Genomic DNA, 120,600 nt, shown 5'->3' on the forward strand with positions numbered 1-120,600 from the left:
ATATATATATATATATATATATATATATATATATATATATATATATATATATATATATATATATATATATATATATATATATATATATATATATATATATATATATATATATATATATATATATATATATAAGAAACATGTTCAAACCAAGTGGATTGCCAAGTAAAATTAACTATTTTAAAAACCTCTATCAACGAGTCATTTAAAAGCATCCACAAGCATTTGGAAGAGTTGATTGCTGGTGTAATAGTTCAGAGGAAGTGGTTCCAGTGGCTCCTGCCTGCACATGCTGATGTCTTCCCTGATTCTCTTACCGAAGGGCTCAGTTAGCGGACAGTCCGAATCTGCTGTGTTAGCACTAAAACAGTGTGTTTCCTGTAATAGTGTAAAGCAGTAGTTCTTTTCAATTCCAGTGTTGGGATCTCCATTTATTGCACGTTTCTGTCATTTTCCCAGCATTTGCCTGGGAAAACTTCCTGTTATGCTGAACTGAAAGTGTTTACGCATTGCTATTTTATTTATTAGATAAATATGCCAGTGGTAGTTCTTACTTAATGTTTATCTGCGTTCAGGTAAAACATTCTAGCATTTCTTTCTAATCTTCAGTAGAAAATCCACTATATATAATCCATAAAAAAATCTTAAAACATTTTTACAAAACTCTTTAAAACCTATAAAAAAAAAACATGCATGATTATGTAGGCTGTTGCCTCCTTATAAGTTTTGGTTAAAGAAATCAGAAGTGTCAAGAAGTGTGTAAAATTCCTACATGATTCCTACATGGAGGTCTACACGGTGGTATTTACAGTAATTCTTCCATTTTAAATAATCATGAATGTGTTACACATGTTATTCATACCAACAGCTAATTATTAAAGCCTTAAATTTGGGTTTTTAAGATTTGGGTGGTTTACAGCAGGAAAAGCAGTGTGTCGGAATACAGAAGCACTGCTGTAGATGGAGAAAGATGGTGGTGGAATCAGATGGGTTTGATGGTGCTGTTGTAGACGAGTTTCTCAGTGTCGTCTACATGAAGCAGGTGTGTACCATTGGCAGAAACATGCTGGTGCCTTGACTGCTGCTTCTTCTTCCTGTCCTTTAGAAGGCAGTAACCAATCACAGCCATCAAGATCAAGATGGCCAAGCCTAGTGCGACAGCAATGGCAATGGAAACTGAAAGAAAAGAAAAAGGACCAGGGAAGACAGGAGTTGAATTAGTGGTGTGACAGGGCAAGAAAACCTTTTAGAGATGTTCAAAGAGTGATGATGTATGGACATTTCACAGGATCATTGCATTCTAAAGCCTGCTTTTGACCCCAGCTAGAGGAATGTTTCCCTCTTGTAATTTAGAAGCAGGGTCTTTACCCAGGGTCATGAAACCCTGCTCTGAAGCAGGGTCAGTGTGCTAGCTCTTTTCTAGTTCTCACCCCACACTGTGGTGACAAACTTGTACTGTGTGAAATGTGGTGTTTGAATGCGGCTAGATGCTTAGCGACAGAAATCCAATCAGAAATTTGTGTGCATGTCTCATAACACATTTTGTACAGTCTCAGTAACCCAGTGTCTTGTGTAAACAGTAGTCGCAGAGTTTGATGGAAAAGAAAATGTCCAACAGCGATGGAAAAGATGGTTTTATTTTTACAGCTATGGTCCGAAAAGTCTGTTCAAGACAAGCTGGTATTTAAGGAACTGACTGAATAATTAGTGGAAGCTGGATATCAGTGAATGCTTGATCGACTACACAACAAACTTAGTTTGTTTAATCGTTCTTATACCGTCTCCATTGAAGAACAGCAGACCTGTCTTTTTCCCCTCGTCACTGACGTGACAGCATGAGATAAACTGTTAATTAAACTAGTTGTGCGATGTATTTATCTAGTCATGGCTGTTGGCAACCCAAATATGCAAATATGAAGGTTAGGCCAGGGTTTAGGAATGTAAAATGTAAAAGGTCAGATTATTAATAGCCAAGATTAACTGTTACAATAACATACAATAACAATCGAACAAAATGAAATAAACGATCGGTGTCCGTCGGATCTGTATAGCTTCTAAATGCATCATCATTTTTCTTAGGATGTTGAACAGTAGTGTAATAAACAATTACCTGACTGAGTGTCTTGTTTCTGCTGCTCAAAGTTTCCCGGATTGTTGTAAGCATCTCTCTCTGTGAAAGCAGAGAGTCGGACATTAATGATGATACACTTATTAGGAAAAAAAAATAAATCACTCACAAGAAGCACTGATACTGCAATGCATGATATCAATACACTTACAAAAATTTACAAAAGTTCTGAAATTATCAGAACAAAAAGGTTTTTCTAAAGCTTGAAATGATCCATTCTATACTTCAGGATTGTTGAAGCATGGTAGAAAGGTGAGCATTATTTCTGAATTAAAATAAGCATGGCTCAGAGAGTAGTTCCAGCTGTAGTAAGTCTCCATATGTGGGTATGGTGGACACCCCACATGATTTACAACGGATTTTTAAATAATACGCTGTGATGTGAAGATGTTTATTAAACAATTGTGCAAGGGGTCTCAAGTGTGGTCATGGTGCTTTGCGTGTGTTCTTTTCAATTCCAACCAGTGAAGACACATATGTAATTACTTTCTATGATAGCTGTACTCATCTACTCTGAGGAAAATCAGTGGCAATAGTGAAAAACTGCAGGCTCTGGAGGATATCAGAAAGTTTGCTTGATTTTGTGTTCATTTTTGAGATCGCAAAAATACTGATTAGTTAGGTTTTATTAGTGAGTGAGAATTCCCTAGCCAAAACTCACCAGTGATTTTACTGCAAAGTGTCATGCACTTCTCCTCAGTATCAAATTTGTTCTTGTTGCCATCGCAACCACCATAGTTGAAGCGCCTGCATTTCCGCTCATACGGGTTGTAGTACCACATGGTATTGCTGTCTCGGCAGGGTCCTGTGAGAGGAGGTTGTGTGCAGTGGCTGGGTGCTTTGTCTTGATCTTGATAATGGAAGAAAAGAATCAAAATAAGACAGAAATATTGACACTTGAGAATTCATCAGTGTATTTTTTTTTTAATACTAAAAATCATAGCTGATGGTGCAAACCTTTGTCCTTTTCACTTAGGTCAAGCAATAGACGAAACTTCTTGTCCACTGTTCAGGAAAAGAAAAGAAAATATTTGAATTAATTTTAAGTATATATTTTTTTGAAGATCCATTAAGGTTTATGTGTCCCTAGGCAGTTGAAGTGGCACAATTTACATAGCTAAATTATGTAAATAAGCATTTCTGTCTATCTTGGACCAGAAAAAAACACAGAAGATAAATGCTAATTAAATGGACATTAATTAAGTTGACCATGTTCTTAATTTAATTGAAATTAACACTGTTAATGGGTGACTAGCTAGTATTTGGAGTATGAAGTGTAAGGCTAGGTTGCTAGCTTGTTATTACTAGCTATGACAACAGTCTGTTGGCTTTAAACTTAGGGCAGTTCAAACACCAATTACTTATCATTTTTCTGGAATTATAAGGACATATTTTAGCCTGTTATTGGCACCTGTCTGTACTTAACTGCAGTGATATTGAATTCTTTAAAGCATATAGTTTTTGTCAAATGTTCAGGAACAGCCCAGAATGTGAGCAAAAGATTTTAGTCAACATATCATGATTCTGCAAGACTAGCAAAACATAGCAAGACTAAATGAAGGTCAGAAAGCACTTTCTGCAGAGCAACTTGGACCTTGATACCTACAGTTGTCACATTGCTCTTCATCTGAGCCGTCACTGCATTGCTTCACCTGATCACATTTGAGCCCTTTATCTATGCAACAACCATTAGCACAAGGAAACTTCTCTGATCCACATGGCGAGCCACACTCCTCGTCTAAAAGAGAGACCAACTTTGTGAGTTAGGCATAGGAAAGTATTTTATAGTAATATAAACATAATAAATAATTCAACATAAGCATAAAGGCATGAGGTCAAAAATCCAGTGCTTACTGATGGCCTGTAAAGGTTTCAGGAGACCTTAGGTGTTACAGGCAAGTTATGACATTTATACATATGGTTTTACTGCTCGTATTCATTTTGCTCCAGATATGGCGGACATTAAGATAAAGCCATTATAAACTTACGTGAAGGATAAATTGGACCATGTCTTCCTGGAGTGGGGGCCACTGCATCAGAGAGTTGAACACATTAGTAGCAAGCATTTGAGGTAGCATTCAAGACAAGACCAAGATCTATCCATGCTTCTGCTCTTTAAACCCTTAAGATCTTGTTTGACATGCCTACAACTGAATGATATCTGAATGAAATCTGTCACATTACCAAAAATATTACCAATCATAATTGAACATGAATGCTACCTGAAACTTGATCACAGGCTTGGGTGCATTCATTCTTGGACAGATAGTTATTGCGGTTTGGATTGCAGCCACCGAAAGTGAAGTTCTCACATTTCTCGGTCAATGCGTTGTAGTGCCAGCGAAGGAAGGAACCACGGCATGGTCCTACCTTCTTAGGCACCAGACAGTGGTCTAGAAAGAGAGATCAGATAAAACAGACAAGAATAAAAAAACTGCGTAGAAAAATGCAAAGTCAGGTGATGGACATAATTACATATTTACATTTTCCAACCTAAAATTTTCATAGTGGCAGCTTGTCCACAGAGGCTGGTGGGGCTATCCTTTTAGCCATTTATTTCCATAGCCATTTAACACATGTTGATTTTCATAAAGTCCTCATTTACAGCTTCATGCATTTTAAAGTCAACTTGCAAGACTACTCAAAGACTAAAAAAACTGTTGCAATATGCCCACTTAGTGGTCATTGGTCAAAATGCCAAAAAAACCAACAGGTGCTAATAAAGACCCATATAGGAAAGAAACTGACTGCTTTTTTGTTTCAATAACATCCATCCATCCATATCTGGGTCCAGATTGCAGGGGCAGCAGTCTAATCAGAACCTTCACTGGGAAACCCATAATAATTTGGTCCATGGTCTGCCCTGGGGTTTCTCCCTGTAGGACACCCGACCCCCCAAAAAACAGGAACGTGTCCAGGGTGCATCCTTACCAGATGCCTGAATCATCTCAATTGACACCTTTTTATGCAAAGGAGCAACAATTCTCCTTTGAGCTCCCCCATTCCATATGGATGTCTAAAACCAGTACAAACTGGACCAATAACCTACACTTTACTGTTACACTCCAACTCTAGATTGAAGTGAAATGGAGTTTACTACAAGGCTGCTGTCTACCTTACAGCTATTTATGCAGACGTTAAAAGCAGCAACGAGATATTATATATATATATATATATATATATATATATATAAATAAAATATATATATATATATATATATATATATATATATATATATATATAATTAGTATGATTAAGTAAGTAATAATTAGCTAGAAAGACTTTATTGATAAATGTTAAATATAGTTACTGCAATATTTACTGTACAACACCTGACTGATTTCCCTTTCACAGGAAACATTTCACAATCCATGAAAGATTTGGAGTTAAATATCTTCTGCTAACACAATTCACAAGTAGTTGATGTTTCTCAGTATAGCACAATCAATGGCAGATGAGGTAGCAGATGATATGAAGCATAATTACACTAAAATATTACTTCTGAGTATTATCTTAATTTCTCAGAAATTCACATCTGGGGAAAATGTTCCAAACTCTGTAGTCTAGTTTCCACTGCATCTTTGCCTTGTCTGTAGACTTAGCAGAAATGCACTAGCTAGCTAAATCATTAACCTAATTCCTGGCAAATCATCAGCTTAAAACAAAAATGACAAAAGAATGGATTTCCTTATTGCAGGAGAATTATAGCCATGTACTCTATATGGCCAAATACATGTACACACCTATCAATCACACCCATATGTGGGGCTTCCCTAAACTTTGCCGCTAAGTTTAGGCATACCAACTGTATAGAATGTCTTTGTATGCTGTAACATTAAGATTTCCCTTCATTGGGTCAAAGGGAGCCAAACCTGTTTCATCAGGACAATGCTGCTGTGCTCAAAGTGAGCTCCATAGAAAAACATGGTTAACATGGCAGAACTTGATTGGTCTGGGCCTTGACCTCACCAGATCAAACTGGGGCACCAGATCTCTCACTTACTTCCTGACCTCACTAATGCCTTAGTGAATGAATAAAGCCAAATTCCAAAACCTAGTGGAAAGTTTTACTTGAATAGGAGGCTGTTATGATGGCAACAGGGGTAGTAGGAGTAATTTGTTTTTAAAATTGACCTTTATGATTATGAAGCCAGACACACAGGGTCTATGTCAAAGATGTTGAAATTAAACATGAATTTCAGCAGTTCTTGGTACTTGGTATGTCTTTATTTTGCTTTAATGACCATGTGCACATGAGCTGGCATGGACTCTGCAGGTTTATGTATAACCATTTGTTCTAGAACTTTAGACACCATGGACTGCTTATCCAGCTCTTCCAGCAGAGAGAGCCCAGCCTCGGCACTGGGACCATAAACAAAGGTGGGAGAAGCAAAGCTAAAGGCAAACCCACATTGACCGCCTCTCCCATTTTTTATACAAATGTACAACCACTTGTTGATCATGCTAAACTATTAAACCACACCTCTCATTCCACTCATCTCATTCATGAGAATTAACACAAAAATATGCCAAGCATGTGACTTTTGAGCCACAGCTAGAGAAAGGAGGAATAGAGCTGATGAGATTAGACCATACATCAGAAACTGCATGTTTTTTTTTATATTTCCAGAGAAAACTGGCCAAATGACCAAGAATAAAAAAAGCTTTTATGATTAATCATTAATTTTTAACAAGAACAAATACTTCTCACTGGATATCAAAGCAATAATATTTACATCACCATATGCCATCTGTGACAACCGCAGAGACCAAAACACCACAATACAATCAGCAAACAAGAGAGGGGATAAAAACAGATATGGGAACAGAATATGGACACAGATAGTAGGCTACGATTTGGATGTGAATCATTATGTAAATGAAATTCTACACATTCTGATAAACACTTTTTAATTAAAAAGTGTTTGATATCATTTCTTAGATTTCTCAAGGGGTCCAACCTTGAGGACACCTCCATGATCTCTTGGGTGACAGACCTTCATGTAACTGGGGAGACACTCAGATGGAGACATCTCTCTTTACCCTGTACACCACAGACTTCTAGTTCAAGTCAGACCTCAGTCAACTGTAGAACCTCTTCAGCAGCTGAGTGCATCAGGAATTGATAGGGAAGAGGAGTATAGAGACCTGGTAGACAAATGTGTTGACTAGTGTGACTATCTTGAACATGGCCAATATGATAGTGGTTGACTCTAAGAAGACAAGCAGACCAGCAAATATCATGAAACAGTCGGCTGACAACTATAATTACTTTGGTGTCTACCTTGACAACAGGCTGGACTGAAAGGAAAACACGTGGACTGTGTACAGGAAGGGGATGAGCAGATTCTAAAGGACCTCCGAAAGTAATGTTCGCAGCAAAATGTCGGCGATCCAACAAATCTGTCCTTGTCTACTTTGTGGCAGTATGCTTGGGGTAGGGGCAAGGGAAGCATTAGAGCAGGATAAACACAGTTGACCAAACTGATAAAGAAGGTTAACTCTGTCCTCAGATGTTCCCTGGACAGTTTTATGCAGACATGGAAAGCTCCTCGATAATGGATCCCATCTTTTCTATGATTTATTGATTAAACAATGAAGAACATTCATTAACAGACTTATTCAACTCCGCTGTAGCAAAGAAGTGCTTCAGACAGCAGGTTATTATTTAACTTTTGACTGCATTGCTGATAATTGCACTGTACACTAGATATGTTGGATGCTCAGCTGATCATATCAAATCGGCTGCTTATCTGTTAATGCTTACACTTTCACATTTACTCAGAGGACTGTTTTTTATAGTTTAATAATAATAGTATTTATTATATTATATTATATTATATACTGAATACACTATTTATTTGATGAGAGCTAAAGTGAAAATCTAATGTATTGTACAAAAAAAAAAAAAACAGATAAACTGCAAGTGGGTGAAAAAAAGGACTCAGCAGACTAGCCTAAACAGAATTTCATGCTTTCTCACCAAAGTGACTCACCTCAGGTATGAACTGAAGTAAAGCTAACTCCTCATAGATTATTCATTGAATCTCACGCACAGGAAACAAAAAAAAAAGATGAGTGTCTGGCTTCTCTTTCACTGTGTGTGAAACTCCAGCAGAAAACCAGCTCATCCAGTTTCACAGCCTCAAAGACGAAAGCATATCCCAAACCAAGACTCATTTCTGCTTTCTTCTCACTCACTAGACCACGTTTTACATTACTGGAGCTAAAGTCCCTTGGTTTATTTAGTTTTTTTTACCTTTGTAAAATCAGATCGTAAAATAATTTTATTTAAAATAGAAGGATTTTGCTGAAGAACATCATCATCAAGTGTCCCTAGTATGTTTGTCTACAGAGTTACTGTGTGTGGGGTTAGTTTTGGTTGGAATATCAAAGTTTGATTTAAACTTAAACAAGGCAATTATTAAAAACCAAAACCAAAAAAAGGACAACTAAAATTAAAGGACATGATGTGAGCAACATGTAACATGGCCAAAGATTCTTAAGGAGAGAAAGTTCATCAGTTGAGACAGACATCAAGATACAAGTTATTAGTAGAAATAGAACAAGTCACCATGACACAAAATTGACCGGTTCATCTATTATACGCTCACTGAGCACTTGATCAGAAACACCTATACACCTACTCATTCAAGCAGTTACCTAATTAGGCAATCACGTGGCAAGGTAATGCATGAAAAAGCATGCCGATACCAGACAACAGCTTTGGGTAACGTTCCCATCAACCACCAGAATGGAGAAAAAACCTGATCTCTATAATTTTCACCATGGCATCAATGTTGGTACCAGATGTGCTGGTTTGAGTATTTCAGAAACTACTGGACTTTTCACATATATATCAGTGTCAAGTTTACACACACAATGGTGTGGGAAAATAAACAAAAAAAACCTGTGAGCTGAGGCAGAGTAACCCGGATAATAACTCAATTAAAAACATCCCAGAATGCAGAACATGTCGAACCTTTAGACGGATGTGCTACAACAGCAGATGACCAGATCAGATTGTCAGAGCAAAAAGGTGAGGCTGCAATGGGCACAGGTTCACTCAAACTGGACAAAGGACTGGAAAAATGTAGCCTGATTTCAGCTGATGCTCACAGATGACAGGGTCAGATTTGGTGCCGACATCATGAATCCACAGACCTAACCTGCATTGTTTCAACAGTCCAGGTTGATGGAGGTGGTGTAATGCTGTTTTTTTAATGCACTTTTTGGAACTAATCAATCATCACTTGAATTCCACAGCCTATTTCACCATGCATCCCTTAATGGCTTCTAACGGATAATTCCAGAATGATTACACACCATGTAACAAAACAAAACTGGTTTCATGAACATGACAGTAAGCTCAGGTTCTTCAGTGGCCTTCCCAGTTACCGGATCTGAATCCAATACAACACACAATCCAATCCAATCCAATCCAATCCGAATCCAATACAATACACAATTTTAGGATGTGGTAGAACGCAAGATTCACACCATGAAAATTCACCTGACAAATCTGCAGGAAATGCGTGATGCAATCATGTCAACATGGATTACAAACTTCAAACATCTTGTGGAATCCACACCATGAAGAACTGTTTTGAGACCCCACCCAGTACTGTTCCTAATAAAGTGCTCAGTAAGTGCATATGGACAATATCTAAATAAATAAAAACTTTTGAACAATCCAGTTTGTGTGTTTGTCAACCCTTTGTCCAGCATTAGCCTTTGTAAAGGTGAAAAGATTCCACTCCCATGAATCCAACCTGAATCAAGCAATTAAGACATGAATTGCTTTCAATTCTACATACATCACTTGACATACTAACCCCTTTTTTGATCTGTTACCAAAAAAAAGTTACATTATTGACTTTGTTCCAAAAATACTCACTAATAATTTGACTAAAGAAACACAACAGAAAGAGTTACATGTATAATGTGAAAGCGTTCATTTCATGTTGATTCCATTTACTCATCAGTAATGATCGGACAGGGTTGCGATCCCAGGAACAGCCAATTTCAGTAACAGTGGGTACAAGGTGGGAGAATTCATCCTGGATGGAATACTATTCCATCCCATCACATCATGCATACACACATTCACACCTTTTAGTGTAACCAGGCCGCCTACAGGCATGTTTTAGGAGGGTTCAAAGAAACCAGAGAACCAAGATAAAAACCCACAATCATAGGGAGAACATCATTTGAGACAAGTTCATTAACATGGTATAAACTGACAGAACTCAAGTCTTAGGAGTGTCAGTATCAAACTGTGGTGGCAGCTTATAATAGGTTTGTGTTAAGACAAATACTCACGGTGTGACTGCTCAGGTGTGAGAACCAAGAGAGTGACGACTGCTGAGTCAGACTGGCCAGCGTGGTCTGTGACGGTGAGCTTGAACTTATACACTCCAGCAGACAGGCCGGACACCTTCACTTCATCTTTAAAATTGGTTTTCTGAAAGAAATGGACACACTTCAATATCCATATCCACAACTGTGCTTAAAATGTGTGAGATACTATAACATGTACCACATGTTCACGTGAGATCTTAATGAGTTTATCTTAAAGAGTTTACAAAATAAGGAATGCTATTTAACAAGTCAACAGCCTGTTTAAATCCATAAGCAGTTCCTGCCTTTCGACTAAAACAGCAGTAGAACCTTGATAAGAAAAGTCACACACCTCTAGGACAGCTGTTTGGCCTCCAGACACCTGCTCCCACAGGTATTCAATTTCGTGACCCTTGCTCTCAAAGCCACTGAGTACCACAGATTCACGAGGCTGTACCACTCTGTCCTGTCCTGCACTTGCCCTCGGAAGGCGATTCTTATCTGCCCAAGACAAGAAAGCAAATGGTAAACACGATCACATTTTATAAACAGCACTGAGAGCAGGTTGCTATAGTCCACAGTCAAACAAGTCATCACAAGTCTGGGGCATGTTCACATACGTGCGCTCTTTATGAGTATTTTAACAGGAAGGCCGGGGGGAATCTTGAATTACAGGAACTGTTTTCCCAGTAAACTTGTGTTTTGAGTAGCACAGGATGAAAACAAAGCAAAACATGTAAAATAAAGACATGAGAAAAACGATCACTGAAGTGGTCACATTCTAAACCCTTCAAGAGGTTCACTTTGACAAAACAGGATTAGATCTTAGATGATTTTAAACTAAAACTGGTTACATAAGACACATAATATCGTATGAAGCATATTACAAACGTTCAGTATTTAGGTAGATATTTTGATGCTGCACTGACGCATGACTTCGGCGTTATAAATTGTGAATAGGAAGGGACCTAGGCTATTTAGCAAAAGTGTCAGGACTGAAAACAGAAATACAACGTTGAAAACACAATGAATCAAAAGCTTTGAATAAATGCTCTTCATGGCAAGTTATAAGAGGACAAAAAAAAAATCACAAATAGTAGACTAGATCTAAATCATGTGAATTTATGGAAGAATAGAATTAATTAATTAATTTCTTATTTTTTAAGGATACTTATACTAATTGTCATAGTACATTTTTAGTACTGGGCAGTATGACAACTAAATCGTCACTTCTGGTTTGCTGATTAGGTATAAATTGGTAAATTTCTAAAAATAAAAAAAATAAAATAAAATAAAAATAAAAAATATTCCCTAAATTCCCTACATTTCTGTAAATCTGCTTTGTGACAATGTCCACTTATAAAAGCTCTATACAAATAGAATTAAATTAGGCAGCAATATTCAACACATCATTAATATTGTACAGTGACAGACTGCGTTATGACATATAATCAATATGATTATATTTCTTCACTACCTGAATAATAATTTTAAAAAATGTGTTTCAATTTACCATACTTCTCCAAGTAGATTTTAAAATAAGAGGTCAGTATGTAGTTGCTGAAACCCGTCTTTCGGACAAAGCTGCACACATCTTTCTGCTTATACAAACAGTTGAGCAGGAAGCAGGACTTGATGGTCCCCTCTTCATCTCCTTTCTCCATTAAAGCCAGGTTACAATTGGGATCTTTGCAGCATTCCGACACACACTCTTTGGCTCTGGTGACCTGCGTAGGAGATCCGAGGAACTCGGCGCCATGCTTCACCGACTCGTCGGTGTCTAAAACGAAGTCATCCTTTCCTTCTGTAAACTTGCTAAAGCATTGTTCTCCGGGGATCTGGGCCAGGAGAAGAGTTTGCATCAGCGACGTGGTGAGAATCAACACACAGATCCGATAGGGAGCCATGATCATGATCATCAGGTCCCTTCTTCGTTTCGAGTGCTCTAAAGACAAAAACACAAACACAAGGCTTGTTGTTATTACATTAAACAGACACAATGATCAACATATACTCTCATGATCTACCGACTTCTGAACAGGATGTATGTTAATCAATTAATTAATATCGAACAAACTGTATAGAGAACTTTTTTTTACCCCCAGATATTAAATACCCTTCTGTAGGCCTTAACGAAAAAAGGTGAACACGTCTTACCGGTTAAACTGACTTTCAGATGTCTCTTGGAGTGTTTCTTGAACTCTATGAGGCTTCCTCTTTTATTTCCTCTGAGAAATTTTCATTTCATATTACTCGAAGAAATTGAAAAGATACGAACGTTTAATAGAAGTTTCAGGTAAGCGAATGACGTCCTCTTTTCTCGGCAGGTGTGTCCGATACCTGCGAAACAGGAAGTGAAATCTGATGCAGCACAGCCTGGAGCGTACCTGGTGGAGGCTTTGTACACTGCTGCCTGTGTGTGACTGCAGCCTTATAGTCACAACCTGTTATCTTAATCTGGACCACTCCTCTCTGACGCTTAAAGTAGTTTATTAACAGACAAAATAACCCCAAAACTGAGCAAAAAGTACATCAATATGTTTTGGATTTACATTTTGCCCAAGGGAAGGATTATTCCAGTATTTAACATTATTATTTGAACATCTTTTCACCCTAGAAGTGCGACTTCATTGTTTACAATTCGCCTATATATTAGTTACCCCCTTTTTTAAAAGGTGTATATTACTGCTACTTCTGGTAAATAACTTTTATTAAACATTTACTAGTTACACTTGTATAGGATCATGTGATTTTCTTTTATTTATAACCTTTAAGAAACAGCATTGTCACGAGACATTAGAATTTTGTTATAAATACAGGCAAACGGCCACAAGGTGGAAGTCATGTACAACTGACAAAGAAAGGAAAAAATTAAAAATAAATTAAAAAAAAACATTTCATGCCACACAGACAGCCCACATGCTTAAGGTGGACAGTTTGGGTTTCTGGTGGGCATTGGATTGTAATTAGCTCCAATGAAAATAATAGTAATAATAATAACATACATGAACCTTACACGTCTTGGGTTAAATTAGATTTTGTTCACATTCAGATATCAGGACCTTGGAATTACAATTCGGTGATATTGAGCCACGGAGTGTTTTGACATGACATGAGGTGCAACTTTTTAACTCTTTCATCCATCCATTCATCCATTAATTTATCTTCAGGAACAATTTTATCTTGGTGAGGGTTGCGGTAGATTTGGAACCTCTATCAGGAACCCTGGAAACACATACTGTATGAAAGGGCAAGGCACCACACACAGACACACAAACACACACACACACACTTATTTGCATCTAGATGCAAATTGAAATACCCAGGCTACTAACCTTCATGTTTATGGGAGAGGGAAGAAAACCAGAACACCTGCAGGAAACCTACACATGTGCATGCACACACACACACACACACACACACTCACACACACACTTGACCATCACACCTGTGGTGCTTCTTGAACATCCCAAGGTCTAAAATAAACTTTTCCATAAAGCCAAGGCTTTATCTTTATCTTCTTGATATTCTGCACAAAAATACTGCTTCCTTAATACCCTTGCTGAATGAGATCCGGCTTCATTATTTTTAATGCTCTGCGCTGCCACTTGTGGCCAAAATCTATCCTGGATCCCTATAAATAAGCAAAACAGTTTGTGCCTTAGGCAGAATATAAGTATTGCCCAATCCAGAGCTGCATGAAAACACAAACACACAAACACTGTGTCAACTTGCTGCTGAAGTTCAGATTAATCCAAACTCTACCTTCAATCCCAGCTCCAAGCTTATTTCCACTATTTGGCAATTAATTCAATGAAATATTACAATTATAATGCATGTAGCTGTATTTAGAATTTAAGATAATTTATAATTTTTATTATTTTTCTCATGATAATTAAGCTTAAATCATATTTCAAATAAATTGAAAGACTCTGAGTACGATGTAGAATGCAATTAGTGCAACTCATTTATTATTCATTCATCTTCAGTAACTGCTCTATTTGTGCCATCATTTCACATCATGGGAGTTAAAGATCCATTAAGTGACAAATTTGCTTGCTTAAACTGCCATAGAAGCCACTGTTAATATGTACTTTTGTGATTCTTGTGCAATATTGTTAATGTGGATGCACAATAGCTGGTAAGAATAAAGTGGATGATTTTCAGGACAGTTTTGTGGGTCTGAGATTAGCTAGTGGAGTGGGCTCTGGTTGCTAGTACGTATAAACATGACTGATTTTGCTGCAGCAAGTTTTTTTTGTTCAGAAATTGAATTGAATTGATAAAACTGCGAGCACACAATTCTTCTTTTAAATTCCCAGTTAAGACACATACACGTAATTACTTTCTATGATAGCTATACTCATGTTTAACGCACCTGATTCGAAGAGGCTTGGGCTGAATCTGCTTTGTGATGATGTCACAAGATGGATCTTGGCACAAATCTGCAGTACATTTTGAGAAATTGCAAGCTCCTCTGGATATTGCAGAGTTTGCCTGGTTATATGTTCGTTTCTGTGATTGGAAAAATCACAAAGTCCTGAAGGGACTGACTCAAGACTTGGCTTCACCCTCTCTTGCAGATCCTCAAAAGGCTCAGGAGACCTAAACAAAGTCCGTAGTTAGTATGTGGTTAGCGTTCATTGGAGCCTCATCATGGAAAAGCACAGGTATAAAGCTTAAACAGAAGGTAATTCCACCATCCATTTATTTCACATAGTAAGCTTTATTTTTATGGGGGGGTTTGTTGTTGTTTTTTTTTTAGTTTTTCACATTTTGCAGTGATTGCTTCAGACTTGAACTTATGTCTCTTAGAGCTGCTGCGATGTCCTCCGGCCCTCTGAGAATAGCGTCCTGCTTTTCAGCATCAGTAAGGTCTCTTGGTGACTGCTCCAGAGGCTGTAGTGTGAGAGACCACTGCCTACTGTCAGTCACTGAGACCCTTGGCTCTGAAAGAAATAATATAAGTTTAAAAAGTTTTCTGTAATGTGCTTTGTGCTCATAATCACCTCCATAAAATAAATGTGATTATTTCTTAATTTTATAAATATTTATATTAATATATTTAAATAAAAATACTATTATACATAATACTACTATTATTTAAAATATTAGAAAGGTATAATGGTAACAGTGAAAGCCGACTGTGGGATTTGTATTTCAGTCGCCTCAGTCACCTCAGGCTTGCTCACTTGGGATAACATCTAGGACTGTCTGTCTGTTTGTCTGTTTATATGTTTGTTGTTTTCTTATGTCGTTTCTCATGTAAAGCTGCTTTGAGACAATGCTCTTTGTTAAAAGCGCTATACAAATAAAATTGAATTGAATTGAATTGAATTGAATTTCATTTCATTATCTGTACCGCTTATCCGATCTATTCTTGGGTCACGGGGAGCCTGTGCGTCATCGGGCATCAAGGCAGGATACACCCTGGACAGAGTGCCAACCCATCGCAGGGCACACACACACACACACACACACTCTCATTCACTCACGCAATCACACACTATGGGCAATTTAGAGTCTCCAATCAGCCTAGAAGCATGTCTTTGGACTGTGGGAGGAAACCTGGGATTTGTATTATTTAGTCTTATTGTATTATATGTATTATTTACTTGTGACTTGATCTTTTTTTCCCATCAGCCAGTGTATCAGCAACTTCTATGACTAAATATGTATTGAATAAAATAGAGTGCTGAAGACTTTCACACAGTACTGAAGGCTTTCACACAGTAACTCTAAACAGAAGTATAGGTGAGTGAGATCTGGGCAACCTGAGCAGTGATTATCTTTAAAGTCAACACACTGCTGTTTAGCCTATTAGCCTACCACTTACATTACTCTGAATACTAGCTAGCTAGCTAAGTTACCCACTAATGTTTTTGTTCAGTTAGGCCTACATAAACATTCAAACCACCACTTACATAAATGAGTGTTTTTGTGTCCCAGTTTTTGTGCTGTGAACTGCGAGGATCGTGATACATGCATAATATATATTTTTGTACAACATAACATTCTGTACGATATATAAAAGCCACTATTTTTTGCATAAAATACAGGGAAAATCTCCCTTCTTTCCCAATAGTTTTCTAATGTTTCTAATCTCACCTCTCTCTTGCTCTCTCTCTCTCTCTCTTCCTGATGACCTGTTATAGTAAAATGGTAAAGGGGGCCTTTATAGTATCAAACATAATTGTGTTATCGTTATGTACATATAGGTTTTTTGCCTAACATCTAATTCAAATGCTCAAGATCTGTCAAAAAAGCATTATAGACTTACTTGGGCCTTCATTTGGACCATGTCTTCCTGATGAAAGAGGCTGAAGAACTGCTATAGAGAGAAATGTGTTAGCAGAAAAGTAGCATTTTACTAATAGACAAAGATAAGCTCAATTTAAGCTTCTGCTTTCTAACCCTGGCAGCTTAAGGGCTTGTATGGGATGTCTACTAATACAAATAAAAGCAATTGAAGAAACCACGGCATGGTCATACCCTCTTAGGCACCAGACAGTGGTTTAGAAAAAAAGATCAAATGCATTTTAATGATTTTACACTGATAAATAAAAGGGAAAGGCCCTCTTCTATTCCAGCATAGCATGACTGTGCCCCAGTGCACAAACCAAGGCCCATAAAGACATGGTTGGATTAGTCTGATGTTGAAGAACTTGACTGGCCCACAGACAGCCCTGATCTCAACCGCACTAAACACCTTTGGGATGAACTGGAATGAGATTTCGAGCCAGGCCTGACATCACAAATGCTTTACTGTATGATTGAGCAGAAATTCCCACAACAAAATCTTGTGGAAACCTTATCAGAGGAGTTATAGTTGTTATAGCTACAACTGGGGGATCAATTCCATATAAATGTTTGTGTATTTAGAATACAACGTCATTAAAGTCCCTGTTGGTGGAATGGTTAGATGTCCCAATACTTTTGTCCATATAATGTACTGCAAGAATTGTAAATCTCTAGACAAGTGAAGTCTTGACAAGTCAAGAAAGTTTTATTGTCATTTCAACCATGTGTAACTGACGCAGTACACAGTGAAATGAAACAACGTTTCGCTATTATCAAGGTGCTACATAAAACAACACAGAGCTACATGACAACACAGAGCTAAGGACTTAAAGTTCTCCTAGCCACAAAAAGTGCATCATGTGCAACCTAGTGCAAACAGTGCAAAACAAAAGAACTATATGTCTCTTTTCTTTTCTAGTGTTCTTTTCATTGTCACATTTAGTGTGGCTCTTCTGCTCATCTAGCTCCAATTAGAAACAGTTAGGACCAGTGGCAGCTTGTGCAAAGGGACAGGTGTGGCAGAGCCCTAGCATATTAATCAGCTGTTCAACAAATGCTAATCTTCATATGGTTCTTATTCATTCAAGTGCATTTTAAAATCTGTCGACAGATTAATAAAATACATTATTACATAAACTAAAGCCTGGTCTGGATCTGCATGATATACTGTACTGCTGTAACATGATAAGTGTTCCTAATAAAGCGGACGCTTTCAGACTAACTAGGATAACTGGCCACATTGCACAAGTCACATGGGCCAAACACACACACACACACACACACACAAATATCACTAATGCTTCAACACCTCTTATATGTGGTAATTCATCTACATTCTGTATAAAAAAACAAAATATCACATACAAAAAAGACAAACAGACAGCAATATATAGCAAAAAATTTCCAAATGATGGTTTTTAACATATACCCATAGCATTTGTTGTCACAAATCAAAAATATAAAAATTGTGAGAGAATAAATAATAACCACCTTTAGTGGGAAACCTCTAAATTATAGTTCTTAAAAAAAAGACCCACAGTTTCATTCAAACTCCATTACAAGGTGGTCAGTAGTATAGCATGAAAGTGTAAACTACTGCACAAATAAAACAGATTAACAGCCAAGCCCCAAAAGAAAAGGCTTCATCAGGCCAGTAGTAAGCAGACTAACATGCAGGTCATCAAAATGGCTCACCTCAAAAAATGAAGTGAAGATCATCTGCACAAAGACAAGTTAAGTCATCAAATATTATTTATTGAATGTTATGCAACAAGACAAAAAGATGAGTGTCTGGCTTGTGAAACCCAAGCAGAAAACCAGCTCAACTAGTTTCACTGCCTTAAACATGAACGCATGTCGCAAACCAAGACTTAATTCTGCTTTCTTCTCACACACTAGTTCACTTTTTACTTTTCTAGCCTTTAGTAAAAATTGACAAGCTGTGATGCACTGTGTGTTGTGACACCTTTCTATCATAGTTAACTTGAGGTTTTTTCTGCTTTTCTGTGGATTCGGGCCAGACAGGCTATCCTTCACTCCTCATACGCTTCAATGTGCCTTGGGTGCTCACGACCAATTTGACCTCCTGCTTGACCAATTTTTCCTGCTTCCAACACATCAAATTCAAGAACTGATAGATTAACAATGGACTTTTAACAATGGACAGTGTCTCAAAGCAGCTTTACAGAGCAAAAAGTTAAGATTAATATTAGACTTGTTTGTATTTATCCCTAATGAGCAAAGCTGAGGTGAGTGTGGTAAGAAAAAAACTCCCTTAGATGGTAAGAGGAAGAAATCTCGAGTGAAATCAGACTCAAAATGGAACACATCCTCATTTAGGTGACACCAGAGAATGTGATTATAAATTATTAGAAACACTGGAGAGTGTGATTATAAAATATTACAAATACTGGAGATTGTGATTATACATTATTATAAACACTGAAGAGTGTGATTATAAATTATTATAAACACCGGAGAGTGTGATTATAAATTATTATAAATACCAGAGAGTGTGATTATAAATTATTATAAAAACTGGAGAGTGTGATTATAAATTATTATAAATACCAGAGAGTGTGATTATAAATTATTATAAACACCAGAGAGTGTGATTATAAATTATTATAAACAATGGAGAGTGTGATTATAAATGATTATAAACAATTGAGAGTGTGATTATAAATTATTATAAACACCAGAGAGTATGATTATAAATTATTATAAACAATGGAGAGTGTGATTATAAATTATTATAAACACCAGAGAGTGTGATTATAAATTGTTATAAACAGTGGAGAGTGTGATTATAAATTATTATAAACACCAGAGACTGTGATTATAAATTATTATAAACACCGGAGAGTGTGATTATAAATTATTATCAATACCAGAGAGTGTGATTATAAATTATTATAAAGAATGGAGAGTGTGATTATAAATTATAATGATAAAGTCATATACAGTCAGTTGGAGTGTAACCATGGGCTTCTGAGCAACCCATAAATTAGCTCAGCATCTGAGTTCATTATAGATTCATGCATTTCCTCCATGCTGAAGCCTGCAAATGTTCAATGATGGAGACACAGCATATGTAGAATGTTATTTTGTGTATTGATTAAGAGTTTGATATCCTCATAGTCCTCACGGGGTTGACATCTCTTTGAATGTCCAAAATCTTTATGAAGAGATATGTCTTTAATTCAATCAACCTGATAGGTTAATTTACTTTTTAGCCTTTAGTCCTGTGTTGTCTTATGTAACTCTGTGTCTTTATGTAGCACTAGGGTCCTAGAGGAATGTTGCTTCATCTCACTGTGTACTTTATCAGCTATAGATGGTCAAAATGACAATAAAAGCTTCATGACTTGACTTGTATGTTCACTTGCTGCCCTATATATACCCACCCCTTGCCACTGTAACAGGATAATTAATGTCATTCACTTCACCTGCGAGTGGTTTTAATGTTATGGCTAATCAGTGCCTAGTACAATTGTAATTTAAAAAAGGGAGAATTCATTGAAGAAAATCATGATGCCATTTTTGCATGAAGTTTGTCTAGTCGTTCAGTCTGGTGATGTTTACATGTTTACAAAACAAAGCAACACATGTAAACATGACCAGGGATTCTTAGAACAAAAAAAACATATCAATGTACAAATTAATAATGCATCAAATCACCACTAGACAAAAACAACCAGTTGTTCTATTACATATGACAATATTTATTGATTGTCCATTACCTAGATTTGTTTTGAAGATTTAGTTGTAATTTATAAACTTTGTAAACATGGGCCAATTAAATATCTACTTCATTCATCGTTGTCCTCGTTTATCTTGTCAGCATTAGCCAAACTGAGTCCTCTCCAAAGAAACCAAGCCAAGTGAAACGATTAGGACCAACAACTTGCTTTCAGTTGACAGTTTTGTTTTGTTAAATTACTAAAGACCAGTCACATTACAGGTCACAGTACAGTATTAATTGGGTTTTCTTCGTTTAATAATTCTTACTGATATGACAATTGTTGACATGACTATTTTGAATTGGAGTCAGAATACTGCATGTATGAAATCCTAGGAAAGTATTTTATTTTTTAGAATAATCACATTTATATAATCAGATTAATATTCAGATTAATATTTCCTAACAGAGTGTCTGTATCAAACTGATGTGGCAGCTTATAGTGCTTGGGTTAAGACAAATACGCTGTCTGTGGTGATGAGCATGAACTTCTATGCTCCAGCAGACAGGCCAGACACCCTCACTTCATCTTTAAAAGCACTTTTCTGAAAGGAATGGACACACCGAGCAGTACTTCAGAATGTACTTCAGGTCCATATCTACAAGTGTGCTCAAAATGTGTGAGATAAAACTCTATGACAGCTTTGTGGCTTCCAGACACCTGCTCCCACTGGTATTCCACAATTGCACCTTGCTCTCAATGCCACTGAGCACCACAACATCATGAGGCTGTACCATTCTGTCTTGTCCTGCTATTGCCCTTGGAGGGTCATCCTTAGTATTGGCCCAACCTAAGAAAGCAAATGGTAAAATTGGTAGATTTTAAATGAGAGCAATGGGAGCAGGTTGTTAAGAAAAAAAACGCCACAGCCTGTAATCAGACAAGTTCTCACAAGTCTGAGGAATGTACTGTACACATACGTGTGTTTATCATAAGTATTTCATCAGGAAGTGCAGGAGGTTTCCTGAATTACAGGAAAATATGTTTCATAACAGTTAAGCAGCACAATATACAATCAAATCACTTTAAATTAAATTGTTATAAGGAAGGTCACAGATGTGATTTAACAATGATTTGTGACAATTTCTGTGTAGCTTAATTAAAGGGACAGGTATTGAAACACTGACAAAATCGCAAACTCCTCTGAATATATCACAGAGTCTGCTTCATCTTGTTTTCATTTCTGTGATCTCAGAATCACAAAATCCTGGAGGAACTGTTTAGATACTGAAAGTAGTATCATGTTTGTTGTTTCCAAAACTACAGTGTGGCAAAAATTGAATTCTGCAACTTTTTCTGTACATATAAATGTTACATATACATTGGTTTGACTTTCAGTATACATCTAAAATAATATTTGTTTATTTATTTATTTATTTATTTATTTAATCATAGGGTTTTTTGGAACTTGGTATTTTGATATTATGCAGTTAAACCAAGCACTTGGGATGATTCAGTACTGAACACAATCACTTAAAGTGACAGATTGCAAGCTGAGATATGAACATATTTGTCCACTATTTATTTAAAAATAAATGAATAAATAAATAAATACATTTTATATGTATATTCAATTCAATTTTATTTGTATAGCGCTTTTAACAAAGAGCATTGTCTCAAAGCAGCTTTACATGAGAAACGACATAAGAAAACAACTAACATATAAACAGACAAACAGACAGACAGTCCTAGATGTTATCCCAAGTGAGCAAGCCTGAGGTGACTGAGGCGACTGTGGCAAGGAAAAACTCCCTTAGATGGTATGAGGAAGAAACCTTGAGAGGAACCAGACTCAAAAGGGAACCCATCCTCATTTGGGTGACAATTGTGTGATGCAGATACAGCGTGTGTAGAATGTTATGTAAATCAATAAGGAGGTTGTTGTCCACAGCGCTGCTTTGAATATCCCAATCCTCACAAGCAGAACCCGGCTGGAGCTGATCCATCTCCGGATGCCACTGGAGCCGGCACAGTCTCTATATGCCTCGGGATGGGTAGAAGAAGGGAAACAATGGAACAGCATTAGCGTAGCTGCTGTTCATAATATTAGCAATACTAGATGAATGTGCATTTAATCAGATGTACTGGAGTACAAGGTTATGGGATGTGTTAGATGTATGCCAGGCTGAAGAGAGAAGTCTTTAGTCTACATTTAAACTGGGAGAATGTGTCTGAGCCCCGAACACTGTCAGGAAGACTATTCCAAAGTTTAGGAGCTCTACCCCCTTTTGTGGACTTTGATATTCTGGGAACTACCAGAATTCCGGAATTTTGTGATCTTAAAGAGCGTGGTGGATTGTAACGTGTTAGAAGACTGGAGAGATAGGTGGGAGCTAAACCAATTAGAGCCTTGTACGTGAGTAGAGCTAATTTATAGTCAATTCTAAACTTCACAGGTAGCCAGTGCAGGGATGATAATATTGGGGTTATATGATCATATTTTCTGGTAAGAACTCTGGCGGCTGCATTCTGGACTAACTGTAGCTTGTTTATTGAAGATGCAGGACGATATATATATATACCAATTAACAAAAACAGATAATAAATATTATAAATAAATATTTATATATAAATTTAGAAAGTATAAACAAACAAACAAACAAACAAACAAATAAACAAATAAATAAATAAATATTATTTTAGATGTATACTGAAAGTCAAACCAATGTAACTGTGTGACAGATATAACAAAATTTACATGACATCACATTAGGCATCACATGCCATGTAAATGTAAGTATAAAGGTGGTGTGGGCAACAGAAGGAAAAGTAAAAGCAATAAACCAACTTCTACACTTTATTTAAAATTAATAAAATTTTTATTTTTTGCCCCCCCCCACACACACAGTTATAAAATTGCCAAGACTAATGCAGTTGACATCCCAAGTTTAGATACTTGCAGAATATACAAAATGTAAACAAACAAACAAACAAACAAATAAATAAATAAATGTGAGGGACCATAAATTTTTTTTTTAGCTCTGTCCTTGTAAGGCATTTGCTGAGACAGGATTAGGAGAATCCATGTGCAGAGTTTAATGGTAAACAAATAGCAAACAATCCAATCGGGCAAAAATTGGGTTCAAATAACCAGAAGGTAGCAATACACGTGGCAGACAAAACCATAAAACAGAAAACTAGACTAAAGCAAACATGAGCAATGAATCAAGGCTTGGAAACGCAGGACAACTTACAATACTTCACACTTAGCTTAGACTAAGCATGACTTAAATGGCTAAACACAGTGAACTGATTGACCCGGAAGTGTCAGTATTCGGGTGAGGATCCCCTCTGGTGGTGAAGAGCGGGAGGTGCGACTGAAGATGTTACAGAAGGCCCCAAAGCCCCCCCCCCCCATTAACACCTCCTGGTGTTCTCCTACTAGGGCATCCCCTACGTCTGGGGTCTGGGTGGTTATCATGGAATTCCTGGGTCTGGGTCAAGGATGTCAAGGATTCCTAAGTGCTGGGTCAAGGATGTCTCGCTTGTCCACCCATGATCTCTCCTCTGGGCCATAGCCCTCCCAGTCCACTAAATACTGGAGTCAACCCTCTCTTTGCCTGGAGTCAAGAATCTCCTTTACTAGGTATGCCAGGGAGTCTTCTAGGTCCTCTGGGGGCAGAGGGGCGGTGACTGGGGCATTTTGGTTGGCATTTATATAAGCCTTACTAAAAATACTGTGCATACACAACTGTTACAAAAGGTGCAAACATTCTCTGATACTCAAGAAGGTCAGCACAATACATTAAGAACCAGGGACAGGGTAAAAATTTTAAACGGGATGATTATGTTTCTCACCATTTACACCAGTCATTCTGTTAAAAAAATAACGTTTTAATTTATTTCATAGTGTAGTAGCATAACTACTATTATTTATTTCATAAAAATTTACAATATTTCTTGGTATTGGTAAGGAAATATTTCTTTCATTTCATTTTACCATTTCATGGTCGGACCTAAATATGATTTTAGGTTGCTGTTGTTTTTACATAAAACACTAGAAAAATGCCTTAAAAGATTGCTGATTAAAACATTTTTCTTCTTTATAAATAATAAAGTTAAGGCTTCATTTAAGGATGTAGTTAAATCAAGGTTCAAGTTCAAGGTTCAAGGTTCTTTATTGTCAATACCACCATATGACAATAAAGAACCTTGAACCTTGAACCTAATGAAGTATAATTCAATTATAATGAAGTATCTTGTGCATTTGTCAATACTATTCCATATAAACAAATCCACTAAGACGTGTTATATGGTGTCATCTCAGATTTATGATCCTTTACGATTAGAATTTCAGACCATAATCCTGAAAGGTTGGGTCTTGAAGGATATTTGAAGGCTATGAGTATTTTGTTATTTGTCATTTTTTATTTCAGACTGTAGTGAATGACTCAAAGTTTCTGACACTCTTTAAAAAGGATTTGTACATTTGTCAGAAATTAATTTCATGTATTTGAGTTACAGTGAAAAGGAACATTATTTATTTATATATCTTGATCAGAAATGATCAGCTATAATAGTTAGATGCAAATAAAATATTTGATTGAAGTCAACTAAATAAGCACTATAATAAAAGCTACAACTATTTACATATGGGAATTGGGGAGGTGTAGAGGTAAGGGAAGGACATTGCTCAAAGCCTCTCCAGAGTCTTCATCATCATCCCGACATGCTGCCGAAAGAGATGCCTAATGGTGCTGGCTAAAGCTGGTGGGTCGTTGTACAGCTCCAGGGGCTGAGAGAAAAATATTTCAAAAAGGCCTGTACGCTGATCCTGTCAACAAATCACACACACACACACACACACACAGACACACACACACAAATCCAGTATAATGTCACTGTCTTAGAGATACAATGCTGAGAATTTGTGTATCATGGCATCAGAAGATATTCGACACTTACAATAAGCACTGTGAAGTAGATCTCTCCTGCAGGCTCCCACACGTTTACATCCCACATGCTGATGAGCGCAAGCAGGCACTCCAAGAATCCTCCCTTAAACTTTGGAAAAGAAAGACGACAAGCTCTGTTAATGCCAGGGTTAAAAATATGAGAAAACAAAATGCAATAAAATAGATAAACTAAACTCTAGCATCTCTTTTAAATCCCCCTGATAAGACACTTACTGGCTGAGGTGTTGAGCCGTTAATGAAGTATCTACAGAGAAGCAGATCATAAAACACGTCCATGAAGTTGTAGTGGTAGACCTGCAGAGAGGAGAAAAGATACAAAAAGAAATTAGCTTTACATAATGGAGTCCTACTGGAGTTTTCTATAATCAAAATCTTTTAGATTTAAACATTTGTCATGTTACACAAGGCATTTATAAGCTTACATAGGACACGGAGAGCTCTGCTGCAATCCAGTCCTGATAAGAAGGAGTCTTCAGGAAACGAATCAGAGCCTCGTAGGCCAGCTGTACACGACCTGCATCCTGTTAAAACAAACAAAGAAAAAAAAATCTCTGTAATTCACTTATGATGTTCTATGTGGTTACTTAATTTATTCCCTTACACAAACCTGAATGTAAACCTAAACATGTCCTTTTACTCCAATAAAGATAATGTGCTGTATATTACCTGTTTTGGTTTACTTTTTATTTTTTGTTTTTTTAACAACTACATCATTTTCAAGCCCAGTAACTGAAAGTATTTTGCACAAGGAAACAGTCTATCATCATTCTGAAGTCACCTGGTTGTTAACTGCTGCCAGATGCATCACAATCTTCTTCCCCATAATGAACAAGAAGTTCTGATTGTGGATGCAGGTAAGATGAATCTGAATATAAGACAGCACATAATAGATGTTAAAGCAGAGTGAACTTCCCCTGAGCAAAAACAGCAGCTAAACAAAGGTTTTACTCACAGCGAACGCCTCACGGAGAGCATGCAGCTTCAGGCCGATATCAGTTACCCCTCTCTCTGTAAGATGGTCCCTAAGAAAAAAGATTTACATGCTTAGTGTATTAAACATACATTACACCTTTATACCATTAAACTGTGAAGAGAATCGTACCAAGTAAAGGGCACCTCCATCTCCTCTTGGCTAAGGCTCTCCTCACTCTCCTGCAAGACACATTAGCAATAAATCATTAAAACTCACACAGTAAATGTTACAGCCTCCCATTCAGGGGAATAGCAGCATCTGTAGATACACATCAGGTCTGAAACACAGAATTACCTCAGAGTCGTACTGTTCCTCTGAATCACTGTCCTGCTCCTGCTCCCAGGTGGAGGTGTTCACCTGACCATCTTTAGCCACGTGCAGGAACGTGCAGGACACCTTTTTAAAGGTTTGCTGTTAAATTAAAAAAAAAAACATTAACACTGCAGACACATAAATGTCCAAAAGACAAAATTTTAAAAGTAACTTTCTATAATACAGAGTTCATGACATTGCAATAAATTTACCACATAATCCTTAAGTGGCATGAAGATGGATGACTCCATGCGGTTACAGGAAATGAATTCTGTAACCCTCCCAGATTCACCCTTAAGAGAACAATTTGGAGTGATTAGTCACTGCAACTAACAAAAGTTTCATGATGCCACAACGGATAATCCCTCACCTGTATGGTGGTGGCAGTGAAACCCAATACATACAGATTCCAACTAAAACTTTGAATCCAACCATGTGCTAGTACTTATTTATGGGATGCAGAATTTAATGCCCTTGTGTGCATCACAGCTGCAATCAAAATTACCATCTAGGTGACCATACCAGCTGAAATAAGACATTTTGTGAAATTTGCATGCTTTGCATTGTCTCCTGACTTGGTTAAGCTGTGTGTAACAGCCCACATCATTGTTAGTGTGCTGTTACATACAGTGATTCATAAAAACATTGTTAAATATATAAACGCAAAGTAACCACGTGCTTTTATCATGTATTAATGTTTAAACCTATTTTCCTCTACTAAGAAAAAAGTAGAAATCCCTCAGAATCACCTAACAAAACCCAAAAACATCTGGTGAATTTTTTCCAGAAAACATTTAAAATGTCACCATATAACGCAAATCAAATCAAAAACTAAAACTTTTAAAACCTAAAACAGGTAAGCAGTATTTTCCTGCTGTTTTGTGGAGTAACCATATCCAAAGAGGCACTTCCATGTACATGTGTCAGTAATTAATAAAAAAATAGATTTAGAGCTTAATTGACCAATACAGAGCAAAGCTTTCTACAAAAGTTTAAACTTTCCTCATGAACTGATGCAATGTCTGGTTCAGGTGTGAAAAAGAAGGGCAAAAAAAGTGAGAAACAATTGCAGGCAACAATAGGATCTGGACTGTCTGATCAGGATAAAACTGATCCTAAAGCTACTTTGATCCTTTCATCTAGAAGTGAACCTGAAGGGGAAACACCTGCCACTAGATGTGGAGTGAATGAACGTTGTTGGCTGTGAAAGCTGAGCTGCTGCAGCGCTCAATAATTCAGCGCGTGTAACAGACGGCGCATCAGTGGGGTGAAACAGCCGACTGATATTCCCTGCCAAAACAAAAGGAAAATATCGCAGGCATTGTTGTTAATGTAATCAGACCTGCGGAAGATCCATAGTGGCACTCTGGCTCTTGTTGAACTCCGTGTTCTTTATTGTAACCTACTGGCATGTGAACACAACACAAGTTTGAGCTCTGTTGTCACTCTGTACACTTTTAAAACTAATATTAATACCATCTAAACTATGCTAATAATTATACACTGTCCACAGTGCATTATTTATAGCTGTGTTTACAAAGTAATATAATATTACAAAAGATATTCTTATTATACCGGCTATAAATACTGTAAATTAGAGCCATAAATGCACATTAATTTAATTGCACATTAAGGGCAATGTAAAGCAGCCATTAGCGAGACACATAAATGGTCGTGGACGTGACTATCACATTCCTGTTATGTAACCTTATAGCTGATACAGGAATAGTAATGAGAGGTAACAGGCATCATAAAAATGCTGCTTCGTCATTTCAATCCTGCTTCTCCGTATGGCACTTTGGTCATCATCAGATCCTCATCAGACAAGCATATTATGAGTAAGATGAAAATAAAACAGAAAAGCTAAGCTTTATATTTGCCTATGAGTGGCATGTGGTCGGATACATAAAGCTACATTGAAGGATATTGTATTTTTTTTTTTATAAAAATGACTGTATTTTCTTAATAATAAAAAGGTTATTTGTTTAGTTAAAAGAATGGGTAAGGAATCTGACTTTTAATAACCATAAAATGAATTTATACCACAGTTCTCTTGTATTCTTGATTCTGATGGGTCAGAAATTGTTGATAAATTTTGTATAACAGTAGCTCTGGCTAACCATAGCACCGACTCTAGTTCAAATTAAATTAATGTTCTTATCAAAATACATTATTGTTACTATTCTAGCACCACAAATACATGGATGTACATAATCCAAGGCTAATAATAAATGGTTCAAATGTGTTTTTCCGCAAGAAAAAACACAATCCTTAAACCCTAAGGATTTTTTTATTTAACATATCCAGTGTCAGTGCTTTAAAACAGCCAGTAAGTTTTCCGCCACAGGAAAGGTCTTTTGGTTTCTTGCTAATATAAAGACGCTGGGTACTTATGTCTTATTCACTTCAAGAGAGAGTTAAAGTTAGAAAGGCTGATAAGGGAGTGACAGTTTATAGCTGTTACAGCACAAGTGATAACAGGAACTATTTTTTGTGGACATTTCCATAACATTAAAAGTAACTATAAACAGATAAAAAGTCATCTTTTCATTTTCTGTACCGGTTATGCTAGACAGGGTCACAGGGAGCCTGGAGCCTATCCTAGGGAATACAAGGCACAAGAAAGGGAACAACACACAATCAAACACACGCTCACAAGACCATTCACACACACAAAGAGTATGCAGAGGAAACCCCAAAGCATGGAGAGAACATGCAAACTCCATGCATCTGTTATAAAAGAATTGTCCACTTCAGGGCAGCAGCATACCAACCTGATTGTTGTTGATCATTTTTCTATAATAGCACACTGTATTGTTTAATTTCTTACATGCTACACCATGATCTTTAACATTACTACAGTACTGTAATGTACAAATCATCAACCTATTCACTAAGGTTTGTTTTTTTTATCAGCAGTTTGTGGGCAGTTTAGACAAATTACAACTGAGACATGAGCTAATTACTTCCTTTAAGTGGGTAAGTGGACCAGGTTTTAATGCACATTAAGCATTTAACCATGTCTCACTCCCATGTATAATGAAAACGCGGAAAAACCAAATCCATTACTTCCCAAAGTTTCCGGGCACAGGATATTAAACCTGCATAAAACACTGTTAGCTATGAAAATTGGATTATAATCTGCCAAGCTTATATTAAATTCCCAGAAATCTGTGGGTATACAGAGTAAGCAGCTGTATTGCAGCAACATGCAATATTTCCCCCTTCATTAAGCAATTTACAGCATAAGCTGTGTGAATATAGCTATAAGGAGAAACACAGGAGTGTTTCACTGTCACTATAACGAGTGACATAAAAATTGGGTGTTTGTCAGTACACTGCCCTCTGTCAATCATCTTTACTCTTTAGCTTATCAGTCTCTCTGTGACCTGTGCTCGTGGACTCTCATAAAACACTCCAGGAAACAACACACACCCACACACCGACACTCTCTCTCTCTCTCTCTCTCTCTCTCTCTGTGTCTCTGTCTCACACACAAAAAAGCGTCTTGCATTACAAGCCTCCAAAAGAACAGGCGGTGAGCGTGCAAGTAACTGAAACACAGTGAGAGGAAGACAGATAGAAGAGGATCTGTAATAGAAAGCCTGCTAGAGAGGCTGTTGTACAGAGCGTGAGGATTCTGAGAGGTCCAAGCAAAAAGAGCGGGGAGGGAGGCTGAGTAAGGGGGCGAAAGAGAAAGAGAGAGAGAGAGAGAGAGAGAGAGAGGGAGAGAGAGAGACGGCTTGCCGATTGCTCTCCCTGGTTTGTGTGCAGCCGTGGCAGCCATGGCGTCGGAACCAGGCACCCAGTCAAGGGTGATGTTTCAGACCAAAGAGGAGGAGCCCCCCCATCGTAAGCTGGGCAAACTAACAGTAAAATACAACCGTAAAGACCTCCAGAGGAGATTGGACATTGAGGAATGGATTGACGGGCAGCTGCACCTGCTTTACGACTGTGAGGTAAGAGACAAGAAGGGTCTGAGGTAGTTTATGTTAGACTGCTCAGTCTAAGTCCTAAGAGTGTTGCATGTTTGTTCTGGTATAAACCAGTTCTGTAAAGACAGGAGAGACTCAGCGTCAGTCTTTATCAATGATGGATTAACTAGTTCAGCTACCAGACCAAATTCTAAAATACTAAAGGACTAATTCTGCACTGTGGCACTGATCTGGATATTGCAATGGAGAAGTGATCAGCGAGATCAGTTTTGCTTTCTCACAGCAGTACTTCAAATGACACGTCATGTATATCACTTGAGTGATACTATCTGACCTTAGGTATTCTCATACGCTTCCCTGCTGAGGCAGTGATCTGGCAAGAAATAATAACTCAACTCACAAGTACCTGTCTGAAAGCTAAGTCATTGTAAAGCCCGATAAAAACAATCCCTTTCTTTCTGCTAAATATCTACATAGCTATCCCTGGGTTTGACATGGGCTTGAACATACATCTATAGTATGAACTTCACTGCTGGGTGATATTTTCATTTGCTTATCTATCTTATGCTTTTTTAAAATCCAAAGTGACATTTGAGACTGGATATAACAGAGCAGGTAAGTGAAGGGTCTCACTCAAGGACCCAGCTGTAGCAACTTGATGGTTTTGGGATTTGAACTCACAACCTTCCAATTAGTTGCTCAATGCCTTGAGCTCCTAGACATGGGATTGCCCATGTTTCTACTTGAGGAGGTGGTGGTGGGAAAACATGTGAGGGTAATTGTGAGGGTTATATGAAAATGCACTGTCGCTGGGGATACCATGGCAACAAGGCTCAGGCTGCCATGTGCGATAGGCAAAACAGATGCCCACTGATCCATAATGAAAAAATGATGAGTGCTGATCCAAATACTGATGATGATGATGATGATGAAGATGACATTGGGACACAAACACAGTCAGACAGGGAAGGACAAGAAACTACAAGTATGCCACTCAATTCTGAAAACGGCATATGATGTTTGCTTTCCTTAATGGAAGAATCTGAATAGTTTTTAAAGTGATTTGTGTGACTCTCGGACACACAAAGGACCCTACTGAGTTGTAAATCCCGATTCCTGTCTCCGCTGATTATCAGTGGGCTCTCGACAGAACGACAGTGTCAGTTGGTGGGTTGCGGCAAAAACCTGCCTACTGTAGACTGCCAGGATCTGTATGAGATTCAGCTTACAGAGGAACAGTTTTAGTGTAGAGTTTATTGTTGATTCACTTTGGGAAAGCTATCTTGTTTTTGTTGATCATTTGTGGCTCGTAAGATTTCTTTGAAATGAAAAGAAAATATATTAAAATCTCTCAACAATGTTATACGTTTAAACAAGAAGTGGTTGTGAAATCGTGATAGTGGATTACTGGCAATGTGGTAGATTATCTACTAAATTTCAAACACCATAAACAGTTGACATGTTTGTAAGAATCAGTTGATAAGCTGGTAGCGAACCATCACCTGACAGGTTCATAACAGTCTGTAGATGGTTTGTTTACTGTACAGTATCTAAAGCGGTGTATCCAAACACATCCATTCAAAATCGAAATAATTAATAAATGAACAAACAAATAATCAAATAAACAACAATAATAGTCCATATTAATATAAAATCACAAAACTATTCATTAGTATTATATCTAGCTAATTGATGCCAAATGGTTTCCAAACGAAAGACAGCTGACCTGAAGTTACCTTTTTACAATGGAGGAAGTCTAGTGCTGCAATCATTCTGTTCAGTCTCCATCAAACTGATTCATGTTTCTGTTGTGTGTGTGTGTTTTTTTTATAGATGTCTATGGCAAGCTTAAAACTAATAAAAATCCTAACATGGTATCGTGAATGCAAATTTGAAAAATTTATTCATTCATCTTTGCTGCTTTATCTAGGTCAGGCTTGTGATGGATCTTAAGCCTATCTCAGAAGCACTGGGTGTGAGGCAGGGATACACCCACCAAGGGACACCAGTTCATTCCAGGGCCATGTGCGCACATGTTCACTTGCTAATTCACCACAACTGCAATTTAGTGTAGCTAATATTTCTTTAGTTGGGAGGAAACCCAGAAGAAATCATCATAGACATGGGAGAACATACACAGAGAATAAGGTGAGCTCAAGATTAAAGGTATATATGAGATGGCAAAGTCGATATCTAATCATTGATGAGATCTAGTAAAAAATTAGCTTTGGACAGAGTATGTTTACATACAAAGCGATCTGAACAGCCACAACATTTTGATGCACTAATATGCAAACATTCATTATGGTGTCTGCGGTATACACCATCCTATTGTTCTGTGGGCTGTTCAAACGCACAGTTATCTTTGTAGTGGTCAGACAGAATAGAATAAGAAGCATTTGTTTGTCACATATACATTGCAGCAGAGTGAAATTCTTTCTTATATATCAGCTTGGGGTCAGAGCACAAGGTCAGGCATAATACAGATTTACTGGAGCAGAGAGGGTTAAGAATTAGGATTTGAACCAACACCTTCATTCTCCAGAGAGCAGAATAATGGGTTTTACCTAATGGAAATGGTAGACAGGCAGCACATCCTCAGCACTGTCTGATCTTTTGTCCCTCTGCTTCACATGTCTGAGATGTATTTGTTTTTCATCGGTTCTGCTGTTGAACTAAGACTGTTTAATTGTATCCTACATCCCTTCAAAAGCAGGCAGTATAAATGCAGAACTTGAAAGGTTTCCTGAAGCATTCAATCCCTCTGGTGCTTTTAGGTGATATATGCAGAGTACTTTCCACAAGATATTAGGCAGATTGTTGAGGCTGATTTCCTCCTGTGGTGTAGTTGATATATACAATATTTCAAATCTTCTGCTCCCTTCAAGGCTTTATAGAGGCCATGACCTAAAGTGCTAATTCAGATAGTTGTAATATTACTGAACAGCTTACTTTCATTTTTTCTTGGTACATTAATAAAAAAAAATCCTTCTTGAATGGCTAAATGTGTACACCATAATCTCAGAGAGTAGAAAGAGTATAATTTCTTGATTTTTTATTTTTGAAAGATGCTTACATGCCACACAAACATCAAGAACTGTAACTATGGGGTTTCTTTTGTACTAGTAATTAGCTATTAAGCTCATACAGTTTTCTGTTTAGAAATCACTCAACAAGGTGCTAAGTCACAGTACATGAGTGGCAATGCATTTGTCCACATGGTCAATAAAGAGGCTGAATTTTGCATGGCTTGGCTGAAAGGTTACGCTCTGGGTATGCCGAGTCTTCATGTGGAAGCGTTTACTGTCAGTCCCCTGTGTCACTGCATTAATTATTCATGCTCATCTCTAATGCATTCAGCCACTCATTGGATGCCACAGAAGCTCTGTGCATCTTTGACTGCATTTTCATGTACCACAAATAAATAAATAAATAAATCATATAAACCAGGATGACTTCCTCCTGGCAAAGTTGTTTGAACAGAAGCCAAGGTGAATGCATGGAAGCTCAGCTGAAAAGCACTTTGGCTATATGAAAGCTATCATGGGGCCATCAACTAAAAATGTGATGGCCTTATGCTGAACAGAGAAATAGGAAATGTTTGGTTTTAAAAACAGAATTATTGTTTGTGTAATGAAGCCACACTACAAAATCAGTTACACTGACAGATACACTGAAGAAATCCTTTACAAAGATTGTAATTTTTATTGAATGGTCTCCGTTGTTGTATGCTGCAAAGTTATCCATGATAATGATATCTGTAGTAATGGTCTGAAGGAACAATAAATAAATATAATCACAAACACTCTTCTGTGAAGATATGTGTTGCGCTAACATGCCTTGCATAGTTACATCAACGACATATGCATAATACAAACAGAATATACTATCTGGTTTATATTCCCAACATAAATATCAGTAGACTCTGATTATGTGAACTAATTATGTAATGAGCCAAGGAAACAAACATAAAATAAACAGCTTAGTGGGATAATATTCATTTGGTTTAATTAACTAATTAGTAAATTTCTAGAGGCAAATAAGCACAAAGACAGACAAACATCGGCTGTCCTGTCTTCCTGTATGCAAACTGGAACGTATGGAAAACATCTTGAGTTCCTATAAAAGGCTTTCTGAGAATTTGGGTAACTGTGCACTAAATGTTTCCTCACAAAAAGCTCATACTATAGATTTTCACATAAGATGTATCTTATGTGATACATAAGAATGTCTGATTCATAACATACTTTTAGTAGAAAAGTAGTCCTATAATTCTCTGGCAGGAAGTGGTGTAAGGATTAGTAGTAGACATTAGCTTTTGCAAGCACAGCGTTTCAAACAAGAGAGGTGTTAGGATTTGACACTAGAGCAGGCTATGTCCAAAATGTTCTTGTAATACTTGTCTCGAAATAAATTATTCAGCCACCGGAGCTTCAACCAGACAATAATTTTGGCTCCGGTGTAGATAAATGATGATAGATGGATAGAACTCTTCAAATCTTCAAATGCCCCCAGAGCGTTACGAGGTCTATATCCAAGTGCCAGTTCAGCAGGGCCCGCTACAGTTGAATATTATATTACTTAAGAGTTGCAATATAATACTTTCTTTGTATATCTTAATAAAGAATTCCTTCTAGAATCATTAAAGTGCCATGTTACATTTTTCTAACAGAAGAAGGAAAAGCACTAAAAGATGTTAGCTTACATTACCATCATTATGCTAATCTTGCTGTCTTCCATAGCAGTGGTCATTTGAATTTCTTTTTCAGCATTGTACTGAAGATAGTGTACTGTGTTTAGATGTCATTTTGGGCAAAAAATCGCAAATTTCCTGTCACTATCTTGCAATATATTATAGCGTGAAAATTGAAAAATGATCGTATTGTGACATTAGCATTGTGAGGGTCTGTATCCCATTAATTCTTTACCCAGACGGAACAATACTTACAATACTATAACCATGATACCTATACGTAGAACATGTACAGTATAAGAGCTCTTCCAGTGACTAATCCAGTGAGAAAACGAACTGTCCAGCATTTATCATTTATCAGTTAGGACAAACTGAGCATTACAGGACTCAGTGAAGCTTCTCAGTCCCTCTTCACTGGAGCAGAGAAGCTGCAGTGTCAGATTTTGTCTGAGAGCTCATGACTAACACTGCGAGCAAATTCTGTTTTTTATTAAGAGTAACCTTTTTACTATTATTTTAGAATCCATTTTGTAGAACTATTAGAAAATCTCATGAAACTGTCCATGAGACAGACAAAAAAATAACTTTAATGATGGAATAGCTTCTTCTTTTGCATGTGGTACCCAATCATAACCTTGATATAATATCAGATTAAAGGCTTGGCCATTTATGTAGTAGCAAGTAAAATAAGATTGTGGCATTGTATACTTTAAGTATCTCTGTGTTTATCAGTGTAGGTGGTAAAGTGATGCAGAGCAAGGGACAATGTGAATGGGGTGCCAACCCATCACAGGGCACAATGGCACACACTTAAACACCCCTTGACGCACTATGGACAATTTGGAGATGCCAATCAGCCTACAAGACATGTCGTTGCAATTGTGGAGAAAATTGGAGTACCCAGCATAAACCCCCAAAACATGGAGAGAACATAGGGTAGAGGCAGGAATCAAACCCCCAATCCTGGATGTGTGAGGCTAACACGATAACCACTAAGCCTCCATGCCCCTCTAATTAAAGGCATGTCACTGCAATAACTGGTCAGATCCGCTCAGACTGTGAAGTGAGTGTAGGCAGTACAGCATAACAACAAATGTTCTGTTTGGTTCCATTTAGAGATTTCATATCACTTTGTAGCAGTAGACATAACCATTTTACTGTTCTGTTCTTACTGATCACTATATTTACACCATGGCTTTAGTATCACAAATCAGCAGATTCAGACACAACAAGACTAACATACAAGAATTACTTCAAAATCAGGAATAATTAAAACCAATCATTATGTCTTTCGTTGTTCAAGAGCAATCACAATGGTTCTCTTTTTTCAAGACCAATCACAGTGTCTTTCTTCCTTTAAGACTAATCATATTGTCACTCTTCATTCAGGACTAATCACATTGTCTCTCTTCTTTCAAGACAAATCACATTGTCTCTCTTCATTTCAAGACTAATCACAATGTCTTTCTTCCTTCAAGACCAATCATAGTGCCTTTCTTCCTTCAAGACCAATCACATTGTCTCTCTTCTTTCAAGAATAATCACTGTCTCTCTTCCTTTAAGACTGATCACAGTGTCTTTCTTTCCTTAAGACTAATCACTGTGTCTCTCTTCCTTCATGACAAATCACAGTGTGTCTCTTCCTTCAAGACCAATCACATTGTCTTTCCTCCTTCAATACCAATCACAGTGTCTCTCTTCCTTCAAGACCAATCACTTTGTCTTTCCTCCTTCAAGACCAATCACTTTGTCTTTCCTCTTTCAAGACCAATCACAGCACCTTTCTTCCTTCAAGACAAACCACACTGTCTCTCTTTCTTCAAGACCAATCACATTGTCCTTCTTTTTCCAAGACCAATCACAGTGTCTTTCTACTTTCTATACCAATCACAGTGTCTTTCTTCCTTCAAGACCAATCACAGTGTCTCTCTTCATTCAAGACTAATCACAGTGTCTCTTTTCCTTCAAGACCAATCACACCGTCTTTCTTCCTTCAAGAAATCACAATTTTCTTTTTCTTCAAGGCTATACCATCCTTCTGCTGCCATTTCAGACTCTCTCTATTAGTGTCTCTCTCTTCAAGACCAATCATAGCACAAAGTTGGTCATATATTTAACATTAATTTCTACCTAAATTTGTCCTTTGTCTTTGTGTATGGTTAAAGCCAATGCTGTCAGTTGGAAAACATCATTTTATGGAAAGATGGTTACAAGATTACATATTAAAGAATAAAACATACCTATGTTCACTGTAGTTTAAAATCATTTATTGCATTTGTTAAAAGGGGATTGCTAGACCAAGCCGTGCTGATCCACATCCTTCGGAATGTCTGTCTTGGATTTTGGATTTCTATGATAAAGTCCATGAAATATCTAGACAATTTTAATTCTAAAAGTTCTGTCTGATGTACATCTTTGCTAATTGTTTGAAACTGGCTGATTTACACATATACCTTGACTGGGAGACAAGTACTGATTCATTCATTCAGTTTTAGTAGCCGCTGTATCATGGTCAGGGTCACGGATCTGAAACCTTGTAACACTAGCGCAAGGTGTGAGAATTCACCCCAGATCAATGTGAATCACACACCCATAAACATACTTATTCACATCTAGGGGCAATTTAGTGCAACTCTCTACCCATCAGCCTATTTTTCAAGAGCAGGAGAAAACCAGAGAACCTGCAGCAAACTCATGAGTACATACAGAGATAATGCTGAACTCCACACATACAATAACCCAAGCAATACTTGTAAAATAGAGCAGTTTGTTCCAGGTGTTCCAGGTGTTCCAGCTACCCATCTTGAGTATCTTAGAGTACCAATCACATCTCTCTACTTTCAAGACCATAGTGTCTCTGTGCCATCTGAATTAAAATGAATTTGTCTCTAACTGCAATATAAGCTGCATTTAAATATGTTTCTGATGTTCTTGCATTCAAATTTATGATTTGCGTAAATTAAATATGGTTCTTGTATCAAAGCTTATCACTTCACACCTCACTTCTCTCCCCAGGAGGAAGAAATTCCTGAGTTAGAGATTGACATTGATGAACTTCTGGAGCTCACAGATGAAGAACAGAGAACCAGACTACATGTAAGTTCTACATTGTTCTTTATCATGCACAATTCTGCTTACAACAGTATGACAATAGATCATAGTCTAAATCATGTTTTTCGTATTGGCTTCAAACATTATATATATATGTTTGTGCTCCTTCATTTGAACACACAGTATTATATTCCAAACTCATATCAGTCGGGATTTACTAAGGTTTAATATTTACTCTTGTTTATTCTTATTCTATATTGTGGTGTTGCTGAGAACGAGGCTTGAACAGGAAGCGTTGAGATTGCTTTTATTGGCAACAACACAATTACAACCCACAACAGTAGGCTCGGATAGCCACAGAGCTAAATATGCCACGAAAAAAACAACACATGGGAAACAAAACCCACCAGACTTCTGCTGAAAGTCATTACATTTTATGACATCATCTTGCAAACAGATTAATGTGTTCTCTTGAGAGCTGAACACTAACGTTGTGTGCCTACTCAATATTTTTTATTTTATTAACATCTATGGATCAGTGTGTTCCGACATGAAGAATCCTAATACAAGGGCCTTACTTGGATATACGATGACTTAGTCTTGTAGCGACATCAAATTGATATGAAATCTATGTTAATTAGAATGTTTTAACGGCTTTTTAAGTGGTTACAGAAATTAAATAAATAATTTAGATATAATGAGAATTATTTAAATATACACTCTCAGAAAGAAAGGTACAAAACTGTACCTTTTAAGGTAGAAGTGGCTGATTGCTGGAGTGGTACCCTGAAGGGTACAATTTTGTACCTCTAGTTGTACCTTTTTAACTTGTTTTTTAACTCGTTTTGACATCTTCTTGCATTGCTCAACAAACATTTTCACCAAATTAGACAGAGAACGTACGTGGACAGCAGTTTTCAGGTCATGCCACAGATTTACAATTGGAGTCTGGGATTTAATTTTTTTTGTTTGTTTTTGCCATGTGCTTTGGGTCACTGTTCTGTTAGAATGTACATTTACACACTTGACACAGATTTCTGGTTTTCCTGAAGAGGTTGCTTGTATATGGCTCCATTCATGTACCCCTTGATGGCAACAAGATTTGCAGGTCCTCCTAGTTGAAAAGCAACCCCAGAGCTTGATGCTATCACCACTGCCCTTACTGCTGGTAATGGTGTTACCTCGGTGGGTGGGCTGTATTTGGGCTCTGCCAAACATAGCATTTTAGACCATCTATTTTCTGTACTGCTTGGGAGGTAGCCAAAGTACCTAGAGGAACCCCATGAAGCACATGGAGAACACGCACAAGCCAAACACAGACATTAGAGACAGGAAATTCAACTTTATTTGTGCAGTATTTTAACTATGGATAAATTTTTACCCCTAATGAACAATCCAAAGGCAATGAAAAACTCCCTGAGACAATATGAGGAAGAAATCTTGAAAGGAACCAGACTCAAAAGGGAACCCATCCTCATCTGGGTTACATCAGATTATAAATTGCTTATAGCAGTTATAAAATAATTTCCTTCTATTACAATACACTATATAGTCAATTACAATCGTGTAACCAGGTGTTATGAACATGAACATCAGCATAATTTCTGAATTAAATGTAGCAAAGCAATCTCCATGCTTTCTTAGTGATAGTATCCACAGCAATCCCATATATCTCCAGGCAGGCCATGTGGAACCATCCTTGGCATGAGTGAGCGACTTCCAAGTGATGAGACTCCAACCAAAGTAGGGCATCAGTATGGATCAGTCAGGTCTGGAGAGTAGAAGTAACCAGGAACATTAGTATCCCAGGAATAGTATGTTCTGCCTGACAGAGAGAGAGAGAGAGAGAGAGAGAGAGAGAAGGCAGGCAGGGACTCTGGTAAGACAGATATGACAGCATAACTGAAAGGAAGAGCCAGAAGGTGACAGACATGAAGGGTTACCTAGGACATAGAGCAGCCAGACACTCCATGAGCAACAAACCTGAATGAACATGAGTGTGGGAAGGCAACAATATCCACACATCCCAGTTCACCAATATACTCTATGCCCATGAACCCCCCAGATCTGCTATTCTACCTGCACAAAAGGCTTGACTAAATAAATATATTTTCAGCCTGCAGTTAAATACTGTGTCTGAGATGTGAACACTAATTGGAAGGCTAACTGCATGGTTTTGTAAGAAAGAAACTTGTAAGAGTAGCCTTTACTTCTTGCTCATTTTTTTTTCCAGAAAGGATGGTCTGATCATGCTAGTATCTGGATTGTGCCATACTTCTTCCACTTCGTTATAATGGATTTCACAGTGCTCCTAGGAAGGTTCAAAGCTTTACCTTCTCCATTTTATTTCCTCCTTTAAATTCATCTTAAAGCTTCAGGAACAGTTATTTGGCCCACATGACAGCAGGACTGATCTGATCTTCAGTTTTTGTCTTCTGAGACCTTCCAAAGCCATATATATTGTGTAACCATAAAATTGGTGGATTTAGAAATAAAACACACTAGTCCTAATTTAATTTGTTAAAAGCAAGGGCGTGAATGCTTTCATGATTTTATCAATCAGCCAGTTTTTGCTTTAATAATTATTTTTAAATGATTCTGAGGACATTATTTCTGTATAGATTTCTGTCCCATTCTAATATACATAAATATTATTCGTCATAATTGAGTGAAAACAGAAATAATTACTAGTGTGTGCACTAGTGTGTGTGTTTCTGGAGACATTGTATGCATGTATAGCTGGGAAACTAGGGTCTCAAAAGAGAATGAGAGGAAAAAACTAACATAAATGACCTTATATATGAAACAGTGGTGTCATGGAGCCATATTAATTTGTGCACATATTGGGAGTTTAACATGGTTGAGAACTGAAATGGCTCCATTGTGAAACTGGCTCAGTTATTTTATTGATTATGTTGCTGTAATCTACCTGTGCTGTCAAAAAACATGCTCAAACACTCATGCCTGAAATGCTTCAAAACACATTGGATAGTCTTTCACTTCCAGCCTGACAAAGCATCCAATCATAATGATGAAGCAACTGATTGGGACCAAATGTGCAATCAGACCAAGTCAGTAACCTGACCAGGACCACACTGTTAAATTTTACCCTAATAATTGCACTCTACTTGAACAAATTGCAGGCTAAAAGAAACTGAAAATGAGCAGAAATATACAGGGAGAAGCTTCTGGTGAGATATCTGGGTTTCAAGTTTCAGTGACTACAAAATATTAGTAGCAAAATATGTATTTTATAGTGCTGCATTTATGTAATTTATGTTTCTTGGTCTTGGAAGGTGCTGTGTGATAATTCTGTGAGGGCAGAAGGTTTTAACCCAAATCAAAGCAGGTGATTTTGAAAAGAATATGTCACAGTATCTGTGGTTCTGTGAATACAGCGATACAAATAAGTTTTTCAGCAATGACTTAACTTCATAGTCATTATTTATAACACCAAAACTGAGACTAGACTTCACTGTGTACACAGTTTCCCTCTTCAAAAAGAAAATGAATATGGTGTTCTTTGTAAGCGTCCAACATTTATGCACCACAAATTATGTAGAAAGAAAAAATCATTAACTTGGGTATGGGTGTTCAATCTTATCCGCTAAGAGCTGGTGTAGATGCAGGTTTTCGTTCCAATCAAGCAGTAGTCACACCTGATTCCACCTGTTTAATCAGTTGATCTTGGCTTTCAATAGACTCAGGTGTGGGTTCTGTTTGACTGTAATGGAATGGAAACCTGCACCCACACCGGCCCTTTGCAGATAAGACTGGACACCCCAAGGTGCAGACTGACAAAAACAGGGGTGTCCAATCTTATCCAGAAAGGGCCGGTGTGGGTGCAGGTTTTCGTTCCAAACAAGCAGAAGCCTCGTCTGAGTCTATTGAAAGACAAGATCAACTGATTAAACAGGGGAAATCAGGTGTGACTCCTGCTTGATTGATATGAAAACCTGCACCCACACTGGCCCTTTGTGGATAAGATTGGACACCCCTGGACAAAAACCTAAAGTTCTATTTAACCCTTTCTAGCCACCAGGGGCAAGGTGAATTATCTGGATATCATTTCATTCAACCAGGTCATAAAGTGTATGTTCTGCTCTCACATACTTACATTTACATAATTATCCAAAATTATCTCCTTTTTATAGAACTGAGCAGTTGAAGGTTAAGGGCCTTGCTCAAGGGCCCAGCAGTGGCAGCTTAGTGGTCCTGGGATTTGAACTCCAATAGTAGTTTAACATCTTAACCACTGAGCTCTTACTTCCATCTTTCCTTTTACTCTTCTCACTCATGTACGTGCTGGACCACATGCACACCATTTCAGCACTGCACACTCAGTTGGAGGATTTAGACCTTGATTCAGAACTGAATCTGATTTAAGCCCTGTAGCTTAGACAACTCCCTTTTTGAAATACCAATGCCCAACATTATTTGCTAAACATTATAAGTAGCCCAGAAAACAGTTGGCAGTTGACTTGGCAGTAGACATAGTTCAGATGATTCACAGGCTGAGACAGCTGTCCACCTCAGTGGCTTTACTCAAGACTCTTCTCAGTTGTGGCACATGTGGTGGTGCTGTGGTGGTAGAATGAATTTCCCCTATATATCCAAACAGTTGAGTCACTGGATGTCTTTGAACAATGTCTAAATACCTCTTTTTGAAGCATGTGAAGCTAGTGAACAAGCAACAGAATTATTCATTGATTACGATTGAAAAGAGATCTGTAAGTCACTCTGAATAAGTGCATCTGCCAAATGCCATAAATGTAAATGTAAATGTAAATTTTGGGTGATTTACCACTACTTGGTTTATGCATGGCGCCAGGTGTGGTTATCACTAATCGCTCTGCCATAAACGTGCAAATAAACTACCTTGTTTACTGGGATTGCACTTTGGACCTGTTGCCAAAGAAGCCCTGGACAGAAGCGAAGGTTTCTGAATCATTTCCATTTGGCAGACACCTTTGTACAGAGTGTCATCCAGAAGTCTCTATTAATAAATAAATCCTGATTCTGGTTCACTAGGTCAAGGAGTAGGAGTACTATCAGTCTAAAAACTCTTTGGGAGGTAATATAGTATGAGTATAGTACAGTATGACATCCTATCATTGAAAGATACAGTATAGTGTTGTAGTGTAGTGTAACACATATAGATTATAAGAAACGCACAAGAAAATAGAAAAGAAAATAATCATGAAACTAGCATGGCCAAATGGACCCTCCATATGTGGTCTGGATCCATGACGTCATTTCACCCATTTTTCTGAGTCAGTCAAATGACTTTTCAGTGTTTTAGGAGGGAAAACCCACAGAGGTTTTCTTGCTCCTTCTGGTAAACCAGACAACAGCCAAGACCAATAACCGGACGAAAGCTTGAGAAACCATTTCTAAAAACCATAACATTCTACTGTATGGAAAATCTCCTTCTATTAGAGGTGTGTTACTTCAGACAGAGAAGTCAGTGCTTCTGCCAGCAGGGTGTCACCATGGTTGTGAGTGCTGCAGTCACCTTTCTGGTGATTTCCATATCTCATGACATTTCTGGCATATGTTATCCATGTTAGGGCGAGTGAAATAGGACACTAGTTAGGTATATAAACTGTGGCTTCATGAACCCTGGATAACTGCCATGTTTCCTTGTAACTCAGAACCGTTTCTGACCTGGTGAGAACTAGATGAGAACACACCAGGGAAAGATGGCTGTGTGACAACGGTGTTTATTGCAAATACTGCATCATATGTCACTTTGTGACTGTTTAAAGGTTTCTGTATATCCAAAAGTTATCCAAGTGATTTTCACTGTGCATGCAGACTACAAATATTGTACTGTAAATGAGCCATAAAAAGAAGCTTTCTTTTTATGGCTCATTTATAGTACAATATTTGTGTTGAATCCCATTAAATTACTCATTTGGAAGCGTTTATGTTTTTATAGTGAGGAATTAATTTTGCATTAAAGGGGCTAGAGAATTCACAAGCACCAGGTTTTATAGTAGGACTGAAATCATAATGTTATTTACAATTATTTACAACAGAATGTGCACCCAAAAATGGAGCACAGTTATATGTTATATAGAAGCTTAATGATGTTTGAATAATTTTCTATTTTTTTGTCCTCACCAGGAGCTTTTGCAAGAATGTGGAAAGCCAAAAGAGGTACGGTGCATATCTTCAACCTCTTACTTTTCTTAGTTTTGAAGAGAACATGAGAAATCATTACTCTGTGTTTCTTCATCCTCACAGGATTTTATCAACGGGTTACTTTATCGGATGAAGGGTCTGCGCAAGATGTCAGGGCCCCTCAAGAAATAGTCCTAGGTCAAAAATCCATAAGCAAGATAATGTGAAAAAGAGTCTGAAAATCCATATTCACTTGTATAGAGCTGAATATCTGACAATGGAATTATGTAAACATTTCCCTTGACAAGTGAGTCAACATGGGAACTGACCATAAATATCATTTTTAAAATATGTATTATCCTGTATGTACATTTCTGACACTTCTTCCAGCAGACATAGGATTGCATCATAGATCTAATTGTACTCTCTATTACTCCATATTTTTTTTGTGACTTGTACATTTTTGGTTGCCTATTTATATGTTTTTGTTCTGAAAAGCACTGTATGTGATCATAAAGAATACCTTTTCAAATGTAGACTGTTGGTACTCTTTAACTACGCCGTGAAATGTTTTCCTCTCGGTTTAGTAATTAACTGTTAAACACCACAGTTTGGTTTAGCTGAAGGAAATGAATCATTCACGCAACACTAGACCACGTCTGCAAGGACGCAGTTTCATTTACATAAAGGAAGCTGGTTGTTCATTTAAAATGTCCAACCAAACATCTTACATTAACATGGATTAAAAATGTGTTAAAGGTTGTTAAATTCTATAAAACTTGTCCAAAAAAACCCCAAAAAAAACAAAACATGGAAAAAAGTAGGGAGCAACATTCTTTCAAGAAGTAACCCAACATTCAGAATATTATTCTGAACTCTATAAATAGGTAACATGTAGAAAATAGTAATTATACAAACCTAAGTCACGCTGCCATTTTCTATTTCTATAAAAGACATACTTTTTCAGTGTTTTTCTGATTGTGCTGTCGTGACCATAAACATTTAATGTGCTTACAGAGTACTATAGGTCACATGATGTACTTCTTGTTTTTTCTTTTTTATACATAGTAAAAGGTCTGACTTTGGACTGTATTTGCCAGGACACCCACTTCTGGGAAGATCAGCAACTGTCTTAAAAGCTGTTTCTGTTTATAATCTATCCTTTTCACTATAGAATAGTGAATTTCAAATGGCCTTATAACCCTTCCCAAATCACTAAGCAGCAACAGTTGCTTTTCTGAGGTCATAGCTGATATCCTTTCTTCTATCGTGGTATATACACACACCTGAGCGGTCCCGAACATTCATCGGATACATTGGATTTTTATAGAGGTAGTCACATTTCTTGATGACTAGTTAACTTGTTAACTAACTAGACTTGTGTATTTCATTAATTACACATGGTTCCTAATTACTCTCTTGATGATTGTGGAAGCAGGATGGTTGTACTTCTAATTTTTCCCATCTAGTTTATGAATGTTTCCTGTTTTGGGGGTGTAAATTGCGTACATATTGAAATCTGAAATCGTTTTTTTGTTTTCACCTGAGGTTATTTGTGTGTTTATAGAAATTAGTGAGGACCACACTATTGTTCTTTAGGCCATGATTTAAAAAGAAAACCAAAAAACAACAACAAAAACCATACAACTGAATGAGGAAGTACTTTCTTTTTTCCATGACTGTATGTAGAAGATGATAAAACTACAACAACAATGCATTAAGCCATGGCATTAGCAATGGTATATAATGGTATATTCTTTTGGTCCAGAATGCTTGTTTATGAAGTCTATGTGCTTCCTATCAATCATTTTCTAAACACTTTACTGGCCAGTGTAGATCATGAGGGCGGAGCTTCATGAAAAAGGACGGGAAACATTCAAAGGTTGAACTGTTAGACACTATGTCTTGAAAAAAATCACTAATCTCACATAACACAATTTTAATTATGAAGAAGCGAATAAAAATCCATGTTCTATAAGTGTAATATTCTTCACAAGATAAACCGAACACATTCCTTCATATATGTCGTGACTTCTGCATGTCTCTCTGTTATCCAGTTTCCTTCAAACACGTGAGAAGCTCACAGAGTAAACTGAAAACCGTTGCCATTTCATGTACGAGGCTGTGCCACAGCAGCCATTATGCCGTTTATGAAACATACTATTGTAAGCTCATGAATAGATAATTGTGTTTAGAGCGTCACAGAATGACAGCATCGGCACAGACGTCAAGACAATTCACTGTGGTCAGCGTGCGGCTGTCTGAAGACGTCTGTCTGTGTGCGTTTGTGTCTTGTTCATGTCTGAAACACTGGTTGCTTTTGTATGAGCAATTTCAAGGCATAACAGGTAAAGCCTCTGTTTACATGCCAAGCTTCTAGAAAGATGTTTCTCCTGTCTGCTTGTGTTTAAATACAGCTCATTATTGTCTGTACATGCCTGTACAAGTTCTGATCTTACTTTTATATATGGGTTGGCTGGTATAAATGGGACAGCAAAGCGAAACCCACCTTTCTTTCAAAGATGAAAGAAGGCATCAATACGAGGTCCATTTTTTTTAAACAACCATGAATGATCACGCATTCAGCGGAAACACAGCACAAACCCAGCCGAGTACCACAGACATGAAATGCTTACAAGAAATTGAAATGACTAATGCAGCTGCCTATTTACCCTTAAGTGTGGTTGTGTACTAGTTTGTTCCACATCATTTTGTATTTTATTGATGATTTAATGCACTGCTCAAATGGAAGAGCTTCATTATCAAGCTATTGAGAGATATTAGATTTTATCCCCCTCATTTAACATCGCAGCCAGCCATCTATTATAGAATCTGTTGTATAATTTGATTGGCCTTTGTTGTCTCTCAGCTAAGAACAAGTGAAAGAGCATAAACTGGCAGTCGGTAGAATTTAAAGCATAACAGGTAAAAAATAAAAGCAGTAATCATTACAAAGCACTTTTCATTACAGAGTTTTGTGGAAATATTGCATGTTGGTTTGGTAATGTTGAAGGAGAACTGATGTATTTATCGCCATCAATTTGCACAGAAGCAATTACTAGTTATATTACAGAGATGGAATTTTCTCTCATGATGTACACATCGTCATCACATCAAACACTCCATGCTTACCATACACACTACGTACAAAATGTTTCTCTCATAGTCATTTAGCTTTTTATGGAGGCTCAGTGGCTAGCGTGCTCGTCTCGCCTCTCTGGGGATGGGGCTTTTGACACCTCCGCCCCTTTGTTCGTAGAGTTTGCATGTTCTCTGGGTACTACAGTTTCCTCCCAAGTCCAAAGAAATGCGGTGTAGGCTGAGTGGCATCTCTAATTTGTGTTTGAATGAAAGTATATGTGCAAGTGGTACCCCGCCTTGTTCTCCAAGTCCCCTGGGACTGGCTCTAGGTTCCTGGCAACTGTGTGTAGGATAAGTGGTACAGAAATGGGATGGATGAATGGATATTGAAAGGTTTGTAGCTGCTACAACTGCTCTTAGCTGTTACAACTGCTCTTAGCTGCTACCACTGGTGCACAGTCAGTGTTCTAATTCATCCAAAATGTGTTCAGTGAGGTTGAGGTCAGGGCTCTGTGCAGGCCACTCAATTCTAGTACATTCTCAGTTTTTGTATATTATGTCTTTATGGACTTTGCGCTAAGGAGACACACTGGCTCCATATTTTCAGTGAAGGGAGATTGTAATGCTGCAGCAAACAAAGACATCTATACAATTGTGTTCTTTCAACTCTGTGGCAACAGTTTGGGGAAGAACCAAATTTGGGTGCAATGGTCAGGTGTCTACATACTTTTACAAAGATTTTTTTTAAAGTTATAGCACCCCACAAGTAGTCAAATGTCATGAAAATTGGTGCATACCCACGACTGGTAATAGCAAAAAAGTGTACCAAGTCTGGCATCACTCCAACAAAGAACTCCTGAGAGATGACTCACTTCATGATAGATACTAAAATTGGTGGTGATTGCATCAGCAGTCTAGGATTAATACACAAAAATAAAGTTTCCAAAATGGTGGAAAATGTAATATGGCAAACTATTTCACATAACCCACGGATTCGTAAGAAAAAATGCTAAACAATGCTAGGACAAAAAGTTGTAAAGCTTGATGGATGGATTAACCCCAAAACTGGTGCCTAGATACCTTGGACTGTGTTCTATGATAGTACCAGATTCTACCTACATCAACCTAGGACTTTTATGGTCTGCCATAGAAAACTTTTAAAAATAATAATAATAATACCAAGATGGGCAAAAAACAAAAAGGCTGACACATGGGTTTCATGCTTTTCCAGCTAGGGTTCTCTACTCTGATCATGCACAAGAAATTTGGTTGAAATATCTGCTTTGGTGCCAAAGTTATAGGCATTTGAGGTATAGCGCCCTCTATAGAGGTATTTGTGGCCAAACTTCCGGAAACTTGGTAGGCATCCAATATCCTCTCTATTAATAAAGTATACCAAAATTTTGGCATCATTCCAACCAAGCATTGCTAATATGTTTCGCTTCCCCTTTTGGTGTCTTCGTCATGACATTCATTGGATGACAGCAGCCACATCGTTTGACCCAGCAAAATTCTTTGCATAATTTTGGAAGAACCCTCTGTAGATGATTCATACTAAATTTGGTGGTAATGATCTAGGACTAGTTTACAAAAGTGGGTGTTTCGAAAAATTCAAAAGACAGAAAATCCAATGTGGTACAAATTAAAGCCAATGGGTACATTCAAATCGTCATGAGTCAAGGATTTAGAAGAGAAACACCTCTATTAATGTGTCAAATTGCTTAAAAATCCACCAAGGGGTTCTATAGGCTGCCATAGAACCTCATAAGTATTAATGATGATAATGAAAAATTCTAACAATTAAAATAGGTACCTTGCACCTTCAGTGCTTCGTCCCTATTAATAATCATATCAAAAAATATATTACATATTAAAAATACACAGAAACAATACTTAAGTATAGCTAGTATTGTACCCTCAAGTATTTTCCAGCCAAGCTAAGAAAAAACCCCTGACGTCATTTCCCTAAATATTGAGGAACAAGTGCAATTTCTAGGCACTCTTACATGAATGTAGCTTTTTAAACAAGCAATTTTAGTCTTGAAATGATTTCTCATTCACCGAGACAATAAGCATGTTCTCCTCTTTTAGCAAAAAATAAATAAATAAAATTGAAAAAGTGGATGATTAGTGTCCTAATGGATCACTCACTCATAGTTAAGCCCCATAATGCTGGAGCACTTGCTAATACTAAGGCACTTCCTCACCACTCATCTCCCCCTTTCACATTCATTCTGCCTCTCTATGATGGACCAGCCAACATTTAGATGTCCCAAGAGCTGGTCTGTAATGCCTGCTAATGCACTCATCTCCCCCTCTTACATTTGTTCTGCATCTGTGATGGCCGTTCTACTCATAACAGCTCACTTTAAATTCACTTAAATTCTTGCCAGTACAATCACAGTACAATGTAATTAAGCACCCAGTAGGAACAATATGACACACTGATGTTGGATAACAACCCAGAATCAGATGGGAGAATTAGAGAGAGAGAGAGAGAGAGAGAGAGAGAAGGGGGGTGAGTGGGTTGAATGGTGTAGTGACTCATGTCTCTGTTAAACATAACCGCAAGCATCACACAAGCCACCAGCCAGACACAGCTGAAGCTCAGTAACCTCTCTGGCATTACTAACATGAAAGATTAACCTATGAGACTGAATTTAAATCCTTCAAACATGTGTCTTTGTGTTTTATTGACTAACACCGGCAGCACATGAGACATGATTAAAACAAGAACCTGGAGTAAATCCACAACATACATACTAAAGCTATTTTAGCCTTCTGCAGCTTTTCCATAATTCATTCGATGTCCATCTTACTATAATAAATAGTTTATTTAATTTGTTTATCATAAATCTGTCATTATTTACATATTTAGTTTTGTTAAACGTACATATTTTACATCAATGGAAATCCTGCCCTTTTCTCAGCCTAGGGATATACTGCTTCTTGTATTTAAATGTAGTTTTTATTTCATATTTACCACAATACATCACTGTAACATCTTTTCTGAGGGACACCACAACTGTCCCCAGTGAAAGAGGACTTTTATCAATGAATTTCATTTTATATAAAAAAAAATTCTTTTTAGTTCCCTGGTATGAAAGTCTTTAACATGTAACCTCCATGTAAGTGTATAATTAAACATTACTAGGGCAGTATGGTGGTGCAGAGTGGACTGTTCCTGCCTCACAGCTCGAGCTTGTGATACATGTGAAAGATGCTGCTAGGTGGATTGTCTGTGTTAATGTGCAACGGATGGCCTTGTGCTTGCCTCAGTGCTTCCTGGAAAGGCGATCGCATTGGGACCCTGAGCAGGAGAAAGCGGTCACTGAATATGAATAAATGAATGAAGGAATAAATAAACATTACAATCTGCTAATCACTTTTAATAAAAACCACAACAAATATGAAACAACGGAAATTAAATTAGTTATCAGAAAACATTTTTAACATGTTTTAATGTTAAAGTGCACTTTAAAGTATATAGGCTGCTCTTAACAACCATTTCTAGATTTGTTAATGTTAAACAATATTTACTTTCAGGTTGTTAGTCACACACTTTAACTGCGGTTTGAAGCTCTGCTCTTCTTCTTGCCTTTCTTAGGGGCTGTGTAACTGGATGTGCGGTGTTCCTTTCGATCATATTCATCATGGCCTTCCCTTTTGGGGAAATAAAAAATAAATAAGTAGAATTAGTCTATAATTAAGAGAATTGGCTCATCGGGTAATATAGTAGAGTAGAGGCAAAAAAAAATAATTATACTTGATATATAAAATAAAGGAGGTGTATTCCATAAACATATTCAGGGTTCAACTGCACATGCAATTAAATGAATATGCAGAATATCATAACCTCCATAAAATACACAAATATGTTAACAATTAAAGCAGCAGTACCAACAAGTTTTGATCTTCTTGACACTAAATGAAGAAAAACTATTACAGACATTTGACCTTGCGATGCTCTTGACCCTCTCAGTTCTTCTACTGGTTGCAATTCCATATAAATCTTACAAACAATCAACTGCCTGTCTAGAGATACTGTGCCAACAAGTTTCTTAGACAGACACATAGATGGATGGATGGACAGAAAACCTACTGGCAGAGGTATAAAACCTAAATCAAGGTCAGCAGTCAAAGTTCTGACTTGGGTACACTGACTACAGCAACATTACAGGTGAAGGGATATTTGATCAGATGATGCTCTTTACAGTAACAAGTGCAGTTATTCTAACCTTCTGCAAATAACCTACAGTTGCTAGATGGCCCATTTATGTGCTTTTGCCTAAAGCCAGATAGCTGAATATTACCACATCCATTATATGTAACTTTTTTCTTACAGCATGCATAAAAGAAAAAAAATTGTAAGTCTTCAGATTCACAGCTATAGGAAATGAGGTAAAGTATTTTCATTTATAACTGTAGGAAATGAAGTATTATTATTTACAGCTATAGGACGTGAGGTAAAGTCTTCATATTCATAACTATAGGAAATGAGGTAAAGTATTCACATTCATAAATATGAGAAATGAGGTATTCTCATTCACAGCTACAGGAAATGAGGTAAAGTCTTCACATTCACAGCTATAGGAAATGAGGTATTCTTATTCACAGCTATAGGAAATGAGGTAAAGTATTCACATTCACAATTTCGGGACATAAGGAAAAGCATTAACATTCACAACACTAGGAAATGAGGCATTCACATTCATACTATGTGTCTCCTCATTCACAAATACAGGTAAAGAGGCAAGTATTCAAACTTTACACAACCTGAAAAAAGAAAATATTCATTTTGTTTAATGGTCTTTACCTAAAACAGCGGTTGCAATACAAGTCCTGGTCACATGTGTGGCACCGAATGGTGGCATCTTGATTACAGATACAGCACCAGGGCAGCTCATCTTCCTCATCATCATCTTCCTCATCACGTGCATTACCCCGGTTCACAGAGACAGCAGCAGGTTTTGTTTTAGATGCCTGAGATGGAATATAATACATAGCAAGAATGTAGTAAATACATGTCAGGCAAGTGTTAATGAAGTTTAAAAGTGTGCTAGTTGAAGCTGAAGTGCCCCCCTGTGTCTAAAACATGAATTACACCCAATCTCTCCCAATGTGGCATTCTAACCCACCGCCACCCCCCACAATAAAAGTCATTTTTGTCAGATGTAAATATGGCAAGCAATATACACCTTTGCAATAATTCGCTACCCTGTTGGGCTGTAATTAGCAGGAAATGTGGACCATATGAAGAAGAAAAAATGTGCACATGCCCTGGCTTGCTGTGTGATAAACTTGACAGACTGAGGGTGAGCTAGAAAGTATGTAGGACTTTTGTTACCTGCTTCTTATTGGAATTGAGCTTTTCTTCATTTCCTGGATCACTGTGTTCTAGAGGGATGTTATAACCACTGGCCTCATCTAAGGCAGTCTCCTCTGACATCTAAAAATAATCCAACAATAATACAAAGGGTAATAAATGACTAAATGAGAATCAAGTTGTGTTTCATTAATAGTGATTGATAACTGAAAAAAAACCTCAATAACTGAAATGATTATAAACATTTTTATAATGGCAAGAACAAGTCAGCTTCAGGGCTGGGTGATATGACCATGGTTACGCCATGATGGCTATCATCTGTATGTGCACAACGTTTACAAAACTACTGTTTTGGTCACAAAGCTTTACATCTTGACACATATGAACTATAAAAATGTCACCAGGTATAATTTTGTTATATTGTATGTACCTAGTCATCATCATTAGTGTAGGCAGTTAATAATGATACACAATGGACATGAACAAAATCTGACAATATTTCTAGACATTTATATTGTTATTAATACTTTTCAGTTATGTGTGTATACAGACCCTTTTCAGGATCCTGGCGATTGCCTCCTCCTCAGTCTCTTCATCACTGTCAGGCTGCTGGAAGTCTGTCATAGTGACTGAAACACACAAACACAGCCATACTTAACATTAAAAATTCCTGAACCAATGAATGTAATGCAGTTATATTTTGAAACTATTCCGGTGGTAGCTCAAGTGGTTAAGGCTCTGGGTCATTAACCCAGAAGATTGGGTGTTCAGGCCCCAGCACTGCCAAGCTGCCACTGTTGGGCCCCTGACCCACCCTGCTCCACAGGTCCTGCATCATGGCTGACCCTGTGCTCTGACCCCATCCCCGAAGGATGGGATATGCAAAGAAAGAATTTCACTGTGCAGTAATGTATATGCAACAAATAAAGACAACATAACTAACTTACAATAACAATTACATTATGATGAACAGGGTCATGGTGGATCAGGTACCTATCCCGAAAACACACTCTGGAAGGGATGCTAGTCCATCACAGAGCACCACATGTATACACACACATCTATGTGTGATTTATCTTAGTCAGTCCATGTGCTGGCAGGTTCTTGGTAGATGGGTGAAAACCCAGAGAACCAGGATGAAATCCATTTGAACATAAGGAATATGCACGGAGACTCCGCTTCTTCTCCACGGACATTGAGCTAGTCCGATTTGTCAATTTTGAGCTACAACATGCCCTAATCCTACAACACAATGCTGTTTATCTTCGTTCTAGTAGATATTCTGTCTGTTTAATCAGTTTCTGTATTACGAATGTGCCTTTTAGATAAACACAGTTAAAATAACACATTTAAGAGGATATATTGATGTGATATTGAGCTATTAAACTCATACTTTTGGTCTGGCTCACTTGACATTGGACTGCATGAAAAGTGGCCTGTTATATGATGTATGAAAAAAATGATTAAAGTCATATATAATTTAGTCCATAGGAAATATTATCACAGTGCCGATAATCAATTATTCTTCGCTTGTTCTTTTAATTATATGTATGGATCTGAGAGCAGAGTTGAAGGTATGTGTTGCTACTGAATTCCCAACTTTCACAATCCAAAGATTTTCACACTACACCTCCAGCAAGGTGAGGTTACCTTTGTCTGGGTCTCGCCCCTGCAGCACAGCCAGTCTCTTAGCTACATCAAGAAGCTGGCTCTGGCAGTTTTCCCCACGTTTCAGCTCCTCCATGGCCTCGGCCAGCAAGCGGCTCTTTTCCTCCTCCATCTGTTTGAGTGACAGCTGCTCATCATCCAGATTCTCATCCGCTGTCCCGCTTGATTGCTTGTTGAGATCGTTTAAGGGTGTGACTGGATGCTCTGAATGATCAGCTATGACAGTGGAACAAAATGGCCAAGATATCTGTGAGCGTAACACTAAAAAAAAAAAAAAAAAAAGGATTGACCTGCAATAAAAAGGACAAATGAAACAAGACTGTGTAATAAATACCATCTGGACACTGATGTCTGTCAATGGCAACTTCCTCTGTCATTTGCGTGATCAAATCATTGGCCTGTTCGGTTTGAGTCCTGCTATCAGGCGGCTGGTGAACCTGCATACAGTAAAGCCGTGCTGATTGTACTGAAACTGAGACTACATTTTTGGACGTCAGAACACACACATACATGGTGTCTCCGTTATGGTATTTGTCATGATGTAATAAACAGATAAATGCTACAGGGAGTGTAGGAAACAGTCACACTCCGATTCGGACCACAGCAAACATTTCCTGTGCGAAAACCACTTATGACAGTATTTCTGAAATAGCTACACTAATAAACCTATACAATAATGGTATAACTAACAATATTATAAGAAATAATGCATCCACCTGCATCATGTGCTTGAAATATTCAACAAGAAATGTAAAGCAGTACAGCCAAAATTTCAATACAATATAAGAGAACATTTTTATTCCTTTTGCTTCAATAAAGTTCCTTATAAAAGGTATTGAATATATCTTCTGTTTAAACCTTAATGCATACTAACAAGCTGACATCACTCCAGGTTTGAATCTTGTGGCTGTTGCTATAAATTGTAGGATCAATTATCCAGATGTTGATGAACTCATTTGCATAGAATTCAGACAATCTTTATATAAATGTTGCTTGCTGCATTTCTGTGTTGTTTCTTGTTATCCGGGGTTAACAATTAATCCTGGCTATTCATAATCTGATGTTTAACACTGTACCTTCCTAAACCCTGGGTTAATGGTCTGATTTCATATTTGTCCTGTTACTAATCATGAATAAATACAGCATTCGACTACTTTAAATAACGGCTTGTCTCATGCTTTTACATCAGTGAGAAAAACTTTTTGCCACATAAATATATATATATATATATATGTATTTTAATTCCTTGTGTTTACTTATACAGTTGAACATGGCTGGCCAGAACTGTAAAACTCTTCATTCTGTAGACACTGTAATAATATACAGAAACCATGAAACTATTTGTCTAAGGCTTTTAACAATAAACATTGTCACAAAACAGCTTCACAGAAATTTAGAAATAGAAATTTAGGATATAAATTATACATTTATAAATTCATCCCTAATGAGCATGCCGAAGGCAACAGGACAATGGAGAGGAAAAACTCTCTGAGACAATTCAAGGAAGAAACCCCAAGAGTCAAAAAGGAACCTGTCCTCATCTGGGTGACAAGGGATAGCGTGATTATAAATCATTTCTAAAGCTGTGTACTAAAATTGACAAAAAGTGCAATTGTGTAACCAGGAAATTCATTCTAGTTTTTAAACATGAAGTCTATCTTGCTGAAGTTCTCAGCTGTTCATTGATGAAATCTGTTATCAGTTGAAGACCATAATCTTTATTTTTTCTAAGTGAAACCCTTAACAATGTAAATAACCCATAAGAAACCATTTTGTTTATCATCTGAAACTGTGCCTTATACGTACTGATGGAGGAGCTTGGGAAGGAGGTGGTCTTCCTTGTAAAGCAGCCAAGCGGTCTTCCATCTCTCGAGCTGAAGGAACCGGCTGATTCGGAGCTTTCAGAGCAGCAAGACGAGTCTCTATGTCCTTCTCAGATGGTATAGACTCTGTATATGATGAAGTGGAAGCTGTTTGTCTGGTGAACTGTACATCTTCACTGTGTTAACGCATGTGGATCACTCTTACTTGGTTTTGTTTCCTCCTTCAGTTTCTGAAGTCTTTGTGCAATGGCTTGGTCCTCCTTACTAAGATCCTTGGCTGATGTACTACTCGTTCTGCCAGCATGTCTTGGAGGCTGATGAGACTGGGACTGTTTGGCTTCGAGGGCAGCAACCCGCCTGCAACACCAAGACAACGTTAACATTATCTAATGACCTGGAGTGATTCAGAGAAGATTTCGACATGCAAAAAGCTTCTCAGCTCTTACTTTTTGTAGTTTTCAGGTGGTGACCATCTTGCAGCATCATTCTGTTTTCCACCACTACAAATACAAAAGAGTATTTATACATCATTTCATCCACAGAGCAGATTATAATGCATTGGTGTGTTAGAAAACAAACCTTGTGAGATTGCCATGGCACTGCTTGCAGACTTTTTGCTGAGTGTTACCGCAGCGTGGCACCAATGCACTAAACGTCAGACAGCCTGAACAAAATGAGCGCCCACAGTTTTTGCAGCCCAACTGTAAAGAAATGAAATGTTCATTAGTTCATATCAAACCGGAACGAAATCTACACTCACCATCTACTTTATGAGGAACATACACTACATTCATACAGTTGTCTAATGAGAATGTAAAAAAAAATCATGCAGCTACAAGTCAAGAACTTCATCAGAATGAAGAAAAAGTGTGATCACTGTGACTGTAACTGTGGCATGGTTGTTAGAAATGCTTATTGTAGATAAGAGAGGTCAAAAGAAAATGGACTGAGTGTTTTAATCTGTCAAGAAGTCGCTCAAATAATCACTCTTTACAAACGTACCAAGCAGAAAAACATCTCAGCATTCACAACAAATCATATCTTAAGGTACAACAGCAGAGGAGCACATCAGGTTCCACTCCTGTCAGCCACAAGAATCTGAGGCAGTCATGGGCAAATAATCACCCAAATAAATCCAGTTTTGGTGAGTCTGCTCCCACTGTAGCCTCAGATTCTTGTTCTTGGCTGACACGAGTGAAACCTGGTGAACTCTTCTGCTGTTGCGGCTCATCCAGGTCAAGGTGTGATGTGTGGTGTGATGCTGTTCTGCTCACCATGGCTGTAAAGAGTGATAGTTTACTGTAGTTTCCTTGTTAGCTCTAAGCAATCTGATCATTCTCCTCTGAGCTCTCTTACAAACAAGGTAACAACCCTCGCTCACAACATTTGGAGTAAACTCCCAGGAAAAAAAATCCAAGGGGATCAGCAGTTTCCGAAATACAAATATGCCATGGATAAGATCAGAGATCAGACTTGTCCCCAGATGTTTGACGTGACTGTGATATGATCAACTGAAGCTCTTGACATGTATCTGATTATCTGCTGCCACATGACTGGCTGATTAGATAACTGTCACCTCTGTAAAATATGGAATTATCCACCAATATTTTTCACGAAATGTTATCCATTTTATATGCTCTATATAGAAAAACAATATACATACAAAATAAACTGTAACAATACTATGTCTCCCTATACATGCCACTGTGAATAGATTTGTAAATCATTTTTAAGTAATATCACATCAATGTATCCCTTACATAAGATATCAATTCAATTCTAGGAATACATATAAATTATTGAATATTTTTTATTACTCATCATACAAACAAACAAACCTCTTTTTTGAAGAGAGTGAACTTTGAAGTACATCCATAGCATCGCTTATCCATAGCTGGCCTTCCACTGGGACTGTTTCAATTACAGTCAATCCACCAGGCTGTATTCAACACAACAGACAATTCCAGGTCAATGACTGAACACCTTTTTTTTTATAGCATTATCAATATACTTGGAAATACACTTAACAACTTCATTTGTTGCCAAACTAAACTTACATGTTTAATGAAGACAAACTGATCATGCACAAACACCAAAATTCAACTACACTCCCATTTGGCAAAGAGGAAAAACACGGGAAATGAAAACATGACTGGTAAGCTCACGGGAAATGTAGTCCAAGTAAACATATTAACAGGCAAAAATGTCTAAAATTATCATGTTATTTTTTATTTAATAATAAATTAAACGTTTTGTATTTACACAAATATACACGAGTCTGCTATATCTAAACATACACCCCAACATAACCGGAAACTGTTTCATCAAACTATTTTATAAACTACATTACCCAGAATGCTTTGTAAAGCGCAGGGTTCGTTTTTCAGCCGCGTAATGATTTAGCAGGATAACGACAAAACCGGAGGTTATACTAATTTGCAAAAAATATCGACATTAAACAATGTACAATATTTATCAGAAAATAATCTGTAATTCAGAGTATTTATTTATAAGTGCACGCCGGAAGGTTGGGTTGGGTCACATGAACAGAGTTTACCCAATCAGAGCGCTGACAGTCTCCTCGCGGTTTTGGTTCAAATCTGCAGAGAGACGGATCTGACCAGCCTACAACGGTAAAAAAAAATAATGAATCAGTCAATAAATAAATGCATATATGAGTTTGTAATTGATGGATTGTTCTGTCTAGATATTGATTATGAAAGGGAAAGTATTGCGCAGGGGAAGAAAATGATGTAATTACTGTGAATTCTTTGTTTGCAGTAAGCCCTCTGATTAGCCAGCTAACACCGAGGAGCTTAGGAGCTGGGAACAGACACGCTTCTCTAAGTGTGATCACAGGTAACTATAACCTGTTTATGTGCTTTCTCAGCTTGATAATTTTCGTGCATGCAAGCAGAAGATAGTAAACCCTCATCCTTGGCTGTTATTGAATGTACTTGCTTGCAAACTGACAGTAAGATAACCATCCAGCCATAACCACCATTTAAGCCTCTTGCTTAATACTGTGTAGGCCCCTCGCCCAAAATAGCTCTGACCCTTCGAGGCACCAAGACTTTAGCAGTAGATCCTTTAAGTGCTGTAAGTTGCAAGGTGGACCACCTTATTAGATTGCTACATGCTCCAGTTCTGACGCTCCAATGCACCATGGGGGGGAAGGTAATCCGGCAGAGGCGGTGTAATGCTCTGGGCAATGTTTTGGTGTGTCCTGGCGTTCACGTGGATGTCACTTTGACATGTACCACCTACATAAACATTGTTGCTGAAAAAGTTCACCCCTTCCAGGGCCATGGTGTTCCCTTTCAGCTCCCTGTCACATTACAAAAATCGTTTAGGAATGAGTTGAGGAACATGACGAAGAACTCAAGGTGCTGACTTGGCCTCCAAATTCTCCAGATCTCAATCTAATGGGTGTTTTTCCGGGTGTGTCGGCCTTTGGGTGTGTTTTTGTCTCTGGGTGTGTCTCCGGGTGTGTCTCTTGATGTGTGTCCAGGCCTTGAATGGTCAGAGCTGTTTTGATGGCTTAAGGAGAAGCTACACAATATTATAAAGGTGGTTTTAATGTTATGGTTGAACTGTGTGTGTGTCTCTGTCTTGGTGTGTGTGTGTGTGTGTCTCTGTCTGGGTGTGTGATGTATATCGTTACAAGGCCTGAAGTGAGCAGCTGCATTTTTGTTGTCAATTTACAGCATTTAAAATGAAAGAGTTGAACTGAAAAGTTACACACTAACTAATTAGCTCATCATATGTGAGCTATTCATAATGTACAATAGTTCAACGTACAATACAGAACAAGAATCATGTCTTTAGAAATTGGACTTAAAGTATGAATTTGCTTTGAATTTGTGTCAGATCATCTGAAATTGAATTTTAATTTGCATAGATTATAAAAGATCTAAAATATGAAGTAACATTCAACATAAGTGTGTGTGACTTGAATGTTTTAACAGTGCAAAATGAAGGATGAATATAATTAGTTTTCCTAAGTGTTCAGTAATTCACATTTTTATTTGCTTTATTTGGTCCTCTCCCACTGTCCGAAACAATCTTATTTAAAATGGTAGAATCTTTTCTTTGTTATAAGATAGATTAAATGTATGCTTTCAAAGTGCTCTGAAAATTGGTCTTTCAGAAATTGGAGTTTTAGTACGTGTCTCACAGTGTTCTGGACATCAGTATTATAAAATATTTAAAAAGTGTAAAAGAAATAGTTTGGGAGATATTCTTCTTATCATTACATTGTCCATCACTCTTGGATGCGTTGTGATTCATATCTAGACAAAACATCATGATTATACAATTAAACACTCTCTTGTGTTATGTACACTGATCAGCCATAAAATTATTAGCAGGTGAAGTGAATAACACTGATTATCTCCTCACCATGGGATCAGTGGGTGGGATATATTAGGCAGCAAGTGAACATTTTGTACTCAAAGTTGGTGTTAGAAGCAGGAAAAATGGACAAGTGTAAGGAGTTGAGCGAGTTTAACAAGGACCAAATTGTGATGGCTAGACCACTGGATCAGAGCGTCTCCAAAACTGCAGCTCTTGTGGGGTGTCTGCAGTGGTCAGTATCTATCAAAAGTATCCTTTATAAGTGTAACTTAAAGGATCTGCTGCTAACATTTTGGTGGCAGATACCACAGCACACCTTCAGGGATCTGTGCCTTGATGGGTCAGGGCTGTTTTGGCAGCAAAAGGGGGACCAACACAATTTTAGGCGTGTGGTCATAATGTTATGCCTGATCTGTGTATGTCCAGCCCCTGAATGTGACTTTTTCTCCATTCTGTAGTATTAGCTCTTTAGCAAGAAACCATTGTTCATTGTTGTGTTTTGGTTGGTGCATGATATGTAGTTTCATCCTTATTGCCCAGTGCCCATTGCCTAGTTTCCGCTAAAGGAAAAGCACTGCAGTAACAATTAAGTTGCGGGGGGAAATACAGCCATTATTGGCCATAACAATGACAAAAAAACCTGCAGAAATCCTGAAGGGACTGATTCTTGGTATTTTTTTAGTTCTCATACAGATCTGTGAGATAAGCGATGTAATGTGCCTTTTCTAGTCTGTCGGCTGTCAGCTAACAATGGCGGAGGGAGAGGTGGAGTGGGAGTTATGCAAAGAGAACATCCAGCCTCTGAAACGTGGCCGAGACATCTCCACCCTGCACCAAGCACTCAGCCAGCAGCAAGAGGGCACCACTAGTGCCATCAACCAACAAAAGCAGTAAGCACTTCTTTTCTGTTCTAGATGTCATGTTGCTACTCACCGAAGCCTTGTTTTGTGACAATGACTTCACCTGTAAGGGTTTGTTTTTCCTGTGGTAATTTCTAGAGCATACGAGTTAGAGCTTCGGATGTATGATGGAGATGACCCTCTGGATGTCTGGGATAGGTGAGATTATCTTCAACATTATTCGTAGGTGCTTTTCAGACTGGGCAGGTTTGCTGTTGTCCGAATCGGAGTGTGATTGTTCCTGGTGCCCTGCAGCGTTGGTTTGGTTTTTAGATTCACTTGATTATAATGAACCCTGGTGCATTTAGATTCATTTTCACAAACTCACACGAAGAACACATCCTCACTCACCATATATATTTTTTAATTTATTTATTTATTCTTCAATTATGTGCTGTAAAAAATGTTGTGGAAACTACATGATAGCATCACATGCACAGGTTGCTTTACTTCCTGAGTGCAGACCTGTGTACCTGTTCACGTTCACAGGAATCACAGCACAGTTCCAATGGAAGCGAACTCACATCACCTCCTACAGGTGGCCTCGGGTTTAGTACCGCTGTGCATTTCCTGGTCCTCATGACAGCTTTCACATTACAAATTTTTCATGCAAACCGCGCTCCGTTTCAGACTAAACTGCCCGTGTGAAAGCCCCATTAATATCCATTTGCCATGTGACCGAGGAAGCTGACAGCCTTTTGCTTTTTCAGGTACATAAAGTGGATAGAACAGACATACCCACAGGGTGGTAAGGACAGCGGTTTGAATATTCTTCTAGAAAGAGCAGTCATGAAGTTTACAGAAGAAAAAAAGTATCACAACGATTCCCGTTATGTTGACCTTTGGATCAAATTTGTAAGTATGCTTACATAACAGCATCCCAGTGCCCCCCCCTTCATATACACACTTGATGCAATAATGTCCTTGTGATCTGTTGTTTTGACCTGTAGACAGAAAGCTGTTCTGATCCACTGGATGTCTACCGGTACATGCAAGCTCAGGGAATAGGGACAATGCAGGCGTCGTTTTACATTGCATGGTCTGAGGAGTATGAGAAAAGGGGAAACTCACGGATGGCGGACAGCGTATTCCAGGAAGGTTTAAAGTGTGGGGCTGAACCTCTAGACAGACTACAGCAATTTCACAAGTATGAAATCTATTCATTTGTTATAGAAATTGATTTTCATGATTTAATGTGATTCACAAAGCCCTTCAGACACCTCCGACATAACCGTAAGCAAATCCTGATCTCTCTCCCCTCAGGGCTTTACAGGCACGTGTGTGTAGGCAAATGATGACATCAGCACTTAATCAGGAACTCGATGATGAGCTTCATGATCCTCAGAGGGCTTCACTCGCAGAGCTGAAAGCCAAAGGAAAGAAGAAAGCTGTTGCTCCTATCAATAGGGTGGCTGGAACTGTAGGCTGTGAGTAACTGATTTGCTAACATAAAAAAGATGAATGAGATGCAAATGATAATATGCAACATTGATAGCTTATTAATTTCTTTCTGCACAGATGCCAGGGGGCTGCAGTTTAAACAACCACTCAGGCCAGGTCAGAACAGTCGACTCGTGATATTTGATGAGAATAAGGAGCACCCTGAGCCGCAGGAACTCAAAGAAAGTTGGCCAGCCCCTCCAACTGCTAGGGCCAAGGAGAATGAACAGAAACCTGATAAATGGAGTAATGCTAAGGTGCATGGCATGGCATTCATTTGTGTTTTATTTTAATTATGGGAAAAAGTCGATCTATAAAGTTCCATTTAAAGATTTTATTTTCTAACTGACGTGTGTGTGTGTCTGTCTGTCTGTCTCTGTCTGTCTGTCTCTGTGTCTGTCAGTACTAGTATTATCTTGATCTACATCTGAACACATTAACACTGATACTTTCTCTCTTGTTGCCAGTTGCCTCAGAAGTCCCGCTTTGGCCACAGTGTCATCGCTCCGCCACCCAAGCCAAATTTCCAACCCTTTGTTGAGGAGAGTGATCAGCCTCCTGTTGTGTGAGTGCTCTCTGAGATACCGCAATCCGCTTGTCTTATCACGCTAACACATGCCAATTAGCCCTTGAGCATTTGGATTTTAGTGTACATGCTAATGACTGAATAATTTATGTCTAGTTTATCTTAATCATTGCCTTCTAGGACACTTGCGGTCATGTTTAAAGCACGTGTTAAAATGGGCCTTGAGTCTCAAATAGCTCCCTCTTGAATAGATAATGCATTATATAGGATGAGAAGCCTTCATTTCATGCCCTATGTATAAACTGTTTGTATTCCTGGTGCAGGTTGTCCCTCAACAAGTAATGTTCGGATTGAAAATGTACAACCCTACTGATTCTTAATGTGGCCTGATTCTGCTGCTGCAGACAAAATCTCACATTGTGGAAGAACTGAGTGACAAGTTGAGAGAGCTTAGTGGCTCCTGAGTGGTGCAACTGCTGTTTGGAGGTTGTAGTTTTAATCCTAAAGTCAAGTCAGTGGGGTTCATTCAAGATGCTTTAAGTACTCAAATTTCACTTTTTGAAATTTAAGTACTGGAAAATAGCCATTTTTATCCAGTGGTGCTTAAGTATTTAAATGATTAAAACTACTTTTTGATAAAATACAAATATGACCTATTCAGCCTACTGGTGGTCCAGTGGTAGGATCCCTCGCTCTCATTACCGCGGCCCAGGTTCGATTCCCGGGCAGGGCGCTAACCCAGCCACTGAAGCCGGGTCCCAAGCCCAGATTAAATAGGAGGGTTGCATCAGGAAGGGCATCCGGTGTAAAAACCTGTGCCAAAATTGAAACATGCGGACTAAATGATCCGCTGTGGCGACCCCAAACCGGGAGCAGCCGAAAGAACAATAAATATGATCTTTTCACTCAAAAAATGACACACTGCTGTAGCCCCTTCTCCTGTTATTCACGCACTCATTTAGACAGCTCATGATGAAGGAAAAACAATGCCTGGCTAAAATTACCTTCTTGAGACACAACTGTATGTATGTATGTATTTATTTATTTAGATTGTTTGTTTATTTATTTATTTTTTTAAAAAGGAAAATGTTTGAATGACATCTCTTGTATAGACCTTTAAAAACAAAAAAATAATGCTTGAAAAGTCCTTGAAAACCCAAGAGAGTGTCTGACTGACATGTAAAGTAACCAATCACAGTTCGTTATGTTTAGGGGCGTGAAAATTTAAATTTGAAACAGACCGATGTGCAACCACAGATCATCCATTTAAGAAAGTCGTGCAATTTAGAAAGTCTGTACTGTGACCTTCACGTCAATCTGATCCTCGTAAGCTCTCGTTTTAAACAAGGCAGCCTCCTTCTTCCATGAGGGAAGTAGAGCATCATGACAGCTTTGTTTCAGGGAGGATTGTTAAAAACACAACCATACACGTTTCCTGGAAATTAGGTGACTACTTCAAAATTCCTAGTGTTTCCTATTTTGTGTGCCATATGCATCAGGCGTTCAGCCAGCAGTTAGTGGGCGTGACGTCTAATGCTAATACTAACAGTGAAACAAAACACTGTTCCTCCTGGTCCTTGGTGTGACATAAAACAACACTGAGCAACATTGACACAGACCTTAATCTGGCTACACAGACCTACACAGAACTTTATAAAGTGCATGTGTATGTAAACGGTACAAGACAGTACAGTACAATAATTATAAGAACAGGACAATAAGAGAAAATAACAGTGATAAAGTTCTTGTATGGATGAAGTATCATATGTAGCTTGTAGTGCAAATAAACATAATATAATAACAGATGGCTGTAATTGTAAACATACAAACAGATTAGCCATAATATTAAAACCACCTGCCTAATATCATGTAGCTCCCTCTTGTGCCACCAAAACAGCTCTGACCCGTGAAGGCCTGAACTCCACAAGAATGCTGTGGATTTGACACCAAGACATTAGCAGCAGATCCTTTAAGTCCTGTAAATTGTGAGGTGGAGCCTCTATGGATCTGAATAGTTTTGAACAACTGAACAATTCTTGCAGTTAGGCTAATTTTGGCATCTCTGTTTTAGAGATGCTCTGACCCAGTCATCTAGCCATCACAATTTCACACATTTTACCTGCATCCAGCACATCAACTTTGATAACTAGCTGTTCACTTGCTGTGTAATATATACTTTGACAGCTTTCACTGTAATGAGATAATGAATGCTATTCACCTGTCAGTGGTTTTAATGTTACGGCTGATCAGTTTATATACACCGATCAGGTATAACATTATGAGCCGTGAGAGGTGAAGTGAATAACACTGATTATCTCCTGATATGGCATTCTTGAAAAGTCCTGTTTTTTAAACACAGAGTCCTGTGTAAGCAGGAAATAAACAGCTGTTTACTGATTACTATTATTATTGATTACTGAAATGTGTTTATCAAAGACTTTCAGTGTGTGTATACACATGATTTTTAATTGGATTATGCTGTTCTTCCTGCAGAACCCCATGTAAGATAAACCCAGCAGTGAACACTGTTCTATCAGCCAGGAAGCCGCGTCGTGAGGAGCAAACACCACTGAAGAGGCTACAAGAGTTGCAGCAGCACATGCAGCTCCAGCAGGAAGATGAGGACAAAAGTGGAGAGAAGAGCATGTACTGCAAGGAGCTGCTGTTCAGTGGGGTCACCGAGCTTTCCTTCGAAGAGCTGCGTGCTGAGCGATTCCGCCAGAAATGCAGCCAGAAACCGGAAACTGCTTGCAGCGAAGAAGAGCCTCATACTAGTCAAAATGACTGACCAGGGCATATAGTTTAGATTTAGACAGTCAGTGTTGTTTTTTTATGTTTGTCCTGTTGTTTGTAGCTAAAGAAATAGAATCTGAGGAGTTGTGGTGTTGTTGATCGCTGGTAATGTTTCAGTACCTGGGACCTTCTCATTCAAATATACTGATGCTTGACCGATGACCAGATTTCTATTTCTATAGTTATACTTATCCATGTGTTTTTGTACATATAGTTTTTTTATATATAAAACCACTCTCACTGTCTTGTTGTTTTAGCAATTAAGTGGCTGTCTAGTATAAACCTTTTATATTAAAAAGCTCTTGCAGTTTTTGAGCATGTTGACACTGCTACTGTATGACCTACACCTTGAAGAGAACAGCATTTTAATAAACACAAGCAGTTTGTAAGCAGTGCTCATGGTGATTTTTTCACAGGTGGCTTGTTGCATGAAGAGAAATTTGAGGCAGATGTGCCACTGAAAAATTTCGTCCTATTAATCATTTATACACTCAGAGTAATTGCTTAGTCATTAGGAAAGAAAAGGAGGACAGAACATGTAGTGACAGATGAGAAGTGCACAGCAGGAAAATCTGTAATGTTAAGTTGACAGTAAAGAGAGTTAAAAAGGACAGACTTGACATCTTAGTCAGGTTTAAAATGTCAGTTTTAGAGTTAAGCAAAATGTTGCCTTTTTTCTCTGGCTGTATGAGGGGAAATATCTCTTTTTCTGGTTACCTTTCAGTGGGAAAATGAAGTAATAATACCTTGGTGGTATTTTTTTTTTATACTTTACTCAATACACTGAAAAATAAATTAAGATGTTCTACTTAAACTGAAAGGGGAATGTTGATGTAGGATTTTATGTATAATAAATGGGGACATCTGACCTTCACATCCAATTGAAATTCTGTTCAATTCAATTTATTTGTATAGCGCTTTTAACAATGGACATTGCCTCAAAGCAGCTTTACAGAAGTATAGAAACATAGAATGTTTAAAGTTAATTTACTATTTAGCCCTAAAATGAGCAAGCCTGAGGCAACGGTGGCAAGAAAAAAACTCTGAGATGATCTGAGGAAGAAACCTTGAGACAAGACTCAGAATGGAATCCATCCTCATTTGGGTAACACTGGACAGTAAATAATGTAACTGTGGATAATCTCCTTTCTACAAAGACCAAGAGCTCTTGAACTAATAGGTCAGTGTAGTTTCTGAGTTCATTATAAACTTAGCACTAATTCCTTCCTGCCGAAAGCTGATGCAACAGCAATTCAAAGATAGTCTCCAAGTGGTTCTATCCCCAGCAGCAATGAGCACCACCAAGCGACGAGACTCCACTCAGGGGTTGAGCATGTAGATGGGTCAGACAGGTCTGGAAACTCAGAACACTGGGAGTTTGGGAGCAGGATGTATAGCTCAACAGAGAAAGAGAGAGGAAAATGAGAGAGAGAAAAAATCCATATGTGGTTCTTCCTCAAACTGTTGCCACAAAGGTCGATGCAAATAATTGCAGATAATGTCTTTGTTTGCTGTAGCATTACTATTAACCTTCACTGGAACTAAAATGCTCAAACCTGTCCCAGCATGACAATGCCGTTGTGCACAAAGAAAGCTTTATTAACACATAGTTAGCCAAGGTTGTAGTGAAAGAACCTGAATGTCCTGAATGAACACAAATCTCCACCATCAAAATCTAGTGGAAAGCCATCCTAAAAAAGTGGAGGTTATAATAACTGCAAAGTGGGAGAAATCTGAAATATGGGTATGATAGAACGTGTGTATGTGTGTTTATAGGGACAAACCGATGTCTTAACAGTGCTGAAGTGCTAAACAGAAACTCATTGGCCAAGTGTTTTGTTTTTCACACTCTCCATTCTGTGTAAACTCTAGTGGCTGTTGTGTGTGAACATCCCAGGAGATCAGCAGTTTTCTGAAATATTCAAACCAACCCATCTGGTACTAACAACCACGCCATGATCATGCCATAATCAAAGTCATTAGGATCACTTTTCCCCCATTCTGATGTTTGATGTGGACATTACCTGAAGCTCATGATCTGTATTATCATTTATTCATTGTGCTCCTGTGATTGGTTGATTAAATAATTGCATGAATTAAGTACCTAATAAAGTACCTAATAGAGTACTTAATAAAGTGGCCAGTGTGTTTATATGTGTATATGCTTTTTTATTTTTTTTTTGTGCTGCTTCATTTTTAAGATGCTTTAATGTCATTTTCCTAATTTTGTCCTAATGGCTCACCTAGAACTAACATTTGTTGCTGATGAACAATGATGAATAAATATGAATAACAACTCATGTTCCTTGTGTTTATTAGTTGTGTTTGAAACTCTAAAGCATGTTTTAATGCAAAGAACCTTGTGGATGTAGTTGGTCACCCCTCAATTATCAGGTTGAGGATTCTTCACAAGGTGTGGTCTTAGATAGCTTTGGTGTGCATTATTGTTGGAAGGAAGGAAACCGTCTCCAGCTAGCTCTTATCTGTGCACCGACACACTACACTCAAAAATTGCATGCAAATTAAAAGATCTGGTATGATTTTATCTTATTTCTTCTTTTTTTTAACAAACGCCTGCCATCCACCCCAGCTGAGGTAAACTACTGTCCAGTGGCCTGACCTTTTTAGTGATGAAGTGGCTTGAGAGACTCATAAAGACTTTATTGGATCCTTTCTGTCCAGCATTCTAGCTCACTGATTACTTACCTGTAACATCCATGAATGATGCCACAGTTTATTTCAAGTTTATGAAAGTACAGGTGGCTTCACCTCAAACAACCTCACACTCAACACTGGAGCACTGTTTTTCAAGCCCTCTGTTGTTCTCTCTATGCCAGGGGTGCCCAATACCCAGGAAGTATGGGTGCAGGTTTTCATTTCAACCATGCAGAAGACACTCCTGAGTCTAATGAAAGCCAAGATCAGCTGATTAAACAGCTGGAATCAGATGTGTCTCCTGCTTGATTGAATGAAATTCTGGCTCTTTGCGAATCAGATTGGGCCACTGCTTTGTACACACATAGCTGTATAGGTCTAACACCATTGTAAAGTTTAACACTGTGTTGGTCACCAAAAAAACACATAATTTATGATTCCAAGTTAATAACCTTTTTGTAAATGACAGGAAAACTAAAGACCAAAAGAGAACATACACAGTGTACACATCAGCATGGTTTTGTCTGCAATGACAATATGGAAGGTGAGAAAGCATCTTTATCATCTCTGACATCTCCACACTCTCCTCAAGTCCTTCTACACTGTCACCATAGACAGCATCTTCCCTAGAAACATCACCACCAACTACCGTGCTGAGGACCACAAAGCCCTGCAGAGGGTGCTGAGCTCTACTGAATGCATCATCAGGTCAGCACTGCCAGCCTGCAGGACATTTACCCCAGGTGGAGCAGGACTAGAGCACAACTTAAGACAGGGCTGTTGCGATGGCTGTGGTGTGGAAATTATGACGCCTCCTCTATCACAGAGACACTAAGGAGAAGTTTCTTCTTTCAGGCCATATTATGAATAATATTTTACCTCCTCTGGCCACTAAATGAACACACACACACACACACACACTGTTCACACATCTCACGTGGTACCTTTGCACATAAGCACACACAACTGTATATATTCTGTACACACCCACACACATACATACATACACACATGTTCAAATGTTTGAGAACAATAATGAAAATTGTTGTATTTTGCATTTATTGTGAAAAGTAGAAATATTTGCAGAATTTCTTAGTATTCCCCTTTTCCTCTAATGACACTGTGCACTCGCTGGCATGGACTCCACGAGCTTGAACAAAACCTTATGATCCATTTTAGATCAAATCATCTGATCGCATGCTTCACGAGAGGAGATCAGACATCTGGCATTTTGTAGAAAATAGTTAACATGCTCAGTATCACATTTAAATGAACATAGAATATAGTGCAGTCTTGCATATTTAATATGTAATGTATTGAATATTTACTCTGTTTTAAATATTTCAAAATTCTAAAACCTTTGTTTATTTCTAATTTTAAATGTACATAGATATTTGTTTATGTGTTTGCTGTAGCTCTTGTTGTTCTTTTGTAGCACTTTCTATACATTGTCTTTATTGTCTGTTTATTGTTAGATCATATGCCCAGCCTTCAGAGCTGTTACATGTCACTTGACTGCACCTTTGTACCTGCTATAAATGCTCATGTGACAAATAAACATTTGAATCTTGACTCATTCACTGGAACTTATTTTTCTGATGATATACACAACTATTGGCTAATAAAAAAATAGTGTGGGGAGGAAACAAGCTATTTAACTTATAATCATTGATATGGTAAAATCTTATCATATCTTGTAAGATGATTTATGACAAGCCACTGTCTGATTATCTTCAAGAGAAAGGAAAAAAGCGAGCCTGGTGAGTAATTATCGTTGCTATAACGAGAAATAATTTGTCCATTGCAGTCAATTCAATGCAATCTTTTTTTTTATTAAAAATGTACAAAACATAATGCCAATCTTGAATAATCATTCATTCTGTGTGAAGAATAAAGGGAATAAAATATTTGATTCCACTGTTGATGGAAAATAATCCACTTTGGGTGGTCATGGCCATTTTCTTTCATGTCAGTCCACATCACATTACCCTGCCAGGGATTATTTTTCTATAACAGCACACTCTGATGAATTTTTTTTTTTTTACATAATTACTTTTGGTCATCTGAGTGACACCAGGAGTTTCCACTTCTTGACCACACTTACAGCCAGGATCATTTCTCACACAGAGATATAGCAACAACAAGGGAAAAAGCTTTCTTTATTGATGTTAAACCCAGAAACTGCTGTTAAACCCACAGGCTTAACAGCAGACAGGCTTCAATAATAGAAGTATACCATCAGACCTGTGTGTTTTAGCTAGGATGTGAAAAACAGTGTAGAAATAAAAGCACCAGAGCAGACTGGAAGACTGGGTCTGGGTCTGAGCATCAATGACTGTGTGCTTGTTTATTCTTCCAAATCTATATGCTGTCAGTCATAGGGTTAACCAGCTCAGGTATTTCTGATTTTGAGATGAAAAGTCTCAGATAAGTAAAAAGTATTATCATTTTTATTAGCCGTCCTAATTCAAATGACATGCTTCATGAAATTAAAATTATTTCACTGTCTATTCTGCTACCTTTGCATTGGTTAGTTGCTAGCGCAAAGGGAATATCTGAGGCAGGGACTTTGCGAGACACTTTTTATTTAATTTTGCTGCTAAATCATTGTCTGATGAGGTGGATTACAGTCTGAAAATATTCTTTCCTATTCACTGAATGTTATCATTTACATCACATGAATGATTTAAAGCATGACGGCTGACTGTAATGCGAGTTGAAGAGAAAAAAATATCCTGTACATCCTTTTCAATCACATGCCCCGCCCCTTCACTGTGCTCCTCCTCTGTACTCTTTTCCCTGTGGAAACCTCCACTTATAGACAGGCAATAATTCATAATACCACACTGTGGCTGAGGACTGAGGAGAGGAAATGACCAGGCTAACATTAAATGAGGACATCCCGTATTCCAGATCCTATTTATCAGATACTTGATGTTAGCTTTTTAATTTGAAAACGCTTATTGCATTTTGCCACAATGTGATTGTCATTTAGTGTTTTTTTTATATTTAAGTTAGTTTAACTAGTTTCATGTTATAACAATGTGGAGATTTCCATTGTTATCATCCGTAACAGCAACAGTAACAGTTTTGATACCTAAAAAAGCATACATAGGCAGTTTTAACAAAGCCCTTCACAGTAAATTAAAATGTATGAGATGTAGAAATTTGTAAGCACTTTTGTAAAATTCTTGCGAGGTACTGCTCAAACTCTAGAAACCCCCCTGATCTGAGAGCCAACTTTATAATGCTGTTACAAACTAGGCATAATGTTACTAATCTGATATTACTTGACACTTGCCAGTGTATAAAAGAGCCGAAGCTTGTGGATTGGTCCACCAGATGTCTCACAGATCTGTGTGCTCGCTATGCTTTCTTCTACTTTTTTTTTTTTTTTTTTTTACAACCTCCAGTGTTCATAGATCAGTCAAGGGCACCACTGGGAATTTTAAGTCCCCTGATTTGGACAATATCCCTGTCTACCCTTGGAATCGTCCCTGGTGGCTCAATTTATGGCACTTCATTGACACTATGGTCAAGATCTCCTGATGTTGCACCTCTCTTGGGTCTAATTAGGTGCAGCAACATGGCAAAGTGCAGAACGGCAGTGGGCAGTGCAAACATTAAAAAAAAATAAATTACAAGCTATCATCTAATCTGCTAAGATCATGTGTTGTTTAAGATCTTTAAGGCCTTTCTAATTCAGAAAACAGAACAAATACCATTCAACCAGTTATACTATGTACCAGGCAACTATTTAGCATTTCAGCTGAAGTCAGATATTGTTAGCTTAAAAAGGTTATGCTGAATTTTGGGTTAGACACAGTATGGCCTAATGTATTTTTTAAACAGAAATGTGTCCTGTGATGTACTGCTGTCACATCCAGGGTGTTTTCCAGCTTTGGTTGTAATATTCCCAAAAAAGGCTCCAGATACACAGCAACTCTGACATGGATAAAGCAATTAATAGACAAAATTCATAGTTTTCCTCAGGTCTCTGTCCATACAGTATATTGCAAAGGCCAAAATGTGTCACTAATTATAACATTTGGTGTTTTAGAACAGAAGGAAAGCCATTCTTATTTAAAACCCCAAAAGTAGTAAAAGCTTTTGTGTTATTCCACGCTTTCAACCACTAATTGCCCATAGTCTATTTTAACGCTCTTTTCATCATCTCAATGTCTCCTGCATTTGTGGCCTAATCCTGAATCACAATAGGCTTAACAACCAGTGGGGCAAATGCATAGACCTTTAGCAGCAAGTCACTTGTTGCCAGGTCAAAGGTCGCCCAGCTTGGAAGTCCTTGAAAGTCTTGAAAGATCAAAACACAATGTATTGTTTTGGCATATGTAATGTAGACTTTGCCAAATATAGACTGTTCATGTAGCCTAAAGGTTAGATAAGTGTAACATCCTCTTGAGGTTTAGCAATGGGAGCTCCAATTACAAAAAGATGAGGGTGTTATTGTGGAAGTGGTCCTCAGTGGAAAGAAAGGAGTCATTAAGATGCAAATGTAAAGCAGTCTTTTCCCCACTGTGAGTAAACCATTGATTTAATGGCCTCTTTTTATACTTAATTTGTCCAAAGTGTCAAGAAGGTCAACATTGCATATGTTGTAGTTGGTTAAGGAAGACAAAATATCCCAGCCCTGTATTCTTCTTGGCTTCTTGATATGATTTCAGAATAAATATTTTGCTAATATATTCCTGTATTCATCTTCAGCAATAGTAGTGCTCACTCTTGGAGAAGGTTATGGTAGATCCAGAGCCTATGCCAGGACCATTGGGCATGAATGCACTCTGAAAAGTCATTACATTATGTGCACACACACACACACACACACACACACTTGTTCATTACTCGTGTAGTCAATCAACCTAACTGGTGAACCCAGAGGAAACCCTCATGTACACTAGCCTCCTGAGCTCAGGACTGAACCCTGAGACTCTGGGGCAGTGAGCTGGCACCGCTGTGCCACCCTTATTAATATATTACACCTTTATAAGAGATAATTATTAATAATTATATTTGCATTTATGCAAATTCATAATTTGAATTTATGACTACTCGAAGCGCCTTAATACAGCCTCCTTCATTTCATGCTGCATGCATCAACAGCCTCCTGTGACCCCTAATCATTGCATAGATTATGATTTAACTAGATCAATGGCATACAGAGTCCGAAGGGCAGGAACCTGACGTCTCCGCTTGCTGAGAAGCAGTGTCCGGTGGCTGAGCCATCTCACAGAGAACAGATCTGTTCACCTCTATTTCTGTGAAGAAGTTAAAGCAGATGCACATGCTACAAATGCTGAAAAGGACTCAGTACACAGCAGAAAGCAGAAGAGGGAGAGGGGGGAGGGAGAGAGGGAGGGAAGGAGGAGGGAGAGAGAGAGAGAGAGAACAAGGGAGGGGGAGAGCACACAAGTGAGGAGGAAAGAGAAAGGAAGGAAAGCGCGGAGCCATCTCTATGAGGTAGATGAGTCCTCCAGTCGTAGAGGGTGATTCTTTTCCTCAGCGTGGTTTCAGTATTGCCTTCCCCATGCTGTGCTTGGAGCAGGAGCTGATGGAGGGAGGTGCAAATCATCTCCAACAAAGAGGCTCTGAGATGGCTGTATGCGCCTGGAGGGAGAAACGCATCAGGCTTTCGCTGGCAAGCAGCAGCCTGCAGTACGAGGCTGCTTAAGAGCTGGCCCTCCTTGGTGTGTGTGTGTGTGTGTGTGTGTGTGTGTGTGAGCACACGGCTGTGCGCTCACAAATCCTCCTCCTGGTGGAGAGGCTCCTCACCTCTCATCACAACAAGGTAAGCAGACCTGCTTTTTTTACTGAGTCCTTTATTCACTCCATATGATCCCTCTTTTATTGCTTGCTCCACTGCTTACAAGACAATCGTGAAGATGAAAGCAAAACACAGAGAGGTTCATTGACAAGAAATGGAGTAGTGGGTCATGTCAATAGGCAACACATAGAGGAGAGAGGAGCAGGATAGTATAGTAAGAATATTAGCAATGAATCCAGGTAGTGATAAAGAAGAAATGGAAACGATGAAATAAGCACTGAAGGACTGCAACGCTGTGGAAGCGCTTTCACCTTCCCCTCACCCAATCCCACCTCCCCCTCTCTCTCCTCTTTCTCCATCTCTCTCACATCCTTTCTCTCTATTCTGTGGTGCTTCATAGCAGCCACCCCATGGTGAGGCTCCTGCATTTGTACTCTGAGACGAATTGTCTTCGTATCTTCCCTGTGCAGTGTGGAAAACAGCAAATGGAGGTCTGCAGGGGAAAAGCTGAGAGAACTGGGCCAGTTGTTGCTGTCATACCGTGTTTGTCATTGGCCGCAGGCAGCGAGCTTAGGTGAACGGATCTGCACACAATCCCTTAAAAATGTTCCAGATGCTTCATGCAGTCTTAAGTCTGCAGGCTGCTCTGAAATGAGGTTTATCAGGTTTGTAGCCCTGAACAAATGTAAAGCTGCAACTTCTCTTGTGTTGTGAGGGAAAAAAAAGAGAAATGCATGCGTCTTCTTCCATTGTCCATGCTCCTGTGTTTGCTCAAGTTTGGTCTGATCAAACAACAGACGTGAAGGTGTGGGGAGTTGTTTGCTTGGTAGAGGTGCCAAACGATTTATTTGTGAAAGTAGCTTTTATTTGAGTTTCCTGCTGTGAACTCAGCTGTCTGTCACATGGTTGGACAAAAATTGAGCAATACAGCAAGGCAAGCATTAGAGACATACTTAAAGCAAGAGATGATTTTTTTTTATTTTGCAGGTAACATGCCACAGTAGATGTTGGGAGTGTGCTCTGTGCTATGTGACAGGTCTGATAATCAGTCTCCCCAGAGAGGACAGAATCGTGTAGATCCAGTAAGCCACTCTATATATCAGATAGTGGAGAGTCGGTATTTCTAATTGTTTTGTCTTCAACTTCCCAAGGTATTTATAGGTCACATAAAAGCTCTTTTCCAACATGAATACATTTCCATGCTGATGTGGAGTAATTCCGTTGTTTGCATCTACTGTTGCTCGACTTTTGTTTTATTTCTGCCAAAAATTTGTACAAACCTAAGATTATATAGATTGCAGAGACTGTGAGAATTTTAAGTATCCTGTTTATATGTGCTTTTACATTTCCATTTATCTCATCTGGTTGATGATTTTACATGGCAAACAACAACAGCAAGACACACACACACACACACACACCAATATATTAGCAAGTAAAATATCTAAAATACAAGCAGTTTCAACTATAACAAATATAATATTACTAAGCCTGTTTCTAGATTTTGTGTTACTATTTCACGCTTCAAATGATCCTTTTCTTTTGGTAGATAATTGCGTTGATTTGAAGTGCTTTATTTTTAGAACAAAGTAAAACGATCTGTTAATAAAAGGACTATTTTAAGCTTGAAATGAGTAAACGTCTAGAAACAGGCTTAATGATTTTAAATTTATTATAACTATTATTATGAACACATATTAAAAATATTTCATTCATTTATTATAATAATCTCCTAATAAGAAACATCCTTTATTCATGAAATCTTTATTTGCTAAGATATAATTTTTTTTTGCATTATATCTAAAGCAACTCGGAGGTGCTGAGATTGACAGCCATTACATCTTAGCCCAATGTTTTATCCACTGCACCATCACTCACCGTGCTAGGGTTATGAACTATTTTTTTTAATAATTACTCTGGCATTAGTTGTTGCTAAGGATATCCTGAATTGTAGCATTGGTAGAAATATGAGTTTTGAATGTGACTTGTCATACGCTTTAGCCTGGAGCTGTTCTGCTCCTAGGTGGCTGCATGACGCTGTCAGACTTCAACCTGCTGGAATATTGAATAAAAAAAGATTTAGGACTATTCCAGAGAGTTTCTACTATATAGAAGTTGGTCATTGTGTGAACACTGCTAAAGCCCTTTAACTCTTTGTCACAGCTTTCACATTGTGACAAGGCTTAATTAATTGTCAATAATTCCTGGGCTTAGGTCAATCACTGTCTAACCTGTCTTTCATGAAGGAGAAAAGGCAGGAGAAATAGAAGGAGGGAAAAAAATAAGAGTGACAGTGAAGGATGAGTAGGAGAGCTGAGGACTACAGATGTGGCTTAGCCATGAATGCCCTAGAAATGAACTTTCAATACCCATTAAGGGTTTTTTTTTTAAAGAACTGATCTCTTCCTAGCCCCCAGAGTGTCTGCAGTCATGCTTCATGGTAACGTAGCATCAGTGGACTGTGACTGTCCGCACTTTAGAGTAGGACCTGATCCAGTTTCTGCAAAGCCTAGCAGGAACAGCTGACTGTCAAAGGGACTATTTTCTATGCTTTTCTGCAGAAAAGAGCCCTTCTTCTTGCTGTCCCTGTACACCCACACTGCTACACTTTAAACCTGGCTTTTGGAAAATAATGCAGTGTCAGTAGCATTTCATCGAAAATCCATTTTAGATCAGGACTCACCTTAACCCCTTAAACTCTCAGGACAAATCTGCCCTTACATTCCTTCACTGTATTACTTTCCTTCTACTTGCTGAATAAATTTTGAGTATTGAGTAAATAATAGTAGCTTAGTAACTTAAATGAATGTTTAACTAATTAAACCTTATATCGAAATCCCTACAACAAAAGTGTTTTAATATAAAATGACATTAATGTTGCTCAGTGATCATTATTAAAACAGCTTTGGTTCTCCATCACTGTTTCCCCTTTAAAGCTAATGATCACGATTAACCTTCATTTCCATCAGTGATGTAAAATGTGTGGACACTAAAGAAGGAGATTATTCCTCTTTTATCCTGTAGTGAAGCAGATTATGTCATTTAGCAGCGAACATGCTACAGTAGGGATTTGGTGTGTTTTATTTGACCAGTCTGATCAGTAGTAGATGTTAGTAGATGTTCTCTCAATAAATTATTAAATTGAAAACTGATTTGGAGTGTCTTGTTTGGCCAGTGTGATGATACCTCATTTTCCACAAGAGAGAGGAGAATTGAGTAAGGGCCAGATGGAAATCATGGCGAATATCCAAACTATGAAAGCATCTGTACTTCTTTATCAGCTCTCTAATTGTCTTTGTTTTCACCTTCCCGAATTTGTTTAGAAGTCAAATAAAAGTTGCATTTAGATAGGATTAAATTCCATCATTTGCAGGTTTTCCTATTTTTGTATTTCCTTCCTGTTTGGTCATGTCACTGTTGCCTTGCCTTCTGTTTTCTTTTATCTCTTTGGTTTCATCTAGATCTTTCTCTTAGATCAGTATATACAGTCATTTTACAGGCAGATGCTGTCTAATCACTTGATTTAGTCGCCTGGTATGAGTATATACTTCTCTCAATCGATGCACAAAGACTTTAGAGGAGTCTTTCAGCAGCTTTCAGTGTGTGATCCTGAAGCCTGATTAAAGGGACTATTATAAAATCAGCTAAAGTATCCGTTCATATTTACTTATGCAACAATATCAAGTAAAATTTAGTTTCCTGGAAGTCAGCAGCTGTATCTGTATTGGTTGTATTCCTTAGTTTCCTTATGTTCACTGCTCCCAAATAATCTAAACATGATCATATGACCCTGTCTAATGCACTCATCCAGGTTTGTAGAAAAAGACAACCTGATAGAAAGTCACCCATCCTGTGTGTTTATCTAATTGGTGCTCAGACATGTGTCAAAGCATTTTTTATTGTCACTGATGAGACAAATAAAATATATAATTATAGACCCAATGATAACAATTCTATCAGGATATAATAGGCCTCATGTTAAAACTAGAATGAATTTCCTGGTTACATAATTGCACTTTTTGACCTCATAGTACACAGTTATAGAAGGGAAGTTATTTATAAACACACTATCCCGTGTGACCCAGATAAGGATGGGTTTCCTTTTGAGTCTGGTTCCTCACAAGGATTCTTCTCTAGTATTGTCACATCTGGTTTGCTCATAAGAGATAAATTAATGCATTTATTAGTATAAAATTGATATATTTCTGTAAAGCAGCTTTGTGACAATGTCCATTTTTAATATTGAAATAAAATAAAGCTAAAGATAGGTTAGAGTTTAGAGCTAGATATTCAGGTCTGAATCATAAAACAGGGTTTTGATGTGAAGGTCTTAAAACTAGGCTTGTTTGTGGCATTGGTTTTCCGCTTATCCTACACAGGTTCTCATCCCATGGGACTCAGGGCACCAGACAAGGCATAGCCTGGATGGGGTGCCAACCTATTACTGGACAGGATCTCACACACACTATGGACAATTTAGAGATGTCAATCAAAGTACAATGCACATGTTTAGACTAGGGGTAAAAATCCCTGAAACACATGTGAATAACACACACACATAGGGCATAAGCAGAAATCTAACCCCCAACCCTGAAGATGTGAGGCAAGTGTGCTAGCCACTAATCTACCATGCTACCCCTGGCATCAGGCTTATATGACAAAATTGGCCTAACAATATCAACATAATCTGATGACACTATTTTGTCAGGATTTTGGTTCCTCAGGTAAGAAAATTGGCCCAAAATAAAAAATTGAGAACAATATCTTATAGATGCAGTACGCAGAACTACTGTGTCTAAATAAAGGGTTCCTAACCTATTTCTGGTGCACTCGCATTTGTTTGACACAAAATAAAATGAGCTTCTTACATATTCCTCCCCCCAGTTACGATAATGGGCTGCAGTATCTGTGCCACTGGGATTTAACCAGATGAACACCTTTTCTGTCAAGAACTCACAAAATCCCTCTTTCAAATGACAGAAACTTGTGAAGATACTGCATATCACTGTCTGAGGCCTGAGTTTCACTTCATTTTGAGTAAGATCTATTTTCCATCCTGAATGTTGAGTACTCTGTAATCCCTGTACAGAAAAAGAGCTTGATACAGTTTATGTGAATGGAATTAGAGGCAAGTTTTAAAAACAACTGTGCATACCTTGAATATCTTTGGTTTTCTTTTTCTCCTGCACACTTCACTCAGTCCATTTGTCAAATGTCTCTTATAACTAACTGTAGCTCAGAATGCTTTAGTACCAATTAAGTTTGTTTGTTTATGATGATGACTTTTACCTCAGCGAATATAAGTGCTTCCACTTTTCAACCAAATGCAGCTTGTTACAGAGGAACCGCAAAGTCCTCCTCTGTCCTGTAGACTTTCTCATGGTGGAAAACCTATTGACACTGGAGACTCCTTCCGTAAAAGTTAAATAAATAGATAACATTACCATACTAACAATTATATTTTATAATATAATTTATATATATATATATAACACTACCAGTCAAAAGTTTGGACACATCTTCTAATTCCATGGTCTTTCCTGATGTTTATTTCTTTCTTCATTGTAAAACAATGCTGAAGGCGGCCGAAATACACAATAATCTTGTTTGAACAGTTGATATTGAGATATGTCTGCTACTGATGCTCTGTAAAGCCTTCATAACGGCTCTAATCTGAGGTGCTGTTAATTGGTGATTTCTGAGGCTGGTAACTCTAAATGAACTTCTCCTCTGCAGCAGAGGTAAGTTTTGGTCTTGCTTTACTGGGATGGTCTTCATGTGAGCCAGTTTCATCATGGTGCTTGATGGGTTTTGTAAATGCACTTGACAATACTGTTCTTGCAAGAACTATTCCAGAACACCTGACCTTCATGTCTTAAAATAACAACTGACTGTTTTTTGTTGTCATTACATATGGATTACTTAAGTCCATGTGTGTTATTTCATAGTTTTGAAATCTCCAGTATTGTTCAAGAATGTAGAAAATAAATCCCTAAACAAAAAACATTGAATTAAAAGGTGTGTCCAAACTTTTGACTGGTAGTGTATATATATATATTATTATATATTTTTTTATATATATTTTTTTTATTAAACAACACTTTTTTTTATTATTATTATTCAGTTCAGATTTAGCATTTTAACATAAGATTTTGATTTATCTTACAGCTGTTTTGATTTTTTAAAATACCTTTAACAGTTTCTGACCAATCAGATTTGAGAATTCAACAACATTGTGGTATTCATACCAAATGTTGTTTTTGGTTTGTTTTTTTCCACAGAAGTTGATCAGTGACACAGAATTACTTTTGTTACTTTACCCCATGAAACTAAGGTTACATTAAGGTAAAATACATACATATCTACAACATAATATCATGTATTTTAGACATATTTAGCCAGCACAAGTGTGTGGTCATGATAACTCAAAGTCAAGCTCTGCTAGTTTCTCCTAACATGCTAATGAGATACTAATGTGAAAGTGAAGGTAGTTAGCATAATACACAGTATAAGCTTGAGTATGCTGTACTGCTTTAAAGATTTATTATATACATCCTGTAGCTTCATTTCAGTTAGCATTTCAGGCCAGTGGAGCGTGTACAGTGTGCAGAACATGATTTAAGCAGAGCAGATAGGTGAGAAAATAAATGGTTTAAACAGAGGTCATTAAGTTAACTGTGTGTGCGTGTGTGTGTGTGTGTGTGTGTGTGTGTGAATACATCTTTGACAGTGAGGGAGCTCCTATACACATACATGCACAAACACTGCAGTCTCATTATACTCAAAGGGCAGAACGGTCACAATAATGAACGTGATGAAGGAGTCCTCCTGCTGTCTCACTCCTCTGCAGAGCAGCACACAGCAGCCAGCTCTTGATTGTATACACACTACCAAGCAAATCTCACTGTGGAATTCAGATGGGATTACACTTATTTCTACCTCGACCATCACATAGAGAGGATAATCTGGAATCCTGCACGCATACCTCACAATCTGACAAAATCTTTTTTATAAATGAATGAATGGTAGCCCCAAAATTGGTCAGGCATGTTTCCTGCTATTCCCACTACACCTGCTCAGAGAATAGGTAGCAATGTTACTGCACATCTATGAAAAATAAAAATATTCACACCCTTCTGCGGTTGGATTTTTCTTCACATGGGTGTCAGGGCTATGCTTGGACTTTTGCTGCTGGCATGCTAGGGTGGTTTTCGGCAGTGTACATTTTTGTACTGTCATGTGTTTTTGTTTATGTTACGTGTTCATGTGTCTTCGCCACACCCTAGCCATAGATTCCTCCCTGCCTGTGCTCATCTGTTCCTTATGTGTTTGTAATTGGTTATATTTATCCCTGTCATGTTGCGTTTTGCAGTGCGGAATCCTTGTCTTCGAGTTCTTGTTTTCTGTTCGGTGCGCCCAGTCTGCGTTTTTATGTAGTTAGAGTTATGTTTGCCCAGTTTTCCCAGTGTTTCCCATCCCTTTTGTCTGTCTTATTTTGTTAATAAATAGTAGCTTTTGTTATCCCTGCATTTAGGTCTGATTTTACCCTGAGAGGCACCCCGAACATCTGACACTGGGTTGATTTGTGTGTTATTCTCCAACTATTTTTAAGGTCAAGAGTATTGGCTAAATATTCTATATTATATGTATTATATATATTTGTAACATTTTGCTGAGTTTCCCGAAGTTGACATCACCTTCTCCAGGAGAAAGAGTGTTGAATGTGATGCTCTCTCTAGCATAACCATGCTCTTTGTGCTGTGATGTTATTAGGAAACTCTTCGCAAGTTTCTAGGAACAGGGATGTTGTGATATCTGTTATTATTGATCACATTTTTTCATGAATATATACAGAAGCAAATTCATGTCTGGTCAAAGTGAGTGCACATTTGTCACCCACGAAAGAGGCAATTTCACTGACATGAGCAGATAACCAAACACAGCCCTTGTTCTGTAGCCTGCCAGCAAATAAGAGATTAGCTCACTACCAAGTGCTTTAAAGAAAAACGCTCTTATAATTGTCTAAAGAACCTTTGAGAACTACTTTACATAGAAATGAACTGTGTCAGTGTCTAAAACCTTAGAAGGGAAAGTTTACCTGCTGCCTTAAAAACATAAACTTGAATTTGAGCTTTGTCAAGTTTCATTTCTGAAAATGTGTCACGTCAGTTGGAGTTAAAGGGGAGAAACAAGTTCACATACCGTAAAGGATTTCTCATGTTTTACAATAAATAAACTTCTAAAATAAAATAATAATGCAAACATCGAAACAATACTTATCAAGCAGCTACAGAAAATGAAACTGAATTAATAATTGAAATCTTCACTATAATTAAAAGTTCTTAATTGCAGTATTCCAAATACAGATCTGCTAATTTTGTCTTCAGTGCTTCCAAGTCTGAGACTCAAATAAAACAGACCTGGTGAGCATTTATCAGCGTACAGTATATACTCACATAATCACATCTGTAAATAGCATGTTTCTTCTATTTCTTAATAACTAAACTTGATTTTATGATGAAAAAGGATAGATATTTATGCAAATTTTAATAGCAGTTTGTTATTATCCAATTATTAACAGTTTTGTTGAATATTTTATTGATTTAGTCATTTTAAATCTGGGGGAAAAAAACTGACAGCGAAGGCGAAAACTGCTAATGGAATAGATTACACACCATAACCACAGTCGGATTTTATTCTATTTGTAACACATGAAGACATAAACCCGTCACATTTTCATAAGATGGAAGAGGTTCTACATAATTATCCTCCTTGAAGGGTTATGAGTCCTAAGGACATGTAGACAAATAGTAATCTAGCACTTGATCTCTGCGTGCTATGGATATTAATGCATCATTGTCACTTCACAGCTCCAGGGTCTACAGTTTATGATTATGTTGTTTTGTTGTTTCTTTCTATTTTTGTATGGATTTCCTCTGGGTTTTCGTGTTTTCTCCATCTGTCCATAAATATTCTAGTGGATGGACTGGCTACACTGTCCAGCGGCAGATCCTGTGCTTTCATTGCAGTGGCCTGGGTTCAATTTCTGGGCAGGGAGCCACTGAAGAGTTTAACTCTTAATGCCGGTCCCAAGCCTAAATAAAATGGGTTGGAGCTGAATGAACAAAAACATGTAATAACTACACTAAATTGCCCCTAGGTATGGGTGTGTGTGTGCATAGTGAACAGGTATGCCTTCTCCTACCCTTTTGCCCAGTGTTCTTGGGATGGGCTCCATATCCATCATGACCCTGACCATGGTACAGTGCTTAATGAGGGCTAATGGGAATGTGGTAGTTTAGTGGTTAAGGCGTTTGACTACTGATTGGAAGGTTGTTAGTTTGAATCCCAGTCTCACCAGGTTGCCTCTGCTGGGCCCCTGAGTATGGCCCTTAACCCTCAGTTGTGTTAAATTAAATAAAATGTAAGTTGCTGTAGATGAGAGTGTCTGTCAAATGCCAGAGATGTGAATTTTATGAAGATAGATGAATGACATACTGCATATTTAGTTGGATATTTTCACAACCTTCTTAATAATCAGCAAATAATATAATATACTTAAATATACAAGACTTCTGTCATCATGATTAGAGTCACTATAGTTATGATTACTATGAATAGAGTATAATAGATATTGGATTATTGGATTGGAACAGTGCAGTATAGGACTCCAGACTGTTTCTTGTACTCTTTTAACTGTCTCCTATTCAAATGAGTGTAAAGCATTTTTCAGACCTTGTAGGAGTCTCTTATGGTCAATAGTGTCAGAGGCTGCAGGCTGATGGAGTAGCCACTGGCACATTTGATTTCAGCTCAATTGTACCTTTCATTAGAGAGACTCCTCTTTCTACCTGCTGTTACTGCACATACGAATCCTGATAGGCTTTTCTTTATTACTTATTCTCAAAATTTTTTATTTTTTAAGAAATATGTTTATCTGGAATGTTAGGAGCTGAGTTTATCTGTAAAAGCATTGCTTTAATTTGATACTTCACATCTTAGTGCCTTGGATTTCGGGCAGTGTGGTACTTAATGCAGCATGAAAAAATAATGCAGATATTTTGTTTTTCATATGTGTTGAGTCAAATCAAAGATCTGAAAGGCTCTGTGTGGCTGAAATCAACTTATGAGTAAATAAAATTGCATTAGTTGGCCATTTGTGCACTATTCACAATCAGATTATAACACTAAGTTGTTGGTTAGTTATTAGGAAGAGCTTCACAACACAAACCTCAGTGAGAAAGTGCTGTGCGAGGTGTTGGCTGAGCAATCTGAGAAATCATTTTTGAAATTTTAATAACACCCTGAGAGTATTTAAATAGCGATTCAACCTAAATACATCACGTTTCTGCTAAACACACACCCGATCATTTGATCTTGTATTAATGTAGAGAACACACACTGCGTGCAAATCGTGAACGGACAATTTTACGCTCATCCTGCATGGAGGTAAGGAAGGAGACTGGTCATGCTTGGACAAATCGTGGGTGGTCATGCTATAAAAAAATCAATAGCAGTAACAGTGACACCAGAGTGCTTTTGGAGAACACAGATCCTGTTTGTGGTCATTTGGTTTAGAGGCTGTTATCACATGCAGCCAGAGAGCAAAGTAGCTTAGATTTCATCCTCCAGTCAATACACATTGATCTGTTTGTACAGGTAGAACAACCTAAGTATAAATATTTGATCTGACGGCATGTTGTACATAAAATGTTCATCGCTGTGTCATTGTGCTGTTAGCTGGAATGAATGTAATCCGTGAGCAGCACAGATCAGTTGGAGCATGCAGTGTTTAAGGCACAAGAGATATGATGGATGAATTTTTTTGGGTAATGTTAAAATACCTGAAAAGAATAATCTATGATATTCTATGATAGTTTTATTCTCATGAGACCAAATATTGGCTACTCTTTCAAGGATTACATGCTTGTGTACTGTTCATAAACATTCAGATCAGTAAAATTTCATGGTGAGGATAGGGCAAAACTTGTTATAAATTTAGAGAGCTTGAAAAAGGCATTTTCATGAGAGAAAGAAGTAGGGAAAGAGAGGCATGACTGGGATTTTGCTATCACTCTCGCACTCGTTCAGCCCCCTTCTTCCTAACATGAATAACCTCATGCCGTAGAGTCCTTGTCAGATGAATTTTTTTCCTCTGTGTCATATGTGCACACAGAAACAGCCCCAAGTGATATGCTTATGCAATGCTTATGAATGTCGCTGACTGAAGTGTGTGTGTGTGTGTGTGTAACCTGAAATCTGTTTTCTCATCGCATGATGATAAGATTTACGGTTCATTTCGCAAAACCTTATTCCAGGATATAAAGGCAGCCTTCATTTATGCTATGCAGCATTTTCAGATGCAATCTTTTTCTCTTTAGTGAGAGCAAGAACAGTAATGTCCATCCACTTATTCATCCAGATCATTAACTTAGGGATATTAACGCTGACTATGCATTGCTGACTACAACTATCTGCCTGCACAAGCTAGATTTAGCACAAAGAATTAGTAAGTCATGTAGTTGACTCAATACTACAGCTTTTTCAGGCATGTAAGCAAAAATGTTGTGCCAAATGTGTTTTTTTTTTTAAATCAGAGACTTGCTTAATCCTGTTATAGCTTTAAATCCAGAGATGTTAGACGTTTAGAGAGCTTAAAGTTGTTTTTTTTTACATTAAAAGAACACCAAGCCAAAAACACACAGCCTAAGGGCAGGTTTTTACAAAGCTCATGAAAAAAAGAAAGGAAATAAGGAAGGCAGGGAAGCAGGCAGAAAGGAAGGAAGGAAGGAAGGAAGGAAGGAAGGAAGGGAGGAAGGAAGGAAGGATGGAAGGACGGGAGGACGGAGAGAAGAATGGGAGGCAGGAAGGAAGGAAGGAAGGAAACAACCCCACTGGTTTGAATGGCTGAAGTCACAGTTAGTAGAAACTTGCTGTCCTGGTCACAGATGCTCCAGCTAGACACATCCCAAAATTTGTCCTCTTTTGAACTCTATGTCTCCCATTATGTTATGTGGATTGCAATATTTTATGTACAGCTGTGCTATTGCTCTACTTATTCAACCATCACATTCTGCTCTTAATTATGAAATGTAAAATCAGTAGATTTGCCAGTAGATTGGCCACTAGGTCACGCTTATATAGGTGAGAAACCTCAAAAAATGAATTAGATAGTGTTTCAGTTTCATTGTCAAACCCCTGTATATGTGTATACTGGATTTAGAACAGTGCAGTATAGGACTCCAGACTGTTTACTGTACTCTTTAACATGTCTCCTAGTCAAGTGAAAGTAATGCCAATGCTCAGTGTAGCTGTTTTCTACAAGAGCACCAAGCCAAAAAAGGAAGAAAGAAAGAAAGAAAGAAAGAAAGAAACACACTGGTTTGAATGGCTGAAGTCAGGGTTAGTAGAGTTTGTCCACGACATGGCATTCAGTATGTGGGAAGGTTGACTACATGAATATTTTCATCCTCCTAATGCACTCTTAACCCTGAAGCCCAGGAAGGCTTTTTATGTATTCTGTGCATTATGTCTATCCAGGGAGCCTGATATTTATGGGCTAGCGGTCTTTTAAAGATAAAAAGAAGGAAAAAAAAAACATTAATGTAAGGTTTCATTCAGATCACATTGTTTGCAGTTAACAAATGGCTTAACCTTTACGGCTTTAACCGTAATGTTCACGCTTTGGACCATTTGGTATTGTTCGGATCAAATAGACCCGGGACATTATTGGGGTTTTAAAAGCACTACAAAAATAATAATAAAAAAATGATACAGAATCAAATTCCTTTATACATATCGTCTTTATCTCAATCACAAACAATGTAGATAACATTTGTGACTAACGATTACAATTACTAGATCACAATTAACAATGAAAGTGTCATTTGTTTTTGTGATGAAGTTATAATGTGTGTAACAAAATATACTATAACAAATATCTTGGTGGAATAAATCTAGAAAAAAATGAAACGGAACGATTTTTTAAGAAATGTTTAATATTTTGAACTGATTTATTAATACAGGTGATGAACAGCAATAAAAGCAGAGGAAACAAAAAAAATTGTTGCAGTCACTGCCTATGAAATACAGCTCTCAAACATGCATCTGTGAATGCGAATGATTTACAACACTGTTAGTCAAAATATAAAACTGGTCAATTTGACCCAAACACCACACAAGGGTTAAGGCAGCACTACTAATGGTTTTAAGAAAAATGAAAAGAATACAGTGGAAGAAGGCTGGATCTGATTTCTTTCTAGCCCAGAAGATAGAGTCAAGCAGCCCCACCTCAGAGCAGAAATAGACATAGCACATGTTGTCTAGCTTGATACTGATAGCTAATAGACTTTTAGTCCACATGTCTAATATCATGACTGGCTGTCACTGAAATTGTGGGTGCAAAAAGAAAACCTTAATCAAGCAGCTATCCTTAAATTTCACAGAGTACCACAAATGTATATCCCATGTCCAAGTAATAGCGGTCCTCTCAAACATGGAAGAAAATAGGAAAATAAAATTGCATCCAGATAGCATAAACAAAAAAATATGAAAAATGTATCAGATGTATTCAGAGGCATTGCATTTTTTTAATGAAGAAGACCTGCAGTGCTGAGGGCTTGAATTAATTTAGAGATAGGAGACATGGCATCCATTTTTCATAGTGAATTGCTTCTTGGCCAGCTACAGTTCATTGGTTAAATTCCAAATTTCACAAGGCCCTAAATCATAGCTTTCTTAAATGGGAGTGCAATTTAGAAGGGCAAACCGGTGATCTGGAAATCTGCAAAGAAGCTCTACTTAAAAGCACATTGGAAAATTCTCCTATCTACAATATATTAGGGGAGACAATGACAGAAAACTTACCTTGCTATATTTGGAGCAAGGAGTCAGAGTACATCATGAAGGAATCCAAATCCCTCATTCTCTTAGGAGTGATACATTCTTGTAGAATAAATTTTTGTCATTTCTCTCTTATTTTTCAAACAAAGCTATCTTTTCTTGGACAGGTTGGCAAACTAGGACCCAATAATGTTCCGTAAAAAGAAGAAGAAGAGGCCAGAAATTTCTGCACCAAAGAACTTCGAACACAGAGTCCATACCTCTTACGATGCAAAGCTCGGGATCTTTGTCGGTCTACCAACGCAATGGCAGAGTCTTATAGAGAACCTGCGAAGACCCAAACCTATGGTGGATCCGTCCAGAATAACACCAGTGGAATTAAAACCAAAGAAGGCAGGTATCATTATAGAAAACTAAAGTGCCTATAAACTAAGATTTGGCATAGATTCTTTAAGCCTGACGAATTTCTGCATAATGTTAGTCCTGTTCTTCAAAGCCATCACAGCAAGTTTCTTGAATCAGGTTAAAGCTGAGAACTGAGCAGCATAAAGTCATTTTGCTTTCTTATCTCTTATGTGTTTGTGCTTGCAATCCTGCTATGTACACTGACTCGATGGCAGGAATCCTTGGATTACCCTAAAGATTTATGACCCCATGCTGGCAATTAATAATGGTCTATGCTGTGTAGCACTAGCATCAGAGTCAGGGATAAAAACTGCAGTTCCAAGCAAAGGGAAAGCTACAGAGCATTAGAGCATGACCATGGCAGATTTCCCCTTGGCCAAAGTCTAATGATGCCTTTTCAGTAAAACTGTACATGCCATGACACAACATGACAGAAATTAAATAGCAGTTTTCCCCTCTCCACATCTGTAGCATTAAATGTTTTGGGTTAGATATCAAAAATTACATTACACGAAACTACGCTTAGTGTAGATTTCTACCTTAGTCCTTTTCCTACCTTAAATAACTGGATACTTTTTTTGGCTTCTCTACCATCTACCCTAGTCTACTTCACTTCAAGTTTGAATAACAGGGCACTGGGCTTTCTTCTAACAGGTTAACCAAGTGTTCCTGAGCTGCATTATTGCTATGAGTAACGGCTACTTTAGGGTATATTTATATCTCCCGTCAAGGGCATAGTGACTGAAGCACATGGCAGCTGACATAAAATGTCCTTTGCGGCCAAACAGCCCTGCCAACTGGCTCTGAAATCGAGGTCGACATCAGCTTTGAGAAAAAAATATCTGCAAGAAATAGTGTACAGTCTTTTTAAACTGAATTTCCCTAATCCTCATGTTGTATTATTTTGGCCAAAAGAAACATTCAAACAAGATTTTACTAAATTACTAGGAACCAAGAAGGTAGCTCTTATACACTGTATCCCAAAATAGCCTTGCTTTAAGGAAGCATAAGCCCCAATCGAATTCTCACTACTCTACTCACATTAATCATAATGTCTCGCTTTCTTTCTCAGACGATCGTGCGTGGGACCATCGTCGGCCATGGAGACTACATCTCAGCCATGCTGTCAGATATGAGCCGTCTGTCGGTGACCAGCTCCAACTCCCTGCGCAAGAGCAGCCCTTCGACCCGCAAGAGAGCTCAATCTCTGGGCCGCCTTGGCGAGGTGATGGAGGGTGATGGCTACCAGTATGAGGACCTGGAGCGCACTGAGCTGGACCCAGATTCCCAGAACCACTGGAGAGACCAGATACGGAACATCCACAGTGAGAGTGGCACCCCGTTTATGGGTATGAAGAAGAGCATCACCCTGGAACCCAACGGCATCCTACCTAGAGCTAAATCTACTTACGAGGTTAATGTTAACTCACTGGATGGACGTCCTCCTCCTCCTCCGCTCTTACCCATGCCTCCACCACCACCAATCCCTGTGCCACCCAGGCCAGTGTATGTGGGTGGAGATATGGGTAGTCCTAATGAAAGACTGATGATGAGAAGGGAGTTTCCCATAGTGCTGTCTCACAACCCAAGGCCTATCACCTGCTTTTATAGTCCAACTATTCCCATGCAGCAGGGACCAGGAGAGACCGGAGGGTTTAACACAGATGTAAGGACTGCTGACAGGCTGCTGGTTCATCCACAAAACAGCCCTGGGAGACCGTACTCTTCTTATGACTTGAAGGTAAGCAAATTCTCAAAACCTCAAGCTTTTATTCTGCAGGCACACTTAAGAGCAACACCAACAGCCAACCAACATCATCTTTATATTTAATGCTTCAATTCTAGTTGAGCAGATCAGCTCTCAAGTCTCTTTGATGGTAAATATTTGAGACTTTCAAACACACATAATTCCTTCTTCAACCTGTCTCCAAGGATGGAGGCAAGTTTGATTTGTCTCTTTAGTTTTTTGCAGTCATGCAAGCATAGTTGTGATGGATAGACTTGCGCAATTATGTCTTGAGGCAGCATGTTAAATAAGTACACCACAGGTTCCTCTATCTTGTCCTGGAGTACCTAGTGTCCTCCAAATTTCAGTGTTTCACCTGTCATGAATAGAAGTGGGTGTGTAGGAGCAGCAACAACCTTTGTCATCATCATGAGCCACATAAGTAGCTCATGATGATGGCATATGACTAGTGTTTTTTCCTGAAAATTTCAGCAACACATTTTAACATGGTATAACAGTTGCCTTCTTCATTAAATTAATCTGTAAGTAAGAGCTGAGAAAAAATTATAACTGTTCAAAAATCCTAGAGTGTTTTTCAAGCGCTATGAAGTAATTTGTGTCTGTCTCTGTTTTGACCATTGAATTGTTGTATAGACTTTAGAATTTGTGTGTAGTCTTATGTTTGTTTTCTTCACACAGCTTCTCTTTCTTGATTCTTTAGAGGTTGGAGGACAGTTTAACACAGCAAAGATTAATGTATTATAATGGATTGCACAAGGAATTTAGAAACATTGTCTGAGGAAGAATAATACACAACCTGACTGATACACACCCTTTACATTACAGGTGTATATCTCCAGAAATCAATCGTGAAACTTGAAAGCTTAAGTCCAGCTTTAACCAGGATTGTGCCTCCATTTGTTATCAACCTTTAGAGTAAATGTACATGTAAATGTGACACTAGAGAATGTATAGAAATTTGTCAGCAACAGCCTCAGGATAAACACGGCCACATGACTGTTATACATACAAGAAAACAAGAGCAGAAACCCCAAAGTAACCTGAAACCCTGAAACCTTCCATAATGCTGCATTATGTTTTTATTTTTACTCTGAGTGTGCTGCCAGACTGCATACATCCAAGTGCCTATAGAAATGCTGTATATAGCTTGAAAATGATGCTGCAGCACTGAGTGTCTTTCACACTTTTTTTTGCCCTGCAAATCACTTCCCTTTTTACACTGCATCGAGAACAATCTATTATCAGAGACTTGTTTTCACAAAACACACGAAATCATGTTCATGTTTAGAGAAACCTATTAATAACTGCCACTGACAGAACCTTTGTAAAAGGGTTCATCTGAGGCCACAGGATATGTGAACATCATCACATAATGATCATAAACAAATCTGTTACACATTTAAAGCTCTTCATGGGTGAACAAAATACAGCTGTCACTCCTGGCGATCTTCATTACATACTGTAATATATTACTTATTGCTTTGTTTACTATATTATTTATCCTTTTTTTTTTAAACAAAATTAATTAAACGAAGTCATGAAATGGCTTGGCATTCTAGGGTAGCTGACTAAATTAAATAAAGCTGTAAGATTCCACTGATAGACTCTTACAGCTTTATCGATCTCCTTAATGATGGCCGTAACCCGAGGTGGTAAAATACTGAAGTACTTTAATACAGAAAAAGTGCAATTAATCATCTATATAAATACTTTTCCTACAGGTTCACCTCAACTTGCAACTTTTAAATGTGCTAAAAATAACAGTACAGGAAAGGTTGATGAGAGAAAAAGGTAGATATCATAATAAATAAATCACACATTGATTTTATTTAGACATGGTAATTTAGTGCCTCTTTTATCAAGTAACTTGGTACCTGGAACCAAGCTAAGGTTAGCTAAGGCTAACTAACAACAATTTCATACCCAATCTCTTAGAATGTTAGCTAGCAGCCAGCATGTACAGTAGCCGCATGGTTTTATGCTTTCTGGTGCTGCCACGTTATCGGCTGATTATATACCTGCGTGATTGTCCAGATATACCTAATAATGTGGACGGTCAGTGTATAAATCAATGAACCTACATTAGAATAAATAAATAAAAGAGATGCTTTAATAATGCTAAGAGCTCTATTCTAGTGTCTGATATTATGAAGTCAGTTCACTGGACAACTGAAAGTCTTCTACTCAATAAACCAAGCACATCCCTGATATGGTAAAATTTGCTTTCAGTAATACTTTCTGCTTGTTGTTTAGGCCAGATGTGGATTAACCTTTTACTCCTAACACTTTAATATTCATATCATAAGAGATTTTGTTCAAAATCTAACTAATATTAATTCATATTTGCAGTGCCAAAGTTTTTTTTACTTATTTATCATCAAACCCTTTGTGAGTTAATGCTTTAATGATGCATAACATTAAGTCAGTGTATAAAGGTTCTATGAAGGAGTGAGACAGAAGAAGACACAATACTAAACGAAGAATCTTTAGACAGATCTATGAATCCTGAAGTCCTCTACTCAATGAAAAGGCTCTTACTTGGCATAGAAAAACATATTACAATCTGTAAACTAATGTATTAACATGGAAATCCTTAAGATAATAGATTATTATTTAATGGAAGCAATTGCATTCACTCATCTCTGCAGTGAAGCCTTGATATATAACTCAGGTATGGCTTACACAGTTTTATCGTGCTATACTGCATTATGACGCTTAATTTATAGCTACATTATAATTAGACATACACTTTAGTACATTTATATGATTTTGGATGTAGCCTAGATTTCTCCTTCTGCTCCTGCTTCCAGAGATCTAACCTCCTGCACAGATTAGTTTATGTGCATACTATCTTAATGACCCAGATCACTATGTAGATGTTAGATTGTGTGTAACTGACTCGTAATAGTAGTATTAGTAGTATATGCGCATATAAGTTATTGCTAATTACATGCATAGCTGCTTAGTGCTTATAATGTGAAAGCAATTAAATATGCATGCCCTTAAAGTATTTTATAATTCGAACCCACAGTGTGATTATAATCCATTTTGTAGGTTTTGATATGTCTTAGACTTTCATTTCTGCCTGCAGTGTTTTGCTGGTGTCTCGGAAGATTAAGGACGCTGGCACACTTCCCAATCTGTGAAGCTTGTTCAATGAATTTTGATGATTTCTCAAGGTGATAAAAAAAATTGATGTAAAGCACTTACAGCTGCAATCTTCCTGTGGTAGTGGGATGCTATTTTTGGAAGTGCTCATGCTCCTGGGAGTAAATGTTCTAAGTGCGGCACACACTTAACAGAAAACGTAGGATGGCATGAATGAGAGGATGGCAGTTCTGCAGTAGCAGGGGCTGGCAACTAATGAAAGGATGTCAGGTTTTAATTAGCATTAAAGCACTTTGGCCCTGGGACATCAGCCAATATGTGTCTTTTTGTTATTCCCAAAGTTACAGGCAGATACACTCCTGAGACCTCAGGGAGGCTTCTTCCACAGTGGAGCGAGCAGTCCCTTGGTGAGCACCACAAGGCCTCACAGGACCGTGCGCTCATCCTCCAGCTACACAATCGGACTCTCTCCCAACATCAGTTTCCGGCCCTCAGGCCCTGATCCCTTCCTGAGGCACTCAGGATGCCCCAATCCAGGGCTCTACCCCAGACAGGACAGTCCGTCCCAGCCTCGGCCTTCGCCCACTGGCTCTCTGGCCACCAGTCCAGCTGGAACTTGTTCTCCAGCCTTCAGACCACAGCAGCACCCTTCCCCACGGCCTCCGCCCGACCCTCCCAAAGTCACCCATGAGCAGTTCAAGGCAGCTCTACAGATGGTGGTCGACAAGGGTGACCCTCGCTCCTACCTGGAGAACTTTGTCAAGATTGGCGAAGGCTCCACTGGGGTGGTGTGTATTGCAAGAGAAAAGCACAGTGGCCGTCTGGTGGCAGTAAAGATGATGGACTTGCGGAGGCAGCAGAGACGGGAGCTGCTGTTTAACGAGGTTTGATAAATATTGTCATTTTGGTAGCATAGTTGCTCAGTGGTTTATGTATGGTTCAAGACCTGTGGTGTAATTCTATATGTCTTTAAAATAGTCAGAAAGAGTGTTGAAAGAGTGTCAAAACTCACCAGACGCAACCGAGAGACAGCTTATTAAAAGACTGCTTGTTTTCAGCTGTACAGAATTTCTCATGCAGTTTATTTCTGAGGGTGGGTCATACTCTTTCTACAGAGCATTTGATTGGATGTAAATAAAAAAGGAAACACTTTTTAGCTGCAAATGAAAAACTGATTAAATAAGACTGTCCATGAACACATGGCTAAAATGGATGAACACACGATATATATATACCAAGAGATTCATAAAAAAAAAAGAGCAAAAATTCATATTAAGAGCAAAAATAATTACTTATTCCTGTCTCTGTCTTGGGTAAAGGTTTGGATTAAGGCCATGTTTCACACTCTTGTATCTGTTTAAATTGTCTAGTTATAACACACATACGCATATTACATAAGTGACATATGTACAGTGTGCAGCTTGAGATAGAATTAGTCAGCAAGCATTTACATTCATTCTTTGTATCCAAGCATATAATCTTTGTCACTCTACTGACAAAAGTGTGTACATGTAGGTAGTGATCATGCGGGACTACCAGCACAGGAATGTGGTGGAGATGTTCAAGAGTGCACTGGTGGAGGAAGAGCTCTGGGTTATTATGGAGTATCTCCAGGGAGGAGCTCTCACTAACATAGTGTCTGAAACCAGGTAAGCCATTAAAGTGTTGGAAAGAGCAGATCTATCTATCTATCTATCTATCTATCTATCTATCTATCTATCTATCTATCTATCTATCTATCTATCTATCTATCTATCTATCTATCTATCTATCTATCTATCTATCTATCTATCTATCTATCAGTCTAGTTAATTAATTTTAGAGTTACCTGTTTTTGAGACTAGATTAAACCCATTCAATTCCAGTGACTAGTCAAACTGGCTAAGAACTATAAAAATTAATTAATTAATTAATTATTAAATAATTAATTAATTCTTATTATCATTAATAGTAGTAGTAGTAGTAGTAGTAGTAGTAGTAGTAGTAGTAGTAGTATTGACTATTATTATTTTATTATTATCACAATTATTTTTATGAATATAGAAAATATTGCTTAAAAGCTGCTTGTTTTAGTCTGGATTGCTTGGTTGATAAAATCCCATGAAGCAATGTGTGGTCAAGATTTTTCAGATTTTCATAACTACCTGATGTTGCTATTAGTTATACTTTAATTGATTTAATTTTATTATTGATAACTCAATAATAAGCTAGAATACAATAATAAACAATAATAAAATAGTGCTTTGACTATACAACTTAGATCTCTTGGCTTGGTGCAGTTGTTTGTTTGTGATATTGTATTGCAGGGTTTGCTAAAGATACCCCAGCATTCTGCAGTCAGGTTCATGTCTTTCATTTGTTGTAGCAGCTTATTTGGACCACAGGGAGGCAGTAGACTGTCAACTCAGCTTCTAATCAGGCTGTGTACCTCAAACTAGACGCACAGTAAAACCCTCTAAAGCTACATCCCATTTAAATTGGGCCCTTTCTTAATATGGGCCTTGGGCTTTATGATTTATCTGCATAATTATATTTGTCAGTGATGTAATGATAGTGACAATTTTTGTCATAATATACAGTATATGTCACATTAGTGCATATACATTATAGTAGTATATCACCTCATCCACTCTTTATATTAATAAAATTAAGGTTGTTGATATGCAAATCCCGCCCTGTTAAGTTTATTTCAGGTGCAATACGGCTAGTATAGAAAGCTGTACAATCATCTTAAACCCTTTCTCACTCTTAAAACTTTATACAAATGTATTTTTCCTTCTGTATTAAAGAAAATGACACACATAAAGATTTGAGCATATGAAACAAGGCTTGGACCCATATTCATAATTCTGACGATTATTCATCTCAATGCATATTATTCAGTGTTATTGCATTGAAACTAGTAGGGAAGATGTGTAGTTATGAGAGTGAGGAATGTGAATGAATATACTGTGTGGATGTGAATATAAATGAGAATGGGGATGTGAACAGGAAAGCATAAATAGTTAATATCAGCCTGTTAATCTAGGACTAAGATTTCATCATTTGTCTTATTGTTTATCCGTGCAAGACATGGAATCCAGAATAAGACAAGGAATGGATCAACGGATAAATCTGGACTATGATTTGCTGTGCACTTGTACAGGTTGAGTGAGGAGCAGATTGCTACTGTGTGTGAAGCTGTCCTGCAGGCACTGGCTTATCTCCACTCACAAGGCGTCATTCACAGGGACATCAAAAGTGACTCCATCCTGCTGTCCTTGGATGGAAGGGTAACATCAACCTTACGGTCCTCTTCTTCCTCCTTTTCTCTCTCTCTCTCTTCCTCATTTGCTTTTGCACTGAATGCTTTAATTAACTAGATGATGGAGCACATTATGGATTAAAATGATTTCACCATATAGCTGGCATGAACCACAATGTTGTTCTTTTCGTTTCAGATTAAACTGTCAGACTTTGGCTTTTGTGCTCAGATCAGCAAAGATATTCCTAAAAGGAAATCACTGGTAGGGACACCATATTGGATGGCCCCTGAAGTTATCTCAAAGTCACCATATGGCACTGAGGTAAACAATGGCAACATATCATCCTACAGCAGTTTATATTTCAATTAATATATTTCTATTTTACAATTTTGTTACTTGTGATAATGAGGATATACAAACTTTTGTCCTCAGTGTATTCAACCTTTTTAGTATTTTTTTTCCTGAATAATAATATATAAACCATGTTAATGTACAAGTCACACACCACTTAAAACTTAAATCTAAATTCAGATCTATTTCAAATTCAAGTTTTATTGGTCACATACATAATCATACACAGTACAACATAAAACTGTCTGTATTACATAAAATATAATTAAAGACACAAGAATGCATATATCTATTCATAAATGGCTTAGTGGTTAGCACATTAGCCTCACCTTTTCAACACTGGAGGCTCAGTTCCCACCTCCATGCTGTGTTCTCCCTGTGCTTCTGGGATTTACTCCGTTTTCTTTCCCCAGTCCAAAGGCATGCATTGTAGGCTAATTGGCATCTCTAAATTATGTGATTTTACTCTAAAGTCGGTTAACATCTTGGCCAGGGTGTCCCTGGATTATGCTCTACGTTCACTGTGACCCTGTATATGTGGTACAGAATATTTCTGGATATCTATACATTGAATTGTCTTGTTTAGACTTTTTAGTCTCTCACATACATGATAAAACTATTATTACTATATATATATTTTACTGAGATTGTTTAAACAATATATATATATATATATATATATATAAATATATACATATCTAATATGGCTTATACTTGTTTTGTGGACTTGTTTAAAATGATCCCAGGTGGATGTGTGGTCTATGGGCATAATGGTGGTGGAAATGGTAGATGGAGAGCCTCCTTACTTCAGTGAAACCCCAGTGGTGGCCATGAAGCGGCTGAGAGATGAACCACCACCTACGATACGAAACATTCAGCAGGTACCTACATTCAACTCACGCATAGCAACATTCTAAACTTCCAAGCATCTTCACCAGCCTGTACTGTTAGACCTTACTCATCCTGCTCTTAATCCTTCTCTTCACAGGTGTCTCCAATGTTAAAAGACTTCTTGGACCGTATGCTGACCCGAGACCCGGTGGAGCGTGCTAGCGCCACAGACCTCCTTGAGCACCCGTTCCTTCTTCAGAGCAGCTCTTCACAGTGCCTCGTGCCCCTCGTCGAGCAGTACCGCAAGCGCATGTCTCGCTGTTGAGTCCCTTATTCTTCCTGACTCCCTCCTCTAAACTACAAACCATCGTAGGCTCTTAGCTAGAGGCTCGCAGGGCTACTGGTCTGGACGTCCCACATATGAACGTCCGGGGCGGAAAGAAGTGAGCTGATACACAGTACAGCTTCAATTGACTCACAAAAAAGAGCACTTGTTATCCTCATGCAAGCAGGATGACCATGGCTAATGTAGATGGAGTGTTAATTAACTGCACCGTAGGTCAAAGACAATTTTTCTTTGTCCTGAGGACCTTACACATGGGACAAATGGTGCTTGGCAGCCGAAACACTAAGACTGTGTTCATGCTTTTACATGTGTTGTTTAAGCAGAGAATGTTTCATGTTCTCATGATGCTTGATGGCCAGATTAGGTCAGTATTTTGCCAGTATTCTTAGCACATGGAGACTACTGCACCTTGTCCAGGATTTGCATGCCAGTGGCATTTGTAGGCCAAATTTAAGCTAGAAATGACTTGAAACAGAGCTTAGAACCTTGTCGTTGACTGTCGTTCAGCTTCTGTGTTGGCGACTGTTTTTAATGAGCCATTGGAACCAACTGTATATCCTACTGATTTCGCTATTTATTGTTATGTTTGTTTCTTTGACTTTTTTCAATGGACTAAACCATCTGCTTTTCAGAAGGGGGTTCTGAATCATTTGGAAAATGTGTACACTGTATATATATCGCTCCTCAGCTCCACAGGATGTTTTTTTTTAAAAAAAAACTGAAAAAGGAATAAGGTGTACATACAATCATGTCGAGTCAATACTGTATTTACATTCTGATCATTATTACTGAGTGAAAAAGGTACATATGAAATAAGTCATCTGGCTTTGGTGCGTTTGTTTACAGTGTGTGTGTGTGTGAGTGAGAGTGAGAGTGTATGTTTACACTTAGGATGTGATGTTCATGTTGGCATTTTCGCATCCAACCTGTTGTACTGTGACTTATTTTCCTAACAGTTCGTGGAGTTTTCAGTGGGAGTGTGTGAATGTACAGGTATGTGTGCTGCTAAGGATGTTGAAAGACTGTGGTTACGTTCGTAGAGGCAAAGCACACTGGATGGTACATGCTGAATGGTTTCTCACCAGCTGTGTACATTCTGTACATCATCTCTAAATTTCATTGTGATTTTATTTATATGTCAGTTGTTCATGATGAGAGAAATAAAACCTAATTTAATTTTTTTTTAACAAATAAAAGATGCATACTGAATATTCGGGGACGATGTGTTTTTTTCATACACACACACAGGCAGGCTTATTTTTCAATTAAATTTTTTAACTTTATTTAACGAATATAAATGACTGACATTCACAATATGCATAGTAAAATGGCAGCAGACCACAGCTATGGTGCAAACATTCATTCCAGTTAAATATAAATTAGGATGATTTCATTTCACATATAATATATCTCTTATCTATACACAAAGTGAATATATTCTTTGTTTTTATGGTATACATACACTATACACAAACCTGGAACGTCTGAGACGCGAGTGTCAACAGATTTCATACGTTTTCAACTGCCTATGTTGTGTATTAGTGAATACATAGAGGAATATATTAAACTTACTAATTATGAAGAGCAATATGACAGTTTTACAAAAATCTGTGACCCTGATCATGAACATAATCATAGACAGCACATTTATGTATCGTGTAGCACATTTACTTTAGAACTGATCAATTTTAAGCATTGTCTGTTTATATACAGTAGTGTATCTGTGAGAAAAGTTTCAGTATGAAACTTGTAATAGTTCTGAGGGAAATGAACTGGTGATGATCCGAATAGCCTTTATCAGAAAACAAGCAACAAACAATTAAGTTGCTTTATTCTCCAATTTTATAAAGTGGTGCTATGATGGTGTTTAAAAAAAAAAGCAACTTGAAAGATGTGCAATCCCGGTTGTTGTTGAGTTTTACTTTTCCAGACATCTAAAACTGTACGAATGGCTTTGGCGAAGTAAATAGAGGACTGGGAATCGAACTGAGAGTCGACTCTGAAGCTTGGGAGTCAAGTCCAGACAATGAAATTGATTCGGCACAAGTTCATTCAAAGACGGCGTGAAGTGAAAAGAAAATAGGGGGGGGGGCAGATTTCGTTTCTTGACAAATTCAATTAATTGATATTGCACTAATTTATATCACAATATCTGTGTTTAGTTCCCGGATCAAGACGATTATTGTGATGAATCGACTCTATCGATTCCCAACTCCAGGAATTGATGGTGATAATAATAATAATAATAATAATAATAATAATAATAATAATAATCAATATTGATTAAGCTCGACTGATTGGAGGACTGCCTTCAAATTCGCACCTGACACCGCTTATGCTATCAACGCTGGGTTGACTATTGACCAGTTTATGTGTGTGTGAAAGGGGAAATGTCTCTGATCGAGCAATCTTGCCTTTGTTTAACGTCGCGCCGGACTGACAATCTCTAACCAGACCCATGAACTCAGGAGCGGTGAAGCGCCGCAGTAACCTGGTCCCGAGCCCGTTGAAGCCCGGAGGCCGGATTTTGATCCTTTCCCGTGGAACCTCGTCCCGAATGAAGAGCAGTTTATTTGGTCTGTCGTTCTTGAGAACGCTGCTGCGCTTTATGGAGCTTTTCTTCTTTTCCGAGTTGTCGCTGTTCCTCTGTTCAGCAGTAACCCGAGACACTCCGTTCATGTGCTGTAAACTCGCTCTGTCCACGTCGCTCTTCTTCGCGGAAGTGTTGCCATGGCAGTAGAATTTGGGGATGAGAGGTCTCTCGTCTGGAAGAGAAGCTCTTTTTAATTGGCTGACAGACTGCGTGACGTCACGCGCCTCGCCCTGGTACGACTGTTTTCGTCCCGTCTGTAGGTCCAGGTTGAATGACTTTGCTTTTCCCCACTGGGGTGGATCTTCATTCTTCTCACGGTGGTCCATTGTCCTGCAGAGCTCTGAGACAAAGTTGTTTTTTCTCACAAAGCCAGCTTCTCTAGAATTTTGAAAATGTTTCGAACTGAACAGGACCTGTTGCTCCTTCTCAGTAAAGCGCCTCTCCGGAAACCTGGTTAAACTTTGGTAGCCAGTTGAGTTGGTTCTTTCGGGGGAGTGTTGCTGACTGAATTGTCTCTTCGGGTCTTTGCTGTCACTGACCCACATCTGCTTCTGAAACAACGACGGCAATGTCTCCTCATTCTTGCTGTGAACCTGCTTTGAGAATTTTTCCAGAATTTGCTTCGGGAGTCGATTAGGCCACAGAACAGCTTCTTGTGATCCACCTTGAATTTCGTGAGTTTGCTCGATGCCACTGCATACCCCCTTCCTCCCTGCACTGCTGAGAATCTGAACACAATGACCATGTCCCAAATATTCAGCTACCTGGATGGCGGTGTGGCCTGCGTGATTAGTGTGGTCCAGTCTCAATCCGAGCCTCTTGAAAGCCCGAATGAGAAAATCCAGCACCTGGCTGTGTCCCCCATAGGCAGCGTATGTCAGGGCGCTATTGCCCCATGTGTCTGTGAGCTCAGGGTTGGCATTGAACTGTACCAGGAGCTTGACGGCATCTAGGTGGCCAAGCTCGCAGGCCAAACTGAGGGCGGTGCGCCCGTTCTCGTCCCGGCTGTTCACGTCGGCACCTTTCTCCAGCAGCAGCTGTGTGAACTTGGACCTGGTGTTGTGCTCCTGCAGGCACACTGCACACATAAGTGGCGTGCGGCTGCTCTCGTTCTTTGAGTTGATGATACGGCAGTCCAGTGCATCAAGAACAAAGCGGGCCAGGTGAACTTTGCCACTATTCATGGCCTCCAAAAAGGTTTTGGTGCCAGAGCCCTGGCACAGGTCCTTTGGCCTCAGCATGGTGGAGCGCCTCTTCTCTAGAAGAACTCTCACTGGTGCTGGAGCGTGAGTGTGTGTGCACGCGTGTGTGCGTGGCTCAGCACTGTCTCAGTTTACTAGATGGCTTCAGAGTTTCTGTGTCTCAGTCAGGGACTGTCAGCCGTTTTATACGTCCCTCACTCTGTGCACCCGCCCCACGTTGCTACGGCAACTGCCATTTGAGTCCAAGCGCTGTTATAGCATCCATTCAGAATCTCATCCCTCTCAGGCAGGAGAGGCGAAAGATACACTGTTTTGAAAGGCATAATTACTTAGAGAAAAAATATCTATCACTGCCCTGTGCTTTAAACTTGTGAGTTGCATCAAAGGAGTAATAATAGACTCCTCTTAATTGAAGATGAAAATTAGGTATACCACAATTTTGCCACTCAATGAATTTGCAGTGAATTTGAAACCACTCATGGTTTAAGGACAAGGGGCTAAAACTATGAGTCATGCTTCTTAAGAACCAACACATATCAGATAAATGAAGCAAAATGAATGTCACATGCTTCTAATCCATGCTCATCTTACCATTTCAACCACATTTTACACAGGGTCTGACATATATTTACATTTTTTCTGTTAAAAATACCAGTAAGTTTTGTATGAGGACAAAAACATATATCTTTATATTAAATTAACTATTGATATTTGTTTGCTAGAAGCTCCTGCTCATTACATCAGTATTTTTTTTAATCACACTAAGGCAATATTAATCTACATGATTTAATGGGCTCCTAGTCATTTCAGTGTTGTTTGGTTTTTGAGCAAAAGCCAAACATGGATGTATTTCAGCTTTTTCAACACTCTTCACACTAGCTAGTCGAGCTGGCAATTTGAGTGGGTGAAGGTCATGTTTGTGTGAGTGCTGTAGCTGATATTTGTTGATTTTTTTTGAGGTTTGACTAAGGCACATGTTATTCCTGTTGTAATAAAGATGTAGAATTTATAGTTGATCAAACCAGAACACAATATTTTATGTATATTAACAATAATCATGTCTTTGGAAGAATGGAAAGAAATGGAACTGCAGTGTCTGGTACAATGATCTCCCCAGTTTTTCACATTGCTGTTGGGGAACTTTATACCACTCTTTTTGCAAAAAAGCAAACAGCTCAGCTTTGCTTGATGGTTTGTGACCATCCATCTTCCTCTTGATGACATTCCAGAGGTTTTCAATAGGGTTCAAATCTGGAGATTGGGCAGTGCTGTCTTATTTTTTTTCCAGAGCTGTATATATATATATATATATATGTGTGTGTGTGTGTGTGTGCGTTGTTGTAAGGTAGATTATTTTGGAACCAAGTACAATAGCACCATCACTAAAAAAAGGGCACAGAGTTGTATATCCCCAAAATGCTTCTAGAGGAGAAACTACAAGTAGATGGAAACTCACACATTGTTTAAGAACAAATTCTGAACAGTGTTTTTTGTTTTTTTTTATGTTTAAACTTTGCTGTTTATCTTGTTTGAAATAAGACAAAAACAGTATAAATATACATACAGTATAGACAATTTATTTATTATTATTATTATTATTATTATTATTATTATTATAAACAAATAAGCCAAAGCCTTTTGGTTTTGTAAAAGACATTTGTAACTGACAAACTACTACTACTACTACTACTACTACTACTACTACCAATAATAATAATAATAATAATAATAATAATAATTGATAAATATTTTCATTTCACAAATAAGAAATCATGAATGTAGCTACCTGTCTGACTTTAAGTGTGTGTGTGTGTTGTGTTTGTGTGTTGTGTGTGTGTAATAGTTTGCCCATACATCCCATGCATCATTCTAATTATGGCATCAATGAGACTTGTAATATTTCAGATCGCTCAGCCATAATAATTTTATTAATTAGCTAAGGATAGATATTAGATGTTAATCCTCCCGTCTGATATCACAGCCAGACATCACTGGAATTAAGCATAATATGCTAAACTGAAATAAACTGTATGAAATCTGACAAATGACTATTAATATCCAACAAAATGGACTTTTACCTAAAACCAACAATGTTTCATGCATTCTTCTTCTTCTTGTTCCTCTTATAATAAGTAGTAATAGTAGTAGTATTTTAGTTACAAATGTCTTTTACTAAACCAAAAGGCTTAGTAAATACTGCAGTTATAAGCTAATTTAAATAATAACACGACTTTGTGAGCTTTTTTGAGGACTGTCAGGAACAAGCAAGTTTAGCTAGCTCATACAGAAATGTTTCTTCACCCCGCTGACCTTTATTGTAAATCTACAATGATCAGCCATAACATTATGAGCAGTGAGAGGTGAAGTGAATAATACTGATTATCTCCTCATCATGGCACCTGTTAGTGGGTGGGATATATTAGGCAGCAAGTGAACATTTTGTCCTCAAAATTGATGTGTTAGAAACAAGAAAAATGGACAAGCTTAAGGATTTGAGGGAGTTTGACAAGAGCCAAATTGTGATGGCTAGACGACTGGATCAGAGCATCTCCAAAACTGCAGCTCTTGTGAGGTGTTCCCAGTCTGCAGTGGTCAGTATCTATCAAAAGAGGTCCAAGGAAGGAACAGTGGTGAACCGGCGACAGGGTCATGGGAGGCCAAGGCTCATTGATGCACGTGGGGAGCGAAGGCTGGACCGTGTGATCCGATCCAACAGATGAGCTACTGTTGCTCAAATTGATAAAAAAAAGGTTAATGCTGGTTCTGATAGAAAGGTGTCAGAATACACAGTGCATTGCAATTTGCTGCGTATGGGGCTTCATAGCCACAGACCAGTCAGGGTGCCCATGCTGACCCCTGTGCACTGGCAAAAGGTGATCATAAAGTTATGGCTGATCGGTCTGTTTGCTATATTTATTATTTGGAGGCATAACATTGGATTTCTTTATTTTGTCATTAGCAAAAGTTAACCAGAGATTAAATTCGCAGTGCTGGCATACTTCATAAGATGTAGCATGATTTTATGTTAGCTAGTCTATTTTTTGTAGATTGTTAGCAAAATGTTGCTAAATGTTACATATGAACATGTGTGTCGGGCTAAACACATTATGTCTATATCGACATCTATATCTTTTCCATGGATGCAGATTAGTGTTCTAATGCTCTAATAACATCATTGGGTCAAAGCCTGGCCACCAGATTGCAAAAGGTCTCACTGTGTCATTAGAGCTCATAAAGAACAATGATCCCCAGAAATAATCAGTTAATAGCAAGTTCTTCATATTGATCATTTCTTATCCCTGCTGTCACTTCTTTAAGGAATTACTTTTTACTGTTCAATATTACAGTATTATTAATGTCTTATTAACTGCTAATAGTTGGCTGGGTAATTTGGCTTACTGTAAATTTAATATAAAAGACACCATGTGAGAAGTGAGGTGTGTGTCACTGAAGTGAGAAAACACCAGCAGAGCTTTTATTTGCTTTTGCCTGACCATATGCTCCTGTTATTAAAAACAGTCAGGGAGCCATGGACATGTATGGCATATGCCGTGTATACTGTATCAGCCATAATATTAAAAATACCTGCCTAATATCGCATAGGTCCATTTTGTGCCACCAAAAACGCTCTGGCCAGTCGAGGCCTGGACTCCACGAGACCTCTGAAGGTGTGATCAGGCACCAAGAAATTAGCAAATCTGGCCCAGTCATCTAACCATCACAATTTGGCACTTGATCCTTGCACTTGCTCATTTTTCCTGCTTCCAACATATCAGCTTCAAGAACTGACTCTCGCTCTCTCTCTCTCTCTCTCTCTCTCTCTCTCTCTCTCCATATATCATATACCGAAATGCAATCTGGCAAAACATATCATTGATTGCAGCTTTACTTTTCCATATGGATTGTGTTAAATTTAAAAAACGAAATAATGTCACACAATCCTAAATGGCTGAACTCAATTCCATGAGCTTTCATTTAATCAGAATACTTGGCATTATATTAAGAGTTATATCTGCCTCATGAGGGATCTTCTGAACTCTGTTAATTAATCTTTTGCCCTGTGAATTAAGATGTGTACTGCTCCAATATCCTGCTCTGAAATGCATTTCCCTTGCCTGATGCTATTCTGCTGGATCAAAATATCAGTCAATTGCTTTTTCATAATGTCCCAGGTTTAGCTGATTTATTTTAGATCGTTCTGCTCAAGTTCACTCAACGTTTATACAGTCATAAGATATCGTAAATTCGTGGGGTTGTGAATGAGGACCGCTCCTATGGATGAGTTGCCACTATTTATGACATTAAACAAGCTCATTGTGCACTATGCAGTTTACATGTAAGACATATTAACCATAATAAAGGTACGGTTCTATTTTTGAGTTATTTCTTGCGTCTTAGTACTTGGAAGCTATTTTTTGCTCTCTGCTGGTCAATAAATAGATTCCTGAATCATTGCAGTCAGGCTTTGAGCTTGCAGTGAGTTATTGTGCTAGGTCAATTGCTTTCAGTGAGAATAGTGCTTTCAAGATGCGCCTGCTTCTATTTTTGGGGCACGGGAGTCTAACAGAAATGTACATAGCTCTTTCCTAGAAGCAGTAATATGATCAACACACATTTTACTGAAACCTATAAGTGAGTCATTAATATTCACCTGCCATCCACACAGGACAGGATACAAAGTAAGGCCTGATTTAGTACATGATGCTGACATGCCTCTAATTTATCCACCATTTCTGCAATTCATGTTGAAGGGGGAGTGTGGTAATCAGGTTTTAAAAATATCTTCTACATTATGCAAACTCGCTGCATGAACGGCCAAAGGGGAAATCAGGGAAGGGGAAATTGGGCAGACGTGTGTCGAAATGAGAGATGTCACCATAAATACGGAATCTCCCATTTGCTCGTCAGCCTGCATCTAAAGCCAGCCTTGTAGAATAGCTAATTAGAAATTAAAGCTCATTTCAAGTTAATGTGTCATCCTTCTCAGTGTGTGTGTGTATGTGAGTGTGTGTGTGGTAGTCACAGGGGAAGTTCTGGTTGGCTGTGTCACTGACTATGTTGGAAAAAACATTTTTAAAAGCTATTTAGAAAGGCATAAAATGATTATAGTTTGTTATAGTTATAGTTTGACAAACTAAAGTAATAACAAGACTCGAGGCTAGACTATTCTTATTCTTTCTTCGTTTTTTTAACCTAGATTCAAGAACTTTTTTCTCTGTAATGCAACGTATAAGTACGACATACATACACCGACCAGGCATAACCTAATATTGTGTTATTGTGCTGCCCAAACAGCCCTGACCCGTCATGCAGTGTGTATTCTGACACCTTTCTATCAGAATCAGCATTAGCTTCTTCAGCAATCTGAGCAACAGTAGCTCGTCTGTTGGATCGGATCACACGAGCCAGCCTTCACTCTCCACATACATCAATGAGCCTTGGCCGCCCATGACCCTGTCACTGGTTCACCACTGTTCCTTCCTTGGACCACTTTTGATAGATACTGACCACTGCAGACCGGGAACACCCCACAAGAGCTGCAGTTTTGGAGATGCTCTGATCCAGTCGTCTAGCCATCACAATTTGGCCCTTTTGTCAAACTCGCTCAAATCCATTTTTCCTGCTTCTAACACATCAACTTTGAGGACAAAATGTTCACTTGCTGCCTAATATATCCCACCCACTAACAGGTGCCATGATGAGGAGATCATCAGTGTTATTCACTTCACCTCTCACTGCCCTTAATGTTATGCCTGATCGGTGTAAATCCACACCTGTCATTGTACCATTTATTGTAAGAAAAAAAAACCTTCATAAAACACAGATACATACTTCCATACACTGAAATTCACCAGAATAAACAGAATTGTGCAAGGACACTTTAAAAAACTAATCCAGAGTTCCAGGGTCTATCACTGGAAAGGTCTCCAGAGCGTCACATGCACATCCAGTCACTTAAGCTCACCCAAGACCATGGAGCTGTGAGATGCCAATGCTTTCCATTGTGCCACCACACAACCTGCAAAATTTTGGAACCTAAACCAAAAAAGATTTCATACACCATATGCTCCATATACAATGGATATAAAAGTCTACATACCACCAGAAAAATCCTACAGAAGAGAAGGATCTTCATTTGCAGTAAATCAGAACAAATTCACTGCTGTATGATAAATACTTTTGAGTATGAGATTGAATGTGATTGGTTCTGAATAAAGCCACAGCACCAATTACAATTCAGATAAATTGTGACAAAATTTTTATATAATGTAATTTCACATTGAGGGTGAAAAAACCTCTGACATGATTTATTTTGCTTAAATTTTTTTTTTGCATTACAAAACCTTAACAGAGGTACGTAGACCTATTGCATGATATACTGTACAATCCCTTAGGTTTTAGCATAACCTTTTATGTTTTGGATTGTGTGAAACAATCTACAGCCATGTATTAAATGCTAATGTAACCCAATTATTCAGAGAAGATATGCAATACACACACACACACTCTCTCTCTCTCTCTCTCTCTCTCTCTCTCTCTCACACACACAGACACACACACACACACACAATCAACAATTTCATTTAATTGGTCTAAACCCAGGTCTCTGATGAAATAGGACTGAAACAAGGTCAATTTTAAGTGCCATTTTCTTAGTGACTTGGAAAAAGAAGTAGAGTTCTCAGGATTCATGCTATACTTGTCTGTGTGATTCCCTCGGTACTCCTCCTGGAACAAAATAATATGGGGAAAACCCTCAGAGGAGATCTGAATAATTAATTAAAAGTCTTGTGAGTTTTAATTAAGAGCATGTTTACACTTGAAGCAGGTAAGCCTGAAAGACCACACGGTATGTATAATGTGTGTTTTATTAGCTGCATTGAGAAAAAAAAATTATTTCTTGTGAGTAAATTACTCAATTTAGCAATGCTAATTTTGGTCTGTTTGTGAATCCATTATAAGGGATGTCTGTATTCTCTGTTTTATGGTCTAGCCCCTAAAGTGTTTTTAAACTGTCTACACAGATGATAAAATAAGTTAATCTCTCTCTCTCTCCCCACATGCTTTTATGCCCTCTGATTTGAGATGAGGATAGTTGCCAGCAGGGGTTCAGCAGAAGTTTTGCACTGTGTCATTTGAATCAGGAAGAGACAGCAGGACATCACCTCAGTGCCAGTCAGTGTGTCCTCACACTTAGCTTACAGGTTCAGAGAGTTTAGTACATGCAGACAATTAGAATAATAAAGAAAATGTCATTCATATGTGTGTGATTATTGTGACTAGTTTACATTAAATTAATTTTAATTACAATCATTTCTTTATTTTTTTTTATTGCCAAACAGACTGTAAGCAAGGCTATATATTTTTTTTATTTTTTATATAAAAAAAAATTTATCCAAAAATGGTTGGATCTGCATTTAAAGGTTGTCCATTATTTTGAATTATCAGAATATTTCCCAAATTTATTATAACTTTATCAACTGTGCCATCATAACTCCAAATATAGTAGGGGACAGGGAGCTAGGACCTGGGGGAATATAGAGAGAGACCTACTAGAGAGAAGCATTAGTAAATACAAAATTTACAAGCATATTTAAAAATTTATTTGTAATTTATAATCAGTTTTTGAACCTGAGCAAGAATAATACTGATTTGTTATGTAAATCAACTGCTTCTGCTTGTCCTGACCTGTGTTCTTGCTGATTATCCAAAATCAGTTCAAGGAAGTGAACAATGAAATCTGCTTGAAAATTAGGTTGAGAAGAAAACAAAAGATGTATGATTAAACTGGTATATTTATGTGTGTGTGTGTGTGTGTGTGTGTTTGTGTGTGTGTGTGTGTCTGTCTGTCTGTGTGTGTGTGTGTGTGTGTGCATGTGTTACATGTGTTACGTGTCACTGAAAATGAGCTTGCAGAAATCATACCAAGAAATAATAAAAAGTTCAGCAGCAGAAGCATCAAAGCCGCCATCACTCAGCACTAACTCACATGGCTCAGACACACCATCTGAATCCCTCTATGGCCAGCTGAGACTGGGGCACACAAAGAATGCTTTAAAGATCAACTGAAGAATTTTCTCAAGGAGTTTGGACACACTGCAAGCCACAGCCACTGATTGAATCAAATAGATTTAGATGAAAGGATGTTGACAAAAAAAAAACAAACAACAAACCTGGTTATGAAACAGAGGAAACTTCAAGCTATAACTAAACCTGTCACACCACATCATGCTTTTGTGTTCACTGTCTGTAGCAGGCAGAGTGCACCCTGCATTGGACTCTACAGCCATCAGAGAACCCGCAATAAGCAGTGAATCATAATTAGATATGAAGGAGCATCAGCAATCAATCAAATGCATGTGTCATCTGGGCATCTTAATGAGGACCAGTTGTTGGTAAGAAGTTAAGTTGTCATTATTTATCACATATGCATTACTGCACAGAGAAATTCTCCACCATGCGCAGGGTCAGCCATGATGTGGCACCCCTGGAGCAGAGTGGGGTGTGGCCCTTGCTTAAGGGCCAGTGGTGGCAGCTCAGCGGTGCTGGGGCTTGAACTCTGATCTTCCAGGACAACGACCCAGAGCCTTAACCACTTGAGCTACCACAGTCCACTGAACACCTGTCAGGGCCAATGTGAGAACATTTGGTTCAGTGAGGACATTGACGACTACTTTAAAAAATAATTTTAAAAAATAATAAGAAAGCCATGAATTTTCATTTTTGGTTACTGAAGTCAAGGTTAGTGTAAGATTCATATGTAGGCATAATATTAATTATCTGCCGAATAATAATAACTAGAAGGTTCTTACAAGGATAGTAAGGCAACGTGTGTGTGTGTGTGTGTAATTGCATGTTGATTAATTCCTTATTAAGAATTCTTTTCCTGGAAAATTCAAGTCCAGGAAACAATCATCCAGGAAACAAGCCATATCTTTAGTGAATGTTTACATGCAAACAACAGGCTCAAACAGGGTCAAATGATTTGCTTCAGTCTGTTGGGCTCATGTGGTCAAACAGGAAAATAATTATTGCACAACACAAACACTGAATGAATGCAGGCATGCACATGTCGCATGCAATGAAAGAATGTCATAGGTTTTCAACCTTGGGGATGTTAATCAATGTTATAACAGTGTTAATTATTTTGTGCATTCTCATAATCAACCAGTTATATTTCAGGCTGGAGCTGAGTCAGTGTTTATCATGGTATAGGGTAAACTAAAAATTATGTAACCATTCTAAATGTTATCATATACAGTATATGGTGAAATGCAGTTTTACCTGTCATGTGACTTCAGTAAGCTGCAGTGGGTCACACAAACATGGTCCTGTAATCAGAATGCACATACGGTATCATGTTTGGTCATGTTATTGCATATGGCATATAGTGAGTTTCATACATATTCACTGCCTAAAACCTGTCCACATTTTGTAGTGTTACAACCTGGAATTAAAAAAGACATAACAAAAATGTCCTTTTGCTGCAATTACATCTGCAAATCTTTTGGGATATGCCTTAGCTTTGTACAGCAGGATTCTTTTTTTTTCAGGAACAGTTCTTCTTGATAAAATTGGATAAGCTTTGTCAGTTTGGATGGAGACTGTAGTTGAACAGCATTTTCTGAGCTACAGATGCGTAATAAGAGTGATGTCTGGACATTGAATAGGTCATTCTAACTAATTTAGGTTCTTGGTTTTAAACCTCAATCATTTAGCTCTTGGTTTTGAAGGTAGGATGAGGGCCGTTGTCCTGCAGGATGGTTAAATTTCTTAAAATTTGGAACAGGTTTACTTATTGGATTATCCTGCTTTAGGCTCCATCCGAGTCCATGCTGATCAACAGCATCTCCACTACATGATGCTACCACCCTCATGCTTCACTGTGTTCTCAGGGTAATGACTAGTGTTGGGTTTCATTCAAAAGTTTAATACCAATACAATAATATGAGAATGTAAATTGTTAAGATCAGTTTTAACAGCAGAAAGGTTACTTATTATTTTGCAATCACAATGGATTTTGACTAGAGGACTAGTAGACCTCTAGACCTAGTGAAAGATTAAGGCATGTGTGTGGGAGGAGAGTCAGTGTGTATTTGTAATAACCATTGAAATGAGGTCACTGGCCAAAAAAAAGGTTGAGAACCTCTTGAGAATGTGAAATTGAATGTATGTGACTGTGAACATGGCCATCTGAGGCCATGCCACTAAGCCAATGCACCAGGTACAGTAGATGACCTGATTGAAATTTCTCTGCCCGTGACAGTGCACACAAATGTGTTAAATAACAACTCAATAAATTGGAAACACACAGCAAATGCATTTTTCGCAGGCTTTGTTAGACCATGGCCTGCTTATTTTTCCCAGAGTAGTTCTGAAAATAGCCAGACTTACATTGTTGATATACATAAGATGCTATAGACCTAGGTAGAAGATTTTCAAAAGATTTTTTAACCATAAGATGTTTGTGAACACCCTGAGAAGCCTGCACTTAACTTGAATTCAGTATTCATGGCTGTAAAGCTTCACATTCCAGGGACACTTTTTTGGCTTCACAACTTGCTAGTTTTCCTTTCAGTGCCAATCTTGAACCACCAAGGTTATCTCTTTAGTCCTGAAGCTGAAGAGCAAGCAATAAAAACATCAGAAGTCAGCCTTGAAGCAGTAAATAGGCTCACATTGCATTTTGTTGAGTGACATGTCCCCAAAGCTTCCTCTGCACTCCTCACATTTTCGCACTTGGCTCCAGCAGTTGTGGAACTTGTGAATGTGCCACTTATAAGTGCAGGTGTGGGATATCATTACACATTAAGCTATCCAAGTGTTGTTGTGCCTCTCAGCTTGTTTTGTTCTCATTACCTGTGGGATCACTGGGTTGTTTTTAAGGAAAATGCAGGGGGTGATGTAACTGGAAATTAGCACTTAGGGAACAAGCAAGAGAATGATCATCAGGTGGATTTAAATGTTTGTAGAGTAATATAGTTACAGAAAATTAAAGTGGAACATATTATAGTACAGCTTAGGGTGTATATCACATTTGCAATGCAAATGCATTGACCATTATTATTCATTATTATCATTTCAAGTAATATTTAAAATAACTCTGCATGTACAATACACATCAGCTTTAATAAACCCAGCAACTGGTTGCTGCAGTGTTACCACAAACAATACAGCTTATTATTCTACAAATGATTAAGATTCATAATCTATCAGCCTTGCTACCTCTAACACAAAGTAACACTCGGCAGTCAGATCATTTGGCAATGGTGTTGTCATGGAGTGAGATTTTCGCATCCTGTTGGGATTATTTTTGCTTAGATATTTTTGGACATGGCTCAATTCTGTGGCAACTTCTTGAAAGACTCACTCAAGTGTATGAGAGTACTTTAACACTCAATACAAACCAAACAATTTCTTACTTTTATTATATAAATCCATTATTTATTGCAACTTGAGTAATTTATGATGCAGTACAAATATTTTTTTTTTTTTTTAATTATAAGTCTACTTAAGTTATTTATGCAAGAAGCATGGTGGGAAATGTGGGGAAAAGCCTGTTTTTATTTGTCTGGTATACTGAAGTGCACTTTACTTTGAATTAAAGATGATATACATTTGTTAAATATAATCTCATGGGGGGAAAAAAGAGAAAGAAATTAACTGTAGTTAAAAATACATCAGCATTGTAAAGTAGCACTGGACTGCATTACCCATCAGCCCTGCACATCACATGACCCTTCACATCACACGTCTCACTGAGCACTCACACCTGTTCTGCTCCTGTTTATGTCCTGCCTTCTGCATCCACTATTGTCATGGTTTTATTTTTTCAATATTGTGTCTCGTTTGTTGCTTTTCTCTTTATAGCCTTGCTCACAGTCTGTATGTTTTACCGTTTTACTTTGTTCTCCCTATTTTGTAGTTTTGTTTGCACCTTGTCAAATAAAAGTCTGCACTTGCATCTGCTGCCTCTACAAATCCTGACAAGACCATTAATAACGTTAGGACGTAGTGTTACTATAGTGCAATGTGTAAAATCTACACTCACTCCAACCCTCGCGTTTAAAGAAATGAATAGATACATACATAAACTAATACATAAATACATATAAAAAGCAAACATCTCCAAGATAGATGGCATGTATGAAATACACACACCATGGCTGTTTATATTAGTATTGGGAAAAAAAGGTTGACCAACATGAACAAGGGTTTCTTAAGACTATTATAAATATGTCACCTACTTGACTATCCGAGATGCATGCAGTGCAAATTACATTTCCATATCCACCTTATATCCTGCATTGTTTCTTCTGTTATGATTACTTAATATCTTAGAAAGTTTATTAAATAACTTATTGGTCCAGTAAAGGAGAAAATATGGTGAAAACAACATATTTACACTAAATGTCAGGTTTCCCATGATGACATAGATCTATCTCTTCAGGATATCTGACAGGAAGGGATTTCACAAAAAACATGAATAATGTCCTGCAGAAATATTTAAGCCCAACTTCCATCAGACTCACATCCTGCCATGCCATGACTGATTCTGATTATTAATTATTCTGGTCATCACTACGCACCCTGTTATCCAGATGGCCCAGGGGCGGTGAGAGAGGGTAGCTCTAATGGACTGGGCAGTCCTGACAACCTACGCTATGATGACTGCTCAGCCTGGCAACTAGCATGTGAATTAACACCCCACACAGCATGGAGAAAAGCGGGGATTTCTGAGGTGGAGGTGGAGGATGGAATGGAGGAAGACTGTGGAGGTTGGAGATAGAGCATAGAACCGAGCCAGGAAAGCTCTTGTACCATCAGGAACACCAGATTGCACATATTTACCAGAGAAACTTGGGGGACTGTTGAGTCAGTACCTTGCTTCGCTGACCAAAATAGAAGGCGTTATACAAAGAACAGCAGTGAACATAGAATCTAATCAGCTCCAGCCTGGGTAAAGCCTGTTTTTTCTAACTTGCACTTACTTACTTACTTATTTCGGGCATGTGAGTATGTTTTAAACATTCAATTATTGATATACAGACAACATTATTCCAGTCTAAAGATTACTGGCCAGTCTTCTCCTGTCTCATACTTCACATTTCTCAGATTATCTCACAGCTAATCTGAGCCATAATCTGTGATACCTGTCTGCCTGAAAAAACATGATCTAACAGCTACCCTACATTCACACTAGCAAGCGACAAATTGACAGATCATTCATTTTCTATAGATGCATGACACAGAGCTAGTGACAAAGCAATTTCTTTCTTTCTTTTTTTTTAAAAAAAGGGAGAAATTAGGTATGAGACAGTAAAGCAATAATTCCAAAAGATGACTCAAATGACTCATTCTATTAATTCTATGGTGTGTGTGTGTATGTGTGTGTGTGTGTGTGTGTGTGTGTATGGTCTAACACATTTTAACATCCACACTCACAAACTTAACTTCCAACATTTCCCATTTACTGTTTGAAGTCTAAAAAGGAACAAATACTGTATAGTTTCACATTATGAAGCCTGGTAAGAATGAGCACAGATTATACAAATCTATTGTACATATCTAGAGCATCCTGAGCTGCTAAAATCAACTGATTTGAATTGAATAGATCTTTACAATATCATCTACACATGAATAGCTTCTGGATTGTTCTCATCTTCTTACTGATGTGATGTTTATAGCTGGAACAGATTACTGAAGCTTCAACCTCTGCACATTTATATATTCCTCTACTACCACCCTGCTCTTAGCAGCATGCATTCAGCTCTTCATGTTCCCAGAATACTAACAACTGCAATCTGTTTCCCAGCACAATCAAGGAGTCTTTATAAGCACTCACAACCTCTCTGTCATTGTACAACATTACACCTCTTTTCCATCTCGTATTTCTATGATCATCTTCTGAAATATATCTCCTACGTGTTTGTATTTTTTCTTTAAGTTAAATATAATATCTCTGATATCTTCCTAAAATAAAACCTGTTGGGTTTAATGGTTCCTAATAGTTTACTTATTTGTTCATGCTCACCTTCTTGATTCGAGTCTTGTTTTGTGTTATAGTATTGTGTTAAAACCCCTGAAAGTTATAATTCTGCTTATCTCATGGAACTATGAAATTACATTTTGGCAGTTTAACATAACTGGCAATTAAAGATAGATAAAGAATGCTAATATCAGGTAGTTACAAATATTTAATCATAGATCAAATATTTAATATTTTAGTTTTCATGTTCAAAAACATTATTATTACTATTATTATTATTATTATTATTATTATTATTATTATTATTATTTTGGACAGGATTTTAAAGTTTTTTGTAATATAAAATGTGTACTTTTATATATAGAAGTTTTATATATATATATATAATATTAATCTTGAATGTTATATAATATAATATAATATAATATAATATAATATAATATAATATAATATAATATAATATAATATAATATAATATAATATAACATTTGCATTTATTTAAATACATTTTTTAAAGCATACTAGAATTTTTTTCTGTTGTTCCTCAAAGAGAACCTTTAAACGATTCAGCATGAAACCCGGTCCAAACAGAAGGGGGTCAAGAAGAACTTTTATTGGAGTTTATTAACTTTTTAGCACACAAAGCATCCTTAAAAGTGTTTTATTTATTTATCCTGGGGTGTAGGATGATAATACTCAGTGTGTGTAATATGAAACATCAGAAAGTGTACAAATATGGTGATGAACTTTTTTTCACTTCGTCACATGCAGACAAGAACGTTCCTCATTAGCATGTGATCATTAATAAAGAAGACAGGACAGGGAGAGTCCATTACCACCAGCTTGGTGAGATGGTGAGATGTCCATGGGTTTCTGGGAGTTGATGATTCGGTAAGACTGAAAAATGACTCACAGAGCCTGACTCATGCCCTCACACCCATCATGCTGTGTAAGAACATAGCAACCACACACTGGCCAGCCTGAAGAAAAATGGGCACCAAGGGCTAAAGCGGAATGTAAGAAAAGTGTGGTGGATTGAAAGAGCGTCCCAGTAACATGTGTTTAGGTAGGCACTTAGTGTCAGGTTCATTGCAGTGCTAAAACAGTAAAGCCTTGATTATAGTTGAGAAAATACATATTTTGAGGAGTTTTTTTTAGTTATTTTTGAACAGTGCTGTATAAATAAATAATCAACATTTCAGCACAATATCCAAACAAGCATACATGTATCTTACTTACTGAGAAGGAAACCAGGAACCCTATAACACAGACAAATAACACAAACTGACTTTAAAGAAAGAATGCAGTGAAATGATGATGTCTTCACTGTTGTTTAACCACTGGATACTGCTTAGTTTAATATGTCTCAGTAATAATGCTCAAGAAAAGGGAACAGTGAAGATGACATTATTCTAAAGAAATTAACTTCAAAAACACATAAATATTAAAGCATGCTTTTGTTTCATATAACGCAAGTTATATTCATACCTGTGTTTCTGTGAATGAGTAGTGAAGGTCACCCAGACACCTTCTTGTGCAGGGACATGCAGATAGGGGGCTTCAGGGACAGGGACCTTCAGCAAATTGAAAATTCCTATTTCCAATTAAAATGTGAAATGTTTTATTAAAGTTTTTTTATATATAATATTATATATTCTTATATTAATCTTGAATTAATATAATTAAAAAATATATTATTAATAATAATTAATTAATAAATATAATATAATAAATAATTAATATTAAAATTGAATTCATATACATTTTTATTTATTTATTTTTAATAAATTATATAATATATACTATTAACATTTATTTACATACATTTTTTTTAACGTACAAGATGAGACAACATTTATCCAGGATCATGGTGCTACATAAAACAATATAACAACATATATCTACAGAACAAAACAACAACACAGAGCTAAGGACAGAAAGTAACAGAAAGCTACATAAAGTGCAACATGTGCAACCAAAACAAGACAAAGTGCAAGACAAAACAACACAAAACAGTACAGGACACATACACAAAATACACAATATAGATAGAATAGCACCGAAAACTGTGCAAAATAGAAGAACTGTAAACATATACGTATAGCAGCAGCTGGTGGCAGTTGGAAATGTGCAAAAATAGCAACAGCAGCTATTGAATAGTGTGCAAATACAAGCATGTAAACAGTTATAATGTGGGGGGAGTTATAGATGTATGTGTTGAGTGTGAGTTATAACTTAACTTAAGGAACTTAACTTAAGGAACTTAACTTTTAGCTTAACTTAAGGAACTCATGTATAATGGTATCAGGCTTCTGTTTTTTTTTTTTTTTTGCTGGATCTTATTCCCTTCAGAATGGTTGTGCCCGAGAGATTTCACCTACATCTTTCCACTGTATAGCAGGTTCTGCAGGTAGGCAAATACCCAAGGGAATAGAGCCACAGATGCAGGTGCAAAGGGCTTTTTTCATTTATTCAGGACAATAAGGTCTGTTTAGGGTGGAAACTGTGGTTTAGCCAAAGGCTGATAACCCACTTCTAAAAGTTGCATACTTCCAACAATTCCAAGGGAATTTCAACAATCCCAATTCCACCTGCATACATCTAGAGAACACTCTATGTAGAAGTGCTAGAGAGGTGGAGCAGGGTAGGATTTCTAATTGGATTCCCTGCCCCTGGACGGCAAGAAAAAGTGACAGAAAATTGACAGGACTCCACTAGTGTGATAGCCTTAACTTGCAAAGAAGAGGAACAAGTTTAGGAAAAAACAGGGAACTCAGCCAAGACCACAGAAAAATAATTGTGGCTCTTTAAGTCCAGTTCCGACTTAGCAGCAGTTTCGATCAATTTATTTGCAATGGGGGCATGTGAAGGGAGACTCCACTCAGTCTCAGTTGCTATCTCAGGGCAGCTAGTTCAACAACAAGTGGCATGTCAAGGGAGAGCCACTTGACTGTGTTAGCCTTGATTAGACACAGGCAAATCAGAGGCTCAAGAACCGAATGGATGAAATGGCGATGGATGCATCGCTTAGTGTACAAAAGATTAGGAGGAATAGAGGGAAACCCAAATTATGTTTCAATGCACGTTACTGGAGTCTTAACTCTGCAAGCTCGTTGGTAGAGAGCAGGTATGGGAAGAGAGGCATATTAAACTCTGAGGGAATCACTGGGGGGAAATGAACCATCTAAGGATCTGAGAGGTGCGTGGCATCCTGAGCATCAGAACTAATAACTAAGGGACAGCACATGAGTGCTAGATATCATGAGTAGCAAACTAATGAGGAAACCTGACTCAAGTTAGGCGGCCATGAACATATGGACTCATTGAGATCAGTTTCCAGCTTTGGTGGGCAGGCTACCTAAAGCTCCGACTGACGTCAAAAGCTGTTATGCTCCAAAGTGTACAAGATGTCCGACATGGTGAGGTGAAGACGAGGAAACAATGAATATATGACAACTTTTATAGATTATTTTTATATCAAATACTAGGTCAACTGTGCACATTTTGAAAGTCTCAATATTGAAATAGAATTTTAATTATCTTTAATCAAAATTTAGCAGACAATTAAAATTTTACTTAATTGTCTGAATATCTTGGTTATATGAAGGCATTACTGTAATGATATTTTTTTATAGATATTCCTAATATTGGAAAGTAATCTGATTTTTTGTAGCTGTAGAAAATAACCTTTGCAAACGTCTGTATCATTTGTATTGTTTCCACTAATAAATAATATGCATATTGTTATTAGGGTAAAATCAAGCTTTACTCTAAGTGTACTGTCAAAGCTATACTGAGGTGTTTCAATACCAAGAATCTGAATGTGTTAGTCAAAACCCCAAGCTTGAAAACAGCTGTTGACAAACAGACTCCAATAATCCAAGAAACTAACAGAGCTTTCATTGATAGAGACTTCAAAGCTCTACATCGCACTGGATAAGAGCGTCTGCCAAAAGGGTTGTTGATCGGAAGATTTGGGTTCAAGCCCCAGCACCACCAAGCTCCACTGTTGGGCAATTGAGTAAGGCCCTTAACCCTCTCTGCTCCAGGGGCGCTGTATCATAGCTGCCCCTGCTCTCT

The 120,600-nt window shown here is 37.9% G+C and overlaps 6 protein-coding genes and 1 long non-coding RNA gene across 10 annotated transcripts; 3 read left to right on the top strand and 4 right to left on the bottom strand.

Moving 5' to 3' along the window:
• Positions 1-544: 544 nt before the first annotated feature.
• spint1a (serine peptidase inhibitor, Kunitz type 1 a) lies at positions 545-12,880 on the bottom strand. The gene is made up of 11 exons (XM_058399389.1): positions 12,623-12,880; positions 11,979-12,410; positions 10,818-10,966; positions 10,448-10,589; positions 4,348-4,518; positions 4,114-4,155; positions 3,732-3,863; positions 3,083-3,130; positions 2,787-2,975; positions 2,108-2,167; positions 545-1,173 (listed from the first exon to the last, which is right to left on the bottom strand). Exons 2-11 carry the CDS (start codon positions 12,382-12,384, stop codon positions 980-982), a joined length of 1,533 nt encoding a protein of 510 aa, XP_058255372.1. The 5' UTR covers positions 12,385-12,410; positions 12,623-12,880; the 3' UTR covers positions 545-979.
• A 1,655-nt stretch (positions 12,881-14,535) lies between these two features.
• Positions 14,536-18,485, bottom strand: LOC131359844 (uncharacterized). The gene is made up of 4 exons (XR_009205815.1): positions 18,461-18,485; positions 16,746-16,796; positions 16,574-16,611; positions 14,536-15,414 (listed from the first exon to the last, which is right to left on the bottom strand). It is a non-coding gene; the product is annotated as an uncharacterized LOC131359844 (long non-coding RNA).
• Positions 18,486-30,198: 11,713 nt separating this feature from the next.
• ppp1r14d (protein phosphatase 1 regulatory inhibitor subunit 14D) lies at positions 30,199-45,046 on the top strand. Its single transcript, XM_058399927.1, has 4 exons — positions 30,199-30,668; positions 38,353-38,433; positions 44,518-44,550; positions 44,638-45,046. Exons 1-4 carry the CDS (start codon positions 30,495-30,497, stop codon positions 44,704-44,706), a joined length of 357 nt encoding a protein of 118 aa, XP_058255910.1. The 5' UTR covers positions 30,199-30,494; the 3' UTR covers positions 44,707-45,046.
• Positions 45,047-50,298: 5,252 nt separating this feature from the next.
• Positions 50,299-58,616, bottom strand: zfyve19 (zinc finger, FYVE domain containing 19). 4 transcript variants are annotated; one of them, XM_058399925.1, is made up of 13 exons: positions 58,470-58,616; positions 58,251-58,351; positions 56,992-57,113; positions 56,859-56,912; positions 56,618-56,769; positions 56,396-56,538; positions 54,924-55,026; positions 54,572-54,805; positions 53,474-53,550; positions 52,943-53,044; positions 52,412-52,578; positions 51,158-51,258; positions 50,299-50,905 (listed from the first exon to the last, which is right to left on the bottom strand). In XM_058399925.1, exons 2-12 carry the CDS (start codon positions 58,302-58,304, stop codon positions 51,159-51,161), a joined length of 1,308 nt encoding a protein of 435 aa, XP_058255908.1. In that variant the 5' UTR covers positions 58,305-58,351; positions 58,470-58,616; the 3' UTR covers positions 50,299-50,905; position 51,158. The 4 variants fall into 4 exon arrangements, with proteins under 4 accessions (XP_058255908.1, XP_058255909.1, XP_058255907.1 ...); XM_058399926.1 differs by having other exon boundaries at positions 50,299-50,926; XM_058399924.1 differs by having other exon boundaries at positions 50,299-50,926; positions 51,136-51,258.
• A 296-nt stretch (positions 58,617-58,912) lies between these two features.
• bub1bb (BUB1 mitotic checkpoint serine/threonine kinase Bb) lies at positions 58,913-66,823 on the top strand. The gene is made up of 10 exons (XM_058398305.1): positions 58,913-59,045; positions 59,194-59,271; positions 61,498-61,658; positions 61,767-61,826; positions 62,378-62,522; positions 62,618-62,814; positions 62,931-63,094; positions 63,186-63,364; positions 63,575-63,672; positions 66,127-66,823. The coding sequence occupies exons 3-10, from the start codon at positions 61,519-61,521 to the stop codon at positions 66,419-66,421; spliced, it is 1,278 nt and encodes a 425-aa protein (XP_058254288.1). The 5' UTR covers positions 58,913-59,045; positions 59,194-59,271; positions 61,498-61,518; the 3' UTR covers positions 66,422-66,823.
• Positions 66,824-74,495: 7,672 nt separating this feature from the next.
• On the top strand, positions 74,496-99,944 carry LOC131359842 (serine/threonine-protein kinase PAK 6). Its single transcript, XM_058400003.1, has 9 exons — positions 74,496-74,884; positions 88,870-89,095; positions 90,180-90,848; positions 94,304-94,846; positions 95,478-95,611; positions 97,108-97,234; positions 97,403-97,528; positions 98,305-98,439; positions 98,547-99,944. The coding sequence occupies exons 2-9, from the start codon at positions 88,892-88,894 to the stop codon at positions 98,712-98,714; spliced, it is 2,106 nt and encodes a 701-aa protein (XP_058255986.1). The 5' UTR covers positions 74,496-74,884; positions 88,870-88,891; the 3' UTR covers positions 98,715-99,944.
• Positions 99,945-99,983: 39 nt separating this feature from the next.
• Positions 99,984-102,691, bottom strand: LOC131359843 (uncharacterized). Its single transcript, XM_058400004.1, has one exon. It carries the CDS (start codon positions 102,567-102,569, stop codon positions 101,019-101,021), a length of 1,551 nt encoding a protein of 516 aa, XP_058255987.1. The 5' UTR covers positions 102,570-102,691; the 3' UTR covers positions 99,984-101,018.
• Between the last annotated feature and the right edge of the window lie 17,909 nt (positions 102,692-120,600).

Source organism: Hemibagrus wyckioides, linkage group LG09 (assembly GCF_019097595.1).
Source record: "Hemibagrus wyckioides isolate EC202008001 linkage group LG09, SWU_Hwy_1.0, whole genome shotgun sequence".
Taxonomy (NCBI): Eukaryota; Metazoa; Chordata; class Actinopteri; order Siluriformes; family Bagridae; genus Hemibagrus; species Hemibagrus wyckioides.

Excerpts from the sequence above, each read along its gene's own strand:
- LOC131359842 (XM_058400003.1), top strand. The coding sequence starts at position 88,892 with ATGTTCCGTAAAAAGAAGAAGAAGAGGCCAGAAATTTCTGCACCAAAG. Across the intron at positions 89,096-90,179 it reads TGGAATTAAAACCAAAGAAG|ACGATCGTGCGTGGGACCAT; the intron begins GCAGGTATCATT and ends TTTCTTTCTCAG. Across the intron at positions 97,235-97,402 it reads TGCTGTCCTTGGATGGAAGG|ATTAAACTGTCAGACTTTGG; the intron begins GTAACATCAACC and ends TTTTCGTTTCAG.
- bub1bb (XM_058398305.1), top strand. The coding sequence starts at position 61,519 with ATGGCGGAGGGAGAGGTGGAGTGGGAGTTATGCAAAGAGAACATCCAG. Across the intron at positions 61,827-62,377 it reads CCTCTGGATGTCTGGGATAG|GTACATAAAGTGGATAGAAC; the intron begins GTGAGATTATCT and ends TTGCTTTTTCAG. Across the intron at positions 62,815-62,930 it reads AGACTACAGCAATTTCACAA|GGCTTTACAGGCACGTGTGT; the intron begins GTATGAAATCTA and ends CTCTCCCCTCAG.
- ppp1r14d (XM_058399927.1), top strand. The coding sequence starts at position 30,495 with ATGGCGTCGGAACCAGGCACCCAGTCAAGGGTGATGTTTCAGACCAAA. Across the intron at positions 30,669-38,352 it reads ACCTGCTTTACGACTGTGAG|GAGGAAGAAATTCCTGAGTT; the intron begins GTAAGAGACAAG and ends TTCTCTCCCCAG. Across the intron at positions 44,551-44,637 it reads AATGTGGAAAGCCAAAAGAG|GATTTTATCAACGGGTTACT; the intron begins GTACGGTGCATA and ends TCATCCTCACAG.
- spint1a (XM_058399389.1), bottom strand. The coding sequence starts at position 12,384 with ATGATCATGATCATGGCTCCCTATCGGATCTGTGTGTTGATTCTCACC. Across the intron at positions 3,864-4,113 it reads TGGTCCAATTTATCCTTCAC|ACGAGGAGTGTGGCTCGCCA; the intron begins GTAAGTTTATAA and ends TCTCTCTTTTAG. Across the intron at positions 2,976-3,082 it reads CCTAAGTGAAAAGGACAAAG|ATCAAGACAAAGCACCCAGC; the intron begins GTTTGCACCATC and ends TCCATTATCAAG.
- zfyve19 (XM_058399925.1), bottom strand. The coding sequence starts at position 58,304 with ATGGATAAGCGATGCTATGGATGTACTTCAAAGTTCACTCTCTTCAAA. Across the intron at positions 56,770-56,858 it reads CCACCTGAAAACTACAAAAA|GCGGGTTGCTGCCCTCGAAG; the intron begins GTAAGAGCTGAG and ends TTGGTGTTGCAG. Across the intron at positions 52,579-52,942 it reads TCAATTCCAATAAGAAGCAG|GCATCTAAAACAAAACCTGC; the intron begins GTAACAAAAGTC and ends ATTCCATCTCAG.
- LOC131359843 (XM_058400004.1), bottom strand. The coding sequence starts at position 102,569 with ATGCTGAGGCCAAAGGACCTGTGCCAGGGCTCTGGCACCAAAACCTTT.